The following is a 144,179-nucleotide window of genomic DNA, read 5'->3' as shown; positions in this document are numbered from 1 at the left end:
GTGTGTGTGTGCATACGAGTGTAAGTGTGTGTGTATGTGTGTGTGCATACGAGTGTATGTGTGTGTACGTGTGTGTGTGCATACGAGTGTGTGTGTGTGTGTGCATGCGTGTGAGTATGTGTGAGTGAGTGTATGTGTATGTGTGTGTATGTGTGTGTGTATGTGTGAGTGTGTGTGTGTGTGTGTATGTGTGAGTGAGTGTGTGTGTGTGTGCGAGTGTTTGCGAGTGTGTGTGTGTGTATGTGTGTGAGTGTATGCGTGTATGTGTAAGTGTGAGTGTATGTGTGTGTGTGTACAAGTGTGTGCATACGAGTGTGTGTGTGTGTGTGTGAGTATGTGTGAGTGAGTGTATGTGTATGTGTGTGTGTGTGTGTGTGAGTGTGTGTGTGTGTATGTGTGAGTGAGCGTGTGAGTGTATGTGTGTGTGTGTATGTGTGAGTGAGTGTATGTGTGTGTGTGCGTGTGTGTGTGCGTGTGTGTGTGTGTATGTGTGAATGAGTATGTGTGTGAGTGAGTGTGTGTGTATGTGTATGTGTGTGTGTGTATGTGTGTGTGTATGTGTGAGTGAGTATGTGTGTGTGTGTGTGTGTGTGTGTGAGTATGTGTGTATGTGTGTGTGTGTGTGTGTGTGTGTGTGCATGTGCGTGTGTTTGTGTGTGTGTGTGTGTGTGTGCATGTGCGTGAGTGTGTGTGCGTGTGAGTGTGTGTATGTGTTTGCACATATTTCTTAGAGTTAGTAATTAATAGGATTCCTCCTCTCAGGAAAACTGTCTCCTTAAGCTTGACTAGCATTATATTTTAATTGAAGTGTGGTTTCACTGTAAGACCATGATAAATGGAAGGATGAGTAAAACATTCAGCCCACAAGCCTGATCTGCCTTTCAACAGGATCATAGCTCACGTCCACTTTCCTGCCCTTTCTCCCAAACCGTTGATTTCCTGGCTGATCAAGAATCTTGTTACCTCAGCCTTAGATATACAAAAGGACTCTGTCCCCCACATCCTCCTGTGGTAAGGAGTTCTAAAGACTCTCAACCCTCTGAGAGAAGATATTCCCCCTCATCACAGTCTTAATCTGAGACTATGTCCCTCTGGTCCTAGACTCTTTCATGCGGGGAAATATCCTCTCAGCATTTACCCTGTTAAGCCCCTTAACAATCCAATCTGTTTCAGTGTGATCACCTCTCATTCTTCTAACCCCCAGTGAGTTAGAGTCCCAAATTGTTTCGCCTTTGCTCAGAAGACAGCCTCTTTCTACCAGGGATCTTCCTAGTGAACCTTCGCTGACCTGCCTCCAATGAAATGATACCTTTCCTTAAATAAGGGCTCAAAGCTGCTCACAGTCCTCCAGATGTGGTCTCTCCAGCACTTTGTACAGTTTGCAGTAAGAATTCCCTACTCTTATACTCCAACCGCCTTGAAATAAGGGCCATTGCTGCGCAGAATTAAATCCCTCCTTGCCAGCTGACTGAGGGCTTTAAAAGCAGCACAGTGGATTCACTGCTCCTCACAGTAATATGTATGTTGTTTCTGTCTTACTGCTGTGACTTCTGATCGGGCAGTGCAGCTCAGTAAATCACTATTAGTAGAATTATTTTTCAGTACTGTTGAGGTATTGATTGCTTTCATCTCCAATATCTTAAATGCACAAACTCATCTCAAATGTATGTGTACGTAATTCTCTCTTTAAAATAGAAAACAGCCTCTGATAATCCCAGGGAGAATTGAAGAGTTATAAAAGGTGTTCTGTAATATCGAATCAAAATAACACAGACCATTGGAGCTCATTTTAAATGGTGGTCACTGACTGCTTTTGCTTATATTTGCTCTCAAGCCTGCACTGAGCGTATCTTTATGCGAGCCAGAGTGTTGTCATCGTGATTTGGGAAAGTTTGATGTGTTTGAGCACAGTAAGAAGTGAACCTTTCGAAGCATTTGGTAGAGATTTTGTTTGGAGTTTCTAACGGATCTCTTGGGTATTACTGCCATGTGTTTTGGAGGCTTGGAGCACAGGTTCAAACGGATTACAATGCAGAATTAACTTATACCCCTTAATATCATGGAGCAAATTTACTGACTGTGCCAATCACATGAGACAACATTGCCCTGAAAACTACAACATAATATTCTAGCGATGTCTTCTCTCTTCAAACCTCAGAGATATATATTGAATAAAAACATGTTCACACTAACACACCTGAGCATACTGTGCTGAGGGTCTTTATGGTGATCTCTGCAGGTTGCTCTCTTACTGCCTCTTAAACCACAGGAGGATTACATTCTGAGAAATCCATGCCCCGGCCCAAATCTGCACTGGCTACAGAGCTGACTAAATGTGGCAGAAAAACATGGATAAACGAAACCAGCAGAGTAAGAAACAGTTAAAATCACATCAGGGCAAATGCTCAACTCAGACAAAAATTCAAAGAATAAAAAGAAAAACATCTCAGCCGAACTGGTAGCATCTGTGGAGAGAAAGCAGAGTTAGTATTTAGGGTTTGGTGATCCTTTCTGTTTGGTAGAGTAACACAAATCCAGATTTAGCACAAGACCTTCCATTTCAATTAAGGTTTTATAATTTGTGTTTTCAACTCCTTCCCTCTCCTTTTTTTTATGCGTCTGCTTCATGCAATTCACTCCTTGGGGATAACAACAAAGCCTGAGCCCTTTCTGGCTCTTCTTGAAGGCTTGAGAATAACACAACTGTGGTGATTGGAATAACGTTGACCGGCACGGTGGTTCAGTGCTTAGCACTGCAGCCTCACAGCATCAGGGACCCAGGTTCGATTCCAGCCTCGGGCGACTGTCTGTGCGGAGTTTGCACATTCTCCCCATGTCTGCGTGGGTTTCCTCCGGGTGCTCCAGTTTCCTCCCACAGTCCAAAGATGTGCAGGTTAGAGTGGGTTGGCCATGAGAAATTGCCTGTAGTGTTCAGGGGTGTGTGGATAAGTGGGTTTGGGGAATGAGTCTTCTGTGGGATGCATTGAGGGTTGGTGTGGGCTTGTTGGGCTGAATGGTCTGTTCCCACAGTGCAGGGATTCTATGGAATAAAATGGCTGACCAGCTGTTTCATTGACTATGAGTTCCCTAATTGAGGCTGTTAACCTGGGCCATTCAAGGAGCCCTGGCTGACAAGTGTTTCAGAGTCTCCTCACTCTCAGAGCTGGCTGGTCAGCGTCCATGTACTGAGCATGTGTAAGTAGAGGGTGACTTGATGATGGGATACCAGCCATCGGTGCAGTTATTTCAACCATATGGTTTTATATTCTTGACTTGGGGAAGTCCTGCTTCCTGCAAATATGCTCAGATACTAGAATTTTTTGAAGAGACATATCTTTGTGTTCAACAATGGGGATGGGGCAGAGTTGGCTCTCGGTGAGATCTGTTGTGGCGCCAGTTTCAATCTTCACAATGTGCCTGTCAGCGTAGAATACTGATTATAAGATAACAAAGTATGAAGCTGGATGAACACAGCAGGCCAAGCAGCATCTCAGGAGCACAAAAGCTGACGTTTCGGGCCTAGACTCTTCATCTCGCTCAGTCCAATGGAGCAGCACCGCATTGAAATCACAGGCTTAGCAAAGCTGCTCAGAGATGGGTAGCAGGATAGACATTAGAAGCCACTACAGACATTGGAAACCTGAAACAAAAAACAGGAAGTGCTGGAGAAACTCAGCAGGTGTGGAGAGGGAGGCAGAGTCAACAATGCAAATCCAATATGACCCTTAGAATGATAGAATTCTTAAGGTGTGGAAGCAGGCCATGCGGCCCATCAAATCCACAGCGACCATCCGAAGAGCATCCCAACCAGACCCACTCCTGAACCTCTCCGGCATTCCCCAACTCTAACCCAACTAGCCTGCACAATCCTGGACATTATGGGCAGTTTTGCATTGGCCAATCCACCTAACCTGCACATCTTTGGGCTGTAGGAGGAAACAGATGCACCCGATAGAAGACACGGGGTACCCAATGCCGACACAGGGAGACTATGCAAACTCCACACAGACGGTGGGCCGAGGGTAGAATCTCTTCTGAAGAAGAGAAGGGAGTTGGAATGGTGATGGGGTTTGTATTTGCACAGGAAGTTCAGGGAATGAAGAGCAAAATTACGAATTGAAGGCATCATGAAAGAAAAGACAAAGGGAGTTGTACTAAGAGCTAGAGAAGTGATAAAGCATTGATCTAGGGTAGGCGTGAATAGCAGAAAGTAGGTCAGCTTTAACTGAAAGCTAAACTGTAACAGGAAGCAGACGCTGGGGGAGAGGGGGAGCAACATCTATGGTTGTGCATAAGACATGAATGGGAGATTAAATTTAATTCCAATCTCACTCCCTTTGTAGGAAATAAATTATTCTCTACCATAGCGGTGGCAGAAGGGGATTTATGAACTGATAAAAGGACAAAAAATGAAGTTGATGGACATTTGTTGCTGACTGAGCACAAGATCACCTCTGAGACATGGATCACTGGACAATCTGCTCAGATCGTGGCTCTGTCACTCCAAAGGAAATCCCACTGCTTGTTCAGAAACCGACTCCAAACAGGAAGATTTATTTCGAAGCCCTCGCTGGATAAATAGACCTGTCCGTTCAAGAAGCAATCAGGACATTTATTACAAGGCAGGAGCTTTGAGATAGAGAGGGATTCACAGCAAAGTGGTGAAAAGGATAGCTATCATTTTACACAGACGCCAAACCTTGTGTATGATACTGTGGAGAAGCAATGTCCAAGAAATAAGGCATTGTCTGCCTGTAGATTATAGCACAGGGTAATGGGTATCATTCACACATCAATATCAGATGATCCACAAGGTTCAAATCCCTTCACTTGCAGGTTAAAACTGTTTGTAGTTACCGAGACGACCATATCTTTTGCAATGATATAGTGATAATTCTTTATTTAGATTTGTTCACGGGATGAGTGTGTTGCTGACCAGGCAGCGTTTATTGCCCATCCTTAATTGCCAAGAGGCCAGTTAAGAGTCAACTGCATTGCTGTGGGTCAGGAGTCACATGGATGCACACTGCAGTCACACTGGGTACAGACAGTGAATTCCTTCCCAAAAGGACATTAGTGAACCAGATGGGTTTTTAATAACAATCATCAGTCGTTAAATGGTCATCATTAAACTAGAGATAGTAAGAACTGCCGATGCTGGGGTCAGAGATAACACAGTGTGGAGCTGGATGAGCACAGCAGGCCAGGCAGCATCAGAGGAGCAGGAAAACTGACATTTCGGATCTAGATCCTTCTTCAGAAATCAGAATTCTGATTTCTGAAGAAGGGTCCTGGCCCAAAACGTTCCTGCTCCACTGATGCTGCCTGGCCTGCTGTGCTCCTCCTGCTCCACGCTGTGTTAGCATTAAATGAGAGGTTTTTTTTAATATTCCATATATTTATTTTTATATTGAAATTAAATTAACCGCAGTGGAACTCAAACTGATTTGCTCAGAACATTAGAGATAATGGGAACTGCAGATGCTGGAGAATTCCAAGATAATAAAATGTGAGGCTGGATGAACACAGCAGGCCAAGCAGCATCTCAGGAGCACAAAAGCTGACGTTTCGGGCCTAGACCCTTCATCAGAGAGGGGGATGGGGTGAGGGTTCTGGAATAAATAGGGAGAGAGGGGGAGGCGGACCGAAGATGGAGAGTAAAGAAGATAGGTGGAGAGAGTATAGGTGGGGAGGTAGGGAGGGGATAGGTCAGTCCAGGGAAGACGGACGCACATTGTGGACTTCACCAGTTTCAAAATCTCCCCTTCCCCAACTGCATCCCCAAACCAGCCCAGTTTGTCCCCTCCCCCCACTGCACCACACAACCAGCCCAGCTCTTCCCCCCAACCCACTGCATCCCAAAACCAGTCCAACCTGTCTCTGCCTCCCTAACCGGTTCTTCCTCTCACCCATCCCTTCCTCCCACCCCAAGCCGCACCCCCATCTACCTACTAACCTCATCCCACCTCCTTGACCTGTCCGTCTTCCCTGGACTGACCTATCCCCTCCCTCCCTCCCCACCTACACTCTCTCCACCTATCTTCTTTACTCTCCATCTTCGGTCCGCCTCCCCCTCTCTCCCTATTTATTCCAGAACCCTCCCCCCATCCCCCTCTCTGATGAAGGGTCTAGGCCCGAAACGTCAGCTTTTGTGCTCCTGAGATGCTGCTTGGCCTGCTGTGTTCATCCAGCCTCACATTTTATTATATTGCTCAGAACATTAGCTTGGGGCTCGTGGTTATTACTCTAGTGATGCAATTACTCCTGTGACATTACTATGATGCCACGGCCTCTCTGTCCTGATGAGGGCAACTAGTCTAATTTGTTCCAGACCCTCATCATCGTTGCTTATTCTTTGATAGGCCAGTCTCCTTCCTGCATCAAGTTTAGGTCAGGGTGGAGACAGTGTTGTCCCACTATTCAAATACCTTTTGAAAATGAAATAACTCATCATTTTTTATTTGCTACTGTGTCAACTCACAATCCTATGTTAGATGCTCAAACACCAAGCCCCCTTTTTCTACTGCCACATTGCAATCACCAAAATGCACAAACATTCCATTTTAAATGGCATATCTTTCTTTGCTCACAGTTCACCCAAGTCCCGTGTTCAATTCCTCCTGGCATCTCCAAAACCTCTCTAGTTTGCAGTTTGTAATTGTAGGTGAGGCATGCACAGGGCACCAGCCTCAACGGGGATCGGTTAAAATGCCTTTGGGGGGCAGGAATGGTATGACCAGACCCTTATCTACGCAACCAGCTTTTCGCAACCCATTGTGACCCCTCGTTGAGCAATGGAGGGCGTACAGGAGGAGACCAAAGGCTTGGAAGCTCCCATCCCAAATTTTCAGCTCGACCATCCCACTTGGTGTCCAAGACCCATACCTTGGGAAATAAAAACTGAAAGAACTGCGGACGCTGTGAATCAGGGACAAAACAGAAGTTACTGGAGAAGCTCAGCAGGTCTGGCAGCATCGGTGAAGGAAAAAAAGAGTTAATGTTTTGGGAAGATGCTGCCAGACCTGCTGAGCTTTTCCAGTTGCTCCTAGTTTTGTGCCCACCTTGGGAAGCCCTGTGTTAGATCACTCGGCCATAAAGATACAGTGAAATGCAGCAGTCGAAATTGTGAGCAGCTGAAAATGTGCTGGAAGATGGTGTGTGCCACACAGTCCCACTTTCTTAGCCACTGCATTGCCTAGTACTGCAAAACAGCCAGGGCTCACAGTGATTTCACCCTGAGACATTATCAAGGTAAGGTTTTGGATTAAATAAACGAGGCTGTTATTGACTGACAATATTCCATTTCTCTGCTGATCATCACACAGAGATAAAGCAATCAATGAATCATGGTATTTCTGAAAATAAATCCAATCAATAACCAACATCTCATTTTCTTCAGATGGAAATATTCCACTCACATTAAATGTTAATATTCCTGTTGACACTGAGGCCATATTAAGGAGAAGTAGATTCCATGCCTTTTGATCTTTAAAACAACAGCGAACTGTGACACAACCACTTTTTGGAGTTCCTTGTACTTTACATTTATAGAAAATGGGAAAGAGGTCCTGGGAAATCTGGGAGGGGTCAGGAGGGGGTTGTGGGAAATCTGGGAGAGGGCAGGAGCGGATAGATCGGGAAATCTGGGAGACGGGATGAGGGGATTGTGGGAAATCTGGGAGACTGGAGAAGGAGAGTGTGGGAAATCTGGGAAAGGGGAGAAGGGGTTTGTGTGAAGTCTGAGCTGGTCTTGTTGAAGCTTGTGGTCCTTCACTCTTCCAGAACATTTAAGTCTTATGCATTTGTCTCAATCTAAAACTGAGTACACAGGGCTCTGTTCTTTGTCTACAGAAAGAACATACTGCGTGTGTTTCAAGCCTACAAAACAGGTGACAGCCATTGTCTGATTCACTTCTCAAGGTAATATTTTGAATAATCAGAGTCATTCCACCCATTTAAATATTTCAACAAAGATCGACAGTTAACTGTCAATATTAAATCACTAGCAATTTCTCCATGGCAATGCCTCCTCCAATCAGAGTCCACTTGCCAACCAATCAACGTTCTTCTCTGAGATAGTAGGAATTGCAGATGCTGGAGATTCTGAGATAACAGGGTGTAGAGCTGGATGAACACAGCAGGCCAAGCAGCATCAGAGGAGCAGGAAGGCTGATGTTTCGGGCCTTGACCCTTCTTCAGAGAATCTTCAGAAAATTTTCTGATGAAGGTTCTAGGCCTGAAACATCAGCCTTCCAGCTCCTCTGATTCTGCTTGGCCTGCTGTGTTCATCCAGCTCTAAGAGACAAATGCATAAGACTTAAATGTTCTGGAAGAGTGAAGGACCACAAGCTTCAACAAGACCAGCTCAGACTTCACACAAACCCCTTCTCCCCTTTCCCAGATTTCCCACACTCTCCTTCTCCAGTCTCCCAGATTTCCCACACTCCCCCCATCCCCTCTCCCAGATTTCCCACAATCCCCTCATCCCGTCTCCCAGATTTCCCGATCTATCCGCTCCTGCCCTCTCCCAGATTTCCCACAACCCCCTCCTGACCCCTCCCAGATTTCCCAGGACCTCTTTCCCATTTTCTATAAATGTAAAGTACAAGGAACTCCAAAAAGTGGTTGTGTCACAGTTCGCTGTTGTTTTAAAGATCAAAAGGCATGGAATCTACTTCTCCTTAATATGGCCTCAGTGTCAACAGGAATATTAACATTTAATGTGAGTGGAATATTTCCATCTGAAGAAAATGAGATGTTGGTTATTGATTGGATTTATTTTCAGAAATACCATGATTCATTGATTGCTTTATCTCTGTGTGATGATCAGCAGAGAAATGGAATATTGTCAGTCAATAACAGCATCTCCCCTTCCCCTACTGCATCCCTCAACCAGCCCAGTTCGTCCCCTCCCCCCACTGCACCACACAACCAGCCCAGCTCTTCCCCCCCACCCACTGCATCCCAAAACCAGTCCAACCTGTCTCTGCCTCCCTAACCGGTTCTTCCTCTCACCCATCCCTTCCTCCCACCCCTAGCCGCACCCCCCACTACCTACTAACCTCATCCCACCTCCTTGACCTGTCCGTCTTCCCTGGACTGACCTATCCCCTCCCTACCTCCCCACCTACACTCTCTCCACCTATCTTCTTTACTCTCCATCTTCGGTCCGCCTCCCCCTCTCTCCCTATTTATTCCAGTCCCCTCCCCCCATCCCCCTCCCTGATGAAGGGTCTAGGCCCGAAACGTCAGCTTTTGTGCTCCTGAGATGCTGCTTGGCCTGCTGTGTTCATCCAGCTCCACACTTTGTTATCTTGGAATCTCCAGCATCTGCAGTTCCCATTATCTCTCATCCAGCTCTATACCTTGTTATCTCCAATGAGGTGTGATTGGTTGGAATGTCCAGATGAGGTGTGATTGGTTGGAATGCCCAGATGCGATGTGATTGGTTGGAATGTCCAGATGAGGTGTGATTGGTTGGAATGCCCAGATGCGGTGTGATTGATTGGAATGCCCAGATGAGCTGTGATTGGTTGGAATGCCCAGATGCGATGTGATTGATTGGAATGCCCAGATGAGGTGTGATTGATTGGAATGCCCAGATGCGGTGTGATTGGTTGGAATGCCCAGATGAAGTGTGATTGGTTGGAATGTCCAGATGCGGTGTGATTGATCGGAATGTCCAGATGAGGTGTGATTGGTTGGAATGTCCAGATGCAGTGTGATTGGTTGGATCAGTCCAGATGAGGTGTGATTGGTTATATGGCAACTATCCAAATGCAAAGTAAGGAAACAAAGGAAGAAATTGGACTAAGATTGAACAAATAAGAAAAAAGGAACAAAATGGAGGCGAAGGTTATGCCTTAAAATTGTTGAGCTCATCATCACGTTGCAGGAGCTTCAGAGTTGAAATCTGAGGTGTTGTTCATTATGTTTATGTCAGGGTTTGAATGCTGGCATTCTATAATTGCTGGAAATGGTTCCTCCACGAGATCTCCCCAGTGTTCTTCCCAAAGAGAGGAAACTCAGCCATTACTTTACCCTTCGAACCTCAGCTGTGGGACATGTTAAATCTGAAGCAGAGCATGTAATGAACAAGCATCCCTCTCCGCTGTACGTTTTAGCATCTTTGATGTACAAGGTTGCTTGACAATACTCTGCTGTAGTTAGGAGTCAAAAGATTGACTCCAATTCTTTGCTGGTTTCTCAATCCCTTTGTTGGTCTGGAATTGGAAACACTATAGAGTGTGTCATTAACTATTTGGTGGTGAGTGACAGGCAGTGTGCACATGAGGTTCCTCTGTGTTTCTTAGTGAGAGAAGGGGTGTTAAACAAAACAGCCTTCAGCTTTCTGTGCCGTGCGCAGTGAGGGAAATGATAGATGAGAGGGACCTTTGAGGGTAGCAGTTCAGTAAAGCGAGCAGAGTGGTCCCAGAACCAGAGCTAATATCCTTGACTTCACAATCACTTTGCTTTTCTTTTTAATCTGCCCTTTCATTGAAAGAATGACTGACAGGATGAGGCTGCAGACCCATTCGCAGCCACAATCTGGTTATGGAACGAAACTCGCCAGTTTTGTTTACATCAGACCCCCGCAGTGTTCCAAATGAACAACAAAAAAGCCAGCTCTCCATCTTTGTTCAGATAACTCCCTGACATTGAGCTGTGCTGTGTGACGCCAGGAGCTAGTGTCGCATCAAACATTAATGCCAAGCTTGGGTCAATATGCCCAGAAACTGTAAGCAATGCTTTGGCTAATTAGCTGATAGAGAAGATCTAATGCTGGAAGAATAGCCCAGTCGCAAAGGAAGACCATTAAGGAAGATGAATTTTGCTGAAATCAGACGCATGTTACCGAAGCTCTCCTTCCGGATCAGTGCAAGAATGCCCCAATTTCAACCAATCACAACAATTTCCACAGTAACGCAAATATGTTCTGGGGACCCCGGTTCGAATCCCAGCATGACAGATGGTGGAATTTGAATTCAATTTTTTTTAAAACTGGAATTAAAAGTCTAAAAATGACCATGACTCCATTGACGATTGTCAGAAAAACCCCTCTGTTTCACCAGTGCCAGTTAGGAAAAGAAACAGCCATCCTTACCTGGTCTGGCCTACATGTGACTCCAGACCCACAGCAATGTGGTTGATTCTTAACTGCTCTCTGGGCAATTAGGGATGGGCAATTAGTTTTGACTAGCCAGTAATGCCCTCGTCCTGTGAAGCAATAAAGAATAATTGTCATGATTGTTTGAAACGTGGCATCTGCCCTGGTTTGTACAAGATGAAAAACAACAATAACATGTCTCTCTTTTCAGAGATATTCATGTGCTCAGCTTCCTAATGATTGCCTGAAGAAACATGCTCCAGAATTAGCTATTAGGCACTGAACGAACTAAAGGTTCTGATCTTAGTCCTACGTCACTATTCTTTTCTTCTTCTGTTTCATTTACGTCTTCTTCAACTCTGTCATACTTTTAAAACAGAGTCTGCAACAACACATCTGAGCTAATAAAATGTGAGGCTGGATGAACACAGCAGGCCAAGCAGCATCTCAGGAGCACAAAAGCTTTTGTGCTCCTGAGATGCTGCTTGGCCTGCTGTGTTCATCCAAGCTTTTGTGCTCCTGAGATGCTGCTTGGCCTGCTGTGTTCATCCAGCCTCACATTTTATTATCTTGGAATCTCCAGCATCTGCAGTTCCCATTATCTCTAACACATCTGAGCTATCTGGATGGCTCTTTCAATGCGACAGCACTGGTAGAATGGCTCTTCTGTGCTGGAAGAAGTGACAATCCTATGCTCTGAAAGAAGACTGGCTTCCTATTTAACACACAAGTCTCTTGGGGACAATTAGAAGATAAAGACCCAGACAAACTGTGAGAAGGAGTTGAAGTATCAGTTCAATTTCTAGGATCAAGAATTAAACTTTGGTCACTAATCATTATCTCGAAGTTTCAATGCCTCCCAAAGCTCCTAGACATATTATATGACTTGGTTCTATTTTATAATGCAGTCTGTTATTAGAAAAAAATCTCATTTCATATCCAAAATGTCAGCAAATTTTGCAGCAGCAGAGATTAGAAAAAAATCTCAAATGTTAATGCTGTAGTGAACAGACGCCCCTGCTCCAACTGCTGGCTCCCCTTTATACCACCCTCTGACAAATTCCTGCTCTGTGAGCCGGTATCATGGACACGTAGGAAGCAGGAAGCCAGAGTGAACTGAGCAAGCAATGAAACATCCCTGAAACCAATCAGATTGAAGGACTGTGGAATGTCCAGGACAGCGACAGAGCAGGGAATGTAAATGAGAAGTAGTGAACTCAATCTCCAACCAAATACTGAAAGAAAAACAAAAGGAGGAAAAGGAAGGTGGTTTTTAAGAAGGAAAGATTCACATCTAGCACTTGACTGGCACGGTGGCTCAGTGGTTAGCCCTGCAGCCTCACAGCGCCAGGGGCCCGGGTTCGATTCCAGCCTCGGGCGACTGTCTGTGCCAGGTTTGCACATTCTCCCCGTGTCTGCGCGGGTTTCCTCCGGGTGCTCCGGTTTCCTCCCACAGTCCAAGGATGTGCAGATGATAAGTTACCCCACAGTGTGCAGGCTAGATGAGAAATGCAGCGTTGTAGGAATGGGGTGGGTTGGAATGCTGTTCAGAGTGTCATAGAATCCCTACAGTGTGGAAACAGACCCCTCAGCCCAACGAGCCCACACCAGCTCTCAGAGCATCCCACCCAAACCCATCCCCCATAACCCACCTAATGTGCAAATCACTAATATGACCAATCCACCTAACCTGCTCAGCTTTGGACTTTGGGAGGAAACTGGCGCAAACCCGCCCAGACACAGGGAGAATGTGCAAAATCTATACAGTCACCCGAGGGTAGAATCGAACCCGGGTCCCTGGTGCTGAGAGGCAGCAGCGCTAACCGCTGAGCCACTGTGTCATCCCAAGTCAGTGTGGACTTGAGCTAAATGGGCCGTGTCTACATGATAGGGATTCTATGATTCTCACAGCTGCGGGGCATCTCAAAACTCCCTCCAGGCAATGGGAATTCATTTAAAGTGTAATCACACCAATGATGTCAGGAGAATGAGATCCAATTTGTACAAGACAAACACCCCAAAACCACCTTGGAAAGTACAGCAGTCTGCCAGCACTGCACTGTGGGGCTCAGCCGTAAGAATTGCTCAAACTCTGTATTGTGTCTTGAACCCAGAACCTCTGGCTGGAAAAGAGAGAGAAAGAGAGGAGATGGAAGGCTAAAGTGAAATAAGAATTAGAATTGAAAAAGTTTTGAAATCTCCAACTTTGAAACCTGAAGGAATCATTTCAGACATTTGTAAGAATTAATCTTCAGAAGAGGGAGAACATGACTGGTGATTGTCAGATCATTAAAAATTTCTCAGATTCGAGAAGACAAGAATTCCCATTCAGTGATGAGTTTGAATTGTCTTGATACCAGAAGCTATGGGCTCAGGGTCTGGAGCCTCAAGGAACACCCCTAGCCCCCAGATCAAACACCTTGACCTCCATCCTGAAAAAAATCAGGCCTCTCCCAGGCTGTGCACAGCAGCCACAGCCCTGATCCGAGCACAGTGGGATGGTGCCAGGGTTGGAGAGTTTGAGCTGTTGGGAGAGACCGAACAGGCTGGGGATAATTTCCCTGGCAGCTGAGGGGTGACCTTATAGAGGTTGGGAAGGTCATGACGGGCATGGGTAGGGTGAATAGCCAAGGTCATTTTCCCAGGGTAGGGGAGTCCAGAACTAAACAGCGTAGGTTTAAGGTGAGGGAGGGGGGGAATTTAAAAGGGACCTGAGGGGCAACTTTTTCACACAGAGCGGGGTGCATGTGTGGAATGAGCTGCCAGAAGATGTGGTGGAGGCTGGTGCAATTATAACATTTAAAAGGCATCTGGATGGGTATGTGAATAGGAAGGGTTCAGAGGGATATGGGCCAAATGCTGGCAAATGGGACTAGATTAATTTAGGATGTCTGGTCAGCATGGACGATTTGGACCGAAGGGTCTGCTTCCATGCTGTACATGTATGACAATAGGTCCCAGCCTTAGAGTCCAGGGGAGCTGGGTATCAGACCCTGATGTTCTGCCTTATCCCTGGACCTGTCCATTGCGCCAAGCACAGTCAGCTGGCTGGATGGCTAGTTTACAACACAAATAGCAACAGCATGGGCTCAATTCCCACACTGTGAAGGGCTGTCCTTCTCAACCTCTCTCCCCTCGCCTTGAAGTGTGGTAAATCCCCCCCACCCCACCACCAGTCATCTCTGTCCCAAATGAGAGGGCGCGGCCCTCTGGTCTGGTAGGAATACAGCGAGTACATTCTGTACAAAGCATTGCATTGCTGAGGCAGAGATAGTAGGAACTGCAGGTGCTGGCGAATCTGAGATAACAAGGCATAGAGCTGGATGAACACAGCAGGCCAAGCAGCATCAGAGGAGCAGGAAAGCTGACGTTTCGGGCCTAGACCCTTCGGCCCGAAATGTCAGCCTTCCTGCTCCTAAGATGCCGCTTGGCCCGCTGTGTTCATCCAGCTCCACACTTTGTTATCTCGCATTGCTGAGGCAGCCTAGTGGAGTCAGTCTTTAGAAAAGTTAATGAAAGAACAAACCCACGGACATTAGCAATGAGCTGTGTAAATGAATCTGCAATGTATCTTGTGAATCATTACTCCAGCTGGTCAAATCCTGGCCCGGGATTTCGGCTGAAATGCAAGCACGTATTGTGTTGTGGGGCGGGGTGGGGGGGGGGGGGGTGGTGGTGTTCCTGTGGAAGTGTCCCAGTTTCCCAAACACTTTTGTAACAGTTTCACCCAGACGTAAACAGCAATACGTTGCTTGGAGGTATCAATGGTGAAAGCAGCAAATTGTTTGCTGTAAGGGAACGACTGGAGCGCATTAGGCTTGTTAGAGCAGCTAGATGGGAGGTCAGCTCTCCTGGTTCATCAGAGATTGCATTTTCTCACTGTGATGTTCTGGGCGCTCACAAGCCTCTCACTGCTCTCTCCCAGTGATTTCAGTGGGAGAGCAGCTCACTACTCTGAGACTACAATTGCATTCAACTCTGAACCTTTCCAGCTCTTATCGATCCACATTCCGCACCAACTATTGATTGGGAATACTAACAAAGCAGTCAAAGGATTGCCCAGTGCTCCAGCTTTTGCCTTATATTGAGCTCTCACTAGCTGACCTTTTCAGGAGCTCATTATTTCCGTGTTACCTTTCCTATAATTTTATCAGACTAAATCAGGCAGAGATAGCATGAGGTAATAAAATGTGAGGCTGGATGAACACAGCAGGCCAAGCAGCATCTCAGGAGATGCTGCTTGGCCTGCTGTGTTCATCCAGCCTCACATTTTATTATCTTGGAATCTCCAGCATCTGCAGTTCCCATTATCAGAGATAGCATGAGGATTGAGGTAACATGGCACTTCACTGCTTTTTAATCTTATTTTCTCAACACAGCGGTTTCTTTTCTCCGACACAGCAATTATTCTTCAGTTCCAAAGATCATCACTCATTCCCACTTTGAATTTCTGCTCGGTGCATTTCTTTGTTGAGGGAATCATTTTATTCAGTTCAGGCCAAATGCCCATGAATGTTGGCTCCTGTGCAGTAATATACAAAATACCACACAAGGACTGTGAGAAACATTACACAGGCCAAACTGGAAGAGGACTGACAATAAGGATATACAAACACCAATCAGCCACAAAGAGGCATGAGCAATTCCCACTGTTCACAAGACACATGGACAAAGAAGGACACGAATTTGACTGGGACAACACGCCCATAATAGCATGAGCCAAGCAGAGAGACGCCAGGGAACTCCTGGAGGTCTGGCATTCCAACTGGAACTCCATCAACAAGCACACTGAACTGGACCCGATATGCAAACCACTGAAAAACAGAAAGGGGAGTTATCCTTCCCACCCCAGCAAACCGAGGCGTATAAATAGCAAACGGAACAGAACCCCAACACTTCACTGGAGGCACGCTGACCATGTTACCGAGCAGGGTGACAATATATCTGCAACCAAACACACCGACTCATCGAGCAAGTCTACAACCTCATCCGCAACTTGAGCTACAAATCTTCGCATAAACTGTCATCAGGATCCTTGCTGTTGCCTCTTACACCATTATCCATTGTAATATCATACCCACGATTCATTCCCCCAGTGCCCCCCTACCTCCGTTTCACCATCTCTCAGTCCCTTCAACATCTTTCTGCGAGCTTCTGATCCCCCAATAGTTGTGAAGTGGAGGTGCCGGTGTTGGACAGGGGTGGATAAAGTCAGAAATCACACGACACCAGGTTACAGTGTAACAGGTTTATTTGAACTTACAAGCTTTCAGGGCATAGCTCCTTTGCCTTACAAAGGAGCAGTGCTTCATAAGCTTGTGTTTCCAAACAAACCTGTTGGACTATAACCTGGTGTTGTGCGACTTCTGACTTTATCCACAATCGTTGAACATAATGCACCCCCAGAGTGTATAACTTGTTAACTCTCAAAGCGATTGGTTTAAGAACCAGAAGACTATAAGAAATAGGAACAGGAGTAGGCCGTTCGGCCCCTCAAGCCTGGTCCTCCATTCAATAGGATTATGGCTGATCCAACATTCTTCTCATCCACTTTCCTTCCCTTTCCCTGTAACCCTTGATTTTTCTACTGATCAAGAATCTCTCCAATTCGGCCCTAAATATACACAGGGACTCTGCCACCACTGCTCTCTGTGGCAAGGAGTTCCAAAGACTCAAAACCATCTGCCAAATGAAAGTCCCCCTCATCTCGGTTTTAAATTGACATCCCTTTATTGTGAGGCTGTGCCTAAAGTCACTAATGCCCTTTAGGGAAGGAAACGGCCATCCTTACCTGGTCTGGCCTACATGTGATTCCAGACCCACAGCAATGTGGTTGACTCTTAACTGCCCCCTGGGTAATTAGGGGTGGCCAATAAATACTGCCTGGCCAGCAACACCCTCATCCTGTGAATGAATTAAAAGAAGTCCTCTGGTCCTAGACTCTCCCATGAGGGGAAACACCCTCTCAATATTTACCCGGTTAAGCCCCTTAAGAATCCAGTATGTTTCAACGCAATCATCTCTCATTCCTCTAAACCCGAGTGAGTAGAGTCCCAACCTGTTTAGGCTTTTGCTCAGAATACAATCCCCCCATTCCAGGGATCTTCCCAGTTTGTCTGTTGATCCTCCCTCAGAGTGTCCCTTTATTGCTGTCTGACCTTGTTCAGACATTCCTTTAGGTTAGTTTAGTTTCTGCACAAAGGATTCTCAATGAGATGGGATAATTTTCCCACTGCTCATACTGCCTGGAGTGTGCTCTTACTGAGAGGAGTCTAATTCCTTTACTCAGTTGCTCCAGTTGCATCATGGCTGACCATTCTACTGCCCACCACAGCTTTTAAAATGGCCTCCTCTTCCAGCAGCCAATGAGTTCTTTCAGCAGGGGACAGCAGGGTAGAAACGCAGATATCAGGAGCAGGAGTAGGCCATTCGGCCCCTTTGGATCATTTCTGCCGTTCAGTATGGTCATGGCTGATCATCCAACTCAGCCCCCCTGTTCCCACTTCCTCCCCCATACTTTTCAATCCCTTTAGCCCTAAGAACTAAGTCTAGCTCCTTTGTGAAAGTGTTCAATGTTTTGGCTTCAACCACTTTCTGTGGCAGAGGATTCCACAGGCTCCCAACTCCTTGGGTGAAGACATTTCTCATCATCTCAGTTCAACACATCCCACCATTCTTCCTTAGTCTGTGACCCCTGGTTCTAGATTCCCCTGGCACTGAAACCTTATAGGTTCCTGTGAGATAACAAGGTGTAGAGCTGGATGAACACAGCAGGCCGAGCAGCATCAGATGAGCAGGAAGGCTGACATTTCAGGCCTAGACCCTTCTTCAGGTCCGAAACGTCAGCATTCCTGCTCCTCTGCTGCCTGGCCTGCTGTACTCATCCAGCTCCACACCTTGTTATCTCAGATTCTCCAGCATCTGCAGTTCCTACTATCTCTGAAACTAAAGGTTTCGTCCCATTAAAACCTTATAGGTTCCGATGAGCTTCCTACCTCATTCAACTAAATTCCAGTGGATAGAGTCCTAACCGATCCAATTTCTCTTCATCCGTCAGTCCTGTCACCCCAGGAATCAGTCTGGGAAACCTTGTTGCACTCCCTCTATAGAAAGAACATCCTTCCTCAGATAAGGAGACTGAAACTACTCACAATACTCTAGTTGTGGTTGCACAGAGGCCTTGTACAATAGCAGCAAGGCATTCCTTGACTAATGACCCCATTGCCCCTGGTTGTCAATGGGACAAGCTTGGTCCCGTCAAACGTCTCTTCTTCATCATCTTCTCTCAGGATTTAGGGGAGGCCCACCTCCTCTCCATTTGGAGATGGCAGATCGATCCAGTGAGTGGGTCGGAGGTCATCAGTGGGGCAGGTATGTCTCGGTGATGTCTGTGAGGTGAGGTGTGTGTGTTCTTTCTGATCCCACAGCCAGCCCTCTGCAGTTTCCTGATGAAGCCCTTCCTGAACAAAGCTTTCCTGTTTGAGTTAGTCATTAGCCCCGGTCTCTGGGAAAGTCTGACTTCAACAGAAAGCCTTTGAGGATATCCCAAAAGCATTCCCATCATCCTCCTGGGATCCTATGGGATGTGGTTATTGTGGGAGTGGAGATTTTATCATCCACTAATGCTCTGGTCGAGAGCAGGAATACAGAAAGCAGTCCACTTTTTCCAACATCTTGCCATTGATCCAGGAATATTTTTTGGAAAGATCAGCATTGAGCAGTCCCTGGTTCCCGTCAGGTGCAGAAACTGACCTTGGCTTTGGGTTTGTACAAATTAAATGACAGGTTGAACCCAAATGTGGTGGAGAGAACTACAGCAGACAATAGCAGACAAATTCACCAAAGATCCTCAGGCAGAACCTTCCAAACCCGCGACGACCACTTCCATCCAGAAAGTCTAGGGCAGCAGATCCAGGGGAACACCGCCCTCTGCAAGTTCCCCTCTCAGCCCCTTGTCATTCTGACTTGGAAATATATCCCCATTCCTTCAGTACCGCTGGATCAAAATCCCAGAATCCTCTCCCTGAGGGCATTTTGGGTCAACCCACAGCACAGTGCAGCTCACCATCACCTTCTCAAGGACAGGTAACTGGGAGTGGGTAATGAATGCTGGCCAGCCAGTGACTCCCACATGCCATGGGAGAATAGTTCTAAAATGCTCACAGAGAGCCTACTCAATTCAGAAAGCAGCCACGCAGAGGGAAGGGCTGTTACACATGTCAAACTCCCAGCAGAGACAGGGATAGCAGTCTCTCCGATGTGTAAAACGGACTCCCCGTGGCAACGCAGACCACAGCACAGACATCGAGCCTCCCTCGGCTAAAATGGGGACTGAAACACCAGCGTTAACCCAGGGCACACACAAGTTCACTGATGTATTCAGCACCCCACACGTTCTGATATTTTCGATTCAACCTGTTCAAGGATGTTTTGACATGGCTCTGGAGCAAGTGGGGCTTGAACCTGGGCCTCCTAGTCTACAGGTGGGGACAGTACTACCTGCGCCCCTAAACACAGGTATAAGCTTAGGACTTCATTCCTTTTTTAACACAATGGGTAGTAAGGCTCACAAGTGGGCCCGATGGGACACAAGAATGCATTGGGGAGGTGGAGGGAATGAAGAGTGAAAGTGGGAATTATGTGTGTGTGCGTGTGTGAAACAGGGAGTCGTCCATGTGGAAAATAAACTTTTGCACAAACTGAACAAGCTGACTGGCCTATTTAGGTGGGATCTAGACATACATCAGGGCACTACACTGTCACTAAAGAATCATCAAAAGCACCATTGTTTTACAATCTTAAATTTATTTCTCACACATAATGAAACTGAATGGGCTATTTCTAACAGCAGTGGTGAGCATCCCTTTGATAACTGTACCCTTTCTATGCTGTGTATGCTATTGACGTAATGACGATATTGGAGCAGAGGGTTCGAAATACATCACTGCGGCCTCTTTCACAATTCTGACGAGTGCAGTCATTACAATTGTAAGAAAATGAGAACTGGGAGCAGGAGTAGGCCATTCAGCCCCACAAACCTGCTATATCATTTAATACAAAATGGCTGCTCTCATCTCAGTCTCACCTCCTTTCCAGTCCCTCTGCATAACCTTCAACCCCAATCCTTTCAAATCATTAGCTCTGTTCTCACTTTTCTGTTCTTTTGTATTTGTTTTAGTGGTTATAACTTTTCACACTTACATCTTCTCTAAAAGGGCTCTTTAGTTCTGTGTTCGCCCCATGATCATCAGTTTTATCGCAGCTCAGACACCCAGTCTCTTTATTTATTTACTCTCTCTCCTGCCCTCCATCCTATCACAGATGCCTCATTATGTTGCTCTCTTTGTCATGGGGTTTCAGGGCCCTGGCAGCAACCTTGTAATGATGTTCACCTCAATGGGCATAAATAGCACAGCATGGGTGGAGTTAGCTGAATCAGATACTTTAGAGACTTTTAAGCGACTCTTGGATAGCCACATGGAGGATAGCACAAAGTGGGGTATGCAGGGTAGATTGATCATAATTGGACAATAGGTCAGCACAACATCATGGGCCGAAGGGCCTGTACTGTTCTATGTTCTAGTTAGAACTGTAAGATAGAAAGGGAGGAACACACATGGAGGAACTTGCAGAACAGATCAACTAGAACTAGGTGATAGAGTTTATGGAATAGTGTTACAATGATGGAACAGTAATATTAGAGCCTGGGTGTATCTCTGACCAGGATATAGTTAGTTGTTGTAAATAATGCGCCGTGTTCGAAATAATCGCAAGCTTGAAGGCAGTTCTTAGCTATGCCTTCTCCTTGACCAGTCTTAAACCCAAACTCTTAGATGTAGGCATGGAGGCCGTAAAATAAAGCCCTCCCCTCCCTCCTTTCTCTGTTAATTGACGAGGTGCTCCCACATTTGTCAGAGAGTCATGAACCTAAAGTATTAAGTATTTCTCTCTGCAGATTCTGTTAGACCTGGTGCCTATCTCCAGCCTTCCCTGTTTAAATGTTCCATTTCCAGCAGTTCATTACCCTCGTATGGATATAAATTGCAACACTTATCCATAATGTGGAGCCCAGTGAACCTCAAAGAAACTGCAAATCTTTTACAATTGGGAGGTTATCTGTTTGAATGGACAGTTCCAGTTTCTTTATTGCAGCCAGATGGCAGTGAGAGACATTGCTGACAAGATTAAGCACCATTGTATAGATACACTAGCCACTGGGCAGACTTGTTTCAAGTACGTTAATATAGAGGACGCTTGCAAGGTGACCATGTGACATGTTGGAGTTTGCACAAAATACCTGCTCGAATTCTGCCCATTTTCCGTCAGTCAAATAAATAAAAATTAGGACAAGTCTGTATTGAGAGTGCAATCATTTTCCTTCAACACGCGTTAAAATACAATGCACAATCTCAACAACAACCTCAGCGCATTTGTATATCGTTACTCGGCCTGTTCAAACCGAGCTCTGTGCTGGCAGGGGATTTGAAGGCGCACCTCCTCCCCCAGAGGTAGGGACAATACCACAGGACACCCCCACAGTATCAGTGTGTTAGAGCATTTAATTGTAGCTTTAAGGAGTGGTCAATCAAAGATGATAGAATTCTGAGGAATTTTACATCAAAGGATATCTCGAAAAAGAGATAACGAGGTGTGGGGCTGGATGAACACAGCAGGCCAAGCAGCATCAGAGGAGCAGGAAGGCTGACGTTTCGGGCCTAGACCCTTCGTCAGAAAATGAAGATTTTGTTTCTTGTGTCACAGACTGGGCTGTTTTCCTACGTTCACTCATGCCAGTGAGGAAGTTACAAGAATAAAAAAAAGCCCTGGCAGAGGAGCACACAGCCCTTTACTGTTTGGAATTGCTGTGAGCTTGTCTGAGAGCTTGGCACGTCTTCACCAGATCTCTCAGACTCTCTGCTGTTGCTGAGCGGTCTCACCATCTCCAGGCACCATGCAGCAGATATATTCTGCTGCATACTCCTACTCCACATTCCCCCCCGCTTCCGCACCGGCTTCCTATAGCATTGACCATACTCCAAAGTTTTGGGATATCCATCACAGCAACCACTATATAAATGCAGATGTCACTCTCATTTCCTTCCAGTGTCGGTCTGCCCCGAACACTGCAATAGGTCATCTGTATACCTTTCTCACAATCTGTCTGCCGGAGATCTTTGACAGGCTCTCTCAGTAACGCAGGCCGAGTTGGGTAATCAGCCATGACCATATTGAATAGTGAGATATCCTCAAGGGGCCAAATGGCCTACTCCAGCTCCTATTTTCTAAGTTACATATTTCCGCTGGTGATATCAAACTGCTTTACTTATTGCTGGCTGCGGTGCACATAAAGTTGATAGTGGTAACGTCGGAAAATCACACGTTATCCCAGCAGGTCATGGTTGAAAGCTTCGGTGCCAAGTATACCCAAAAACATAGTGGTAAAGGGTCTAGGCCCGAAACGTCAGCCTTTGTGCTCCTGAGATGCTGCTTGGCCTGCTATGTTCACCCAGCTCCACACCTTGTTATCGTGGTAAAATAAGGGTCGCTTATATGCCGGGTGAAGCTATATGCTGTGATTTACGGTAATAGTCAGGCATCACAGGTCTTCGGAATATCAAGCCCGAGGAGGGAACATCTACAGGGAAAATGGGCCATTCTGCCCTTCAAAGCTGTTCTAGCGCTCAACTAGATTATTCTCAATGCTGTTCTCAGGTTACTTTCATACACCTTAACATCAAAGAAAAGATTGATTCAGCTCAGTTTCTAAAATTTCAGTTCAAAGGGGGATGCAAAAGATTCCAAAACAATGCTTTGAAAGGTGTTATGTATCATAGAATCCCTACAGTGTGGTAAGAGGCCACTCAGCCCATCAATTCCACACTGACCCTCCAAAGAGCATCCCATCCAGACACACCCCTCTACTCTATCCCCTTAATCTTACATTTCCCATGGCTAACCCACTTAGTCTACACCATGGGCAATTTCCCAAGGCCAATCCACCCTAACCTGCACATCTTTGGGCTGTGGGAGGAAACCAGCGCACCCAGAGGAAACCCATGCAGACGCGGGGAGAATGTGCTGCCCAAGGATGGAACCGAACCCAGGTTTCTGGCACGATGAGGTAGCCGTGCTAACCACTGAGCCACCCATCCAGGAAGACGGGGCTTTATCCACTCCCATCCTGACCAATATTGATCTGTCCACAGTCAGTTCCACATCACAACTTCTCCCTGTCAAACAGATCAACAGCAAGCTCCTGGAAAGTGAAGCTTAACTCCCACCTTTTAGAACCCTCCAGTTGAGGAACACTAGAAATGTGAGAAATACCGGCGAGAGTAGGCCATTTGGCCCATCGAGCCGGCCTCACACTGCAGCAATGAACTCCTAAAACAGCTCCCAAGCAGTCAATTCCAAAGTGGGCTTCGACACTTTGACCAAAATGTTGCCTGGCGTTAAATCAGGCCAAGGCAGAAAGACACTGATTTAACACCAGACAACATTTTGCCTCCTCAGAGTCTCTTTAGCGTCTGGTGGCACTGCCAAAAATTGTCCACATTGCAATTACAGAGCATTCACAGACCTTCAATAATTCCCTGGGCAATGATTCCTCGTGAAGAGTGATTAATGCTGTTACATCGGGAGTTACAGCTGCTTAGCTTTGCACAGTGCCAAATAGTGCACGAGATAAAGGAATTGAGTGATGATGTTTGAGGAGACAATTCCCCTGATCTTCTTCAGACATGACATGAGGGGACCTCTGTGTAACACTCCTTTGAAAGCTCAGATACAGCATTTGTATCACAGTTCTCCCTCAGTGCAGGATTACAGTGACATTGATGTCTATTTTAGAGAAGTGGAACTCAAAAGCACAATTTCTGAACTGTTCTTGGCCTCACAGCTTCTACATTTTCGAACTTGACATCAACGCCCCACTTCAACCTTGTTCACCTCGCAGCTAGCACCAAATCTGTGAGGCAAATGGACAGCATAAATTTCAACATCGGCCACTTTACAAACCTTGATCTGCACTCTGCTTCGTTAGAGGGAAACCTAGAATGCTTAGGGTGTGGAAACAGGTCATTTGGCCCATTGAGTCCACAGCGACCCTCCGAACAGCATTCCACCCAGACCCTTCCCCCCTACACTATCCTTATAACATGCATTCCCCATGGTTAATTCATCTAACCTGCACATCATAGAACCCCTACAATGTGGATACAGGCCCTTCGGCCCAACAAGCCCACACCAACCCTCAGAGCATCCCACCAAGACCCATCACCAATAACCCACCTAATCTACACATCCCTAAACGCTACGGGCCATTTAGCATGGCCAATCCACTCTAACCTGAACATCTTTAGACTGTGGGAGGAAACCGGAGCACCTGGAGGAAACCCTCACAGACACGGGGAGAATGTGCAAACTCCACATGGACAGTCGCCCGAGGGTGGAATTGAACCCTGGCTCCTGGTGCTGTGAGGCTGCAGTGCTAACCGCTGAGCTATCATGCCGCACCATATTTCTACGTTACTAGAGTTTTTAATATTGATTTCGAATGTGTTACTGGCTCATCTATCCAACAGACACCTCCTGAAGAGTTACATGCATGTCACATTCCCTTTATCGCAGCAAGTGACGTCTTCAAATAGTTCCAAGAAATAAAGCACAAACTGCTCTATGCTTCCTACATCCAGCAAACTCTTCATGTATCCGCTGTCTTACAAGAGTTGAGCGAATCTCCTTCTTTTGGCTTGGTCCTGGACAGTGTTCAGAAATGGGGTGGACGCAGATTACATTGATATTCCCACTGAAGCAGTGAGCAGCGAACATCGCAAACAAATTACTGGTACCCTGGGTGGGGGTGAGAAGGGAGTGAGGGCTGTAGATTCTTACAGGGGCAGGTTGGACAGCCTGGCTCTGAGCTGTGGTGGGGGTACAGAGATAGGGGGATGCATCAAGTCTCTCTAACCAGGGCCTGAGCTGCGAGGGACCCACTGTTGTCAGGTTGGGGTGCTGGGCTTTGTACAAAGGTCAGGGGAGGGAAAAGGGGAAGGGGCTGCAGTGTACTGGGTTGGAAGAGGGTCACTCTGTACTGGGTCAGGGAGGGCCTACTGTGATCTGGATGGGGAGGGGCTGTTGTGTGGTGGGTGGGGAAGGAGCTGTTGTGTGGTGGGTGGGGAGGGGCTGTTGTGTGTTGGGTGGGGAAGGAGCTGTTGTGTGGTGGGTGGGGAAGGAGCTGTTGTGTGGTGGGTGGGGAGGGGCTGTTGTGCGGTGTGTCAGGGAAGGGGCTGTTGTGTGGTCAGTGGGGGAGGGGCTGTTGTGCAGTGGGTGGGAAGGGGCTGTTGTGCGGTGGGTGGGGAAGGAGCTATTGTGCGGTGGGTGGGGAGGGGCTGCTGTGTGGTCATTGGGGGAGGGGCTGTTGTGTGGTTTGTCGGGGAAGGGGCTGTTGTGCAGTGGGTGGGGAAGGGCTGTTGTGCGGTGGGTGGGGGAGGGGCTGTTGTGTGGTGGGTGGGGGAGGAGCTGTTGTGCGGTCAGTGGGGGAGGGGCTGTTGTGCTGTGGGTGGGGAAGGGCTGTTGTGCTGTGGGTGGGGAAGGACTGTTGTGCAGTGGGTGGGGAAGGGCTGTTGTGCGGTGGGTGGGGAGGGGATGTTGTGCGGTGGGTGGGGAAGGGCTGTTGTGCTGTGGGTGGGGAGGGGCTGTTGTGCGGTGGGTGGGGAGGGGCTGTTGTGCGGTGGGTGGGGGAGGGGCTGTTGTGTGGTGGGTGGGGGAGGAGCTGTTGTGCGGTCAGTGGGGGAGGGGCTGTTGTGCTGTGGGTGGGGAAGGACTGTTGTGCAGTGGGTGGGGAAGGGCTGTTGTGCGGTGGGTGGGGAGGGGATGTTGTGCGGTGGGTGGGGAGGGGCTGTTGTGCAGTGGGTGGGGAAGGGCTGTTGTGCTGTGGGTGGGGAGGGGCTGTTGTGCAGTGGGTGGGGAGGGGCTGTTGTGCAGTGGGTGGGGAGGGGCTGTTGTGCGGCCAGTGGGGGAGGGGCTGTTGTGCATTGGGTGGGGGAGGGGATGTTGTGCGGTGGGTGGGGAGGGGATGTTGTGCGGCCAGTGGGGGAGGGGCTGTTGTGCATTGGGTGGGGGAGGGGATGTTGTGCGGTGGGTGGGGAGGGGATGTTGTGCGGTGGGTGGGGAGGGGCTGTTGTGCAGTGGGTGGGGAGGGGCTGTTGTGCAGTGGGTGGGGAGGGGCTGTTGTGCAGTGGGTGGGGAGGGGCTGTTGTGCGGTGGGTGGGGAGGGGATGTTGTGCGGTGGGTGGGGAGGGGATGTTGTGCGGTGGGTGGGGAAGGGCTGTTGTGCGGTGGGTGGGGGAGGGGCTGTTGTGCGGTGGGTGGGGAGGGGCTGTTGTGCGGTGGGTGGGGAGGGGCTGTTGTGCAGTGGGTGGGGAGGGGCTGTTGTGCAGTGGGTGGGGAGGGGCTGTTGTGCAGTGGGTGGGGAGGGGCTGTTGTGCGGTGGGTGGGGAGGGGATGTTGTGCGGTGGGTGGGGAAGGGCTGTTGTGCGGTGGGTGGGGAAGGGCTGTTGTGCGGTGGGTGGGGGAGGGGCTGTTGTGCGGTGGGTGGGGAGGGGCTGTTGTGCGGTGGGTGGGGAGGGGCTGTTGTGCAGTGGGTGGGGAGGGGCTGTTGTGCGGTGGGTGGGGAGGGGATGTTGTGCGGTGGGTGGGGAGGGGATGTTGTGCGGTGGGTGGGGAGGGGCTGTTGTGCAGTGGGTGGGGAGGGGCTGTTGTGCGGTGGGTGGGGAGGGGCTGTTGTGCGGTGGGTGGGGAGGGGATGTTGTGCGGTGGGTGGGGGAGGAGCTGTTGCACGGCCAGTGGGGGAGGGGCTGTTATGCATTGGGTGGGGAAGGGCTGTTGTGCAGTGGGTGGGGAGGGGCTGTTGTGCGGTGGGTGGGTAACGGCCCTATTGGGTTTGGAAGGTGCTGTGTAAGGATCTTGGCTGAATTAAAAGTCTAATGATGACTGTGAGTCCATTGGTAATGTCGGGGGTAAAACCCATCTGGTTCACTAATGCCCTTCCTTTAGGGAAGGAAACTGCCATCCTTACTTGGATTGGCCTCCATGTGACTCCAGACCCACAGCAATGTGGTTGACTCTTAACTACCCTATGGACTAGCCATCCATGAATGAATAATCTAAGACAGGTCTCTGATGTGAGTCAATGGTCACTCAGGATTCTTCCAATAACCTGGGTCTTAACAAGAGATGGGAGTGGGATAACACCCGGAGCATTGTGGGCGGATTTGGTTGCGCTGCCTGAGGGTGGGTACCTTCACCATTGAGGGACTGCAGCAGAGGTTCACTGGGGAAAGTAGGACTGTCCCACCAGGAGAGGTTGGTTCGAATGGGGCCCGTACTCACTACGGCTGAGAAAGGATGAGTGTGGCTCTGACAGAAGCAAGTAAAATTCTAACAGGGCCGGTCAGATTTGATGCAGGGAGGGTGTTTCCCCCTTTGGGTGGGGAGGGGGTCTCAGACAAGGGATCACGTTTCCCCAGAGAGCAGGAGACACAGATGCATGGGATAATTTTAAGACAGTGGGAGATTGGTTCTTAACTGTAAAGAGCATTGGACCAGGCTAGAAAATCAAGTTGAGGAAATAACCTGTTCAACCATTCAATCCTGATCAACAACTTATTGAGTAGTGGAGCAGATTTGAGGGGCTGAATGGCCCTCATATTTTTACAGACCACCCCAAACTCTCCCAAAATTCATTAAGGAGATAGCCAAGACTCTAACTTGATCTTATTTTAAAAGCAAATGAAAGACATTGCATTCCAGATACAATTCCATTGGTCAACCTACTCGACTTTAAGCAAAACCCACTTTATTTTGACCCTCCAGCTAAAATACAGACAAAATAAAAAAGAAAGGAATTGATTAACTGTAATTCTATCAAAGTCCTTAACAGAATGATATATATTAACTATTACTAATACACTGTTCCAATATAGCAACATCCCATAAACACACACTTTGCAAAGGCAAATTCAGTAAATAGATTATCTCACATGTAATTCTAGCAGCAAGAAGAGACCCCCAGCTTTTGGCTATAACAGAGAGAGGAATAAAGCATCTACATGCAGCTTCAATACCCCAGTAACTGCTGAAAGCTAAAACTGAAATTCCTGGTTCTGTGGGAGCTTGGCCCCACCCATTCAGGCTGCTTCTATTGTTCCAACTTCAAAATAAATCCCCAAGGCCTCACAAGCTGTTTACGTTATTGGCTTTTGCAGACCACTCAGCATTTGTGTCTCAATCTTCATAAAAAAAGGACAGAATACACCTCTTAAAGCCATTGTACCATCACACTATTCCATATATTAATGCATTTCTGCTGATCATGAATTGCACTGGCATATATACCTGGGATTGATCCTGGTATCTAAGCTTTCTCTAGCACCTCAATTTGCTCTTACAAAGCCTCCATTTTCCTTTGGTCTCTGGTTCCAATGTGAACCCTGACTCCAGGTGACTCCAGTTTCCAATGTGAATCCTGACTCCAGGTTCCAATATGAACCCTGACTCTACGTTCCAATGTAAACCCTGACTCCAGGTTCAAATGTGAATCCTGACTCCAGGTTCTAGTGTGAACCTTAACTTCAAGTACAAACAGAAGTGAAAACTCTACCTCTTTCACAAAGCTTTTTACTTATTCATGGAGCATGGTCTCAAGTCAAATATTTGTTGCTTTTCCCTAATTGCCCTCAGAGATGAACTGTCTTCATTAGCATGGCATCTAGGTTGGCCCACAATGCCTTAAGGGAGGGAATTCCAGGATATTGACCCAACGTCTCTGAAGGAACAGTGATCTATTTCCAAGTCAGAATGGTGAGTGGTTTGGAGGGAAACCTGCAGGGAGTGATGTTCCCATGTATCTACTGCCCTTGTCTTTCTGAGGTTCTACATAAATGTAAGCCGCTGTTGGTTATTGAGATTGGGTGCTCGGAAGGTGCTGTTGGAGGATCCATGCTGAGACGCTACGGTGTGTCTTGTAAAAAATACAAACATGGCAGTATTGTCAACAGAGTGAATGTTGAAGGTGGTAGATGTGGTGCCAATCAAGCGGCTGCTTTGTCCTGGATGGTGCCAGGCTTCTTGAGTGTTGCTGGGGCTGCATCCATCCAGGCAAGTGGGGAGTGTTCCATCCCACTCCTGACTTGTGCCTTGCAGATGGTGGGATAGGCTTTGGGGAGTCAGGAGGTGAGTTACTTTCTGCAGGATCCCCAGTTTCTGACCTGCTCTTGTAGCCTCTGTACTGATATGGTAGCTCCAGTGGAGTTATTGGTCGATGATAACTCCACAGAATATTGATGAGATTTATAAACCAGATGCTAATTTATTTTGGTTTACAATTTTAAAAATAAGATGCAACTCAAATCTCTTCATTTTGAAGAATGTATTATCATTAATGTTATAGAAACATAGCAAATAGAAAAGGGAGGAGGCCATTCAGCCCTTTGAGCCTGCTCCAACATTCAATATGATCATGGCTCATCATCCAACTCTGTCCCCTTTCTGGCTTTCTCCCCATACCATTTGATCCCCTTCGGCCCTGAGAACTATACCCAACTCCTTTTTGAAAACATTCAATGTTTTGACCTCAACTGCTTTCTGTGGCAGAGAATTCCATCGGCTCCTCACTCTCTGGGCAAAGACATTTTTCCTCATCTCAGTCCTGCATGGCCTACCCCATAACCTTACACTGTGATCCATGGTCCTAGAATCACCAGACATTGGGATCACCTTGCCTGCATTAACCCTCTCTAGTCCTGTTAGAATTTCACAGGTTTCTTGAAGATTCCCCCAGCCCGTCCCTCCTTCTCAACTTTCTAACTCCCAGAGGATGGAGTAGTAACCAATCCAGTCTCTCTTCATACCTCAGTCCCAGGGATCAGTCTAGTAGACCTTTGTTGCAATCCCCCAACAGCCAGAATATCCTTCCTCAGATTGGGTTATTGTCCTGGCCGAGTTCAAATTCCCTAATATCGATTGGAACTTCCAAAGTGTAAATAGTTTGGATGGAACAGATTTTGTCAGGTGGGTCCAGGAAGGATTTCTGACTCAATATGTCAACAGGCCAACTAGAGGGGAGGCCATATTGGATTTGGTGCTTGGCAATGAACCAGGCTGGATGTCTCTTGGTGGGAGACCATTTCGGTGACAGTGATCACAACTCCCTGACCTTTTCTGTCGTCATGGAGAGGGATAGGAGCAGATGGTATGGGGAAGTATGTAATTGGTGGGGGGAGGGGGATTGGGCAAGAACTGTGGAGCACCAGTTGGGATCAGATGCTCTCAGGGAAGTGCACGATAGAAATGTGAAGGTTGTTTAGGGAGCAGGTGCTACAGGCACTGGATAGGTTTGTCCCATTGAGGCAAGAAAAGGACGGTAAGATGAAGGAACCTTGGATGATAGGACATGTTGAGCACCTCATCAAGAGGAGGAAGGAAGCTTACTTAACATTGAGGAAGCAAGGATCGGACAGGGCACTAGAGGGTTACAAGGTAGCCAGGAAGGAATTGAAGAATGGGCTTAGGAGAGCTAGAAGGGGGTATGAGGATCAAGGAAAACCCCAAGGCTTTCTATACTTATGTGAGGAACTAGAGGTTAGCCAGAGTGAGGGTAGGGCCAATCAGGGATAGTGGAGGGAAGTTGTGTGCAGGGTCAGAGGAGGTAGGGGAGGTCCATAATGAATACATTGCTTCAGTATTCACCTGTGAGAGGGACCTTGACATTTGTGAGGACAGTGTGAAACAGGCTGATATGCTCAAACAGGTTGATGTTAGGAAGGAGGATGTGTTAGAAATTTTGAAAAACGTGAGAATAGGTAAGTACCCTATGCCAGACGGGATATACCCAAGGTTTCTATGGGACATGAGGGAAGAGATTGCTGCCCCTTTGGCAATGATCTTTGTGTCCTCACTGTCCACTGGAGTAGTACCAGAAGATTGGAGGGTGGCAAATGTCATTCCCTTGTTCAAGAAAGGGAATAGGGACATTCCTAGAAATTACAGACCAGTCAGTCTTCCTTCTGTGGTGGGGAAGTTATTGCACAGGATTCTGAGAGATAATATTTATGATTATTTGGAAAAGCACAGTTTGATTAGAGACATTCAGCATGGCTTTGTGAGGGGCAGGTCATGCCTCACAAACCTAACTGAATTCTTTGAGGACGTAACAAAACACATCGATGAAGGTAGAGCAGTGGATGTGGTGTATATGGATTTTAGCAAGGCATTCAATAAGGTTCCACGTGGTAGGCTGATTCAGAAAGTAAGCAGGCATGGGATTCAGGGAAATTTGGCTGTCTGGATGCAGAATTGGCTGTCCAATAGAAGACAGAGGGTGGTAGTAGATGGAAAGTATTCAGCCTGGAGCTCCGTGATGTTCCACAGGGGTCTGTTCTGGGACCTCTGCTCTTTGTGATCTTTATAAATGACTTGGATGAGGAAGTGGAAGGGTGGGTTAGTAAGTTGCTGATGACACGAAGGTTGGTGGAGTTGTGGATAGCATGGAGGGCTGTTGTAGGTTGCAGTGGGACATTGACAGGATGCAGAGCTGGGCAAAGAAGTGGCAGATGGAATTCAACCTGGAAAAGTGTGAAGTGATTCATAGAACATAGAACAATACAATGCAGAACAGGCCCTTCGGCCCTCAATGTTGCACCGACCTGTGAATTCATCTAAGCCCATCCCACTACACTATCCCATCATCACCCATATGCTTATCCAAGGGCTGTTTAAATGCCCCTAATGTGGCTGAGTTAACTACATGTTGTAGGCTGGTGAGCCCTTGTCAATGGCAGGCAAATTGTTAGAGAAGATTCTTTGGGACAGAATTTGCTCGCATTTAGAGTAGAATGAGCTTAACATAGAACATAGAACATAGAACATTACAGCAGAGTCCAGGCCCTTCGGCCCTCGATGTTGTGCCGACCTGTCATACCGATCTGAAGCCCATCTAACCTACACTATTCCACGTATGTCCATACGCTTATTTGGAAGGTCAAATTTGTATGAAGAATACAGGGTTAACAGCAGGATCCTTGGCATTGTGAAGGAACAGAGAGACCTTGGGACTCATGTCATTAGATCCCTCAAGTTGCCACCCAAGTTGATAGGGTTGTTAAGAAGGCACATGGTGTGTTGGCTTTCATTGGCAGGGGAATTGAGTTTAAGAGCCGCGAGGTTATGCTGCAGCTCTATGAAACGCTGGTTAGACCAAATTTGGAATATTGTGTTCAGTTCTGGTCACCTCATTATAGGAAAGATGTGGAAGCTTTGGAGAGGATGCAGAGGAGATTTACCAGGGTGCTGCCTGGAATGGAGGGCAGTTCTTATGAGGAAAGGTTGAGGGAGCTAGGGCTTTTCTCATTGGAACAAAGAAGGATGAGAGGTGACTTGATAGAGATGTGCAAGATGATGAGAGGCGTAGATAGAGTGGATAGCCAGAGACATTTTCCCAGGGCAGAAATGACTATTACAAGGGGGCATAATTTTGAGGTGATTGGAGGAAGGTACAGGGGAGATGTCAGAGGTAGGTTCTTCACACAGAGTGTGGTGGGTGTGTGGAATGTGCTGCCGGCAGTGGTAGTGGAGTCAAATACTTTAGAGACTTTTGACTGACTGTTGGATAGACACATGGAGGACAGTAAAATTTAGGGTATGCAGGGTAGATTGATGTCGTAGGATAATAGGTTGGCACAACATCGTGGGCCGAAGGGCCTGTACTGTGCTGTGCTATCCTATGTTCAACGTAGATAAAGAGACCAAGCTACCCATAACATTCCAGGTGTGGCCTCACCACAGCCCCATACAATCGCAACAAGAGCATCTCTTGACTGATGGCCCCATTTCCCCCCACCCCGTTATCAGTGGACCCCACCGACAATCTCTTCTTCATCGCCTTAGACACACAGTTCTCCGATGATGGCAGAGATAACATCACTGTTCCAGTGCAAGGTAAAACAGTTTGACCAATGGAAGTTTGGCTGAAGATTTGCAGGTGGCTTAGACTGATGGGTAGGCAGCTGTTCCTTGTAATGGAGTTTTTTTTTGATAACCTCCAGTGGGCTGCTGTGATCCATAAGTGCGTGCCTTATTAAGTACAGAAGTACCAGCAAAGTGGGGACATATGGCTTTAATTGGTTGTTAGTTAGTGCTAACCATTTTGTTTCAAGTGGAATTAAGTAGGTCACACAAATTGAGAAATGACAATTGGCAACAGGCTTCAGAATGAGGCAGCAAACAGAATGACTAGGGGCTGTTTATTTCATCTGATGTTTCTCTGGTTTGTAGTTTCTTGTAGTTATTTGTGTTTCCAAATCCTTTTGCCGGGGGAACGGAAAGCAGCGTTGTGAGGTTTCCATGAGAATTGTTTCCAACGGGCCTTGCTCAAACTCCAAAAGACTGAGTTTAAGAGCAGTGGGAGCCTCTCTCCCCATGGGGGAGGAGGAAGGACTCAGAGATTAGATTAGATTCCCTACAGCGTGGAAACAGGCCCTTCGACCCAACAAGTCCACACTGCCCCTTGGGGCATCCCACCCAGACCCATCCCCCTATAACCCACACACCCCTGAACACTTTGGGCAATTTAGCATGGCCAATCCACCTAGCCTGCACATCTTTGGACTGTGGGAGGAAACCGGAGCACCCGGAGGAAACCCACGCAGACACGGGGAGAATGTGCAAACTCCGCACAGACAGTTACCCGAGGCTGGAATCGAACCCAGGTCCCTGGCGCTGCGAGGCTGCAGTGCTAAGCACTGAGCCACCGTGCCACCCCAGTCTCCAGGAGGTAACCATCCTTCAGCAAGTGAGGCAGGAGCAAGGCAATGGAAAAGCAGGAGGCTCAGGTGGAGACATTGCAGGGACTCCCAGGGAGGTTTGCAGCGGTCTGCTGTTCATTGATAAAGTTACGCAGCAAATAGTGTCAGAGGCGTTGTAGATACCAGGAGAAACACTGATATACTGGAAGAGTTGAAAGTGGCAAGTGGTAGTTGTAAATTATTACATCAATTGAAGGAGAAATCACAACTGGATTGGAATTCACAAACAGTTCATACGAACACTATTAGGAGTGGGAGTGGCCAGTTCAGCGCTTTGAACCCCCTGTGCCATTTAATCTAATCCTGGCCTCAACCCCACCGACCCGCCTGCTCCCTGTAGCCCCTTGTGTCGCTTCTCATCAGAAATGTACCTACTTCTTTCTTAAATGTGTTGATTGATTCTGCCTCCACTACACTCTGGGGCAGTGATTTTTTGACCCTCTGAGATAAGTAGTTTCTCCTCGTCTCAGTTTTGAACCTCCCTCCTGTCACTCTGTATCTATGACGTCTTGTTTGAGACTGTCCCAGAAGGGGGAACATCTGTTCAATGTCCACCTTACCAATCCCCATTAGCATTTTATATACCTCAGTCAGATCCCCCCTCGTTCTTCTGAATTCCAGTGAGTACAAGCCCAAGCTATTCATCTGTTCCTCATATGACAAGTGTTTTCCTCCCAGGAATCAATCTGTTGAAATTCCTCTGAACTGACTCCAGTTCCACTACATCCTTCCTCAAGTAAGGAGACCAAAACTAGATAAAATAATCAAGGTTTCCTTCTTCATTTACAAGATAGAGACACAACTAAACAAGTCGATAGCATCCAGCTGACTCTGACTTACCCTCTGAGATAGCTTCACAAACCATTCAGCTGCTTCACGGTGTGCTTTGACAAAGTCGACTGGGATTAGGAACAGATAGAATCCTCCACTTCCGTAAAAGGGTAGAACAAATCTCTGAGGCTTCCTCTGCCCAGTCTTCCATGGGGACAACAGGTGGGGGTCTAACCTGAGGGTTACCATGCCTCAGAGGAGGGGAGAGGTTGGGATGGACATTTTACTTCGTGGGAGCCTTAGTCAGTGTGGGAATCAAACCCATGCAGTTGGCATCACAAACAAGACATCCGGCCAACTGAGCTAACCGACCCTAACTCAAGCTTTGAAATTTTGAACACTTTTACAGCTCACCCATTCCAAGCTGATCTGCTGTTCGGAGTTCAAATTCCTCCTTAGAGCCAATCATAATCTAGTGTCCTTTCGGGAAGGAAACTGTCATCCTTACCTGTGATAATGGGAACTGCAGATGCTGGAGAATCCAAGATAATAAAATGTGAGGCTGGATGAACACAGCAGGCCAAGCAGCATCTCAGAAGCACAAAAGCTGACGTTTCGGGCCTAGACCCTTCATCAGAGAGGGAGATGGGGTGAGGGTTCTGGAATAAATAGGGAGAGAGGGGGAGGCAGACCGAAGATGGAGAGAAAAGAAGATAGGTGGAGAGGAGAGGATAGGTGGGAAGGTAGGGAGGGGATAGGTCAGTCCAGGGAAGACGGACAGGTCAAGGAGGTGGGATGACGTTACCAGGTAGGAGATGGAGGTGCGGCTTGGGGTGGGAGGAAGGGATGGGTGAGAGGAAGAACAGTTTAGGGAGGCAGAGACAGATTGGACTGGTTTTGGGATGCAGTGGGTGGAGGGGAAGAGCTGGGCTGGTTGTGTGGTGCAGTGGGGGGAGGGGACGAACTGGGCTGGTTTTGGGATGCGGTGGGGGAAGGGGAGATTTTGAAGCTGGTGAAGTCCACATTGATACCATTGGGCTGCAGGGTTCCCAAGCGGAATATGAGTTGCTGTTCCTGCAACCTTTGGGTGGCATCATTGTGGCACTGCGGGAGGCCCATGATGGACATGTCATCTAAAGAATGGGAGGGGGAGTGGAAATGGTTTGCAACTGGGAGGTGCAGTTGTTTATTGCGAACCGAGCGGAGGTGTTCTGCAAAGCGGTCCCCAAGCCTCCGCTTGGTTTCCCCAATGTAGAGGAAGCCACACCGGGTACAACGGATGCAGTATACCACATTGGCAGATGTGCAGGTGAACCTCTGCTTAATATGGAAAGTCATCTTGGGGCCTGGGATAGGGGTGAGGTGTTATGTTTCATTGGCTGCTCCTGTGGTTTAGGTCATTTTTAGTCACTTTTTCATCATGGAAAGGATTGGCAATGTTTTGTGTTGAAGCATTTGTGTGTAAAAGAGCAGGAATTTCCTCAGGCTCCCAACAAACCCACAGGATTCAGCAATCACAGTGAGAAGTTAGGGGAAGGATGTGTGGAGGAGCTGGGTTCAAATGAGGGCATTCAGGAGGGGCATCGGATGGTTAGTTGAATAGAAATGGTGCGTAGAGATAAGAGCAAAAAAAGGGATGAAAGATATAGGACAGATGTCAGAGGTAGTTTCTTTACTCAGAGAGTAGTAAGGGAATTGAACGCTTTGCCTGCAACGGTAGTAGATTCGCCAACTTTAGGTACATTTAAGTCATCATTGGATAAGCACATAGACGTACATGGAATAGTGTAGGTTAGATGGGCTTGAGATCGGTATGACAGGTCGGCACAACATCGAGGGCTGAAGGGCCTGTACTGTGTTGTAATGTTCTATGTTCTATGTTCTATGAAGTAATATAACCAGTATAGATATGTTGGGCCGAATGGTCTACCTCTGCATCAGAACATTTCTGAAATTCCATGATCTAGCCATTGAATTTGAAGGCTAAACCCAGTAGCGCATCGATGGCCAGGACACCATTGTTGTATTTCCTTAATTAACCTTGAATAGCCATAGTATTGTGCTCCTGAGATGCTGCTGGGCCTGCTGTGTTCATCCAGCCTCACATTTTATTATCTTGAATAGCCATGAGCCAGCTTCTGGCCATGGGCTGTTGGGATATCCAGAGGCCTAACAGGGAAGATGATCCAGAAGTGATCCCTGGGAGGGCAGGACTGATGCATGAGGAAGGACTGGAAGGGTTAGGGCCAAATTCACTGGAGTTTGGAAGAATAAGAGGGCCCTCATAGAAACCTATAAAATTCAAACTGGACTAGTCAGTTTGGGAAGGCGATGGCCCAGTGGTATAGTTGTGGACTGTTAATCCATAGACCCAGATAATTTTCTGGGGACCTGGGTTCAAATCCTGCCAGGGCAGATGGTGGAATTTAAATTCAATAAAATATCTGGAATGAAGAATCTAATGATGAACGCGACATATTGTCGATTGTTGGGGAAAAACCTATCTCACTCGCTAATGTCATTTAGAGAAAGAGAGGGGATGTCTGAGTGACATTATCACTGGGCTTTTAATCCAGGGACCTGGGTTCAAATCCCACCAGGGCAGATGGTGGAATTGGAATTCAATTAGTGGGCACCACGGTGGCTCAGTGGTTAGCACTGCTGCCACACAGTGCCAGGGACCCAGGTTCAGTTCCAGCCTCAGGAGACTGTGTGCGGTTTGCACATTCTCCCCGTGTCTGTGCGGGCTTCCTTCAGGTGCTCCAGTTCCCTCCCACATCCCAAAGATGTGCAGATTAGGGTGGATTGGCCACGGAAAATTGCCCATAGTGTTCAGAGATGTGTAGGTTAGGTGGGTTATAGGGGATGGGTCTTGGTGGGATGCTCTGAGGATTGGTGTGGACTTGTTGGGTCGAAGGGCCTGTTTCCACACTGTAGGGTCTCTATGAATCTGGTATCCTTACCTGGTCTGGCCTACATGTGACTGCAGACCCACAGCAATGTGGTTGAATGTTAACTGCCCCCCGGGCAATTAGGGATGGGCAATAAATGCTGCCTCGCTAGCGACACCCCTTATTACCATGAATGAATTAAGGGAAAAAAACACTGGAAGAATGTTACCAACAGTTATGGAGCCCAGAATTGGGAGTTACAATCCAAGAATGCAAGGTTTTAGTGCTGAGCTGAGGGGAGATGCCTTTACCCAGACAGTGAGGAGCCCGTGGAATTCTCTGCAACAGAAAGTAGTTGAGGCCAAAACATGGAATGTTTTTAAGAAGGAGTTAGGTACAGTTCTTAGGGCTAACGGGATCAAATAATTTGGGGAGAAAGTGGGTAAAGGGGACTGAGTTGGATGACCAGCCGTGCCCCTGCTCCTGTTTTCAGTGGTGTCAATGGCATGGATTAGGGCACAGTCCTTGACCTTCATGTAGTGAGAGTCAGGCAGAGAGAGCTGGAGACTGCATTGTATCTAAATCTCCACATTTCACATTGGTGTAAAAAATGCCCATTTCCACAGCAACGCCGACTCCCTGGGTGAGCTGTAAGGCATCAGCACAATAAAGTTTATAAACCTGACCTTTTCTTTCTGATGAAACAAAAGCATCGCCCTGTCAGTGATCCCATTCATTCTCTACGCTCTCTTCATAAAGATAGCTCTGAGGCTGGAAAAATTAACAACCAGTTTATTGGCAGTTATGTTCTTCTGGTGGCATTTCCACACTAATAGAAAAGTTATTAAAAAGGTTAATCAACATAAATTACCGATTTATTTGTGTGTGAGTCATTGGGCGCAAGGGAAAGTTCAAAAAAAATGTTGATGTATGTTTACTGTTGTGTTTTATTGTGGTTTTGTAAGCATCACAATGAAATCTCCTTCAAACATACTTAGAAATACAAAATACAGACACATGTAAATCACCAAACTGATAATCCCTATCATTAACAAGGCAAAAGGATGCGAAAGAGGTTTGGAGATACAGACTGGAGTTTTTTGAAGTCAACTTTTGTCTGTTATTTCATTAGGTGAATTCTGATAGGGCATGTTTGTACAAACAGCTTTTCAGATCCAAAAGATTTACAAGGATGATGCCAGGGTTGGAGGGTTTGAGCTACAGGGAGGGGCTGAATAGCCTGGGGCTATTTTCCCTGGAACATCGGAGCATGAGGGCTGACCTTATAGAGGTTTATAAAATCATGAAGGACAGGAACAGGATGAATAGACAAGATCTTTTCCCCAGGGTGGGGGAGTCCAAAACTAAAGGGCTTAGGTTTAAGGTGAGAGGGGAAAGATTTAAAAGGGACCTGAGGGGAAACCTTTTCACAGAGTGGGTGGTGCATGCATGGAACGAGCTGCCAGAGGAAGTGGTGGAGGCTGGTACAATTACAGCATTTAAAAGGCATCTGGATGGGTATGTGAATAGGAAGGGTTTAGAGGACATGGGCCAAATGTTGGCAAATGGGATTAGATTAATTTGGGATGTCCGGTCAGCACAGAGGAGTTGGACTAAAGGGTCTGTTTCCATTCTGTACATCTCTATGACTCTATTTATATTTCCTAAAACAAAAATCCAGCTCTAAATCTAGAGAAGAAATGTTCGAATGAATCGTTGCAATAGCTACAATAAAAAGTGAAATAATTGAACTCAATTGTTGCATGAAATGTGAGTTTCAGAATGAATTGTTCAAGCAAAGGATATTTCAGCAACCTCTTCCTGAAAGACAGAATATTTTTGGGAATCCTTCCGAGAAATGCATGGTGCTGTCAGATATTCCTGTGTTGCACGATGAGAAATATATCACCAGCATATTTCAGGGACACAGTGGGATTACAGAGCAGGGAAACGGGAGGGGGCTATCTTGAGGAGCTGGAACACACCTGAATTTCAAGGAGAGCGAGTAAAATCCCTCATGATTTAGTGGATAAAGCCAAGCAGCCCACTACTAAGATCATGTGGTAGGCTTATAAGCATACGAGCCAGTGGACTAGACCAGATGCCCTCAAAATATGTTATGAATGTTGCGTAGACCCTACCTTTTTCCTTATTTTTAAAAGGCAAATGTGAAGTGCCATGTTCTAGATGCAATGTGGCTTCAAATTATTTGACGTTAAGCTGAGCATAATTTATTTAAACACCATTTTTAAATTCCGAGCAAAAGAAAGAGGAACTTAGAATAACAACACTACTGGAAAACTTAGCAATAATAAATACAGTACCAATTACTAATTAACTGTTCCAATATAGTAACATCTCATAAACACATCCTTAGAACTTAGAATCCCTACAGTGTGGAAACAGAGCACTTGGCCCATCAAGTCCATACTAACCATCTGAAGACCATCCCACCCAAACCCCACTCCATCCTTGTAACTGTGCATTTTTCATGGCTAACCTACCACACCAGCACAACGCTAGACACTACAGGCAAAATCCCATGGCCAATCCACCTAACCTGCACATCTTTGGACTGTGGGATGAAACTGGAGCACCCGGAGGAAACCCACACAGACACGGGGAGAATGTGCAAACTCCACACAGGCAGTTGCCCGAGGGTGGAATCGAACCTGGGTCCCTGGCGCTGTGAGGCTGCAGTGCTAACCACTGAGCCACCGTGCTGCCCTGATCTTTGGGAAGAAAACAAATTCAGACACAGGTTCTCACACGCAGTTCTCCAATCCAGGAGGAAAAAAGTACATTTAGAGAAAATTCAGAGAGAGTAGCAGCCAGGAGACATTCACTGAAATTTCCAACTCTGTTGAGATCTAATAGCTTCTGATACAACTGAAAAAAAAACAGAATGCAGAAATCTGGATCTTTGAAAGCTGGCCATACCCATTGAAAGAAAATCTCCAAGGCCTCCCAAGCTGTTTACTCAAGTGGCGAAACCTCGTCATTACAACTCCTGTTCAAAACAAAGGACAAAAATCATCTCTTAAAGACAATGCATCATCACACAGTTTCAAACATGATCATCTTATTAAATCTTGTATTGACAACATACAATTGTAGCTTCTTCTTAAAGGCATAAGGAACTCCTACAACACCGAAGCAAAGTCCATACCTGTGAGTGAGGGGGCCTCGGATTAAGTCAGGAAGTGTGTAATAACATCCCTGGGCATGTTGGTTTGAAAATATCTGTAGTAGACTGTGGGAAGGTTCATGCACATGCAACTTAAATGGGGGTGTCCTGCTATAACAGGAGGAAGTGGGAAAAGGAACCTGATGTAGTAGCTGTAATATAAATCCTGCTGGTCCGGTTCAGCTTCAGATCAATGGTAAAGCTTTCAATACGTTGGTACTGGGGGTTTCAGAGATGGTGATGCCATTGAATGCCGGAGGGTTATGGTTAAGTTCTCTTGTTAGGCTTGATTATGTGTGTGGCGTGAATGTTACTTGCCACACATCAGCTGAATTTTATCCAGGTCTTGCTACTTATGGAGAAAGGCAACTTCAGCATTTGAGGAGTTTGCAAACAGGACCAGCATTTCTGCAGGGAGTTCAGCAGGGCCTCATTGAACATATTTTAAGTTGATTTGATTTACTATTGTCACATGCACCGGGATACAGTGGAAAGTATTGTTTTGCTTGCTGTACAGACAAACCATACCTTACATACGTACATCAGGGTAATGGAACAGAATGCAGAGAAGGTGCAAAGAAAGATCAACCCGGTGTGGCTTCCTCTACATTGGGGAAACCAAGCGGAGGCTTGGGGACCGCTTTGCAGAACACCTCCGCTCGGTTCGCAATACGCAACTGCACCTCCCAGTCGCAAACCATTTCCACTCCCCCTCCCATTCTTTAGATGACATGTCCATCATGGGCCTCCTGCAGTGCCACAATGATGCCACCCAAAGGTTGCAGGAACAGCAACTCATATTCCGCTTGGGAACCCTGCAGCCCAATGGTATCAATGTGGGCTTCACCAGCTTCAAAATCTCCCCTTCCCCCACCGCATCCCAAAACCAGCCCAGTTCGTCCCCTCCCCCCACTGCACCACACAACCAGCCCAGCTCTTCCCCTCCACCCACTGCATCCCAAAACCAGTCCAACCTGTCTCTGCCTCCCTAACCTGTTCTTCCTCTCACCCATCCCTTCCTCCCACCCCAAGCCGCACCTCCATCTCCTAACTGGTAACGTCATCCCACCTCCTTGACCTGTCCGTCTTCCCTGGACTGACCTATCCCCTCCCTACCTCCCCACCTATACTCTCCTCTCCACCTATCTTCTTTTCTCTCCATCTTCGGTCCGCCTCCCCCCCCCTCCCTATTTATTCCAGTTCCCTCTCCCCATCCCCCTCTCTGATGAAGGGTCTAGGCCCGAAACGTCAGCTTTTGTGCTCCTGAGATGCTACTTGGCCTGCTGTGTTCATCCAGCCTCACGTTTTATTATCAACTCCAATATATATTCCTAAGTCTGATAACAGCAGGGAAGGAACTGGTCTTGAATTTGTTGGTATGTGCGTTTGAATTTTTGTGTCTGATGGGAGACAGTGGTAGAGAGTACAAACAGTGTGGGAGGGGTCTTTGGTTGTGTTGGGTGCTTTCTCGGGAAGCGTAGACGGAGTCAATGAAAAGAAAGGTTTAAAAGCGCTTTCAAAAGAATGTCCTCCATCTGAATGCTGAGGGCATATTTAAGAAAGGCAACATGTAATTGTAAAACTAATACAGGAGAGGGAATCACTTCCAGCCAACCGCCAGAAAGTAAAACAAATATACAGTCAAAACACTCTGAGGCAGGTAAACATCTGATAAGCATTGGTGAGGAAATTACTGCAGTGTCTGTGCTGTATGTGAGCACTTTCCTGCCCAAAGTCAGTTCCAGGCAGCAATGCAGAATAGAAGTAACTTTAGACCAACCAATTGCAGTGCAGGACCAGTGGGGGATTGGATGGGGGGGGGGGGTTGGAAAGCGAGTGGGGAAGGTGTGGAGACCGAGTGGACAGAAGTTGGAGAGGGGGTGCAGAGGGGTTGGGGAGGAAGTGGAGAGGGAGTAGTGGGCATGGTGGGTGTTGGAGAGGAGGTGCAGAGGGGGTGGGGAGGAGGTGGAGAGGGAATAGAGCAGGTGGTGGGTGTTGGAGAGGGGATGCAGAAGGGCTGGGGAGGAGGTGGAGAGGGAATGGAGTGGGTGGTGGGTGTTGGAGAGGGGGTGCAGAGGGGTGGGGAGGTGGTGGAGAGGGAATGGAGTGGGTGGTGGGTGTTGGAGAGGGGGTTCAGAAGGGGTGGGGAGGAGGTGGAGAAGGAATGGAGTGGGTGGTGGGTGTTGGAGAGGGGATGCAGAGGGAATGGAGCGGGTGGTGGGTGTTGGAGAGGGGATGCAGAAGGGGTGGGGAGGAGGTGGAGAGGGAATGGAGTGGGTGGTGGGTGTTGGAGAGGGGGTGCAGAGGGGTGGGGAGGAGGTGGAGAGGGAATGGAGTGGGTGGTGGGTGTTGGAGAGGGGGTGCAGAGCGGTGGGGAGGTGGTGGAGAGGGAATGGAGTGGGTGGTGGGTGTTGGAGACGAGATGCAAAGGGGTGGGGAGGAGGTGGAGAGGGAATGGAGCGGGTGGTGGGTGTTGGAGAGGGGGTGCAGAGGGGTGGGGAGGAGGTGGAGAGGGAATGGAGCGGGTGGTGGGTGTTGGAGAGGGGGTGCAGAGGGGTGGTGAGGAGGTGGGAAAGGGTGGAGAGGGTGTGGTGGGGCATGGAAGGAGTTGAAGAGGGTGGGCAGGTATGGAGAGGGAGTGGGGAGAGTGGTGAAGACAGGGTGAAGAGGGGTTGGAGAGGGAATTGTGGTCTGCACTATAGCTGTAGAATATTAGCCTTTCCCTTCTGAATGTCCTTATCCCATTCCACTTTAGAGACACCAGCAGGGAGACCCATTCTCCATTGTCACACTGAAATACAACCGGTGAGTGTGAGGGACAGTTGGGATTCTCTGCCAATCCCAAGCTGCTGTCTTCTGGAGACCTGTGTCTTGGAATATTAGTAATTGGGAAAACAGAGAGTCCTGGGGTACAGTGACATTACAAATGCCATCAGTGATCCCTCACAGATAAGGATGACTCTCAGGGTGGGTGCGTAGGTGGCTATACAGAGATAAACAGCTACCACAGGCTCTATTACACTTGGGGCAGGTGATGGATCATGGGAAGGGGTGGGCAAGACCGTTGAAGTGGCCGCTTACTCCTTTTTGCTTTATCCGATGGTCAGTCTCGAGGTGCTCGTCGCCTTCCCAGATGCTCCTTCTCCACTTTGGACGGAGTTGGGCCAGGGATTCCCAGGTGTCAGTGGGAATGTCGCCCTTCCCCAGTGAGGCCTGGGAGGTATCACTGAAGCACATCCTCTGTCTGGAGCTGTATGGAAAATCAGGCGTATACTGGACAGACACGCTGCTTTTTCCTGACTTTTATCTTCTGCACAATTCTGTGACTCAGATCCATCGTGACTCAATGTGAGGGAGTTTGAATAAGTCTCCACAGGTGGCCCTGAGACAAAGCGGTGAACATTTCTGGCTGTGCATCGGTCAGCAATGCGAAAGGTCAGCCACCAGGAACTCCCGAATATTTTTCCCTAAGTATGGAATTTTGATCTCTGGTGATTTTGTCACATTGTGTCTGATCTAGATAGTTGTTCTCAGACCAAGGAAGATTGAACTTCAGCCTGGTCGATTCTAGTGGAATATTGCGGACTCCTTGTTGCAGTCCCTGAATGCCTCATGTATTGTGTTACTGACAAATCAATTACATTAATAAAACTATTTAAAAATGTTCAGGAAAGAGTTAACACAATCGCATTCCTCATTCAAAATAAGTGCAGAAAATGCCATTTTTTCGATTTCCACATTTCTCATTGAAAGTCTAATTCTTTGCTCTCTCATGTTTTCTCTGCTTGTCACTAAAGTGTGGATGGAATCAAACCATTTCTCATTTACTTTGTTAAGCGATGGACCTGAAACGATCTGGAACAAGAGGGACTTACTTAAAATGATTTACAAAAGCAGCAATATTGAAAACACAGTATGCTGTTCGGGTTTGGACGGCATTGCCTGGGATTGGAGTGGAGGCCAATCTGTGAGAGGCTAGTACCAATTAAAACCAGGAAATAAAACACACCTTCAAAAAGGCTCCTGAAGGGGACCTAGGGGGCCCTAGTTGGAGCAGGGGCTTCAAGAAGGTTCAGGAACAGGTGGGCAGTGGAGAGACAGGCAGTCTGAGACAGGGGGTTGCCCGTGGTTGGGTGCAGTCCATGGTCAAGGGGCAGTCTGGAGTCAGGGGGCAGTCTGGAGTCAGGGGGCAGTCTGGGGTCAGGGGACAGTCTGTTGCCAAGGTACAGACTGGGGTCAGGGGATAGTCTGGGGTCAGGGGGCAGTCTGGAGTCAGGCGGCAATCTGGCGTCAAGGGGCAGTCTGGGGTCGGGGACAGTCTGTTGCCAAGGTACAGACTGGGGTCAGGGGACAGTCTGTTGCCAAGGTACAGACTGGGGTCAGGGGATAGTCTGGTGCCAGGGGACAGACTGGGGTCAGGGGGCGGTCTGGTGTCAGGGGGCAGACTGGAGTCAGGGGACAGTCTGGGGTCAGGGGATGGTCTGGGATCAGAGGGCAGTCTGGGGTCAGAGGACAGTCTGGGGTCAGGGGACAGTCTGGTGTCAGGGGGCAGACTGGGGTCAGGGGGCAGTCTGGGGTCAAGGAACAGACTGGGGTCAGGGGGCAGTCTGGAGTCAGGGGCCAGACTGGGGTCAGGGGGCAGTCTGGGGTCAGGGGCAGTGTGGGGAAAGAGGGCAGTCTGGGGACAGGAGGGACATTGGGGTCAGGGGGCAGTCTGGGGACAGGGGATGGTCTGGGGTCAGGGGGCAGTCTGGGGTCAGGGGACAGTCTGTTGCCAAGGTACAGACTGGGGTCAGGGGATAGTCTGGTGTCAGGGGGCAGTCTGGGGTCAGGGGACAGTCTGTTGCGAAGGTACAGACTGGGGTCAGGGGATAGTCTGGTGTCAGGGGGCAGTCTGGGGTCAAGGGGCAGTCTGGGATCAGGGGACAGTCTGGTGTCAGGGGGCAGACTAGGGTCAGGGGGCAGTCTGGGTCAGGGGCAGTCTGGGGAAAGAGGGCAGTCTGGGGACAGGAGGGACATTGGTGTCAGGGGACAGTCTGGGCACAGGAGGCGCTTCCTTAAAGGAGCTGAAACAAGTTTACCCCCTGCAAGTTCCCCTCCAAGCCACTCACCGTCGCAAGATGGAAATATGCGGCTGTTCCTTCCGTGTCGCTGTAACTCCCTCCCTCAGGGCACTGTGTGTGAACCCCCGGCTGGAGGACTGCAGCGATTCAGGGAGGCAGCTCAAACCCACCTTCTCAAGGCGGCAGCTAGGGACGGGCAAGAAATGCTGGGCCAGACAGCATTGCCCACCTCTCCCGAGTGAATGTTTTTAAAAGAATTGGTGCATCTGAGCCTCATGGCTCATACAAGCTGCTCCTGCTTCGGGAGAGGTTGACAACGGCAGTTTTTTGTCTTAAATCTTCAATGTTACAGGATCTGTGTAAAATGATCGATACTACCAGAGATTTATTCATTACCTGCCACCCTCCCTCTCACTATCGCAATTTCATATTATTTTTATTCCCTTCATTTCCATGAGATTTCTCTTGAATTAACCTTGAAATCCTGTTTTTGTTTTGTTTTACCCGTGTATCACCCATTTTCAGTTCCTGCGAGTGATGGGATCACATTTTCAAAGGTTTGCCATACAGAGTGTGGTCTTTCTGCCCATCGTGTCTCATCAGTGCTGGCCCTTTTGCCAGAGCAATTAGCCAAGGGACCTCTGAAGGACAGTTCTCAGATCCAGACTGACTGCAATCCGAACGAGAGGTACACTGACCTTTCTTCTGGGAATCTCCCAGCCTGGGAATGGTGTTTTGCTCCTGGTTTCTCACTTTCTGTATAACCCATTCTGTATAGGAGACCTATTGAAACTGAGAGGTTAATTCTCTCTCTTGGTCCACTGATGCTGCCAGTCCTGCTGAATTTCAGCAGCACTTTCTGTTTTTATTTCAGATTTCCAGCATCTGCAGGATTCTGAATCTGCTTTAAGTTGTTGTTGTCTTCTCCTGTTCATTGCAAACATACCAATTGTACAACTAGGGCTGGTTGAGCAATTACGTGGAATCTTTATTTCCAAAGAAGACTATCTACGTACATCGAAACATTGGAGCAGAAGTAGGCCATTCAGCCCATTTGGCGAGATTATGGCTAACTTGAGAATCCAAAACTCAACTTCCCTGCCTTTTCCTCATCAGCCTCGACTCCCTTACTGAATAAAATTTGGTCGATCTCAGCCTTGAGTTTACTTAACAACACAGCCTCGACAGACCTCCGCAATAAGAATTGCACCCGAGAGAAGAAGCTTCTGCACTGACTTAAATATGTGACCCCCTTGTTCTGAGGTTGCACCCTCTAGGCCTAGGCTCCCCAGAACAACCTCCCTGCACCTTCCTTACCAACATCCCTAAGGATCTGGTGTGTTTCAGTAAGGTTGCCTCTCATTCTTTCACATTCTAATGAATACAGGCCCAACTGACTCAATGTCTCCTCCTAAGGCAGCCCCTCCACACCCAGGATCAGCCGAGTGAATTTTCTCTGGACTGCTGCCAATGCTAGTCTATCTTTCCATTGACTCAAAACTGCTCACAATATTCCAGCTGTGGTCAGACTAGTAACCTGTAGAGTTTTAGCAAAACCTCGCTAGTTATGTATACCATTCCCTACATTAGCACACACACCAGCAGGTTCAAGAACAGCTTCCTACTGGCCATTATCAGACTGTTGAATGGACTCTTAGCTTCAATTAATATAACCTAAATGCCTCTAAGTCTTGTTGATCTGTACATCCTTTGCTTGCTGTGATCTGCCTGTACCGCTCATAAACAAAGCTTTTCACCGTATTTTGGTGCATGTGACGATAAATCAATCTTTGAAATAAAGGCCAACATTTTGTTTGCCTTCCCCATTGCTCGCTGAACTTGGATGCTAGCTTCTTGTAATTCAATGTCAAGAACTCCCCAATCCCTCTCTTCCATAGCTTTCTGCAGTCTTTCTCCATTTAATTAATATTCAGCTCCTCTATTCTTCCTGTCGAAGAGCAAAACTTCACATCATTTCACATTATATTCTGTCAGGCTTTTGCCCATTTTCTTCACCTGCTTGCATCCCCCTGTAGAATCTGTGTCTCCCCCTCACCAGTTACCTAATTTCAATCCTGAAATCAACTGTCCATTCCCTCCCTCCCCTGGCCGACCTTCCAGCCCACTGCCTGTACCTTGTGGCAACTTGTGTAGAAAAACTTCCATTCTCCCTGTTCAGATGGAAAATCGGTTTTATTTTCCTTTCTGTCTTTCTTTTCCCCTCTCGGTCCGGCGTGAGGTCCACCGCGTGGTAGGTCATGGTGCGAAACAATTTGGAGCATAATGTTATCTCATGCCGGGGTTGGCACGATGGCTCAGCAGTTAGCACTGCAGCCTCACAGCACCAGAGACCTGAGTTCTGTTCCAGCATCAGGCCACTGTCTGTGTGGAGTTTGCACATTTTCCCCATGTCTGTGCGGGTTTCCTCCCACAGTCCAAAGCTGTGTAGCTTAGGGTGGATTGGCCACGCTAAGTTGCCTGTAGTGTCCAAGGATGTGCAGTCTAGTAGGATCAGCCACAGGAAGTGCAGGGTTACAGGAATGGGGCAAGTCTATGCGTGATGGCGTTCAAAGGGTCAGTGTGGACATGTTGGGCTGAATGGCCTGCTTCCACACTGTAGGGATTCTATGATTATAAATTAGCTTAATGAGGCAGACTCCGCATTTGCTGTAGCACCTAATCCCAGTTTGTTGCAAAGGTGATAGATATGAAAGTTTTAAGCTCTGAATGACTGAAGCTCTCCCCACTGTGTTACAGACATTCTCTGGTCAGCCTGTTCAGGGATGTTATGGCTCACCTCTGGAGCAGCTGGTACCTAATCCTGAGCCTCCTAGCTCAGAGGTGGGTACACTTCCACTGTGCCACAAGAGTCTGCAAAGCACCCACTCTGACATACACCACAGCCAGTGGGTGGAGCATTGTGCATTTGGAGGCAGCTTGTGTTAGCTTTTGGAAATCTAGCACAGTGTCCAAATTGTAACATAGACAACAGGAGCAGGGATGATGGGAACTGGCCCAACTGACTCAACGTCTCCTCCTAAGGCAGTCCCTCCGTACCCAGGATCAGCCGAGTGAAACTGCAGATGCTGTAGAATCCGAGATAACAAAGCGTGGAGTTGGAAGAACACAGCAGGCCAAGCAGCATCTCAGGATAAGATGTGTTCATCCAGCTCCACATTTTGTCACAATAGGAGCAGGAGAAGGCCATTCAGCTCTTTGACCATGGTTGATCACTCAATATGGCTCCCTGTTCCTGCTTTCTCCCCATACCATTCCTTCCTACACCTCTTCAACCCTTTATTCCTAAGAACTATATCTGACCATTCCCTTCTTGGGAAAAAGAAGGCACACGTACATGATCCCATTAGCGACCACGATAAACTCTTCCGATCCCTGTCCAAGGCTGTGTGACATATCAGGTCAGGGAGCTGAATGAACAATCCCACATTAACCCTTTCAGAGCTAAGAGTTATATTCACCTTGAAAAAGAGAAGACACCCAGATGACCCTGCCCCACAAGTGGATTAAAAAAACACCAAATTTTTACTGGATACAAATTCCAAGATCAGCCATAGGCAGGACTTGAACCCAGGTCCCTAAAACAGCACCTAGGGCAACAGTCTAGCAATAATACCTCGAGGCCATTGCTTCCCTGCACAGCAGGGCACTACTAATACTCGGTCCTAATGTTTTGTTGAGTTGATGGCAGTCAGACCACAAGCAGCACAATCTGAGAGGATTTAACGTTATTTTCAGAAGTGTTACTGAACTTTAACTGACTTCACTCTGCTATAAAGGGATGTAACTCTGCCCCATAAAGGGATTTAAGTCCAAAGCCTGTTATGTGAAGCTGGAAACAGCATTTCCCTGTTGCTTGCCGGTCTGATCGGATGGTCCATTAACTATTGAGTGAACTCATACTAGCTCGGTCAAATCATTGAATCATGTGCTTAAAAATATAGACTGTTGGTTTGAAACTATTCAAAGCTTACTGCATTCTTACTTCATGCTACCTTTCAGAAGTCAGGGACTATTTCGACACAGAGGTTAAAACATTAGAATCTAATTGTGTAAGCATGTTCACAGTGGCTGATAGCAAGTTCCCACAAAGCTTGGAGGGCTGCAAGAGAAGACCAAAGTACGCCACATCTTGCTCAGAGATCTCCTTTGGCTTTTTGGTGCTATGCTAATAGACACCAGGATGACCTCTGTTCCATGGATTCGTGGACTGTCCCTCCTGTTCCGACAACTTCCTGTTCCTAACCACAACAGCAAGGAAAGCAGCCTCATGGGAATGGATGCTGTGGCATGGCCCCAGGTGATCAGCGCTGCCAGCTCACTGAATTGGCCCCCTGTACCTGGGAAGGGTTGTTTGAGGTGATTTGCTATCATTAACCCTCCTTTGTCTTTGCTTTCTCTTGGGCTGAGCTCGCAATTTTTCAGCAATATTTAAACCTTAACCAACATTCATTAAAGTACATTATCTAAACAGGTATCATCTTGCAATTTGTGGGACCTTGTTGTTGCAATTTCGCTGTCAGGTTTCCTACATTAAAGCAGCAATTACATGTTGGAAAGTATTCCATTGCTCGCAGAGCACTCTGTGGTTGTTAAAGGTGTTAGCAAAATACAAGTTTTTTTTTACCTAAAAAACAAACTGGATATTCATCTGATTATTTAGTATGTAGATGGTATTCACCGGGCTGCCATTTACCAAGTAAAACAGACAAAAAAGATTAAGGATCTTTTGAAGTTTATTCATTTGATTGCCAAACTACGTAAATTTGGGTAGAAACCAGTTCTGTGAAATAAAGCATCCAATCAAAGGTATTAAAATGTGTACACTTTTAAGAAGGGGCAGTAATATAAATTTATCATCAGCCCTCTTTTCCCCTGTAAATGTTTTAAGTGACTCCAAGCGGACTTTTCAATGATAAATTACTGTTTGGCTAATAATCATGAACAATTTTAGACTTACTTTGCTAATATGTGACCGGATGGCCTAACATGTCCTTGTTTAATGAAGCTTAGGCTTCAACCAGAGAACACTTCACCGATGGTAAGCAATAGATTTACAGCTCATTCCTCAGATATAGGCGACCTGATGAACAAATACATGATTGGCTTTCCTTACAATAGTCTCATTCGTCACTGTCACTCTGTTTGTGTTAGAAATACCAGCAGCAGTAAAAAGGGAATCCATTCAGCAAACTCATGTTTACCATTGTACTTGGAGATGGGATGATTAAAGCTGGAATCAGCAGGAAATTCTAATTGCACAAACCATTGATTTCATAGTTGCCTGAAATTTCCGTTCCTTTAATAATTCTACGATATGAACCTCCAAAATGGTGCAATATTCTATCCATGACTCTATTAACAGATATCTTTCACTGTTTACTCTTTATAATTTTGATATCATGCCTCTAATTATATGTATCCACACTGTGTCTAAAAATAGATACTATCTTCATCGATGTATGTATAAACCTATTAATTCTATAGGTCTATATGAAACAAAAGAGATTTGATTTCAACGTAAACCCTTGACAAACAACATTGCTCTCATTTCATGCTCAAGTTCTTGCTGTGTTGTACTGTAGAACAGAGAGACCTAGGAATTCAGAGTCCCTTGAAGATTTCTTCACATGCAGACAAGGTAGTTAGATGGATGTACTGAGCATTCACCTTCATTGCTCAGATCTTTTGAGTATAGGAGTTGGGACATCATGTAGAGGTTGTATAGGATGTCGTTGGGGCCTCTTCTGGAACACTGTATCCAGTTCTGGTCACCCTGTTATGGAAAGGATACTATTAAACTGGAGAGTGTTCAGAAAAGATTTACCAGGATGTTGTCGGGAATGGAGGGTTTGATTACAAAGGTAGGCTGGGACTTTTTCTCACTGGAGCATAGGATGTTGAGGAGTGACCTTATAGAGATTTATAAAATCATGAGAATAGATATGGTGAGTGGCAGGGGTCTTTTTCCGAGGATGAGGGATTTCAGGGCTAGAGGGAACATTTTTAGGTGACAGAAGAAATCATTTAAAAAGAGAGGGACAATTTTTTTTATGCAGAGAGCGGTTCATGTGTGGAATGAACATGCAGAGGAAGCGATAGATGCAGATACAGTTACAATGTTGAAAAGACATCCAAATAGGCACATGAATTAGAAATGTTTGGAAGGATATGAGCTGAACGTGGGACTAATTCCATTTGGCATGGACTGGTTAGGCCGAAGGCCTGTTACCATGCTGTATGACTCTATGATTATTTTAACCATTCCTGACCGATTTCCGTTCTTAAAGGAATTTTTTATCCAGGTGCAACGTTAATTTAAACATTGGTCTAATTTTCACAATATGCTCCTTTTGTGGTACTTTTAGAAAAATCACATCCTGCTCATATAAAAAACATCATGCACTGCATTTTCTTTGGGCTCTTTCCTTTACATCTCCAAAAGCAAGCAATGGATTTCTCTGGCCTACTTTAGTTTGTGCTGCCTGAGCGTCTCTGTGTTTTTCCTGGTGTTATCACCTCTGGATATTTTTAATTAAACTGTGCTCAGACACGTCACAAGAACAGAGATAATGGGAACTGCAGATGCTGGAGAATCCAAGATAACGAAGTGTGGAGCTGGCTGAACACAGCAGGCCAAGCAGCATCTCAGGAGCACAAAAGCTGATGTTTCGGGCCTAGACTCTGATGAAGGGCCTAGGCCCGAAACGTCAGCTTTTGTGCTCCTAAGATGCTGCTTGGCCTGCTGTGTTCATCCAGCTCCACCCTTTGTTATCAGAAGAACAGGTCAGATTTGAAGGCTTGGGCCAGAGGTAGGGATGTTACCGCTATAGCAAAAGGGCCAGAATCTGTGTTTATTTCTGACAATGTGCACATGTTCACTGGAACGAATGGTGTCCAAACCTGGAGCTCATGGTCTAAAAGTGGAGACACTGCGACTGTACCACAGTGGCCCCATTGTCACGTCTAAAACAAATATCAGGCTCAATTGCTAATTGTATAAATTACTTTAAATTGTGCACAGAGTTTGATAAGTTACTTAAACACAGACAAAGTGATGCTGGAAGCTCTTATGGCATACGGCGCTGGTGTCCCTATCTCTGGACCAGGAGATCGGGGCTCAATTCCTACTGACTCCGGAGATGTGTAATAACATCACACAACAGGTTGATTGTAAGATATCTAGAAAGTGTCCTTGCAGTTAGTTGTAGAGTTCGGAGTTACACATTTGTAATGTTTCACTCTGTGAATAAAGCCAACCATGAAGGAAGATTGATTTCTTGCTTCCTTTCTCACCCAGAGGTTTTCCTTGGACCAATACACCTGCCGAATCCACTTCACTTTAACATTTTTCATTTTAATCAGGTTTGGTGTATTTCCTGCCTGCCAGTCAAATGTCACAATGTCCATGACCCATCATCTGAAAGATTGTTTTAATTCCTTTTTTTATTGGTTCTGCATCTTTTATCAGTTTCTGGGATAGTTGTTGTCAGACTCTGGGATAGTTGTTGTCAGACTCTGGGATAGCTGTTGTTGGACTTTGGGATTGCTGTTGTCAGACTTTGGGGTAATTGTTCTTGGATTCTGGGATAGCTGTTGTCAAACTCTGGGATAGCCGTTGTCAATAATCTGGGATAGCTGTTGTCAGACTCTGGGATAGCTGTTGTCAAACTCTGGGATAGCTGTTGTTAGACTTTGGGATTGCTGTTGTCAGACTTTGGGGTAATTGTTCTCGGATTCTGGGATAGCTGTTGTCAAACTCTGGGATAGCCGTTGTCAATAATCTGGGATAGCTGTTGTCAGACTCTGGGATAGTTGTTGTCGGACGCTGTGATAGCTGTTGTCAATAATCTGGCATAGCTGTTGTCAGACTCTGGGATAGCCGTCGTCTATAATCTGGGATAGCTAGTCAGATTCTGTGGTTATTCTGCTCTGAATTCCGCAATGTCTTTTTTCAGTGCTGTTTTCTTTCCTGTAAATAAGTTATCTATTGATAGCAGCCCTTCCTCTTCAGCTCTTTTGTTCTTAATATCATACTTTTCAAACCATAACAAAGATTTTGTTTACAACGATATTCCTGTGCTCCGTTGACCATAACCAATAGCCATGTGATCATGAGTGGACCTGTATAACTGCATAGCCTCTAATATAGAAATGCTACATTTTACACTATAATACTGGGGGCTCTTGTGACACAGTGGTAGTGTCCCAGTCACTGAGCATGGAGACCCAGGGCCAGGGCCCCCAGCTCAAGAGGTGTGTGTAAATAACATCACTGAGTAGTCTAATTAGGAAAATTTCTGTATTATAACATTATGACATCTCACTCTTGCAGGCATGAGCTAAGGTATAAGTATGTAAAATGTCAACAGTTTGAACTAACTGCGGACCCATTTCTATTCGCATAATAAATAAAACCGAAATGTTGGTGTTTCCTGCTGAGGTGAGGGATGACGGGAAATTGTCAAATTAGTTTGTGAGCCTGCTAACAAATAATGCTCACTGTGCTTGATTGGTTAGGCTTGGGTGCAAATTCATAGCAAAGTAATCAAGCTGTAGAAAGAAACAGAAGCCAGTCCTGAAGGGTGGGGCAGACAGCTTAAATAAAACATTTTAAAGAAAACATTTTCACATATAGAAACTCACATCACCTCCAAGATATTGTTATGATCCCAGTTGATCACTGGACAAGTCAGATCCCAAACTGACTACAGGCTTAATAGTCCTTCGGATGGATTTATGTCATTATCCGTCACTGAATATATTCACAAAGAGGCTGCCAATATACTTTTACAAAAGAACATCAAAGTTTATGACATACAAAGGGAAAAACAGATGGACTGACATTGTACGAAAACTATTCGGAACAGTCTTATTGCAAAAATCTGAAGTAAAGATTCAGTCCTTTTGCCCTCAACAACGATGCCATGGATATTCAAAACTCAGTGAAAACTTACCCTGCCTGTACTTTGAAGTTCCTGTTCAGTTGGGACAGCTGTAATCAGTTTCATTTTGGCTAGTTTCTGCATTTGTTTAATGCTATCTCTTTAGCTGATGTTTCTTCCTGAGACACTTGGCTTACACTTATTTCTCTACATGTTTTCTCTAAACTCCTCCTCCACAGCCTCCTATTTCTGATATTCCTTCTCTTACTGAATTTAAGCCACTCAGAATAGTTTTGCCCAAGACCTGATTTTTTGGAGATAGCTAAACTAACAGCATTTTTGGCGTTGACTAAATCTGTGCGCATCGCATCACCTTCCCAGTGGTTCTGTTTCCCTTTGGTATTAGACACGAAGGAAAAAGTAATTTTCCCCTCCTCTCTCCTTTCCTTCCTAATGCACTGAACTATTCACCACAAGCTCTACTCTCTGGCTGTAAGCTTTCTTTAAAAAAGCACTTAGCATCAAATTTCAGACACCCTACATCACTACTCATTGGATAAATTTAAAATAAAACTAGACCCTTCACTCCCCTCCTTGACACATAATGTAGAAATATAAATAAAACTGAAGCTGCGTGCCATTCTTTAAAACCACAGTGTCTGAATAAATAACAATATGCTACAAACCTTCTTGACAATATAAAATATACAAGAGAAGTTATATTCTATTTCCCTTACACATACCCACCATGCGCTGCATTCTCTTTTTATCATGTAGTAAGTGCGAAAGTTGCCATAGTCCTATTTTCTCATTAGAAAGATTACTGCTGGTGAGTTTAACCTGAGAGTCACCACATCTCAAGTGAAGGGTGAGGTCGAGAAGGACAGTCTTAGAGTCATGCAGCACAGTAACAGACCTGACAGCCCAGCTCGTCCATGCCAACCTGGCATCCCAATCTGACCTGGTCCCATTTGCCAGCATTTGGCCCCTATCCCTCTAAACCCTTCCCATTCATGTACCCATCCAGATGCCTTTTAAATGTTGTAATTGTACCAGCCTCCACCACTCCCTCTGGCAGGTCGTTCCATACACACCCCACCCTCTGCATGAACAACTTATTCTCTAAGTCCACTTTTAAATCTTTCCCCTCTCACCTTAAACTTGTGCCCTCTAGATTTGGGCACCCCCATCCCTGGGAAAAATAGCCCTTGACTATTCACCCTATCCATGCCCTTCATGATTTTATAAACCTCTATAAAATCACCCCTCAGCCTCTGACACTCCAGAGAAAATAGCCCCAGTCTATTCAGCCTCTCCCTTTAGCTCAAACCCTCCAATCCTGGCAACATCTTTTTGAATCTTTTCTGAACTCCTTAAAGTTTCACAACATCGTTCCTTTAGCCGGGAGGCCAGAATTGAACGCAGTATTCCAAAAGTGATCTACAGCTGCGATATGACCTCCCAACTCCTAAACTCAATGCACTGACTAATAAAGGCAAGCAATCCAAACACCTTCCCCACTATCCTGCCTACCTGTGATTCCACCTTCATGTTCAGTTTAACTGAAGGCCACTCCAACTCACCGGAGCTCAAACAAATGATCAAAATCTGTGAAAAGATTTTACCAGGATGCAGCACCATGTCAGCCCTGTTGAAGAGTTACCTAGACTCGAAGCATTACCTTGCTGTCTCTCCATAGATGCTGTCTGACCCTCTGTGATCTCCAGCATTTGTTGCTTTCAGTACAGATTCCAGCATCTGCAGTAATTTGAGTAAAGTAATTGTGACTGGAATTATTTCTCTCAGGGCATTTTTAACTCATTTATTATGCCAATAATATCACAGCTTTAAAGCTCTGGCATTTTATCCCAGATTCTTCTGCAGTGTTCTGTAATCTTTTCCTTCATCAGACCGATTTCATTCAAATGAACTGTCCAGCTCTGTTGGCTTTCCAGAAAAAAAATCCATTGTCATTTCTGGGTATTTTATTAAGCAGAATAATCTTTAACAAGCTAATCTATCATTCATTTCTTCTCAATGCAAAGACTATGATTGAGTACATAAAATGTTATGAATAAGGAAGCATTTGTATAATTGAGTGTGGAACAGAATTTCATTTCTTCAAACCACAGTGATATCACAGGTGCAAATTTACATTTGACAATTATTTTGCATTAAAATTGCCAATGCAAACATCACAGCTCTTGCTTCCAATTTTATTTTCAGCATCGAATCCCTGTCTCCAAATGGCTTCTTTTGCTGTTAAATCAGCATGCCAAAAGAACAGTAATTGAGGAGTATTCTGCGAGGAAGAGAATCTCATCAGCAATGGGACAATATTGGGTCCAAGTACCAGGATCCCACATAACTAACTGTAATCTCCTTTCTGAGAGAGATGACTGGTCAGTGAGGTCACCCTGCCAGCTGCCATACCTCAGGGTCAGGTGCAGCAGTAGGGAGTGACATGGAAATCACAGCGAGCCTGGGAATTGAACCCATGCTGTCAGCATTGCTCTGCTCCAGCCAACTAAACTAACCAACGACCACAATGCTGTGCATGATCTGCATGAAAATGTGTGTGATAAAAATGCAACTGGGGGCAGCAGATCAAGCCTCTGCTATATTGTGTGTGAAGCTTGTATGAAGGTTGCGGGGTAAGGGAGAACGGAGATGAAGCAAATGGGGCATTTCTTTTCCAAGTACACCTTAGTCTGTTTTTAAGACGACACTACAACATTGTTTTCTGTCAGTGTCTTCCCTCTGCTCTGGCACTGTAAGCCGAATGGGAAACTGCAGAGGACAGTGACCAAGAATATGACAAGAGATGGCTGTCAATATAAAAGGGTTAGCTGAAAACTCTCCAGCAGTGTGTCACTCATCTACTGATAGTTAATGCTGGGGCAAAAACAGACCTTGATGGAGAAACTCAGTGCCTGTGAAGAGAAAAACAGAGTTAAAGTTTTGAGTCCAGAGTCCCTTCTTCAGAACTTACAGTAGCTCAGCAAAGATAGTATTTAGGTTGGTGATACGATGATAAGACCATAAATCCATAAGACATAGAAGCAGAAATTAGGCCATTTGGCTATTAAGTCTGCTCCACCATTCAATCATGGCTGATAAGTTCCTCAACCCCATTCTCCCACTTTCTCCCCGTAACCCATGATCCCCTTGACAATCAAGAACCTATCTATCTCAGTCTTAAATACACTCAATGGCCTGGCCTCCACAGCCTTCTGTGGCAGTGAATTCCATAGATTCACCACTCTCTGGCTGAAGAAGTTTCTCCTTATCTCTGTTCTAAAGGGTCTTCCCTTTACTCTAAGGCTGTGCCCTCGGGTCCTAGTCTCTCCTACCAATGGAAGCATCTTCCCAACATCCACTCTGTCCGGGCCATTCAGTGTTCCAGTTGGGGCTGGGAAGGGGAAATGGAATGAGTGGATTGGTGGAGACAGAGCCTGGAGAGAGAGAAAGACATTAAGGCAGTGGGATAGCTGGAGGTAAGCCAGCGAGGAAGGATAGGGTGATAATGGCTCCCACGAGTGGGTGGGGACAGGCTGGCTGTGTTGAAAGCAGCTCATGCCATGACAAGGCCTGATTTGTTGGTGTGGGTATAGGACATGGAACAGGGTGTTCAGACCCTAAAATTATTGAACTCAATGCTCAGTCCTGAAGAGATTTGGGTTCCCAATCAGAAAATGAGGCATAGAGTCTTACAGCATGGAAGCAGGCCTGTCAGTTCTAGTTGTTTGTACTGGCCAGACATCCCAATCTGACCTAGTCCCATTTGCCAGCATTTGGCCCATATCCCTCTAACCGCTTCCTATTCACATACCCATCCAGATGCCTTTTAAATGTTGTAATTGTACCAGCCCCCACCACTTCCTCTGGCAGCTCGTTCCATACATTCCCCACCCTCTGTGCGAAAAAGTTGCCCCTTAGGTCCCTTTTATATTTTTTCCCTCTCACCTTCAACCTATGCCCCTCTAGTTTGTGATTTGAAATAAACCTGTTGGACTGTAACCTGGAGTCGTGTGATTTCTGACCCTTTCAGAACATTCTTCACTCTCGCTGAGACACGCTTGACCGTGGCATCAGGGAGGCAACACACCATTCTGATTTCTGACTGACTGCTGCAGAGGTATTTGTGCCCCAGACTGGACAGTGCTCTGTTACAATTGATCACGTGGAACCTGACATGCTCCTGTTTACAGTGGGAGCCAGTCATGGTACCAGAAACCTGGCTATCAGTGCCGTACTCCTCTGAGAGGCTACAGTATCCATAAAAAAATCCGGTTTGAGATGGGGGACAGCCAAAGAAGATTGGCACGCTCCCTGGCTACCTCTCCTACCATCCTAAGCATACAACCATCTACCTGACTGTATCTGTGGAATCGCTACCTTCCTGAAAACTCCATCCATTACACCCCTTCACTCCTGTAAACTCCTCGTTGTCTCTAACTGCCACTCCCACTGATCCACACTGTCCAATAGGATTCTCAGCCAAACACACTTCCTGTAGACATAGTCTCTAGGAACATTCAAGCTCTCCCTGATCTTCCACATCTGACAGGAAGAGCGCTTTTTAAAAAATTCATTCACAGGATGAGGGTGTTGCTGACCAGGCAGCGTTTATTACCCATCCCTAATTGCCCCAGAGGGCTATTCAGAGATAACTACATCGCTGTGGGCCTAGAGTCACATGTAGGCCAGACCAGGTAGGGATGGCAGTTTCCTTCCCTGAAGGACATTGGTGAACCAGATGGGTCTCCCCCCCCAGTCAGCAATGTTAATTCCAGATATTTATTGAATTCAACTTCCACCATCTGCCGTGGCAGGATTCGAACCCGGGTCCCCAGAACCTGGGTCTACACTTAGCTATCAGACTCAAAAGCCAAACAATGTCCTCTTCAAGTCATAGAGTCATCCAGCACAGAAACAGACCCTTCAGTCCAGCCAGTCCATGCTGACCTTAATCCCAAACCAAACCACCTGCCTGCTCCTGGCCCATATCCCTCCAAACCTTTCCTATTCATGGACTTATTCAACTGTCTTTTAAATGTTGTAATTGTACCCACATCCACCACTTCCTCAGGAAGTTCATTCCACATGTGAAACACCCTCTGTGTAAAAAAACTTGTCCCTCGTGTCTTTTTTATATCTCTCTCCTTAAATGTGGCCACCAGTCTTGAAGTCCCCTGTCCTGGGGAAAGACAACTACCACTAGCTCTATCCGTACCTCTCATTATTTTATAAACTTCTATCAGGTCACCTCTCAGCCTCCTATACTCCCATAAAAAATGTCCCAGCCTATCCAGCCTTCCTATACAACTCAAACCTTCCATACCCAGCAACATCCTGGTAAATCTCTTCCAGCCCCTCTGTCTCCTGTAGTTTCAGACAGCGATTTCTTTTTAAATCGTTGATACCATTGTGGCCAGCTGCATATTAGACCTTCTACACCAGCTATGAAACTGAACTGTTTGTTTGTTATTTCAGTGTAACCCAGTTTCCATAGCCCTTGTGTGCTTTCTCAGTCTTACAGCTGAGAAACTACACTTGTTAGCTGCTTTATAAATAGCCAATCTCTTAGCCTTCAACAATTCCTCGGTCTCTGAACTCGCCATGTGGTTACTCTCCCAAAACTCTCTCTCCATCCTCCCTTGTAAAGTATCTTTGGTTTTTTTTTAGATGAAGTTCCGAAAACAATGAAAAACTTATTGAAAAAAAACAGCAAGCATTGCCTCAACAAATCCAGCAAACCCAGCTGAACACAGAAAAAAAAAATCAAAACCAAGAGCAATTCTCCCAGCTGTGATCTTCTCCCTCACCCTTTGATCTTCCAGGTTGCACTGACGGAAAAACTAAACAACTAAAAATTACCCTATTTTAGTTGCTGCTAGGGAATGTTTTAGTCCCAGTTATCCAGCTGCTCAAACAGATTTAGACCAGACATCTTGAGTTATTTTTAAAGAATGTTTATTAACAATCTTACACGATGATAAAGCTACAGAACAGCACTCTCTGAGCTGTAAAAAGTTCCAACCTTCCAGCAGAATCTGATCATGTGATAATAAGGTTGCATTTATCTCCCAGTATACATGTTCAGGAAGTCCTTTCTCTACAGAGTGGAGCCTATTAAGGATAAAGAGGAGGATGTGCAGGACTGGAATAGAGTGTTAAATGAAGATCTGTGTCAACTCAGAACACTGATAAAATATCGATTGAAACAGAAATGTTTGAAGTCCTAATGAGGAGGGTATGCTGAAAGGGCTGGTTTTGCTTAAATTTAGGAAATCGTCTGTGTACTTTTTTTATTCTTCTGCATTTTTGATGGTGAATTGAAATGGGAACAAAATGGTTTTACAACAAAGAGAATAAGGAAGGAATTGTTGCATTTTTAAATTCCAAGTTCCTGAAACTTACTGTGAGCTGTTTTACATGGTTGATTTGTTTCAAGCAGTGGGGAAAGCTGTTTGCAGATGAACTGGCAACAGGGGCTATATACAAAATGAGATTCAGCTGGCAACAGGTTGCTGATTGGTTTGTGAAGTCGTGACCAGTTCATAGAATCCCTACAGTTGGAAACAGGCCATTTGGCCCAACAAGTCCCCAATGACAATCAGAGTATCCCACCTGGACCCAACCCCCTATAACCCACCCAATCTATGCACCACTACGGACAGTTTAGCATGGCCAGTCCACCTAGCATGCACATCTTTGGACTGTGGGAGGAAACAGGAGCACCCAGAGGAAACCCACGCAGACACAGGGAGAATGTGCAAACTCCACACAGATAGGAGCCCAAGGGTGGAATCGAACCCAGGTCCTTTGAGCTGTGATGCAGCTGTGCTAACCACCAAGACCATGAGCCTGTCAACTTTCTGATTGGCTCCTGTGGATCTGAATGGCTTGTGGGTGTGAATAATACCAGCAGAAGCCTTCAGACTGCTGCAAAGGGATGAAAGGTGTGTCTTTCTCCCCAGTAATGTACATAATACCTGAAGCAAGTCACTTTATTTTATCTTACTGGGAAGAAGGCTATGGCCCTTACCCAGTAACAAAGAGACTTTGTAGTTGGGGTATCAATCACCTGTACCTCCTGAAAGAAGTGAAAAAGAATCCAGAGTTATGAGTTATAAAGCTGTACAGCACAGAAATAAACCCTTTGGTCGAACTTGCTCAGGGTGACCAGATATCCTAAATTAATCTAGTCCCATTAGCCAGCATTTGGCTCCCTAACCTGGAGAAGACAGAGTGTAGAGCAGAAGCTCCTGACAAGCAAAAGGCTCATCCTAGCACACCCTGTGGACTACTTCCCCAGTTTTCATTGCCCACTCCACCCACAACACCAATGTTTTCTTGTCTGTCCCTGTCTGCTTGTATGAGGATGTAGGTGCTTTACAATTTTAATGCTTGAGCCGACAGTATGGGTGTCACTTGACTGCACAGCCTGTAAGGTCACCCTCGACCTCCTAAGCTCCAGTGAGAAAAGTCCCAATCTATCCAGCCTCTCCTTATAACTGTAACTGCCCTGTCCCAGCAACATCCTGGTCAATCTTTTCTGGACCCTCTCCAATGTATTAACATCCATCCTATAGCAGGGCCACCCGAACTGTACACAGTACTCCAGAAGAGGCCTCACCAACATCCTGTACAACCTCAATATGACGTCTAACTGCTATACTCAATGGTCTGAGCAATGTCAAGCTGATAATATATACAACGTACGTTATTGTTTTAAACATAGCCAAAAGATCAATGCTGCTCATGGATGAATTTTGAAGAAGTCAGAACTGTTAATGATGCAACATGCAATATCTGAGTCCAGAAATATAATTGTCTGATATTAATTAACTAAACAGCAAATAAAATTGTTCCATTTCCTACAGAGTATATTTTGGCTCTAAGATCCTTGGCTGTAATTAGGTGGATAAATATCTCTCTGGTCTGCCTCGGGCTTTGGAATCCCATCCTGCAATTCCCATTCCATTCGGGTTTGTTGTATCCAGCAGCTTTTCCTGTGCTCCTGGTCCTGGTTCTTTCACTCACTTTAAGGTTAGCCATTTCTCTTTCCATGCTGAAAGGGGTTCATAAGGTGTTCTGTAAGAACTGTGTCTTCTTTATTTCTCTGTATTTTTGATCATGGGCTGAAATGAGAAAAGGGCAGGCTCAAAAAAAAACAAACTCAAGATTGTTGAAGGATTGCTGCCCTTCCTAAAAGGAAGTCACTGACCCTCATTGTGAGTGTTGTTTACACTGCTGTTGGTTCGAACAGTGGGGGAGGAGAGCCGGAGGTCGTGTATGAAGAGAGATTCGACCAGCAACAAATAGCTGATAGGTCTGGAAAGTGATAACCATTACTGAGTCCCTTTCAAGTCCAGTTTTTTTTTTCATAGAAATTCCACCGGCTGCTTTGTTGCATTTTGAACTCACACATCTCATTACTGAAAAACCATTGGCTAATCCCGCATTGCAGATGTTATTAAGATTGCAAGAGCTCAGAAGCTTGTTTTAAAGGGTGAGGGCAGGATCATCACATCAGCAGTAACTGGGGGATGGTAACAGAAATGACTGTAGTGGGTAACATTGACTGTGTCAGTGGTATGTTGTAACTGAAGGGGAGAGAATGTTCCTGGCCACTTAGCCCTGGCTGCTGCTATTCACTGCTCAGCCGGGTCTAGCCTACTGTTCTGTGCTCAACTCCGAGAACACTGACAAAGACTGTACTCTTCTGCAGCAGCTGGCTGTACAACAGTGACTGTTCTACCTGAAAAGCGTTGATCATCGACACATTCACGCAAATAGATAACCAGCACTTACTGCAATGTCGTGAATAAGTTGGGCCAACTGCATAAAATGATGGGCAGCTCTTTCAAGGAATTAGTTCAGTAAACATTCAGTCCCAAGCTGCTTTGCTTTGAATGATGCAAGTATGATTTGCATGTTCATTGCTACAGCTTTGATTTTGGTTTCATTAGCGCTCACTGCCTTCTTCCGACACTGTTAACACGAAGGTGCATGTCAATAAATGAATTTTCACACAAAGCATGAGACTCATTGGGAGAAAAGATGAGAAAGATTGCCTTTCTGAGAATTAATGGCTGCCGAGCTGACAGTTTCTGAAGTTTACTGAATTTTTAAAAAACACTGTCAGAAATCTCTTAGTCGCCTGCTTCTACCAATGACATCTTCCGAGATTGTAAGTCTAGATAATAAATTACCATTTTAATATCACCCAGTCTCCCTTTCATCATTTTAACCCAATACAACCTGACCTGACTTTTGCTGTGAAGAGAGACATAACTCTTCATCATTTACGTGTCAGGACCATTTGCAAGAATACCAAATTATAGACCCTCACAATAATCCATACTACGGGGAAAAAGGCTGCAAAATGCTTGGCAACTTGATTCTGATTCGCCGAGGCATTAACATAGAGAAAACCACGGGTGTTCCCCCAATTCTTGGGAAACTCGGAAAAACCACTTCTTGAAGGATGTGAAACTTGAAAGGGTTCAGAAAAGATTTACAAGGATGTTGCCAGGGTTGGAGAGTTTGAGCTACAGGGAGGGGCTGAATAGGCTGGGACTATTTTCCCTGGAGCGTCAGAGGCTGAGGGGTGACCTTAGACCATAAGACCATAAGACGTAGGAGTGGAAGTAAGGCCATTCGGCCCATCGAGTCCACTCCGCCATTTAAATCATGGCTGATGGGCATTTCAACTCCATTTCCCTGCACTCTCCCCGTAGCCCTTATAGAGGTTTATAAAATCATGAGGAGCATGGATAGGGGAATAGACGAGGTCTCTTCCCTGGGGTGGGGGAGTCCAAAACCAGAGGGGCATGGGTTTAAGGTGAAAAAGGTAAGATTTAAAAGGGGCCTGAGGGCTAACTTTTTCACACAGAGGGTGGAGTGTGTATGGAATGAGGTGCCAGAGGAGGTGGTGGGGGCTGGTACAATTACAACATTTAAAAGGCATCTGGATGGCTATGTGAATAGGAAGGGTTTAGAGGGATATGGGTCAAATGCTGGCAAATGGGACTAGATTAATGTAAGAAATCTGGTCAGCATGGATGAGTTGGACCAAAGTGTTTATTTCCATGCTGTGCAGCTCTATGGGTCTACAACTCTATTTTGCATTTCATTTAAATCCATGCCCTCTCATTCTTGTATTTTCACCACTGGAACAGTTTCTCCCTATGTTTCATTGGAGGCAGTTCAAGAGGAAGATCCCTGGTATGGGGGGTATTATCTTGTGAACAAAAGCCTAAACTCTAACTCACTTGAAGAATCGCATTGAAACATGCAGGATTCTTAAGGAGTTTGAGAGGGCAAATGCTGCGAGGATGTTTCCCCTCATGGAAGAGTCCAGGCCGGGGGCATAGTCTCCGAATAAAGGGGCACCAGATTAAGACTGAGGTGGGGGGGAATATCTTCTCTCAGAGGGCTGGCTATTAACCACCTAAGAGCTTTCAGTAGCTCAACAGTTTAACTCTGAATAGTGCATAGACAGCTGTTTCTAGGCTGTAAGATACAGTCGAAGAGTTTGGAATGATTGGCACTTTAATGCTCCCATTCTCTTTGAACTAGACTTCCACAAAATTTGCCTTAGCTCATCAGTTTCTGGTGTTCTGTATGAGTTTGTGACAACATAGTTCCATCCTCATTTCAGTCATACACTGCTTTGTCCTGTTGGCTTTCTAATAGAGTTTTTTTTGACAGAAGGGATCACATTTCGCTGAAATGCCTCCTTGGCTTGTTATTCTTGCAGAGGTTATGAGAGAGCTGTGAATTGCACACTCCCACAAAGCATTTTGAGAAGTTGGAGATGTTCGTGCCAGAAGGTTCCTGCAGGTAAAGCAAACCTCGCGGCCCTCATCAAGCTGTCAGTCAGCCACTCTCAAATTACCCAGGTTCTCCCAGGAATACAGACTATAGCAGCAAAAATCAAACAGCAAACCTTCAACCAGTGACTCAGAGAGAATTGTCAAGCTGGGTCCAATGAATCTGATATTCAAATATTGTCACATGTTCGGAGTTAGAGCTTTCTCCTCAGCTCCAGGTAACTGCACACACACACACACACACACACACATACACACACACACACACACACACACACACACACACGCACACACACACACACGCACACATGCACACACACACACATGCACACACACACTCACAGGCACAGACATACACACACACATGCTCACACACACACACACACACACACACACACACACACACACAAACACACACACACACAAACACACACACACACACACACACACACACAAACACACACACACACAAACACACAGACATACACACACACACACTCACACACAGACACACGCACACACAGACACACACACACACACACACACACACACACACACACACAGCCACATGCACCTACACTCACAGACATGCACACATTCTCACACAAACACACTCACACCCACACACCCTCTCTCTAACACGCACACAGGCACTCACACATACTCTCACGCATGCACAAACACACACATCCCCACACAAAGGTTGGCTGGAATATTAATCCAGAAACCCACGGTAGGCTCATTCAGAAGGTCAGGAGGAATGGGATACAGGGGAACTTAGCTGTCTGGGTACAGAATTTGCTGGTCAACAGAAGACAGCGAGTGGTAGTAGAAGGAAAATATTCTGCCTGGAAGTCAGTGGTGAGTGGTGTTCCACAGGGCTCTGTCCTTGGGCCTCTACTGTTTGTAATTTTTATTAATGACTTGGATGAGGGGATTGAAGGATGGGTCAGCAAGTTTGCAGACGACACAAAGGTTGGAGGTGTCGTTGACAGTATAGAGGGCTGTTGTAGGCTGCAGCGGGACATTGACAGGATGCAGAGATGGGCTGAGAGGTGGCAGATAGAGTTCAACCTGGATAAATGTGAGGTGATGCATTTTGGAACGTCAAATTTGAAAGCTGAGTACAGGATTAAGGATAGGATTCTTGGCAGTGTGGAGGAACAGAGGGATCTTGGTGTGCAGATACATAGATCCCTTAAAATGGCCACCCGAGTAGACAGGGTTGTTAAGAAAGCGGTGAGCTTTCTTCTTGAACTGCTATACACCATGGTGTTAGGGACACCCACAACGTCCTAAGGAAGGGAGTTCCCGGATTTTGACCCAGCAAAGATATATTTCCAAATCAGAATGGTGAGTGGCTTAATATACTGTTTGCAGAAGGTAATGTTCCGAGATATCAGCTGCGCTTGCCCTACAAAACGGTGGAGGTCACTGGTTTAGAAGTTGCTGTAAGGAAGTAAGTTCCTGCATTGTATCTACATAGCAGGGCCACTGTCGGGATAACAAATTTAATGGCAAACCTTATACTGAAAACAAATGACACTGAGTGAAGGAAAGATCGGATTAAGAAAGTGATAAAAGAGGCCAGTAGAATATGTTTGAAAAATTAATACTTTTGAAATTTCCAAATGCAATCAAAATTCGAAGGAATGAGATGCCACATTTGTAAAAGTAAATTTCAGAATCAGAGAGGTAGTTAAAGAGAAGTTGAGGCTTGGTATTTGTGCTGAGAAGTCCTTACCCTTTCTGCCAGGTTTAATATGTATCTAAAAATAGAACAATTTCTTTTTCTATAGAAATTCTATTTCTAATTCTATTTCTAATTTCTATAGGCCAAGCAGCATCTCAGGAGCACAAAAGCTGACGTTTCGGGCCTAGACCCTTCATCAGAGAGCCGCTTCATCAGAGGCTATGCTGCTGGGCCTGCTGTGTTCATCCAGCTCCACACTTTGTTATCTCGGATTCTCCAGCAACTGCAGTTCCCATTATCTCTGATACAATTTCATGCTCTTCCATGTTTTGGTTGAGCCTGTCAGCAAGGCACCAGGGTAAGCTTCCAGAAACTTCTAGAAGGCAGCGCCGTCCTGATTCTGACATTTAATTGCTCATGCTGCATGTGGCAGAAACTGGGATCTAATTGCACATCAATAGGAATTGATCATTGTCCTGGATTTTAGAAAAGGAATCATTGAATTCTAGAGTCTTGTTTACCTGCAAACTGCCTAATCAGGTCTGAGGGAGGGTCACTGGACCCAGAATGTTAACTCTGTTATTTCCTTTACAGGTAATGCCAGACCTGCTCAGCTTTTCCAACAACTTCTGTTTTTGTTCCTGATTTACAGCATCCACAGTTCTTTTGGTTTTTATATCCCAGTGACAACTTTGTGCCCTTAAGAAAGGAGGAAAGAGGATTTTACTTAGCCAGAGATAATGGGAACTGCAGATGCTGGAGAATCCGAGATAACAAGGTGTAGAGCTAGATGAACACAAGCAGCATCTTAGAAGCACAAAAGCTGATGTTTCGGGCCTAGACCCTTCATTAGGGTGTGTGTGTGTGTGTGTCTTAGACAGTCCCCCAGGATCGACAGTATCTTGCCTCTGTTCCAGTTGATTTCTCTCCACGATGTGCGTGTTCCTATGAACAGGGTGATTTTTGGGCGATACAAATTGCCCAAAGGCAGCATGCGATTCCCCTGCAGAGAGATTGTTTTGCATCAACAAGTGTATTCCTCACACAGTCATAGAGTTAATCAATTATCAACTCCTCACGCAGATTCCCGTTTATTGGAACCAATCACCAAGTGGGGAACTTCACAGTACAGTGTTTGGCACTATAGGAATCCTGGTTTGACATTCACCCTGATTAATCGTCTTCTGCAAATCACTGGCTGGATCAGTGCATCGTTTGATTTGACCTGATAATGAAAGAATAAAAGGATAGAGGTGTCCCCTCAGAATCTGGTAAAAGTATTACAGATCCATTATTATTTTATTCAAAAATCGTTACAAAGATCACATTCACAAGTGGGAATTACGTCAAAGTCAATGATTAGTGCCCCAGTATTCATTAAGCTTGCTTCAATCATTTAATCACATTTCCCTGAACAGCCTGTTTCCATGGTGGTCTGCAGGCACAGATGATAAGAATTTTGATGTGCATCGTTGCAGGCTGTTTATGTATCTACAGACTTCTGTATGACAATCTCAGAAGAACTTTTATGCACAGTCCCACAGTTTATCGTTACAGACTCATATCCACAACACTCTGCATTGCAGGCTCACATAAAAAGAAAATAAAGTTAGGTCTGCATTTATGTAGCACTTTGTGCAACTGCTGGAAGCCTCAAAGGTCCAACAGCCAATGAAATGCTACCTGTGGTACAGTCACTGTTATAATTTAGGGAAAATAGGAGCCAATTTGCATTCTGCAAAATGTCACAAACGACCATGAGATAATGAGCAAGATAATGTGCTTTTCATGAAGTCAGTGGAGGGATAAATATCATCCAGGAATTTCCTGGGATAACTTACCTCCAAAATAGCCCCATTCACCAAAGCAGGCAGCTTAATACCTCAATAGAAGACACAGTCTGGAATTCCCTCAATGTCGCGCTACAGTGTCTGTTTGGGCCCCTGAGTGGGGCTTGAACCCATTATGTTGCCATTCAGAGGTAAGTTAGACACAGACTGAGCCACAGCTGTCAACACATTCAGCTCACCTGGGCCACTGTTAATTATTTGACTAAGGGAAGAAAATTATAGAATCATAAAGCAAATTAGGACTCCCATTGAATCTCCTTAACAAGTTTATCCAATTAATCTCATTCCCCTGGCCTTTCTGCATTGGCCTAACTGGATCCATTTCAATACCATTTCAAACACATACCCAATTCGCTTCAGAAAATTGTTATTAAATCTGTTTCCATCCACTCCTGTGTTGCAGATCCTAACAGCTTAGTGCATAAACAAATTCTCCATATTTTGCTTCTGGTTGTTTTAGTGATTATCTCCTGTCTGTGTCCCTGTGTCAGTGGCTCAGTGCTCACGGGAGCATTTAGAAAGGTAATGGCATCGTTATGACAACCTACAAACCAGAAATAAATGCACAGAGTATATTAGCTACGAGAGCAGGGGAGTTTAAATCAGGTTAATAAATACTTGGAATAAAAAGTTTGCCTCAGTAATCGTGACTACATAATTACTGAATTGCTTTCATTTAAATAAAAGTTGCATTTGATAGATTAGGGGAGATGGTGACAAACTAATATCATTTGACGTGTAATCCAAAGACCCAGGCTAATGTTTTGAGGGTTTGGGTTCATTCTAATTTGAATTTAACCCATAAATGTGGAATTCTGCAAGTGCCCCTCCTCACTGTATACAGACTTATATATCCTGTAATTAATTACTGCTATTCAATAAATTACATGATTTTAGAATAGCTGCACCTTCCTGTTAAGACTCATGAGAGGTATTCCTTCTATTTCTGTAAACTAACCAGACCCTTACACCAATGCTACCTATAAGCCCTCTATCCTCAGATAGCATGTGGACCACTTTCTAACAACAATCCAGGCACAAATGTACAAGACAGCGCAGTTCAACACAATCTCCGTGTCTTCCTTGTGTTACTAACAATCCTTTTGGCTGTTTCATCATGAAATTTCTGAATGGACAGAGATTTCTTCACCCCAACCTCCACCTTATCTCAGACCTTCTTATTTATTGCTCCCACCCTCACCCAACCCCTCCTCATGGGCTACAAAAAATCTTCCGTTTAAATCTCTCCAGGTCTGGTGAAAAGTCTGTGTGGTTGAATTCTGCTTCTGGCCACAGACGTTGGTTAACATGTCAACATTTCCAGGGATTTTATGCCAAAAGGAGTTCCTCAGGGTAGTGGCTTCGGCCCAGCCACCTTCAGCTGCTTCATGAATGACCTTCCCTCCATCATAAGGTCGAAGTGGGGATGTTCGCTGATGATTGCACCATATTCAGCACCATTTGTGACTCCTGAGATACTGAAGCAGTTTGTGTTCAAATGCAACAAGATGTGGACAATATCCAGGCTTGGGCTGACAAGTGGCAAGTGACATTCGCATCATGCAAATGCCAGGCTATGGCCGTCACCAATAAGAGACAATCTAACCACTGTCCTTTGATATTCAATATTATTATCATTGATAAATCCTCTACCATCAATGCCCTGGGGGTTACCATTGGCCAGAAACTCAACTGGACTCACCATATAAACACAGTGGCTACAAGACCAGGCCAGAAACTGGGAATACCACAGCGAGTAACTCACGTCCTGACTCCCCAAAGCCTGTCCACCATCTACAAGGCACAAGTCAGGAGTGTGATGGAATACTCCCCACTTGCCTGGATGGGGGCAGCCCCAGCAACACTCGAGAAGCTTGTCACCGTCCAGGACAAAGCAGCCGCTTGATTGGCACCACATCCACAAACATCCCACTCCCTCCACCACTGATGCTCAGTCGCAGCAGTGTGTACTATCTACAAGATGCACTGCAGAAATTCACCAAAACTCCTCAGGTAGCACCTTCCAAATCCATGACCGCTTCCGTCTAGAAGGACAAGGGCAGCAGATACATGGGAACACCATCCCCTCCAAGTTCCCCTTCAAGTCACTCATCATCTTGACTTGGAAATACATCGCTGTTCCTTCACTGTAGTTGGGTCAAAATCGTGGAATTCCCTTCCTAAAAGCATTTTGGGTCAACCCACAGCAGGAGGACTGCCACGGTTCAAGAAGGCAGCTCACCACCACCTTCTCAAGGGCAACTAAGGATGGGCAAGAAAGGCTGGCCCAGGCTGGGACAGCTATGCCCCACTGGTGAATGAAAACTTGGGAGACCGAGGAAAACTGGGTAAATGTGTCACATTCTCAGCAGATTGGGAAGGCTGCTCACTCATGAGGCGGAGGTGACTGACTGGTGCTATAACCTGAGGGTCACCATGCATCAGGTGGGGAGAGACCTTCATGATAAGAGGGCTAGTAAGAGCTGCCGATGCTGGACTCAGGGATGGCACAGTATGGAGCTGGAGGAACACAGCAGGCCAGGAAGCACCAGAGGAGCGGGAAAGTCAATGTTTCGGGTGGGGACCCTTCTTCAGAAAGGAAGGGTCCCAACTCGCAACGTCAACTTTCCTGCTTCTCTGCTGCTGCCTGGCCTGCTGTGTTCATCCAGCTCCGCACTGCATTACCATAGATAACAGAGCTAACCCTTTTGGATAATCTAGTAACCTCAGAATCCCCCCACATGTGATCATATTGCACTAAAAATAATTACAAAATGTAGATGTGATTGATGTTATACCTTAAAGATTCAACCCATAACAAACAGTGACTTTTATTTCCTATTATTGCGAGTTTGATCACTTTAATGTAAATTTGAAATGAAAAATGTACCATTATCAATGAGCTTAATTATCTGATAATTTTAATTAGCTGTCTCAGCTTCTAAGGAATTAATGATTTTAAGAAAAGAAACGGATCCAAATGATTCAAAATAAAGCTAGCATTCAGAATGGCAGAGAGATCACTAATTTCAGGAATAATCTAATTAATCGACTAACACTCTTGCGTTCAAAGATTGTGCAGGTCTCACACAAAAATATGCCCCATCCTGGAATCAAGAGGGATTTGCTTGAAAAGAAAATGTGGATGTTTAATTTTGGACCGAGGTCACAGTACAATACAAAACCTATTAATATGAAGAGCACAAGATCCTCTCTGGGATATCTGCCCTCGTACACTGTCCTTCTCTTCAAAATTTCCTTTAGGTACCAAAAGGCTGCAATTGAAGGACTGTAACAAGGAAACTGTCCCCTCAATCATACAAAGAGTGTATGCAATAAGAAACAAGTAGATTGAATCTGAAAATGATATTGAGGAAAGCTAGCCCTATTTTTAAATGGTTCCACTTTTTAATCAGTCATTCCAAAGACCAAGTATTGTTTGTTACTTTATTGCAGTTCCTGAAATGTTCATTTAGCCCCGTAGGATGTCAATTTGAAAATCCTTTGGTGCAAGTTTGTGTTAGTGTGGTTACGGGACTGGAGCAGCATGCATCTGAAATGCTCTGGTCAAATATTCGGAGTGGGGGAGGTGTGGGCGTCAGTTCTGCCCAAACCCAGGGCAGTTTGTCATTCAGGTGAAAGGATAGTGCAGAGTGACCTGCTGCCGAGACTGTGTGCAATGCATTAAGGCAAAAGCTACATTTGTGCAGCGAGGCCCACAACCGAGCCGAGAGACACACAGAAAGCCAACGCGAGCAGTCTCGACAAGTACAAAGAGAAATAAAAATCCTGTGCATTTAAAAGCTTTGAAAATTAATGAAAAGATACAAAGAAAGAATTAAGAGGTGGAGAAAGGGAATACAAAGACATGTTGTGAGCGATATCAGGGATGGCAATTCCAAGATACCAAGAGGAAGAAAGTGACTGAGGGAACTATGGGTATTTTAATGTCAGACACGTGACATCATCATCGGTAAGAAGGAAAGTGTAAATTCTATCCATCCACACAGTTTAGGAAGTAAGTGAAAAATCATCTATACAAGGGGAAGCAAAATAAATCAACATTTGCATCCTATTTCATTTAAAAAAAACATTTTTGTTTTCATTCACTCATGGAATGTGGGCTTCAGTTATTAGTCAGCATTTATGGTTCATCCCTGGTTGCCCCTTGAGAAGGTGGGGATGAGCTATGTCCTTGAACTGCTGCTGTCCACGTGCTATAGGCAAATCTAAAATGTCCTTAGGGAAGGAATTCCAGGATTTTGACCCAGCGACACTGAAGGAACAGCAATATTTGGGGAGGCAATGGCCTAGTGGTATTATCGCTGGACTGTTAATCCAGAGAACCAGATAACATTCTGGGATCCTGAGTTCAAATCCCAAATGGTGCATTTTGAATTAAGAGTCCAATGAAAACCTGAATCCATTGTGGATTGGAGATAATGGGAACTGCAGATGCTGGAGAATCCAAGATAACAAAGTATGGAGCTGGATGAACACAGCAGGCCAAGCAGCATCTCAGGAGCACAAAAGCTGACATTTCGGGCCTAGACCCTTCATCAGAAAAGGGGGATGGGGAGAGGGTTCTGAAATAAATAGGGAGAGAGGGGGAGGTGGACCAAAGATGGATGGAGGAGAAGATAGGTGGAGAGGAGAGTATCAGTGGGGAGGTAGGGAGGGGATAGGTCAGTCCGGGGAGGACGGACAGGTCAAGGAGGCGGGATGAGGTTAGTGGGTGAGAAATGGAGGTGTGGCTTGAGGTGGGAGGAGGGGATAGGTGAGAAGAAGAATATGTTAGGGCTTTAACCCATTACGACGAGCTGGGCTGGTTTTGGGATGCAGTGGGGGGAGGGGACGAGCTGGGCTGGTATTGGGTTGCAGTGGGGGAAGGGGAGATTTTGAAGCGTGTGAAGTCCACATTGATACCATTGGGCTGCAGGGTTCCCCCATCTGGTTCACTAATGTCATTTAGGGAAGGAAACTGCCATCCTTACCTGGTCTGGCCTACATGTGACTCCAGACCCATAGCATTGTAGTTGACTCAATGTAGGGATTAGAGATGGGGCAATAAATGCAGCCTAGCCAGAGACACCCTCATCCTGTGAATGAATAAAGAAAAGAAAAAGTCAGGATTGTGATTGGTTTGGAGGGGAATGTGCAGGGGCTGGTGTTCCCTTGTATCCCCTGCCCTTGTCCTTCTGGATGGAAGTGGTCGTGGGTTTGAAAGGTGCTGCCTGCCGGTCTTTGGTGAATTTCTGCTGTGTATCTTGTAGAGAGTACACGCTGCTATTTCCTGGGGAACGGATTTAACTGCTACTGTGGCAGTGAGTTGACCTTAAACTCCAAGTATTTTTATAAAGGATGTGGAATGGGAAGCTAGTTTCAATAATGGTGACCATGGAACTATCATAGATTGTTGCCAAAACCCATCTGGTTTATTAACGTCCTTCAGAGTAGGAAATCTAGCAACACTACCTGGGGTCAGTTAGCATTCCAGACCCATGGCAATGTGGCTAATAGCCCTAGTGAGCCACTCAAGCCAATAGCGGGGGGGCCATAGAACCATAGAATCCCTACAGTGTAGAAACAGGCCCTTCAGCCCAACAAGTCTACACCGACCCTCAGAGCATCCCACCCAGACCCATGCCCCTATAACCCACCTAAGCTTCACACCCCTGAACACTATGGGCAATTTCCCATGGCCAATCCACCCTAACCTGCACATCTTTGGACTGTGGGAGGAAACCGGAGCACCCGGAGGAAACCCGCACAGACATGGGGAGAATGTGCAAACTCCACATAGACAGCCGCCCGAGGCTGGAATCGAACCTGGGTCCCTGGCGCTGTGAGGCAGCAGTGCTAAGCACTGAGCCACCGTGCTGCCCCTACTTGAGAATGATGCGCAGGCCCCTTTAAGGAATCAAGGAAGTGAAAGGTTTATGGACCTGTTTAGAATGAAAGCTGACATAAGGATGGTTGTTCTGCACTGTGCTCCCTCCGAAGGTAAGGGACATACTCCCTGATGTGTGATGTCCAAAAAAATGGCTCAAAGAATTAAGTAAAACTGGCTTCCAATTCCACATACTTTAACAAATAGTTGCACCCGAATTCAAACCTATCCAGGAGTGGGAGTTGGAAGGTCCACAATATCAGCACTGTACACCATCTAAACAGGGTCTGCAAAACCCTGTATTCAGTTGCTGATACCTTCAGCTCCTAATAATCCAGGTCCCTTGAAATGAAAATCAATACACCACCAGCCTTCCTTGGATATTGGAAAGAAATCAGACTTAACATTCCGAGTGCAGTGACCCGTCCTCACCGGACCCCAAACGTCAACTCTGATTTCTCTCCACAGATGCTGCCAGACCTGCTGAGCTTTTCCAGCAGCTTCTGTTGTTGATTCTGACTTCCAGCATCCGCAGTTCTTTCCGTTTCCTAGGACGGTGTTTTAGTCTTCAACAATCTCACAGCTCAATTAACAAGTTTATTTAGGCCCTCGCTAGCATGTGGCTTCTCAGAAAATACTCTCTACCTTTGTCTATCTTGGGCCAAACCTTCCCACGTTGAACCTGATGTAACATAGTTTTGTACGCGCGCTTCATGCTCCCATATACACTGTTTCCTGTCTGGGATAATTATGTCAGCTACTAACCTCTCTCTATCCCAAGGCTGTGAGACCTGTGGTCAGACCGTCCTCTTAGCGGTTGAGCAATGATCATAATTGTTGTTTCTCTGGCCGAACTGGTCACAGCTCCATTTGTTTCCTGCCTCTGTTGTATTAACAGGGCCATAGGCAGCTTGTAGGTTTTTCTCTGACCTGCTGAAAATCCTATCTCAATCCACACCCACCCAGTGTCCACCCATACTTGGCAATCTATCTCTCTTCAGCTGCAATTGGGCCCCCTTTTGAATGCTGTCCTTACTTCTGATCTATCGTACACATTTGTCTATCCGGCCAATTTCGAGCATTGTCTCCACACCATCAGCTAGCTTCCTCTCACCCTTGCTCTTCAGAGCCCATGTTGTACACAGACCCTGCAGTGTGACTGTCCATGCTAGTATCTATATCAGGCATTTCTTTGGGTTCATGTGGGCTTCCAAACGCTCCTTCAGTCATTGGTCATTCACCTTGAGGTACCTACCTCCCCACCTATACTCTCTCCACCTATCTTCTTTACGCTCCATCTTCGGTCCGCCTCCCCCCCTCTCCCTATTTATTCCAGTTCCTTCTCCCCATCCCCCTCTCTGATGAAGGGTCTAGGCCCGAAACGTCAGCTTTTGTGCTCCTGAGATGCTGCTTGGCCTGCTGTGTTCATCCAGCCTCACATTTTATTATCTTGGAATTGTCCAGCATCTGCAGTTCCCATTACCCTCTGGGTGAAAACCATTTTCCTCAAATACCCTCTAAACCTCCTGCCCCTTTCCTTAAGTCGATGCCCACCATCATTGATCCCTCCATACGTGGGGTAAAGTCTCTTCCTGGGTGCCATTTCTGTGCCTCTCATGATTTTGTACATCTCAGTCATGTGTCCCCTCAGTGTCATCTGCTCGAAGGAAATCAGCCCCAGTGTGTCCAATCTCTCTTCATAACTGCAACGCTCCAGCCCAGGTAACATTTCTGTAAATCTCCTCTGTACCCTCTCCTATGCAATCACATCCTTCCTTAGTGTAGGATTCCAGAACTGCACACAGTCCTCTAGCTGTGGTCTAACCAATGTTTTGTATAGCTCCAGCATCACCTCCCTGCTCTGACACTCTATGCCTTGACTCATAAAGGCAAGTCTTCCAAATGCCTTCTTAACAACTTCATCCACCTGTTCTGATTCTAGAAGGAGCCAGCATACATCCACACCAAGGTACCTTGGAACCTCAGAGCTTCCCATGTTCCTACTGTCTGTTCAGTATTCCCTTCCACTCCAGATAGTGAGGACATTGATATTTGACAAGTACTGTGGTTTAGTATTTACAGATCACTGGGTGTGCAAAGCCACTTTCAGGACAAAACAGCCCCCTGTCATTTAAATCATTCACGCCTCATCCCAATTCCAGTTCAATAGCTTCAAAAATCTCAGTGACACACTGATTGCAAAGGATCTGCTAAAAGAAGGGTGTTCCCTGATTGTGCAGCATTGTAAAGTGCTGACTCTGAAACCGAGTTGATAAGTAATAATTATAATCAGTGATTATAGCTGTAAAACCCTCTGAAAGGCTAAGACATGACAAAGCCCTAACTTTCCTCAGGTTTAAAATGCAGGAGGAGTAAATCCAAGACAAACAAATGAGCAACAAAAGCTACAGCATGGTGGCTCAGTGATTAGCACTGCAGCCTCACAGCGCCAGGGACCCGGGTTCGATTCCAGCCTCGGGCGACTGTCTGTGTGGAGTTTGCACATTCTCCCTGTGTCTGCGTGGGATTCCTCCGGGTGCTCTGGTTTCCTCCCACAGTCCAAAGATGTGCAGGCTAGGTGGATTGGCCATGGGAAATTGCCCGTAGTGTTCAGGGGTGTGTGGGTTATAGGGGAATGGGTCTGGGTGGGATGCTCCAATGGTCGGCGTGGACTTGTCAGGCCAAAAGACCTGTTTCCGCACTGTAGGGATTCTGATTCTAATTCAAACCCACCCATCTCCGGCCCCCACAAAAGTATTGCAAATGGTGGCAATCTGATACAAAAATAGAGGCTGTTGGAAAAGCTCAGAAGGTCTGACTGCACCTGGGGAGGGAAAATCGGAGTTAACGTTTCGGGTCAAGTGTCCCATCTTCAGAACTGATGGTAGCTGGGAAAGGGATGATATTTGTACAGAAGTCAGGGTGGGGTAAGGGGTCAGTAAATAATAGGTGGAGATAGAGCCCGAGGAGAGTATAATCTGGAAAAATGTGAGGTAATGCACTTGGGAACTTCCATTTGGAAAATATACAGTAAATGGCAGAGCTCTTAAGAGGACTGATAGGCAGTGGGATCTGGGTGTACGGGTACACAGGTCAGTGAAAGTGGCAACGCAGGTGGAGAAGGTAGTCAACAAGGCTTATGGCATGCTTGCCTTCCTCGGCTGGGGCACGGAGTTTCAAAACTGGCAGGTAATGTTGCAGCTTTATAGCACCTTAGTTAGGCCGCATTTGGAATAGTGTTCAATTCTGGTCGCCACACCACCAGAAGGATGTGGTGGCTTTGGAGAGGGTACGGAAAAGATTTACCAGGATGTTGCCTGGTATGGTGGGCATTAGCTACGAGGAGAGGTTGGAGAAACTTGGGCTGTTCTCATTGGAATGATGGAGGGTGAGGAGCAATCTGATAGAGGTCTATAAGATTATGAAGGGCATGGACAGACTGGGCAGTCGGGAGCTTGTTCCCAGGGTGGAGGAGTCAGTTACCAGGCGCCATGGGTTTAAGGTGCAAGGGGCAAGGATTAAAGATGATGTATGTGGCAAGTTTTATTTTTACACAGAGGGCGGTGAGTGCCTGGAACTCGCTGCTGGGGGAGGTACTTCAAGCAGATACTATAAAGGGTGTCTTGGCAAATACGTGAATAGGATGGGAATGGAGGGATATGGTCGCTGGAAGCGTAGGGGGTTTTAGTTATGTTGGGCAGCATGTCGGCACAGGCTTGGAAGGCCGAAGGGCCTGTTCCTGTATTGTAATTTTCTTTGTTCTTTATGCAAAGAACCAATGGAGAAAGGAGTGGGGAAAGGCCAGCCTGGGGGAATGAATAGCCACCTCTGTTAGTGGCAAGGCCTGGTATGTGAGGATGGGATAATATATGAGGAAAGGCGCCTCAAGCCCTCAAACTGTTGAACTTAATATTAATTCCAGAAAGCCGTGGAGTTCTCAAGCAGAAAATGAGATGCTGTTCTTCCAGCTTGTGCGACAACAAATTGTACTCCTATAGAAATAAAATACTGCAGAGGCTGGAAATGTGAAATTGCAACAGAAAGTGGAGAAACTCAGCAGGTCTGGCAGTGTCTGTAGAGAGAGAAACAGGGTTAACGTTTCAAGTTTGGTATGAGTCTTCAGAACTGTAGGGAGATGGAAAATTGCATCTTTTTAATATTGTAAATAGTGGGAGGAGACCAAGTGGAGCAGATTGTGAAGGCGCTCAGGACCAAAGACAAAAGCAGCGACAATGGTGGTAAAGGAGTGATAGAGATGTAAAATAGGTGTTAATGTTAGTTGTGCGAAGGAGAAAATAAGAACAAAGCCAACCAGATCCAAGTAAGACATAACTCAGACAGGGTGAGGGATAATAAGGAAGATAGAGGCTTTCTCCTGAATCCCAGAGGCCTGAGTGGGAAATGAGGTGTGGTCCCTCATGCTTCCATTTAGATCCATTAGAACATTGTAGCAGGCTCAGGACAGAGATGTTCACACAGGAGCAAGATGGCTTATCGAAATAACAGATAACTGAGAGGTCAGGGTCATTCCTATGGACGGAGCAGAGCAGTTCTGTAAAATTGTCACTCATTTCACACAGTACACCTTCAAAAATGCATAATTGTGCATAATTACTAATGTATTCCATTCATTTGTTCAGTGCTATTGAAAATATACGCTGCCAAAAACATTTAACCACTTTTTACAAACCAATCAGTAAGTAAAATATATCTCACATTATTAAGGGATACACATTTTTCTGATGACTGTGAAATCTCAGTTATACTATTTACAGAAAACAGAGGGTCCCCAGTTTGCAAACACCTGAGTTACAAGTGTGATCCCACACTGGGGTGTAATTTTAAAGATCTGGCATACAAGCATTTCATGAACTCATGCTTAACATTCCGGGCCCAGCTCTGAGGAAGGGTCGCTGGGCCCGAAACGCTAACTCTGTTTTTCTTTTCACGGGTGCTGCCAGACCTGCTGAGCTTTTCCAGCAACTTCTGCATTTGTTCCTGATACACAGCATCCGCAGTTCCTTCAGTTTTCATTCCATGAATTCATGACAGGCTCTGTTATATTGTCCTGGTTTTTGTTCCCGCTTGTGCATAAATTGACTCGAGAATAGACTCCAGAATGGAACCCATTCACAACTCAGGCACCTCACATATTTATTCTCGGTGTGTTCTGCTGAAAGTCTGGTCCCAGGCTCATTCCTGAGGCTCCATCCTGAGCCAATTCCTGGGCAGTTTCTGATCAGTGGTGATTCACTGTTAGCAGTATCTCAGTGACCAAGGTGAGAAGGCAGGTTCCAAATCAAACCTTCATCAGTTGGAACTGGAATCAAAGCTGTGGGGTTGGTCTTGCTCTGCATTGTAAGCTAGCCAACTGAATTAACTGGCTCACAGCATGCTGACAACACCTGAAAAAATGATACAACCATCAAAGTCAGACTAATTTACAAAAAAGTTTAACATCCTGACAGTATAGACTGTACGGCTGGGGACAAAAGGCTCATTTTGTTGAAGTTTTTCATCCTGTACTCATCAGAACAATTCACAAGAATTCCCCAAGTAAAGAGGAGCAAAACCTTACACATGTGAGAAGAGAGTATTGATTGGTAGAAGCATTGCCCCAGAGAATGCACAAGTTAAATGATGACTGATAGTTAACAGAAAAGCTCCGTTTAAATTTAAACCAGGCAGGTCAATTCTGATTGCACAAGGTATTGCTCCAAAGAACGAATGAGCCAATGATTGTAGCCTATTTTGTTGAGTTGAAACAAGTGCACATGTTCATAGATTCTCTACAGTGCAGAAAGAGGCCAATTGACCCTTCGAATCTGCACCAGCCCTCCAAAGAGCATCCCACCCTATCCCTGTAACCCTGCATTTCCCATGGCCAATCCACCCTAACCTGCACATCTTTGGACTGTAGGAGGAAACTGGAGCACCCGGAAGAAACCCACACAGACACGGGGAGAATGTGCAAACTCCACGTAGACAGTGGTCCGAGTCTGGGATCGAGCACAGGACCCTGGCGCTCTGAGGGAGCAGTGCTAACCACTGAGCAAAAGTGCTGGTCTCCCTGTGCTTGTCCCTTAGTGTCATTTATGTCATCTTCAATACACACACATTCTCTCACTGAGAGCTCAACTGTTAATCTTGAAATTACTGTAAGTCTATCGAGGGAGATCTTTCTGAATACCGAGTAACGCCATTTGCACAATGACAATTATCAATGAGCAATATAAATGCTGGCCTTTGACATCCAAATCCCACCAGCAGATATAAAACAGAGTATGTATACCACTTCTCTGTAGAAACCGCCAAGTAAATGCAGTTACTGGTGGAATAATTCCTGGTGGATTTTCACAGAGGGACATTTGTCTCAGTTTAGACTCAATCTTCCTTCCAAGGAAAGAATTCTCAAAAACCACTATATCCCTTACATTATCACACTAATAGGAAAGACCAGGGAGGCAATGGCCTTGTGGTATTATCGCGGGACTGTTAATCCAGAGACCCCCCAGATATTGTTTGGGGGACCAAGGTTCAAATCCCATGATGGTGGAATATCTGATATTCAGATATCTGAAATTAAGGATCTAATGATCCTCATGAGTCCATTATTGATTGAGAAGGGGAAAAATAAACAACTTTCCTGCTCCTCTGATGCTGCCTGGCCTGCTATGATCCTCCAGCTCCACACTCTGACTCCAGCATCGACAGTTCTTACTTACCCCATCTGGTTCATTAATGCTCTTTAGGGAAGGAAACCGCCATCCTTATCTGGTCTGGCCTACATGTGACTCCAGACCCACAGAAATGTGGTTGACCCTCAGTTGCCCTCTGGGCTATAAGTGCTGCCTGGCTAGTGACATCCTCAGCCCGCTGAGAAATAAAGAAAATCCTAAATGAATTTTGAAGGGAAGTGAGACTAACAAAATAATTTGCAATTTACTAATTAATGTTTATTGTATCAATATTACAGTCCAAAGTGCCAGCGCTCTGACCCCTAATGCATCTTCTGTAATCCTTTATGGCCAACAGCGGCACGGTGGCTCAGTGCTTAGCACTGCAGCCTCACAGCGCCAGGGACCCGGGTTCGATTCCAGCCTCGGGCGACTGTCTGTGTGGAGTTTGCACATTCTCCCCATGTCTGCATGGGTTTCCTCCGGGTGCTCCGGTTTCCTCCCACAATCCAGAGATGTGCAGGGCTAGGTGGATTGGCCATGCTAAATTGCCCATAGTGTTCAGGGGTGTGTGGGTTATAGGGGGGTGGGTCTGGGTGGGATGCCATTATATCCCTGACACTGGCAGGGTAATGGGAAATACATTTGTCATTGTGACAGTTTTCCAGCTCACGGCAATCGCTGGCACTGTCTCTGGGGTCAAGCAAAGTTTTGTAGACTCAAAGTAATAAAGGCCCTCACAATTAGAGTTAGTTTGAGCAGAAAGATAACGGCTGTCCCGTTAGCAGACTCAAATCATTCTCGCAACACAATCATCAGATGTTAACATCATCATTGTTTGAAATTGTTGCACCTTTTTCCAAGAGTACAAAGTTTTGTTGTAAACCATTTACCCCCGATAATTAAAAGTTTGAATGATAATGGCCTTAATATCTGAATCAGACTTCTCACCTTGTACCAGCGAATTGTGTCAACATTTATATTTATATCAATTGAACACATTGTGCATTATGCTTGACATAGTGCAAATCTTTCCACAGTCATATCTGTCAGGGATCAGGGATAATGGGAACTGCAGATGCTGGAGAATCCGAGATAACAAAGCGTGGAGCTGGATGAACACAGCAGGCCAAGCAGCATCTCAGGAGCACAAAAGCTGACGATTCAGGCCTAGACCCTTCACCAGAGACGGGTCTAGGCCCGAAACGTCAGCTTTTGTGCTCCTAAGATGCTGCTTGGCCTGCTGTGTTCGTCCGCCCCACACTCTGTCAGTGTTCGACCGTTCTGTGGCTGATTAGTGAGTTTGCTTACTCTTGATGCTCGCTATGTTTAAATGATTAAGCCTGCTTATGCACTCATAGCAAAGTAAATTGGCTCTAGGTTTTGCTAGAAGCTAGGAGCTGTATGTATGGAGCAGATTTTTTTAATATAAAATTTGTATTAATTTATATAAATAATTATATAATTTATATAAAATAGAAACTGTTGTTTCATCTCTGGGTAGCACTGAAACATAAAATATGCAATAATATCAGTTGCAAATTACTGGCCTAGAAAGGATTCTATAGTGATTGGAACCGGGTGGGTCTCATTGAATGTGAGATTGTTGAATAGGGCTGTTAACCTGGGCCAACCAGGGAGCCCTGGCTGACAGATATAAACAGGGGAATTCAGACTCTTGTTATTTCTAGGGACTGACTCTGAGCTGGCTGGTCAGAGCCCACGTACTGTGCACCAGTTAATAAAATGGTGACTTGGTGATGGGATCCCAGCATCAGTGCAGTTATTTCAAATGGTTTACCAGATTAGTACCTGGAATCACCTGGGTGACTTATGAGGGAGGGTTGGCTAGGCTAGAATCTGCTGGAGTTTGAAGATGTAGGAGTTAATTTCACCAAAACATTCAAGCTCCTTAGACAAGGTGGATATGGAGAGGATGTTTCCCCTTGTGGGACAATTAGAATAGGAAGTTTAAAATAAGGGGTCACCCATTTAAGACAACGATGAGGAGAAACATTCTCTCACAAAGGGTCATGAGGCTTCAAAACTCTCTTCCCTGAACAACAGAGGCTTGGAATATCAGATGGCAGAGGCTGATAAGTGGGATGGTGGGGTTTAAAAGGTTATCAGAGGTAGGTGACAACAGTGAATGATCAGATCCGTATAACAGTACAGCAGAGTTAAAGAGGCTGAATGGCCTACAGCTGCTCCTAACCCAAGTGTTTGTACTCCCAGTCACCCTTCTTCCCAATTTCTCTCCTAATGTATGACCCAAACTCACCTCTTGCTAACCTACACTCTCTGCATGATGGCATTGTCCCTGTGACTCTCTTCATCCACGGCTGGGGTGGCATGGTGGCTCAGCGGTTAGCACTGCTCCCTCACAGTGCCAGGGACCTGGGCTCAATTCCACCCTCAGGTAACTGTCTGTGTGGAGTTTGCACATTCTCCCTGTGTCTGCGTGGGTTTCCTCCCACAGTCCAAAGATGCGCAGGCTAGGTGGATTGGCCATGCTTAAATTACCCATAGTGTGCAGGCTAGGTGGACTAGACATGGGAAATGCAGGGGTAGAAGGTGACATGTTCTTCAGATGGGCTGAATGGTTTGCTTCCAAACAGTAGGGATTCTATGATCCAGATATCCAGGAAGTGAGAACTGGGTAGAGAGTGAGTGGACAGAGGGCCTGGGTGGGAAACTGACAAAAAATGCCACCTGCTCCTGCCTGAAGTGTACCTCAACACCAGGAACTCACAGTGGGCAGTGCTGGTCCTGCCAAGAGGCTGTGTGCGAGCTGGTGAATTTCACAAACCAGAGATCACATGTCTCACCGACAGCCATTCCTGTACTACCTTCCTCAGGGACTGGCTGGTCCTGATGTGGGGTCCCATTGTTTAAGGTTCCCTTAGCAGACTATAGCCACAGGTGACAGCCTAGTGGTATTATCGCTGGACTGTCAGTCCAGAGACCGAGGTAATGTTCTGGGGGAGAGCAATAGCAAGGTGTAGAGCTGGATGAACACAGCAGGCCAAGCAGTGTCAGAGGAGCTGGAAAGCTGACGTTTCAGGCCTAGACCCTTCTGGACCTGGCTTTGAATCCTGCAATGGAAGATGGTGGAATTTCAATTCAATAAATATCAGGAATTAAGAGTCTAATGATAACTGTGAATCAATTATTGGAAAAACCCATCTGGTTCACTAATGTCCTTTAGGGAAGGAGACTGCCATCCTTACCTGGTCTGGCCTACATGTGACTGCAGACCCACCGTGATGTGGTTGACTCTGAACTGCCCTCTGGGTAATTAATAGACGAGGCCCCATAACTCTCCTGGAATTACCTGACACCGCCTGCAGGTGGGCACTGCTTGGGGCAGCGGTATCCTTCTCCCTGCTGTGTGCCTGTTTAACAGCTGCCCATTAACCGGAGTGGCAAAGCTGAGGTTGGCCCCCCTGGTGTTAAGTAGTGATGTCCTTTATTAAGACAGAGTCCAGCGTGGCATTCAAACACAGCATGGGTGTCAACTCAGAATTCAAACAGCACCCATTGTGTTGAAAATTGGCAGCGTGCTGACAATTGCTTTGTGTATTTTGTCCATCTGAGACCACCGTACACCTGTGTACCAGCAGAGAGAGTCTGCTCAGAGGCGATAATAAAGTACACATGTTTCACACCTTGGGTAGTTCTAATCCTGAATGTCTCCAGCTGAAGATGTAACTGGATATGTCCCAAGAATTTCCTATTACAGAAGTAAATTTTGCAGCTTAGATCTTTCACTGCAGCTCGACTTTGTTCAATGTTATCAGGCTAATGCTGCTAAATCTCACAGATCAGTGTTAGCTTCTGTCATCATTCCCCTTCTGATAACAGTCGTATTTCAACCCGGCAGCAACTTCACTGAAGTTGTGTAACAAAAGCAGCTTAAAGTATGGGAAAAGTAATATATAAGTGCAAATAATTTTACTTCCAACTTATTTTTGAATTGTCTTCACTTCGACACTGCATTTCTAAGGAGCAGCCACTTTTTGTGTTGTATTTTTAACTCAGGAAAGTAAAACAGGCAGTAATCCAATGCCTGAAATAAATGTTGACATTCTGGTTTGTATTTTTAACCTGTTTTGATCTCCGCTGCACATCTCCAGCAATTCCTGAGCTGACAATGATTACAATCTTTCAGCAGCTGGGTTGAGTCGATGGTGATCGCACAATGCCAGCAGATGGCACTGTCAAAGGTCAGACCTGAGTTCCACACTAACTACTGCAAACTTCAACCTAAAAATAACTTACAACCTGCTTTTCCTTTCTCTTAAAAGCTCAGTGCACACACAAACGAGTAACCAAGACATGTACGTCAGTCCTCCCACTCTCGATCATACTCTCACTTTCTAGCCCACGCTTACACCTCCTGCATGCGTTACAATATTTCTCCCACTTTTCAAACTTAAATTACAATTTCCATGATCATCCCTGGCCAGAGTGACTCAGAAACCCTTCACGTTATCCTAAAGATCCTACTTATATCACTACATGATAAATACAGAAGTGGTAAGGATGTAATTACTGAACTCTGCTCTGAATCACCACTTCATTTTTTTGTTATCACTATGTATGTCAGGGTAACAACGTTTTAAATGTTTAATGGAGGCTTGGCCCCTGGTGTTAGCTCACACAGATTGTTATCTCTTTCTCTTATACATAAAAACATAGAAAATAGGAGCAGCATTCGGCCATTCAGCCCTTCAAGCCTGCTCCCCCATTCAATATGATCATCCAACCCTGTCCCCTGTTCCCACTCACTCTCTATATGCTTTGGTCCCTTTAGTTCTAAGAACTACATCTACAACTTCCTTTTAAGTCTTAGGTATTCTGGCCTCAATAGTTTCCTGTGGTAGAGAATTCCTCAGAGTCACTATTGTCTGGGTGAAGATGTTTCTCCTTATGCCAGCCCTAAATAGCCTACTCTCTATCTTTTGTCTGGGACCCCGGTTCTAGACTGCCTGGTCATCAGGAACATTCTTCCTGCATCTAGCCTGGGCTGCGTGACTTTGCTGGAAGAGGGTTACAGGAGAGGTAAAGTGAGACCCGAAGGGTCAGCATGGGAACCCCAGACCCTTGTCAACATTTTGCCAGGCCACTGCCCGGCAGTAGCCACCAGAGCAAGAGCCCACTGTGGGTGGTGAATGTGGAAGCTAAGGCAGGAAGTGAAAAGCAGTTTGGACCCTAAAAGAACAAGATGTCACACAGGCAGTGATCAGAGGTATAGATAGAGTGGACAGCCAGAGACGTTTTCCTAGGGTGGAGGTAGCTATTAGGAGGGAGCATAGTTTTAAAGTGAGTGGAGATAGATATAGGGGAGACGTCAGAGGTAGGTTCTTTACTCAGAGAGTGGTCGGGGCGGGGAATGCATTGCCAGGAGAGGGTAGTGGAGTCGGCCTCATGAGGGGCATTTAAGTGGCTATTAGATAGGCATATGGATGATAGTATAAGGTAGGGGTGGAGGTTAGATAGACCTTAGGTTTAGGGTAAAAGTTCAGCACAACATCGTGGGCTGAAGGGCCTGTACTGTGCTGTACTACTCTATGTTCTATGTTCTAGACAGCGTTATCCAAAGGGTCTGAGTGGTGGGAAATTGCTCATGTGCTTGTGGTAAAAGGTAAATTCACCATGGACCTCCTCTCCCAAAAAGGGCCAAGCTTGCAGCAGAGTACAACACTCCAGCTGGAGATGGTCTGCTCCACCCGCTCCTTTTCTTTTCTTTCCTCTCACTTGTGCTTTTTTCTCTCTTCTCTCTTCTCTCTTCACCTCCGCTCAGTTCGCAACAAACAACTGCACCTCCCAGTCGCAAACCATTTCCACTCCCCCTCCCATTCTCTAGATGACATGTCCATCATGGGCCTCCTGCACTGCCACAATGATGCCACCCGAAGTTTGCAGGAACAGCAACTCATATTCCGCCTGGGAACCCTGCAGCCATATGGTATCAATGTGGACTTCACCAGTTTCAAAATCTCCCCTTCCCCTACTGTATCCCTAAACCAGCCCAGTTCGTCCCCTCCCCCCACTGCACCACACCACCAGCCCAGCTCTTCCCCCCCCACCCACTGCATCCCAAAACCAGTCCAACCTGTCTCTGCCTCCCTAACCGGTTCTTCCTCTCACCCATCCCTTCCTCCCACCCCAAGCCGCACCCCCAGCTACCTACTAACCTCATCCCACCTCCTTGACCTGTCCGTCTTCCCTGGACCGACCTATCCCCTCCCTACCTCCCCACCTACACTCTCTCCACCTATCTTCTTTACTCTCCATCTTCGGTCCGCCTCCCCCTCTCTCCCTATTTATTCCAGTTCCCTCTCCCCATCCCCCTCTCTGATGAAGGGTCTAGGCCCGAAACGTCAGCTTTTGTGCTCCTGAGATGCTGCTTGGCCTGCTGTGTTCATCCAGCCTCACATTTTATTATCTTGGAATTCTCCAGCATCTGCAGTTCCCATTATCTCTTATCTTGGAAATGTATCACTATTCCTTCACTATAACTGTGTTAAAATCCTGGAATTTCCTCCCTGGGGGAATTGTGGGTCAACTCACAGCAGGTGGCCTGCAGCGGTTTCAAGAAAGCAGCTCACCCCCACCTTCTCAAGGGGGCAACTAGGGACAGAGCAATAAATGCTGGACCCAGCCACTGACACCCACATCCCATGACTGAGTTTTAAAAAAGGAATTGCTGAGAAAATAAGCAGCTGGAGAGAAAGTGTGAGCCTGAACCTGGGAAGGCTAAAATCGAAGTTAAAACTGATGTCCCTTTTGGACGCACACACTCTGGAATATTTTGCACATGCTCAAGATGAGCCATGATCATACTGAATGGCAGAGGAGGCTCAAGGAGCAGAATGGCCCACTTCTGCTCCCAGTTCTTATGTTCTGATGATCTCTACTGAGGTTAAAAAGAGGTCTGACAAATCCAAGCTATGGTTAAGGTTCCAATCAGTGTCACAGTAAGGATCTCACAGTCTCCCAATGGGAGTTTCTATTGTCTCCTCTGAAGGCCAGGTTATTAATTATAGGTGGCAGGAAGCAGGCAGCTACCCTGCTGGTTAGTCACTATCCGGTGATAAGTGCCTACCCACCTCATTTGGCCAAGCAGCTATAGTGAGACCAGACCCTCTGTTGGTTGACGCTTCCTCTGAGATGAGCACATTCATCAGTTCATGCCAGTGTCTACCTCCGCACAAAATCTATTTTTCACTACAATAATGCAGCGTCACGGTATTTTTAAATAATCCATTTTTTCCTCATGCTGAGTGAGAAAGAAAACCTTTTGAAAGATGCCACATTGACAGTAAATCTGACATTTCAACAGATTTTGAGAGCTGCACTATTTTTGGTGAAATGGTGTAACTTTTGCTGTTGATTCGAAGAAGCTTCCAATTCTTCGCAACTAGGAAGCAAAGAAAATTCCGACAAAATTATCACAGGATCATGAGATGTGAAATAGTGGGCCATTCAGCCCCTCAAACCTGTTCTACCAGTCAATCTGGTTATGGCCTTCAATCCATTCTTGTCTCTGCATAACCCTTCCTTTACCAAACACCCCCCAAACTCTAGCATGGTTTTCACTCTCTTGGTAATATTTGTCTTCACCTCTGAGCAAATCTTCAGGAAATCTTACCTGTTTCGTTGAGATCACCTCTTGTTGATCTAAACTCTGGTGATTTCCACCCCAAGCTGTTCAACCTCAGCTGACGATATAAGCCCTTCCTCCCAGAAATCAACTTACTGACGATTCCCTGAACTGCTTCCAATGCAGTTCTTATTTATCCATTCGTGGGATGAGGACATCACTGGCTGGGTCAGCATTGATGTGGACGTGCTTGTGTCGGACTGGGATGGACAAGGTCAAAAATCATGCAATACCAGGTTATAGTGCAACAGGTTTATTTGAAATCACAAGCTTTCGGGGTCTCACTATTTCTTCAGGTGTTAGTGAGAGAAGTAGTTTCCAACACAGGCTTGATAAATAAAATACCAAAGCGTCACACCACTGATGAGGATGTATTAAACAAACCTAAGGTTTTTTTCTGAGATTTAACAGTACCTCAGGTTTGCTTAATACATGCTCATCAGTGGTGTGGCCCTTTGATCTTTTACTTATAAATTCTGTATCTGATACTACCTCTCTCACTAATGCCTGAAGAAGGAGCAAAGCTCCAAAAGCTTGTGTTGTCAAATAAACCTGTTGGACTGTAGCCTGTTGTCGTGGGATTTCTGACCTAGGCCAGCATTTATTACCCATCCCTAATTGCGCCTGAGGGCAGTTAAGAGTCAACAGCATTATGTGGGCCTGGAATTACATGCAGGCCAGACCAGGTAAGGATGGCAGTTTCTTTCCCTAAAGGACATTAGTGAACCAGATGGGTTTTTCCCAACAATCAATAGTGGATTCATGGTCATTATTAGACTCCTAATTCCAGATCTTTGTTAAATTCAAATTCTACCATCTGCCATGTCAGGATTTGAACCTGGGTCCCCAGAACATTACCTGGGTCTCTGGATTATTTTTTTTCTCTGAATCGGGCTACCCAGATTGGGAGGATTGGAGTGACTGGAGAGGGTTTCTCAAGTCGGGAGGATCATAGAGCCACAAGGAGATTGCAGAGATACGCAGACATTTAGGGGCTGCGGGAGTGCATGGAGATAGGGAAGTTTGGAGGGGGTTCCCTGGATTAATAGTCTAGCGATAATACTGGGCCATTGCCTCCCTTAATTTTGCCATGGAGGATTTTCATTGGAGTTTGTGCTAAGCCCCGGACCTTTTGCCGTGCTCTCCCAATGTTTCAGCTTGTTTTAAGCATTTGCTTTGAGCTAAAAGAGGCAATTTGCTCCCACTGTAATGTATCCTCTTTCTTCTCTAAGGATCTCCCTGGACTGTGACAACCAACATCGTCAGTCACCCTCATGGATAGCAACACCTTCATTAAAGCAGTTGCATTTTAGTCAGCTCTTTATTGCTCGAGCAGGTAGCCCAAGAATGGAGTAAAATGCCTTCAACTTGAAAACTCTTTCACAAAAAGTCTCAAAACTCACCCACCCACAATGAGACCTCCATTTGCCCACACACGTCCTTGTGGTGTGTTACACGGAGGGTGCAATTCGCATTAAACTGGGCAACTGGGCATTTCAATTTTACAGAAAGAAACCCCTTCAATTCTCCCAGACTGGAATCGAGCTGAAAATATTCTGAGCTGCGTAGTACATCATTTTATGTTAACCACTGTCTCTCCCAGCATCTATATTGATTTCCTTTATTATTCAAGTGTGCACACTTCAAGATTGGAGATTTATATGGGTGATGGCTGATATTACTGTCTTATCTAATCCTTACTGATTTTTCTCTCACCAAAAGAAACCTTGCACACAATGCAGCTGCTGCAGTTAAAGGAGCAGCTATTTCAGGAGAGTTAGTTCTTATTTAATAGCCAGCGCTGTGTGCCATCTCCAAATCTATGTGTGAGATGATATTTAAATTATAGAATATCAGGTTGTTGACACCATGCCACTGTGTTCCTCATGGTGTCCAATCTTCCTGAGCCATTCGATTCTTAACTTGTTTGACAGAGGATTTGGGATAATTACTGCATTGATCCACAACTCAGGCCCCGAGTCTTTTAATTGGAATGGCCCAAAACTAGAGACACACTCCTCTTATTTCCTGCATCGCACCGGAATTATAAACCAGTGTGATGTCCCAGATTCCGGATCATGAAATGTTAGTGTTCCTTTCGATATTCCATTCCTTTTAAACACTTTTGAGACTGAATTTGCAATCAATATTTGGAGACGAAGGGTAATATTGTGAACAGATTCTGTCAAGTTGTTTTTTCTTAAATCTAACTTTGGCATTAACCTTCCAATGCTGTGATTGAGTTGTCGCTGTCTGATAATACTGCAGGCCAAAAACATGAAATGGCAGCTCACACTGAGGTCAACTCATTCAATTTCTAAAAACTCGCACCAAAGCAGACCAGACTGTACCTGGGATAGAGCCAGGACATGTCTTCAGAGCTCAGAGGGGCAACAGAAGAAGTTATTCTGAGGAATGAAGCCCTAATCCCTCCAAGAAGCAATTTCAAACCACAGGTTCGGGGGAGGTGGTGACGTAAGGTAGTTTGATCTTAGAGTAGGATAATAGGTCGGCACAACATCATGGGGCTGAAGGACCTGTAGTGCTCTGTACTGTTCTATCTTCTATATAACAGCGATAGGAACAAAGATGTTTGGAGCAGGAATAGGGCTGATAGTGTAGGCCAGTCGTACCAGTGGACTTGTAATCCAGAGGGATAGTAGGAACTGCCGGTGCTGGAGAATCCGGGATAACAAAGTGTGGAGCTGGATGAACACAACAGGACAGGCAGCATCAGAGGAGCAGGAAAGCTGACGTTTCGGGCCAAGAACCTTCTTCGGGAATGGGGGAGGAAGGTCTTGACCCAAAATGTCAGCTTTCCTGCTCCTCTGACGCTGCTTGGCCTGCTGTGTTCCTCCAGCTCTACGCCTTGTTACCTCTTGTAATCCAGAGACCCCAGGTTAATGGACACATCACATCATTTCAACTAGTGATACTTAAACTCAATTAATAATTCAACTTGGAACACAAAGCTAGTCTCATTTTTCATCGCCATGACAATTATCACGGAGTATTGTAAAAAGCCAACTGTTTCACTAACACAATAAAATGTGAGGCTGGATGAGCACAGCAGGCCAAGCAGCATCTCAGGAGCACAAATGCTGACGTTTTGGGCCTAGACCCTTCATCAGAGTCTAGGCCCGAAACGTCAGCTTTTGTGCTCCTGAGATGCTGCTTGGCCTGCTGTGTTCATCCAGCCTCACATTTTATTATCTTGGAATTCTCCAGCATCTGCAGTTCCCATTTTCTCTGTTTCACTAACATCCTTTAGAGGTGGAAATTTGCCGTCCTTACCTGGTCTATCCTACATGTGACTCCAGACACGCAATGGGGTTGACTGTCAACGGCCCTCTGCAATGGAGTAGCAGGCCACTCAGTTCAAGGGCAATTAGAGATGGGTGACAAATGCTGGTCAGTGAGGCCTGCATCCCACATAGGAATAAAGAATTGGAGATGGTGTGAGACGCTGCTCTAACTCAAGAGTTATTTTAGCTACCAGACCTAATTTAACTGCAGCAGGTGGGATTCTAGAGGTTAACAAAGTGTGGAGCTGGATGAACACAGCAGGCCAAGCAGCATCTCAGGAGCACAAATGCTGACGTTTCGGGCCTAGACCCTTCATCAGAAAAGCTGATGAAGGGTCTAGGCCCGAAATGTCAGCTTTTGTGCTCCTGAGATGCTGCTTGGCCTGCTGTGTTCATCCAGCTCCACACTTTGTTATTTTGGATTCTCCAGCATCTGCAGTTCCCGTTATCACTGATCAGGATTCTAGAGGTTGCTGGCCAATATCTGTTGGTTCCTCTCAAGCTTTGGCAGCAAGGGCCCTGCCGCAGGCCCAGCAGAAAGTCTGTGGTGTCAGAACTCAGAGTCACGCTCCTTAATTGTGCTGGCTTATACAGAGAGCGGCTGACCCAGACAGAAAAGCAAGAATCTGTAAATGCTGGGGAACTGACACAGAGCGTTATGCATACTGCTTCAATTAAAACTGCCTCTCCATTCCATTTTCAGCAGACAAAAGGGCTAAACTCCTCCCTGGTGTGTATTGTCGTACAAATTAAAAGGCAACTACAAAGTGAATTGGGAAACAGCACAGCAGCGGCCCTGGCATTGTTATCCAAGTAATGGCTAATCTTTTTTCTTCGTTTTGGCACTTTGATAAAACTTTCACGACTCTCTGTACATTAAGGGCTTTTTCTTTGTTTTTTAATTAGTCCCAGAATAATCACGGTCAGAAAAAGAAATGCAATTCAAATTAATGAGGAGGCTTTAGGACACAACACTTTAGTGTTCTGAAACCGTTCACCTCCAGCTTGCCGACTTCTAAACAGGATGCAAGGAGTTGCATTTATATATCGCCGTACACTGGTGATTCCAAAGTGCCTCACATCAAATGAAGTACTTATAAACAGAAGTAAAAACGCTAATTTTCACTTGGAGTGCCTGTTGGCTTAGGACGGGACCGAGCTGTAAGACAGAGAGCTCTCTCTCCTAGAGACTTCAACCTGAGGCTTGAGCCTCGGGGGCTGGGTTTGAAGGGGATGGCCCTGAAACAAATTAAATAGGGAGGGTGGACGGATCAATGGGAATGGTGTTCCCAGGAGGAAGGCAGAGAGAGAGAGAGAGAGAGACACACGTCTCACAAAGCCCACACAGTCTAAGGACACCGAGGAGGCCATCTTGGACTGAGCTGAGGGGGGGATGTCTTTGCTCAGGGAGTGAGGAACCTGTGGAATTCTCTGCCACAGAAAGCAGTTGAGGTCAAAACATTGAATGTTTACAAGTAGTTAGAAACAGTTCTTAGGGCTAAAGGAATCACAGATTATGAGGACAACACGGGAACAGGGGAGTGAGTTGGATGATCAGCCATGATCGTAGTGAATCTTGAAGTAGATTTGATGGGCCGAATAGCCTAGGCTTGCTCCGAGCTTCTATGTTTTGATGCCTGAGATTGGGAATAACTAAAGATTCCTAGTAGGATCCAGGGACCTTCCCAACAGTGTGTCATTGTTTCAATGTTGACCTGGGGAATGGAATATTGTCTCTTTGTGAAATTGATCATTTTGGACAAATTATCATTCAGCAGTATGGCCAGAGGTGACAGATGCTGAAAGGGGGAAATGTGAGGAAAACCTTTCTCACACAGTGAGGAGCTAGAGTAAGGAATGTATTACCTGGGAACGTGTGAAGACTGGTTTAGTTTGAGGCTATTGGACGATTATGTGGATAGAAATAGTGCGCAAGGATATTGACGCAAGGTAATGATGCTTTTCTTAATTTGCTGGTAGAGGCAGATGGGCCCAAGGGTGCACTGAGGTGGGTCATGAACTGGATCCACTGGCTCAGAGGCAAGGACACTACCATCACACCGCAACCCTCACATTGGAATGTGGCTTCACAATTTTCCACCTTTTGCTTTAAAGGGCTTTGAAGATGTTTGTAACACAGGAGACCTCACCGTGTGCTTGTCAAGGTGTCTCTTCAATAGCTCCAAACACACAGCATCAGCTACCCCTCTTTTAGACCTACACTCCCTCGGTGGAAGTGAAGGGTTTCCACATGGCTGCGCTGCCAGGGCCAGCCTGTGAAATTTGTGGAAGCAACAATAGAAATTGCTGGAAAATCTCAGCAGGTCTGGCCACATCTGTTAGAAGAAAGCAGAGCTAACACTATCAGATTGTAGTAAGGACAAGGGAGTATTTATGTTGAAGGCAGCAGGTAGGATGGGACCCTGTGAGCAGATGGGTTAACACGGAGCCCAGAGAGAGGGAAGGAAAGAAAGGCAGACAAAGGGATGGTTGATGGGAAGTCAGGAAATGGGAAACGCTAATGATTGTGGTCCTTGAAAATGACCCTGATCTTCCTGCCATTTCAACACACCACCGGCCGACATCTCGGGCTCGGGCTTTCTGCAGGAGAACAGCATCTCAATTTCCACCTGCAGCCTTCATGACTCAATATCGAATTCAATAGTTTTAGGGCCTGAACACCTCCTTTCATGTCCTTTACCGAGACCCAAACTCCAGGCCCTGGCATCACATGAGCTGCTTTCAACACAGCCAATCCATTCTCACCTCCTCATGGTCTCCATTATCAGCCTTTCCCCTTCCCCCACTCACCATTATCTATCTTGTTTTGTCTACCCAACTTTCTCCCTCTCTCTATCTCTCTGGGTTCCTATCCACTCACTTCTCCACTTCTACTCCAACTCTAAACCCCTGTCTTCGGCACAAATACCATCTGCTCGCAGCTACAAACATTTCTGAAGAAGGCTCACTGGACCTGAGAGATTAACTCTCTTTCTCTCTCCACAGATGCTTCCAGATGTGCTGAGTTTCTCCGGCATTTCCTGTCTTTGTTTCAGATTTCCAGCATCTGCAGTTCTATATTTTTATTTCAATGAAGATTATCATCTCATTCTCTCCCTGCACTTTCTATCCTGCTTCTGGTGAAGATGAGAACAACACAAAATATAATGACTATCCAGTTCACTTGACACCCCCCCCACCCCGCCCTCACATGGGGCTCTGGCTCGCTTCAGAGTTTGAACTTTGTGGAAAAGAAGCCATTTCTTTAGCCATGAAAGCAAGCCATCTTATTGCCGAACTCATCTATTACAGCATAAGCTCAGCTCAATCCCAGGATCTGCTTCCCCAGAGTTTTTCTACATTTATTTCCCGCTCTGTGTCAGTTAATGTGAATTTACACTGCACAATGCCAGCTGAACTGGTGAGGTGACAAAAGCCCATCTCCCCATCCCCACCTCCCTCTCTGATGAAGGGTCTAGGCCCGAAATGTCAGCTTTTGTGCTCCTGAGATGCTGCTTGGCCTGCTGTGTTCATCCAGCGTCACATTTTATTATCTAGGTGACAAAAGCCGATGTGTTTGCATGGCAAGGTGTTGCAAGATGTTTTCAATGCACAATCATCTCTGCAGATCATGCAGTGCATCCAGCAATACGTGAATACCATTTTAAGGTATATATTGGTCTCCTGTCCAAAATACGCAACACCCATGCACTATAAAGACAGCCTCCTGCCAATAGGTGGTGACAGTGAGGGAGGGAACCAAGCAGGGGAGCTTGAGCAGTCACGCAAACCTTCATTGGAGAAATGGTGTCTTTGTAGAAGAATAGAAACATAGAAAATGGAAAGACGGTTTGATGGACAGAGGGACACACAGACAGAGGATTTCCTCTACCAGTTCTGGATTGCCGGCTCATTCCCACATAAGTTTTCCTTGTCCACTATTAATTTCCTTTCATGTTTGTAAAATCCTGATAACAGACAATAAGTGCCTAATGTCAAGGGGATCAAGGGTTACGGGGAGAAAGTGGGAGAATGGGGTTGAGGAATTTATCCGCCATGATTGAATGGCAGAGTAGACTCGATGGGCCGAATGGCCTAATTTCTGCTCCTATGTCTTATGGTCTTACTTCGCGATCTTTGGGCCTCCCATGTGTTTAAGTCTCATGTTAAATTTCAGGATTCTGCAGCATGTGCATCAAGGGTCATTGCAGATGAAGTTGACATGCTGAGGGGGAAGGAATGGTGGAGGGGTCGAAGCTGGTGATGTCTATAAGTGAGCTACTCTGACTGCATTGATGGCTCAGGCAATGGGGAAGGAAGTTTGACCTTCAGGTCAAACGTAGGCAGAAGCTCCTCATGTCTATTCCCTTGAAGCTCCAGAGAAAGGGGACAGAGGTTCTGATCGAATAGTCTGCTGCCAAGGGGTTTGTTTCAGTGTTTTTGGTCTCATTATTTGAGAAAGGATATAATTGCATTCGAAGTAGTTCAAAGTAGTTTCGTTCATCTGGGATAAGGAGATTGTTTCATGAGGACAAGTTGGACAAGTTCAAATTATATATTTTCATGCTCAGAAGGATGAGAGGTGATCTTATTAAAACACAGAAGATGCAAGAGGAGATCTTACGGGTAGTTACCAAGAGGATGAATTAGAGAGACTAGAACCTGGAGACAGTTTTAGGGGACTCCCACTTAACAGTGAGATGAGGAGACTTTATTCTCTCGAACAGGATTGTGAGGCTGTGGCACTCTCTTCCCCAAAGTGTAGGAGAGGCTATTCTGCACAAAGGAGAGATCAAGACTCATGGAGGCAGGGAAAGGACAGTGGGAGCTGAGGCTACAATCAGATCAGCTGTGATTCCAACAAATGGCAGAGCAAGCCTGAGGGGACACTCACTCCTAATTTGGACACTGTTGTTGGAGGTCAGTCACTTCAGCTGCAGGACATCTCCGCAGGAGTTCCTCAGGGTAGTGCCCTCAGCCCAGCCACCTTCAGCAGCTTCATCACTAACCTTCCCTCCATCATTAGGGCAGAAGTGGGAATGTTCATGAATGATTGCACAATGTTCAGCACCATTCGTGAATCCTCATATACTGAAGCGGTCCATGTTCACATGCAACAAGATCTGGACAATATCCAGGCTTGGGCTGACAAGTGGCAACTAACATTCATGTCACACAGATATCAGGGCTATGACCATCACTAATAAAAGACAATTTAACGAGAGCTCCTTGACATTCACTGCGTGCTATCATCACTGAATCTCCCACTATCAACAACCTTGTGTTAACCGCTGACCTGAAACTCAACTCCTATAAATGCAGAGGGGGCAAGAAGCTTGACATCATCCAGGACAAAGCAGCCCCTTGATTGGCACCATGTCCACAAGCTTTCACACCCCGCACCACTGACGCTCAGTAGCAACAGTGTGTACTGTCTACAAGATGCTCTGCAGAAATTCACCAAGGATCCTCAGACAGCACCTTCCAAACCCACGACCACTTCCATCTGGAAGGACAAGGGCAGCAGATACATGGGAAAACGCCATCTGCATGTTACCTTCTAAGTCACTCCCCATCCTGACTTGGAAATATATCGCCATTCCTTCACTATCACTGGGTCAAAATCCTGGGAATCCCTCCCCAAGAGCATTGTGGGTCAACCCACAGCAGGGGGACTGCAGCGGTTCAAGAAGGCAGCTCGCCACCACCTTCTCAAGGGCAACTAGGGACGGGCAAGAAATGCTGGGCCAGTGAGCAACGCCCACGTCCCATGAGTGAATAAAAAATTAATTGTGCAGTTAAATATGTATTGGATGTTTGTATGTGAAGGCGCTTTGCAAACACAAAGTTTTCTTCGCGGGCAAATGAGGCTAAGTTTAATGTTTCAAGTGATTAAAACATTTCTGAGCACTTTTAGGACTGGATTGGCTGTAGTGTGTTACAATCTGTGAGGACTCAGATCTGCAGCTGCCTTGAACCACCGAAACAAATGTTTATACCATGCCACCTATCCACGACTACTTCTCTCACCAAATACCAGCTTCACCACAGCTTTAGCTTGTGATATTTGGATGCTCACATTAACACTGGTAACCACGCTGTTCTCTTTACCTTTTTTATCATCCTTTATATCTGTACTCAAGAGACGCAATGATAAATAAGTTAATGTCACTCTCTGCCCACAATACTGCATTATCCCAGTCAGTAAAGGTGAAATTTACAATAAAACCTCATTATTCACTTCTTGTAGAGAAATAAAAGCGCTGACTAATATTAGCTAACTGTCAGTGGGCCCATAATTGAGACTAATCGCTGTAATATCATACCTACACAGATGACATTTAATGTGGCAGGTTTGTAAAGGAAAAAAAGTAAAGTTTTGACTCAGAGATGATTGTGTGGTAACAGTTAAATGAAAACTCAAAAGGTTTTGCTGCCCCTGAACCATCAAGTAACATCTTACAGATTTCACCTCTCCCTCTCTCTGCGTGTGCCTTATGTTTCCATCTAAATGGCCAACCCTCAGCATCTTAGTCTCTAATTCGCTGGCAGCACGGTGACCACCATCCAGAGGTTTATAAAGGGGCATGGTTAGGGTAACTAGACAAGGGCTTTTCCCCAGATTAGGGGAGTCCAAAACTAGAGGGACATAGGTTTAAGGTGAGAGGGGAAAGATTTAAAAGGGACCAACGGGGCAACTTTTTCACGCAGAGGGTGGTGCGTGTATGGAATGAGCTGCCAGAGGAAGTGGTGGAGGCTGGTGCAGTTACAACATTTAAAAGGCATCTCGATGGGTATATGAATAGGGAAGATTTAGAGGGATATGGGCCAAATGCTGGCACAGGGACTAGATTAATTTAGGATATCTGGTCGGCATGGAGAAGTTGGACCTAAGGGTCTATTTTCATGCTGTACATCTCCATGACTCTATGACTATACATTTGACCATCTCCCTCACTGAGAAGGAGAACTGATTGCATAATGTTACAATGACCCTCGGTGAGAGATCTTCTGCTCCTACCCCACTGCCAGCACACTCTGCATTAGGGGGAACAGGAGGGTCTCGCCTTTTTGAAGCTGGAGTTCAGTCTCCATCACAGCACCGTGAGCCTCTTCCACCTTTCAATGAGATCAAGGCTGATTTGGGACCCAGCTCCATAGACCTGCCTTTAGCCCATCTCTCTTCATACCTGATCTTGACAAAAACTGTACTTAGCTCGGATTTTAAACTAGAAACTGATCCAGCGTCCACTCTCAATTGTGGAAGAGCATTTCAAACATCTACCATCCTTTGTGTGGTAGAAGTGCTTCCTAACATCTTTCAAATGGTCTGGTCTTAATTGTCAGACTGTGCTCCAAGTTTAAAGAATTCCCAACCAGTGGCTTCTCTTTATCAACCCTTTCTTCTCCTGTTAACATCTTGAAGACTTTGATTAGATCACTCTTTAACCTTCTAAATACTGGAGAAAACGGGCCTAATTTGTATAATTTCTCCCTATAACTCCTGAAGTCCAGGTATTGTTCTTGTCAACCTACACTGTATTCCCTCCAAGGCTAATAAAACCTTCCTAAGGTGTGATGCCCAGATCTGCTTACAGTATTCATGTAGAGTCTAACCAGGGTTTTGTATAACTGCAGCCTATCTTCTTCATCATTCCACAACAGCCCTCTAGATGCAAAGGCTGGCATTTCATTAGCTTTCTTGGTTATTTTCTGCTCCTGTTTGTGGCATTTTAAGGATCTATGCACCTGAAACCCTTTAGGCATCCGCTGTACCAAACTTTATACTATGTACAAAGTACCCCGATCTATTCATTTTTGGTTCTAGTTGGATACTCTGACTGTCTGACAATTGAATCCTCACTGCCCTGTGAAAGGACATATTACAGAAGAGAAGGCAACTGGTGCAGGTACTAGTACTGGTGCAGGTACTGGTGCAGGTACTGGTGCAGGTACTGGTGCAGGTGCTGGTACAGGTACTGGTGCAGGTACTGGTACTGGTGCAGGTACTGGTGCAGGTGCTGGTACAGGTACTGGTGCAGGTACTGGTACTGGTGCAGGTACTGGTGCAGGTGCTGGTACAGGTACTGGTGCAGGTACTGGTACTGGTGCAGGTACTGGTGCAGGTACTGGTACTGGTGCAGGTACTGGTGCAGGTGCAGGTATTGATGCAGGCACTGGTGTAGCTACTGGTGCAGGTACTAGTACTGGTGCAGGTACTGGTGCAGGTACTGGTGTTGGTGCTGGTGCAGGTATTGATGCAGGCACTGGTGTAGCTACTGGTGTAGCTACTGGTGCTGGTACTGGTGCTGGTGCAGGTGCTGGTGCAGGTGCTGGTGCAGGTGCTGGTGCTGGTGCTGGTGCAGGGTACTGGTGCTGGTACTGGTGCTGGTACTGGTGCTGGTACTAGTGTTGGTACTAGTGCTGGTGCAGGGTACTGGTGCAGGTACTGGTGCTGGTACTGGTGTTGGTACTGGTGCTGATGCAGCTGTGCACCCTTGTCAGAGGTTCTGTCAGAGATCATCTCAGGCCATGGTGAAGGTTCAGACCAGGGGGCAGCAGCTGAAGCTGAGTGAAGTGTTCGCTGATGAATTACCTTCCAAGCGGTTGGCCAATGGAGGTTGAACATTGACAGCAGTCTCTGGGAGAAGGAACGCTGGGAACAGCCCTGTCTCCATAACTAGGCCTGGAACTCCTCAGTGTAACTGACCAAAGCTCCCCCAATCTGTCGGTTTGTCTTCTGTCCCTGTGGAAAGGTGCAGACAGTTGAACAAATAGGACCCCTGGCTGTGAAATTGGGGGCCAAAGTGCAACTTAATTGGCTTCCTAACTACTGCAACTATTCCTTAATCTGACAGATCCATGCAAGACCCTCCCTCATTCATCAATCCTGGCTCACAGCCCCCTCCTCTGATGGCCTGCCTTGCCCTCAATGAGTTTTGTGTATAAATTAATCAGTTGGATTTGCTGGGTGGCTAACAGATGAGGAAATGCCACCGGTGATATGGCGATGGGGAAAGGAATCATTCAGTTGTGTCTAAGAGCACTTCCGGCTGTAACAAAAACAAAATCCTTGGCTCAGTAATACCCAGGAGAGAATGGCTCAATGGTGAGTACCAGCCCAACGTCAATTTCTCTACACGCGCCCAAAGCCCATCAACCCCTTCCCCAGGAAAAATCCAACCCTCCCCCGCCATTATCTCTGAACAGCTGACCCAACAGGAAAATGGGAAATCCCAGATACCTGGCCATCCCTTTGAGCCTGAAGGAGAAATTCCCGTTTCACAAGATTCAGTCTATGGGTACACATGGCTTCCCTCCAAGCAGCTGCAGAATCAGCAGTATGGAGCAGGTGAAAGCTTACATTGAATTGGACGAATGGTGTTGTAACTTTACTCTGAAGCGTTTTCCCTGAAGCATTGGTGACGGATAAAAGCGAGCACCTTACAGAGTGTGGTATCGCTGACACATTACATCACTGGGCTATAACTTTGCCTAGTTCCATTCAAACACAGGCTCCGCAATCTTCAGTCAATACAGTGGATCCCATGAATATAGTCAATCCAATGAAAACAGTAGATCTCAGCAATGTAGCAGATTCTGTGGAATTCGAAGAGCCTAGTAATGTAATGGAGCCCAGGAATATAGTAAATCACAGGAATGTCGGAAATCCCATAGACATAGTAGGTTCCACAAACAACAATTCTTCAGTGAATTTAACAGGTTCCATTAATGTAATTGATTTCATGAACATAGTAACTCGTATGAATACAGTAGATTCCATGAAAACTGTAGATTCCATGAATACAGGAGATTCCAGGAGTATTGTAGATCCCAAGGCATGATCTACTGAGCGTGAATGGACATGCCACAAGCCAATGTTTAACCCTGAAAGGACACCATCACAAACTGATCACTTATCTCTGGCTCAAATCACAGGATACCATATTCCTTTTTCTCCACCCCCACACCCCTAACCCACTCCAAAATGTTGGCCAAAAGCAGTCCTTCCTTGCCCAAGAAAAGCCATGTGCCTCACAGCCATTTGAAACCAGGTATCCATCAGTAAAGGCTAAAGGCAAGAGTTCCCCACCCACGTCACACCCACCCCCGTCCCGTATCTGCAGAGGAAGAGGTGCTTGCGGTCCTAGCAGCACCATGCTCCAAGCGGTGGTCTCTGATGGAAATTATAGGCAGCTCTGAAAGTACACGAGGCTGTTATTTCAGGTCAGCCTCTAGCATTGGAGGGTCCTGGCTGATATAGCCCAGCAGGGGGAGGTGGCACAAGGCTGGGTTTGAGGGGTCATGGAGCAATATGACTGGAGGTGGGGTGCGGACTAGTGTACTCCAATGGGCACAGGGTACTCCTAGCTCAACCATGTTGCCTGACACCAGTTTGGTCAGTTACAGGTGCCAGCCTACCAACCACACACACACACACACACACACACACACACACACACACACACACACACACACACACACACACACACACACACACACACACACACTATCAGCTAGGACATGGTAAGACAGTGAAGTGACCAATCATTCACTGAATAACAATAGACTGCAAGTTATCTCCGTTTCCACAGTTGCTGAACGCTTCAAGCAGTGGATTTCAGATTTCCAACATTCACAGCGTTTCAGCTTTTGTAAAGTTATTGCAAAGGGTGCTTTTTTCTCAGAGAGAAGGACTGCATTCAGCAGTAGCAGCCCCCAGGGTAACACAGCGATGACACGTTTCCCAGGTTTAAGCTCTGTGTTAAACTCCGGCTTAAAAACAAATAAAGCCGAGATGCAATTAAATAGGAGAATGTTGCCCTTTCGGCTAAATTCATCAAGTTATAAACGTCAGGCTGAAAAGCAACAACTTTAATTATGACTAGTTCTATGTCTTGGCACTAATTTTCTTAGGCTAAGAGTTTTATTTAACAAATTAAGCACAGATCAGATCTCAATGGAATGTAACTGTTCAAGAACGATTAATTTCCCTCAAAGGCTCTAAGTTATTGTTGTTAGTTTAAAAAAGTTAGCTGTTGGCTCAACATTATAAACTTACACAATCAGCTTCCATTAATTAATCAGTGCAGCTCTGAAGAAGGGTCACTGGACTCAAAACATTAACTCTGCTTTCTCTCTCCACAGATGCTGCCAGACCTGCTGAGTTTCTCCAGCAATTTCTGATTTTGCTTCAGATCTTCAGCATCTGCAGTTCTTCGTTTTGTGTTAACTTTATTTTGCAGCCCACAGCAAATCCTGACCTCAGTGTTCGTGGCTTTTAGTTGAACACTAGACTGAAGGGGACTTAATGGTCAGCCTCGCAATGGGAGCACAGCTCTGAGTGTGACTCACCTGCACATGTATTCCCAACTCAAAAAAGGAAAGGGTAAATTAATGAAATAAATCGGAAATGAATTTCAATGTGGATAAGTGCGAGTTATTTCAATTTGGTAAGGAAGTACAGGTAGGACCAACTTTGCTAGAAAATTTTAGATAATTTGTGCGAGGGATGTGGGAACTATTGGCTGATCCAGTGTTTATTGACCATGCCAAGTTAATCTAACTGGCTGATTTCAGAAATCTGTTAAGCGTTAAGCGCATTTCTGGAAAAGCCACAAGCAGATCTTCCCGAAAGGGCATTAATGAACCAGGTGGGTTTCAATGACACGTGGTCATTATTAAACCAGCTTTTAATTCCAAATTCTTATCGAATCCAAATTCTACCAATCCCCCAGGATATCCTGGGATGTTAACCCAGTGACATTACTATTAGTCCACTACCTCCCCATTCAACCAGTGCTGAAATGAGGAACAGAAGCAAAATTATGGTTTGTTTGAAAAAAGCCACAAAGTGTTTATTGGAAGAACAATACCCATGTATTGGTTCAGTTGTTTGAGGCACATTTGGAACGTGTTCAGGATAGATTTATACTTGCGACAGAAATATATTTGTTCACTGTTGTCCAACAACCGTTGCTGACTACTCACAGATTGACCTCCTGCAATTATTGGCCTTGGTCATGTAGGTTATATTTCAGTGAAAAATCCTTTATCCACAGCAGGGTACTCCAGATTCACACTGACTTAACACAGAGCTAACCCCAGCCTAGTAATGAAGGAATCGAAGCATTCACCATAATTGACAGGCACTCGCACCTTTTGAAAACCGAAAGAACTGCGGATGCTGTAAATCAGGAATAAAAACAGAAGTTGCTGGAAAATCTCAGCAGGGTCTGGCGGCATCTGTGGAGGAGAAAACAGTTAAGGTTTCAGTTCCGGTGACCCTTCCTCAGAACACAGGTCTGAGGAAGGCTCACCGGACCCGAAACGTTAACTCTGTTTTCTCCTCCACGGGTGCTGCCAGACCCTGCCGAGCTTTTCTAGCAACTCTGTTTTTATTCCTCACACCTTATGATTTTTTAATTTATGTCACCATCTGGTTCACTAATGTCCTTTAGGGATGGAAACTGCCATCTTTACCCGGTCTGACTGACCCTACATGTGACTCCAGATGCACAGCAATGTGACTAATTCTTACCTGCCCTCTGAAACAGCTTAGTGAGCCACAGTTCAAGGAGTAATTAGGGATGGGCAACAAATGCTGGCTTTGCCACAGACTCCCATATCCAATGAATGAAGAAAGAAGGAATGTATAATAACCGTGCAGTTTGCTGAGGCAATGTGCCAGTTAGTATAGGGATGACATGTCCAATCACAGAGCCTATTACTCATTCCTTTTATTTTCTGCTCAGAAATGCATTTAGACCCACGTCGGGATTTCCAAGTAGTCAGATGTGGGCAGTAGTTAAGATTTCGGACGTCTATGCCCAAGCATGAACACCAGAATAGAATTGTTAATCTGGTTCTGATCTTGTTTTACTGCTGATTACATTTCTCTTCATTACACTGTGTTGGAATTACACTGACTACAAAGCTCAGACACAGACCATACCACCAGCATTATTGCTCCATGCCAGGTCTTTCCCATCATTTGTCAGCTAACTCTGTCAGCATCCCCCTCAGTTGCTAAGCAAACTTCCTCTTCTATCCAATTTCACCGTATGCTTCAACTTGTTCTTCAAACTCCACATTCTCACCCTCTGTCAGAGGACACATTGCTTCTGAATTCTGCAACGGATTTCTTCATGACTATCTTATCCCGACAGCTTCCTGTGATGATCTTCCCGACATGTGCAAACATTGTCTCCTTCAAAAGCTTCCACACGAACGTGCGAACACATACGTAATGTGGTGACCATCCAGCCTCTCGAAAATTCTCCACCATTCAATGTGATCATGATTGACCTGATCACACTCCGTTCTCACACAGCCAGATCTATCCACATCTGCCTTAACGATATTCAATACACTGCTTCGCCATCTTCTCAGAGTTCCAAAGACCCATGATACACTTAAAGGAAGATTTTCTTTTGAGCCTGTCTTATTTTTAAGTGACAACCGCGAGTTCTAGATTCTCCCATGGGCAGAAACACCCCCTCCACTTCCACCCAATTAAAAACCCCTCAGGATCTTGTATGTTTCAATCAAGTTCCCTGCTGGATCAGCCCTCAGCCTCTGTCTTTAAGAGAGAAGACCCCAAGTTTATTGATCCTTCTCTGGTGTCTGTTTTTCACAGCTCTGTTGTTCTCTTTGGAAATCTTTCTTTGCACCCTTGCAAGTGCCTCCATGTCTTTCTCATGGTCAGGTGACGAGAAGGGGACACAGTGCGTGAGGTTAAGTCTGACTAAGGGTTTAGGAGAGGGAGGTAGATAGTCCTTTAGCCAGAGCTCATGAGGGACTATCCACGCCTCACTTTACTCGAGAGAGCGAGTCAATTGATAACGGTGGCTCAGTGGTTAGCGTTGCTGCCTCAAAGCGCCATGGACCCGGGTTTGATGCCAACTGTGGGTGTGGAGTTTACATGTTCTCCCTGTGTCTGTGTGAGCACCTTCCAGGCCGTGCTAAACTGCCCACAGTGTTCAGGGATGTGCAGGCTAGGTGCATTAGCCATGGGAAATGCAGAGTCATACGATACAGGGGGAGATGGGTCTGGGTGAGATGCTCTTCAGGGGTTCGGCTTGGACTCGATGGACCGAATGGCCTGTTTCCACATGTGCGGACTCTGTGATTCTAATGTGAGTGGCAGCACCGTAGACCAAGGACAGCAAGTCCATCTCATTCAGGACAGGAGTTGATAGCATGGTGCTGGTGTTACTCCGAAGCACACACTAATCCTGAAGAAAGTAAAGCATTCACATTGATCAAAACACACTTACATTTGCTTCTTTGTCAAGAACTGCACAAACACGGTTTGTGTAAGCTGTGTGACAATCACTGTGTGGAGATCGCATCCAACCACAGGGTCTACTACTTATTTTAAGACCATGCGGACTTCCTGCCTGAGTTCAGCAGGAATGGGGAAGAAATGCGAGGCTCTGGGAGAAGCCAATGTATGGTATATCCCCATCAATTACTAACTCTGATTGGATATAATCCCAGAGACTCCATTACTGAATCATTTGCCTTGACCTGATGGCACACGTACAATGTTTTTATAGCTAGGGAATAAAGGATTAAAGCAAATTCACGGCTTAGTTTTTTTTTGAAAAGATCAGCTATGATTTTCTCCCTGATTGCTCCTAGCAGTATCTGGAAAATTCATCTCCCATTACTCGAGGCTCTGGGGTAGAGTTGGAGATGTGCCAAATCTAAAGTATAACTGTTTTAGAATTGCTATATTTCTAACTTCAAACAGCTCACATCAGCAGTTTGTGTCACTTGTGATATCAAGAGCTGTAAATTGCTCGGTTTTCAGGCTTTTCCCTCACTACTGCGTTTGTCTCTAGTCTCCTGTTCGGTCATGTCCCAAACTCTACAGATTCTAACACATCCAGGGCTCTATATTTCCCACTGTTAATCACTGTTCTTGCCCATATCCTCCACTGTATTGATTTCACATTCCCCCTCTTGTCTGCTAACTTGTCAATGTTCCAGCTCCAACAAAGTCAGAAATCGCTGGAAAAGCTCAGCATGTAGAGTTTGCACATTCTCCCTGTGTCTGCGCGGGGTTTCCTCCGGGTGCTCCGGTTTCCTCCCACAGTCCAAAGGTGTGCAGGTTAGGTGGATTGGCCCTGGGAAATTGCCTGTAGTGTTCAGAGGTCTGTAGATTAGGTGGGTCTGGGTGGGATGCTCCAAGGGTCGGTGTGGACTTGTTGGGCCGAAGGGCCTGTTTCCACATGAGGGATTCTATGATCTATGAGGTTTTGCAACATCTGTGGAGTGAAATCAGAGTTAATCGTTCGGGTCCAGTACACCTTCCTCAGGACTTGTGCAATTGAGGAGAAGGGTCACTCAAGCTGAAACATTAACTCTGATTTCTCTCTGCAGATGCTGCCAGACCCGCTGAGCTTTTCCAGCAATTTCTGTTTTAGTTTCTGATTTACAGCATCCTCAGTTTTTTTTCAGTTTCTATTTAATGGTCCAGCTCCCCTTGTTTCTGCTGTCCGTACTTTCCCTTTAGTAATTCCCGGGATGTGGGCATCCCTGGCCAGGCAGCATTTATTGCCAATCCCTAATTGCCCAACAGTCAGTTAAGAATCAAGCACATTGCAGTGGGTCTGGAGTCACATGTAGGCCAGACCAGGTAAGGATGGCAGAATTCTTTCCCTTAAGGACATCTGTGAACCATGTGGGCCTTTCCCCCGCGACAACTGATTCATGGTCTTTATTAGAACCTTAATTCTGGATTTTTACTGAATTCAAATTTTACCACTGTGAGATTTGAACCCATGTCCTCAGAACATTACCCGTGTCTCTGGATTACAAATTGAGTGAAAAAGCTATGAGGACATCACCAGCAACATCTTCATCAAAGTCTGGTCCCAAATGTGTGCAAACCATTGTTTGGGAGCAATGAATCACGCCGACACATTGATCGCAGGTAGGTCTTCCATGGCCCGACCAGGAAAGGGATAGGAAACACAGTGACACATTTACCTACATCCCCTGCTATGCGCCTTACTGAGCCCCCATCTCCTCATTCCGGCTCCTCACACCCATTTATTTTCCACACCTTCCATCCCATCACCCCATCCTCATGGCATCTCAATTCTCAGCTGCATCAAATCCTAGGGTGCACACACCCCACTGCCCTCACTCATTAATAGCACCCCGCTTAATTTACAGAAGAGGAGAGGAGGGAATATCGGTGAGAGAGAGCAGGAACTGGGGGAAGAGATGGAAGCTTGTGTGTGCTAGACAGGCTACCCTGTCCCTGCAGCTATTGATACATCTGCTGTTAACCTGTCAATGAATCTTGAGCCAAGTTACCACAATTTTAACATATGGCCAGCTTCTTAAAAGATGTTTTTTCCCCCTTTATTCATTCATGGGATGAGGGAGTCGCTGACCAGGCAGCATTTACTGCCCATCCCTAATTGCCCAGAGGGCAGTTCAGGGTCAACTGTATTGCTGTGGGTCTGGAGTCACAAGTAGGCCAGACCAGGTAAGGATGGCAGTTTCCTTCCCTAAAGGGGCATTAGTTAGCCAGATGGGTTCTCCCTGACAATCAGCAATCAATTCATGCTCATCATTCCAGATTTTTATTGAATTCACATTCTACCTTCTGCTATGGCAGGATTTGAACCCGGGTGCCTGGAACATTACCTGCGTCTCTGGATTAACAGCCCGCTGATGATACCACTTGGCCATTGCCCCCTGTAGCTTTCTTATACAGTCCCAAGGTGATATCACTTGCTCAGACTTAGCTCCTCTCCACACTGGCCAAGTGAGGCTTTCAAACCATAAGTGCTTATTTACAGCCCCTTGGCTAAATGAAAAGTGAAAGAAAACAGAAAATGCTGGGAGGGAGAAATAAACTTGGCAGCGACTGTGTGATAGTGTCTGCTTCATCGGGTTGCTGCGCTTGTGTGTGATTTTATTTAAGGTTAAGAAGAAACAGGTGGTGGCTATTATTTAAAAGCAAAATAAAGCAGATGCTGTCCAAGATAACAAAGTGTGGAGCTGGATGAACACAGCAGGCCAAGCAGCATCTCAGGAGCACAAAAGCTGGCGTTTCGGGCCTAGACCCTTCATCAGAAAATCCCCCTTTTCTGATGAAGGGTCTAGGCCCGAAACGTCAGCTTTTGTGCTCCTGAGATGCTGCTTGGCCTGTTGTGTTCATCCAGCTCCACACTTTGTTATCTCGGATTCTCCAGCATCTGCAGTTCCCATTATCTCAGGTGCTGTCCAACTCCAGTTTGATTTGGCCCCTTCCCCAACCCCATCCCCCTACCCTTCAGTCTCATTGCACCACCATTATCCAGCGTTACAAGTGAATTAATCAATTGGAAAACACTGGTGTTTAACGGGTGGAAAAGAAAGCCATGGGCGTTTTCGTTTATTGTCACAGAATCCCTACTGTGTGGAAGCAGGCCATTCAGTCCATCAAATCCACACCAGCCCTCTGAACAGCAACGCACCCAGACCCACACCCCTATACTTCCCACCTAGTCTGCACTCCCCTGGACACAATGGGACTTTAGCATGGCCAGGTCACCTAACCTGCATGTCTTTGCACCGGGAGGAAACCCACGCAGACACGGGGAGAATGTGCAAACTCCACACAGACAGTTACCCGAGGCTGGAATCGAACCCAGGTCCCTGGTGCTGTGAGCTGCAGTGCTAACCGCTGAGCCAGGAAGAAAACCATTTGGTTCTTTGTGATCACTTTTTGAATATTTAAAAATGACAGTGGGTGCTTTAGGAGCACTTGTGAAATAGTGTCCCTACCTCTGGGCTCGGAGGCCTGGGTTCAAGCCCTATCTACCCAAGACGTGTTTGAACAGGGTAATTCAAATACATCACGAGTGCAGATGCTGGAAATCTGTAACAAACACAAAGAATGCTGGAGAAACTCAGCAGGCCTGATAGCATTTGTAGAGAGAGAAACAGAGCTAATATTTCGAATCGTGTACGGCCCTTCTTCAAAACTATTACTTGCCCGAACACAGAGTATCTATAACACTAGGGAATGGAAGGAGCTGTGAGACTGAGTAGTCAATAAACTGTATCCACGAGGAAAGCACCTTTGTTTCAGGCCTTGCTGACTAGTTTGGAAAGAGAGAGAGCGGAGTTAACTTTTAGAGCACAGAATGGTTCTTCGGAAGTGGAATTAAGTCAGTTCATGAATAATTACTCATGGACAATCGTAAATAATTAACGGGAATGAATTAGAAAAAGGAGAGTTTGACTTACAGCCGTGAGCAGGCGTAGTGGATGTGGTATTGCTTCCTGATGCCGGGGGCTAGGTCTTCCTTCATTAAAATGAAAAGTTCAGGAGCTGGGGAGTTGTGTAAAACAGCGAGCTGAGCCTGAGAGAGCTCCCTGACAAAAGGGGCTGGTGTGCTGTCTTACCTGTGATTCAGATCTGCATCCCACTGTGGTTAAAGAGTGGGGGCTGCCGCCTGAGATCACTCCACAATGATACCCATTTTAGCAGCACTTGCTCACCTTGTAAAGATGCGTTCGAAAACGGGGAGGGATTGGGATGGAGAAAGGCACAGAGCCGTATCTCCTTGGAGATGGAGAGCACCCACTGCTACACAGGCTCTGTTCCTGGCCTGTGGGAAGGAACTTTCAGAGAGTTTACAGTGAGCTCTACAGCAATCAAAGACATGATACATCCCTGCAATTTGATGTGGAGTAAACTTCCTTCATTAACAGAGAGTAATGACCAAATGAATGTATCTAAATGCTTTTCACACCATCAGATAGGGGAGATAATGGCCACTCACCTCACACTGAACTTAGGAAACCAGAAAATGTAGGAACTAGGAACGGGAAGCGGCCATTCAGCCTATTGAGCCACCACTTTGCTATCAAATGTGATAATGGCTGATCGTTTATCTCAAAACTGTGCTTCCCATTTTCTCCCTGTAGCCCTTGACATCACTGATCTCCAGAAATTTAACCTTGTCTTTCTTCAGTGACTGGTTTCTGTAGCATCCTGTGGCAGGCTTACCAGGCTCTGAATGAAGACATTTCTCCTTATTTCAGTCTGAATTGATGAGATGGTGACCCATTGCTCTGGACCCTACCTCACTCCGTCCTCAGCCACCAGCCACCAGCCTGTCACTGTCTGTCAAAATTCCATCCATTTCAGTGTGATACCTTTATTTAAAAGCATTCTATTTAGCAAAACACAAGTCTGTTCTTCTTAACAGAAACCCTATGAAGCAGCAGGGGTGATGTTTGAATATTAGAGTCTTACAGCACAGAAACAGGCTCTGCAGCTCATCAACAAACACCAAACTACACCAAGAGATAGTAAGAACTGCAGATGCTGGATTCAGAGATAACAAAGTGTGGAGCTGGTGGATCACAGCAGGCCAGGCAGCATCAGAGGAACAGGAAAGTTGACGTTTCGGAGAAGGGTACAGACCTGAAATGTCAGCTTTCCTGCTCCTCTGATGCTGCCTGGCCTACTGTGTTCCTCGAGGTCCATACTGTGTTATCCCAAACTACACCAATCCTATTTGCCTGAATTTGCTCCATAGCCTACAATCCCCTGCCATCTTAAGTACTCATCCAAGTGGAGGTACATTCAAAGAGATTAGTTATGGCAAGGGTGTGGAAGATTCATGAGGAACACCTGGAATTTGGGGGATTTAGAATTTGAAAGAGAGTGTCTCCCTGGATGCTCTAGCTCGCGCACTGGAGTGAGGGAGATAGTCGGCTATGAGACATGGGTGTGTGGAATGTGGCAGGGATTGGTTGCAAAAGGCCCTTCGGCCCATTGAGTCTGTAACAGTCAAAGCAAATACCTCGCCATTCTAATCCCATTTTCCAGCACTTGGCCCAGGGCCTTGGGTCCCAGGTTCACATATTCTATTTCCACACCAGAGGGAATAATTGGTGATCATAGAGTATTTGAGGTCTACAGGTCAGATAAAGGCCTTTCAGCCCATCAAGTCTGCACTGGCCAAAAACAACCACCTAACTATTCTAATCTCTTTTTCTAGCACTTGGCCCATAGCTTTGACATTGCAAGTGCACATCTGAGGATGTTGTCAATATGATGAGGATTGCCGGCTCTCCCACTCTTACAGTGAGTTCCAGATTCCCACCACACTCTGGGTGAAAACATTTTCCTCACATCTCTTCTAAAGCCCCTGCCCCTTATAAAAGTGCTTCACAACAGGCTAAGCAGAAACCAAAGACACCAATGACATGGAAAGGATTCCCAAGATTATATTTCTTTCTGTGCTCCATGGAACCCAATTCCTCGTGTTGATCTTTCTTGGGAAGGTGACCGACCTGAAATCAGTTTGAAATTTGGCCTTTGACAGTTTGAAATTGTGACACTTCACCTCCTGCCACTTGTTTTTTGCTCCACATAGCATTAGTTCCCAAACTGTGTGGCATTTCTGATGGCAACAAGGTGCAGTGAGCAAGGAAGGCTGGTTCCAGTGAGGAATTGAGGAGGATTTGAATCACAGCAAACTGTGGTTTGAAAGCACGCCACCTGAAAAAGTGTGAGGAAGTGGATTCAGTTCTAACGTTCCAAAGGGAATCAGCTTGAGAAAGCAAGGACTTGCAAAGACGGAATGGAAGGAGCAGGGGTCAGATAGTGATGGTGCTTCTGGGGTGGCACGGTGGCTCAGTGGTTAGTACCGCTGCCTCTCGGTATCAGGGATCCGGGTTTGAGCCCACCCTCTGGTGGCAGTCTATGTGGAGTTTACACGTTCTCCGCGTGTCTGCGTAGGTTTCATCCCACAGGCCAAAGGTGTGCAGGTTAGGGTCGATTGGCCGTGCTAAATTGTCCCATATTGTCCAGGGATGTGCAGGCTAGGTGAGTTAGTCATGGGAAATGCAGGGACAGAGTGGGACTGGTGGGTCTGGTTGGGATGCTCCTCTTTGGAGGGTCAGTGTGGATTCAATGCGCTAGACGGCCTCCCTCCACACTGTAGGGGATTCTACTATTCTATCCAGGCACACACTGTGGCAGAGCTCAGAGAGAGAGCTGTAAATGTTTGTAATCAGCCTGATCAGAGGTGCCATCACTAACTCCTGGAGGAGATGCAACTTGAAGACAGCTCTCCTGGACTCGGAGGCCAGGACATTGCCACGGTACCACAGGTGGGCCTCAGAGAGAGCTGCATGACAAATCTGGACAGGCCAAGTGGAATTCCTCATTCAGCCACAATGATTTGCCTACAAAACATCTTGAATTGAATAAAATATACTTCAGTCTCACCTTAGGAATGCAATTGGACAAGGCTTGACCCTGAATCAAATAAGGAAATATTGGGGGGATTTAAGATGTAGAAAGAGTTGTGGGTGGGGACCGGAACGGGACTGGAGCAAGGAATGTTCCACGGACCCCACGAAGAGACAGGCATAACTTGGGCGAATGCGGGTAACCATGGCAACCCCTCTTACCTGAAGAAAATGAGGGGAGTTGAAAGAGAAGTTGTTGAGGGTGAGGACAAGCTCAGCCAAGCGGAGGTGGGTGGGGATGGTGCGTGTCTTTGCTGCAGGAAGAACTGGAGAGCCCTAAGACCCTCCTGGTGGGGAATGGATGTGTAAAGGGATTGCACATCCATGGTAAGGAGGAGTGGCTGGAGCCAGTAAACTGGAAGCTTTGAAACCGGCGTAAGGTGTCAGATGAATCATGGATGTGTGTGAGTAGTGATTGAAATATTGGGACAGGTGATGAGCTTGAAGCCTGAGTGGCTAAAGACTTTGTCGGTCCAGTCCTGCACATCGAGCAGAGTAAGTCAGAAATACACAAGAGCCCAGGGCCAGGGAGCACTGGAGTATCCCCAGAGGAAGGCTGTGGTTCTCCTGTCATCACTAATCTTTTGTTTTTAATTAACAAGTATATTTTCAGGCAGTTTATAAATATTTGCCAAACTGATTCCCAGGGTGGCAGCACGGATATATGAAATGAGACTGGATTAGTGTATTCACTGAAGTTTGGGAGAATGATGGGGGAATCCCTTAGAAATCTATCAAATTCTGACAGCATCAAACAGGGTTAAACGCAGGAAGGATGCTCCCATTGACCAGGGAATGCAGAACCAGGGATCATAGTCTGAGGATACCCGTCAGGCCACGTAGGACTGAGATGAAGAGAAATGCTTTCTTCCAGAGAGTGGTGGGCCTGTGGAATTCTCTACCACAGAAAGCAGGGGAGGCCAAAATATTGAATAGTTTCAAGAAGTTTATGATGGTTTGAGGTGTATGAGGAGAAAGCAGGAACTGGAGACTGATTGGATGATCAGACATGATCATAATGAATAATGGAGCAGCATTGAAGAGCTGAATGGCCTACTCCTGCCCCTATTTTCTATGTGTTTGTTATGAATTGGGGAGCAAATTGTGAAGAAATCATTCTCAGGTAGATATTGAATTCCGTTACCCCCAACTCGCAATGTTAGCCCATGTGAGAAATGGCACATTTGTGCTCATGGGAAAATTCAGCTTGTCCAAAACAAAACAATGAACACACTTCATAGAATCCCTACAGTGTGCGAACAAGCCATTTGGCCCAACAGGCTTGCAGTGCCCCTCTGAAGAGCATCCCACCCAGGCCCATTCTCCTACCGCTGCATTTCCCATTACCGGCTCCAGCCACCTCCTCTTCCCATGGATGTACAAGCCCTTTCCGCACCCATTCCCCACCAGGAGGGTCTTAGGGCTCTCTGCTTCTTCCAGGAGCAAAGACCTGAACCACCCCCACCCAGCACCACCCTGCTCTGCTTGGCCGAGCTTGTCCTCACCCTCAACAACTTCTCTTTCAATTCCTCTCATTCTCTTCAGGTAAGAGGGTTTGCCATGGTTACCCGCATGGGCCCGTCTCTTTGTGGGGTACGTGGAACATTCCTTGTTCCAGTCCTAACCCACACACCCCTGAACACTGTGGCCAATTTAGCATGGCCAATCCACCTAGCCTGCACATCTTTGGACTGTGGGTGGAAACCAGAGCACCTGGAGGAAACCCACGCAGACACGGGGAGAAGGTACAAACTCCACTCAGACAGTCGCCGAGGCTGGAATCGAACCCGGGTCCCTGGCGCTGTGAGGCAGCAGGGCTGACCACTGAGGCACCGTGCCAACCTTATCCATGTAGAATATTGCCCCTGGACCAGAAAGTGCGATGACGAGTCTAATACTACAGCGTGGTGACTTATGGGACCACTAGCCCTGAATGACACAGTGAAAAGTACCATCGCAGTCCGAAAAATATCTCGAGCCAAAATAATCAAGGCAACATTGAAGTCTAGGCTGCAATTGATTAGGAATTTTTGTGCAGTTTGCCCTGGCCATGTTCCATCAGATTTCATCTATTCCACCCTCTGAGAAATCCATACAAAACATGCTGATGTTAGTTTATTTTCTTAATATGTTTGTTGTTCCCGGTGTTAAATCCTTTTACATAAGAAAATCTTACTTGGTTAACCAACAGCTCACACATAACAGGCTGCGAGCCTAAAAAAAACTGTGTTTATTTGAACCACCCTACTTGGTAGAATTAAACCAAATTATCAGGTTCAGGATTAAATAAATTCCTTCTTTAAGTTTTCAGGCCAGGGAATGAATCTTTGGTGCTAGATCGCTGTTGTTCTGACATCTGGGGAAGAAGGATAATCATTTTAGCTGTTGGGGTCTTAGCTAGTTCAATGGCAGGTTATTCAGCCATTCTGAGTAAGCATTATGTTTAGGTACTTAGTCAACATTAGCTGACTCAGAGCTTTTGAATACATTTTATTTTTAAATAATAGCATTGTCATTACGAACCCTTTACTATAATTTTCTTTACGGTAGGCAATAATTAAACCAATTGAAGTGCAATCTCTGGGGCATGAACAAATTACAGTAGTAGAATGTCGAGCTATATTCAACACAACATAATTTATCTTCTATTTGTGGGAATTCCCACATCATATAGACAGTGCTCCATGCCTCCATCAGGTAATTGTAGACTTGAACCCCACTCAGTGAGGACTAACTGAAACCAGCTAAGTCTCAGGCGAAAGGCATGAACTGCAATGAAGTTAAAATGGATTTGACTGTAGATTAGCATTCCTGCACATAATGGACTATTTATACTTCCTCGACTCAGAACATGTTTATATATATTTCGAGGTCCATGTTTAGCAAGACCCTGTATTTGCTAATATGATTAAGGTCTAACTGTCAGTCAGATAAAGAGAAACTTGGAAATTGAGAGGCAATCCTGACTTGGACCATTTCTCATTCAGGTAAAAGGCTGAAGAGCCAACCAAGATTCTTCCTGGGCTTATATCATAGAATCCCTACAGTGTGGAAACAGACCCTTTGGCCCAAAGGGCCCAGACTGACCGTTAGACATCTCACCCAGACCCAATCCCCCTATAAACCCACCTAAGCTACACATCACTGAACACTATGGGCAATTTAGCACCTAGCCTGCACATCTTTAGACTGTGGGAGGAAACCCATGTAGACATGGAGAGAACGTGCAAACTCCACACAGACAGTTTCCTGAGTGGAAATTGAACCCAAGTCCCTGGTGATGGGAGGCAGCAGTGCTAACCGCTGGGCCACAGCTACAGGATAAGGCCACTCACCCCATTCAAAGCACTGTGGATGGAAAGGCCCAGCAGGTCAGGCAGTGTCTGTAGAAAGAAATCAGAGTTAATGTTTCAGGTCAAGTGACCCTTCCTCAGAACCCAAGATAATAAAATGTGAGGCTGGATGAACACAGCGGGCCCAGCAGCATTTCAGGAGCACAAAAGCTGACGTTTCAGGCCTCTCTGATGAAAGGTCTAGGCCCGAAACGTCAGCTTTTGTGCTCCTGAGATGCTGCTTGGCCTGCTGTGTTCATCCAGCCTCACATTTTATTATCTTGGATTCTCCAGCATCTGCAGTTCCCATTATCATAGAACATTACAGCACAGTACAGCCTCTTCGGCCCTTGATGTTGTGCCAACCTGTCATACCGATCTCAAGCCCGTCTAACCTACACTATTCCATGTACGTCCATATGCTTATCCAATGATACCTTAAATGTACCCAAACTTGGCGAATCTACTACCGTTGCAGGCAAAGCGTTCCATTCCCTTACTACTCTTTGAGTAAAGAAACTACCTCTGACATCTGTCCTATATCTTTCACTCCTCCATTTAAAGCTATGCCCCCTCGTGCTCGCCGTCACCATCCTACGAAAAAGGCTCTCCCTATCCACCCTATCTAACCCTCTGATTATTTTATATGTTTCAATTAAGTCACCTCTCAACCTTCTTCTCTCTAATGAAAACAGCCTCAAGTCCCTCAGCCTTTCCTCGTAAGACCTTCCCTCCATACCAGGCAACATCCTAGTAAATCTCCTCTGCACCCTTTCCAAAGCTTCCACATCCTTCTTATAATGCGGTGACCAGAACTGTACACAATACTCCAAGTGCGGCCGCACCAGAGCTTTGTACAGCTTCACCATAACCTCTTGGTTCCAGAACTCGATCCCTCTATTAATAAAAGCTAAAACACTGTATGCCTTCTTAACAGCCCTGTCAACCTGGGTGGCACTTTCAAGGATCTGTGTACATGGACACTGAGATCTCTCTGCACATCTACACTCCCAAGAATCTTACCATTAGCCCAGTACTTTGCCTTCCGGTTACTCCTACCAAAGTGCATCACCTCACACTTGTCTGCATTAAACTCCATTTGCCACCTCTCAGCCCAGCTCTGCAGCTTATCTATGTCTCTCTGCAACCTACAGCATCCTTTGTCACTATCCACAACTCCACCGACCTTAGTGTCGTCTGCAAATTTACTAACCCATCCTTCAACGCCCTCATCCAGGTCATTTATAAAAATGACAAACAGCAGTGGACCCAACACCGACCCTTGTGGTACACCACTAGCAACTGGTCTCCAGGATGAACATTTCCCATCAACTACCACCCTCTGTCTTCTTTCAGCAAGCCAATTTCCGATCCAAACTGCTATATCTCCCACAATTCCATTCCTCCACATTTTGTACAATAGCCTATTGTGGGGAACCTTATCGAACACCTTGCTGAAATCCATATACACCACATCAACCGGTTTACTCTCATCTACCTGTTTGGTCACCTTCTCAAAGAACTCAATAAGGTTTGTGAGGCACGACCTTCCCTTCACAAAACCGTGCTCACTATCCCTAATCAATTTATTCTTTTCTAGATGATTATAAGTCCTATTCCTTATAACCTGTTCCAACACTTTACCAACAACTGAGGTAAGGCTCACTGGTCTATAATTACCAGGGTTGTCTCTACTCCCCTTCTTGAACAGGGGAACCACATTTGCTGTCCTCGAGTCATCTGGCACTATTCCTGTAGACAATGACGAGTTCAAGATCAATGCCAAAGGCTCGGCATTCTCCTCTCTGGCTTCCCAGAGGATCCAAGGATAAATCCCATCTGGCCCAGGGGACTTATCTATCTTCACCCTCTGTAGGATTTCTAATACCTCTTCCTTGTGAGCCTCAATCCCACCTAGTCTAGTAGCCTGTATCTCAGTATTCTCCTCAACAACATTGTTGTTTTCTAGAGTGAATACTGTTGAAAAATATTCATTTAGCGCATCCCTTATCTCATCTGACTCCACACACAACTTATCCTTGACTGGCCCTAATCTTACTTTCGTCATTCTTTTATTCCTTAAATACCTATAGAAAGCCTTAGGGTTTATCCTGATCCTATCTGCCAACAACTTCTCCTGTCTCCTCCTGGCTCTTCTGAGCTCTCTCTTTAGGTCTTTCCTGGCTACCTCGTAGCCCTCAAGTGCCCTAACTGAGCCTTCACATCTCATCCTAACATAAGCCTTCTTCTTCCTCTTGAAGAGAGATTCCACCTCCTTTGTAAATCACGGCTCCTGCACTCTGCAGCTTCCTCCCTGCCTGACAGGTACATACTTATCTAGGACACACAGGAGCTTTTCCTTGAATAAGTTCCACATTTCTAATGTGCCCACCCCCTGCAGTTTCCTTCCCCATCCTATGCTCCCTAAATCTTGCCTAATCTCATCGTAATTGCCTTTCCCCCAGCTATAACTCTTGCCCAGTGGTATACACCTATCCCTTTCCATCACTAAAGTAAACATAACAGAATTGTGATCGCTATCACCAAAGTGCTCAGCTACTTCCAAATCTAATACCTGGCCGGGCTCATTACCCAGTACCAAATCTAATGTGGCTTCGCCCCTTGTTGGCCTATCTACATACTGTGTCAGGAAGCCCTCCTGCACACACTGGACAAAAACTGACCCATCTATAGTACTCGAACTGTAGTGTTCCCAGTCAATATTTGGAAAGTTGAAGTCCCCCATGACAACTACCCTGTCTCTCTCACTCCTATCAAGAATCATCTTTCCTATCCTTTCCTCTACATCTCTTATCACTTCCTCAGAACCCAATGAGATTGTGGCTGACCAGGGCACTAACTCCATATTTCTACCTCTGTCTCATAGTCGTTCATGGTTTCAATTACGGTAAATTGTTTCATCTCAGTTACATCTTAGTCTCACATTAATTGCCTCCTGTGGGTCAGAGCTCTCATCCCTGGTATCAACCCAATGCCCAATACTTTCAAACATTAGCTAGAGTCTATTTGCTTCCAGTAATTAGAAACTTTTGTTAAGTACGGAAATGTGGCCCATGTTTTCTGTTAAACTGGGTCTTCCTTAGTAAATCGATATTTGAGGCCATGTGGATAGGGTGCTATCAATGGATCAAACCTTTCCAGATTCAAGTTCAACCAGCTCATCAGCCAAGGACTGGGTGGCATGGTGGGTTGGCACTGCTCCCTCACAGCAGCAGGCGCCTGGGTTCGATTGCACCCTCGGGTGACTGTCTGTGTGGAGTTTGCACATTCTCCCCGTGTCTGCGTGGTTTTCCTCCTACAGTTCAAAGATGTGCAGGTTAGGGTGGGTCGGCCATGCTAAATTGCCCGTTGTGCCCCGGGATGTGCAGGCTAGATGGGTTATCCATAGGAAATGTAGGGTCATGGGGGTGGGTTGCTTTTCAGAGGGTCAATGTGGACTGAATGGCTGTTTGCACTCTGTAGAGATACTGAGAGATCTACCAAGCACCCTGCTGAAAATTTATCATATTTTGTTCCTCCACACCCCAATATTCTATATTGATCTAGCCTTACACTTCATAGAAATCATAGAAAAGTGACAACAGAAGGAGGCCATTCAGCCCAAGGTGTCTGTGCTGGTGAACTCAGAGCGTACATGTACCTTTCTCCACTTAGCCTGTAGTCCTACAGATCATGGGCCCTCAAGTTGAAATTCAAGCCCTTTATAAATACTCTGAGACCTTATGCCTTGAACACCCTTTGAGTACCAGCTTCAGGTGAGATCTGTTTCCTTACCTCTGCTTTTATGCTTCCCATCATTGCGTTGCACTCATGTCTCCTGGTTTTTGGCCTTCTACTCGGGGAAATTTGTCATTTCTATTGATATAGACACCTCCAAATTTTATACACCTCAATTAAGTTACATTCCAGCCTCCTCTAGTGCAAGAAACATACCAGTAGCCAAGAGATGTGATCCTTATAGATTCTTAGAAGTGTGTGTCTCCTGATGCATTGTGTGTTCACAGCTCCTGAATCAATTCAAGTAGATGTGTTTTTCTGAAAATAAAAAAGACCTTAAAAAGCTTTTTACCTTTCATTCATCAGGACAGTTTGCAAGAATACCAATGTAAATGAGGAGTACGGTATTTTTATACAGTGTAAGGAGAGCATGCCAATTGGCTAACAAGAGGATTCTGACTGGTAGAGATGTCGCTGCGGATAATGCATGAGTTAGATGATGACTGACAGTTAACTGCTAAGCTTTGTTTAAGTTTAAACCAGTTAGATAAGATGGGGTAGATCAATGTATTACCCTGACATGAAGCCAAATAAAAAAAAAGAGTTGCACCACAGGGACCACTTGACCTCAAACATCAATGTGTTATGTCTTAAGGTTAGGGTACGGGATGCTTTTAATAGACTTGGTCATGAGAACATCATTTTATTATAGCATATGACCTGAGAGTATAAAAGCTTCAGGCCCCATCTAAATTGGGACTACTTTTGCAAGATACACAGATTGCCCCATTACAACTAGGCCCAGGGCAATGTTCCTCAATTTGTCCTAATTGCAGACATATTACTCCAAACTGTTACCTGTTAACCCAGGTAATAAAGTTTGATTTGTCTCCCCTTCTGTATTCACTCACCCCCACAGTTAATTTTAAAATGATACCTTCCCTCATGCATACCTTCCTCTCAGACTCAATGAATTTAAGCTTTATAAAGTAACCTATTTAACCAGGCTCTCTTGAGCAAGCAAAGAGTGAGTTAATTCATTATTAAACATGAGAAGGATTAGTAATACAAAACATGTACATACAGATGAGAAGAAGAGGTGATTCTAACAAGGCGAACATTAATGAAAAGATTCACAGATCAGTCTCTGAAGTAATGGTGAAGAGTAAATGGTTGAACATCGTGCCAATTGCAGTTGGGAGGTAAACCAAACACTGGCTTCTCAATCTTTAACTTTGCCGATCAGTTGATATTCTGTAGTTCCAGTGCCTTTCAACGATGACTGAATTCAGCATTCAGGTTGGGAGGAAGTCCTTTGTTTTCTTCTTCCTTTCAATGTATTTGCATCACTTGGAGTGAGAGACAGTCTACATTTACTTGCAACACAGGGGGTAGTAGGGGATAGTTCTTCAGTGTGACTTTCACAGCGCGTCAACACTCAAACCCAGTGCAATACATACAAGTTCAATCCCACCAGTCCACTCCAATAAAACTGAAATTGACCTTTTTTTAACCTTTTCTTTCCTACATTTCTAGAGAGTAAAACGAACATGTCTGCAAGATGTAGCTTTTGACTGAGAGGGGAGGGAGGGTCAGCTTTTTTTGCTATCCTTTTTATTAGGTTTCTACCTGTGTGGAGTTTCCCTGATAATTTCCAAGTGTAACATTCCATGCATTTCACAATGGACTTGGTGAGTCACCGATTTTACATCTGCCGCTTTTCTGTAGCCATTCACCTTTTATAAACAGCACAAAGCTAAAAGTTTAAAACAACATCACAGCAGAAAACATGCCACTGTTTGTAGCTAAAGAAGGGACTAGGCTCGAAACGTCAGCCTTCCTGCTCCTCTGATGCTGACTGGCCCTCAGTGTTCATCCAGCTCCACACCTTGTTATCACTGCTTGTAGCTGAACAGTTTAAGATTAGCCCAGATATTGAAGCGCCCCGACTGTAAGATGTGTACCTATCAGGAGCTGTAGAGACATACAGCACAGAAACAGACCCTTCGGTCCAACCAGCCCATGCCAAACATAATCCCAAACTAAACTAGTCCCACCCGTCTGCTCTCGGCCAATTACCCTCCAAACCTCTCCTATTCATGTACTTATCGATATGTCCTTTAAATGTTGTAACACCTGCCATTCACCTAATCTATGCCCCTCAATATTTTATCACCCTCTGTAAGGTCACCCCCCAACCTCCTATGCTCCAGTGAAAAATGTTGTAACTGCACCCACATCCAGCACTTCCTCAGGAAGTTTATTCCACGTGCGAACCATCTTCTGTGCATTCTGTTGTATCTTTCAATACCACATTACCCACACCTCATTTTATGCCATGGGAGCGAACCTAAGCATTGCTATGTCAGGCATAAATACCATGCTATCGGCAAAGCCCACACCACAGTGGCAGTTCAGAGCTGCCTAGAAGTTATGGAGCAATCTTGTTAATGTCAATTCCTGGTATTCTGAATTGTTGTTCGGCTTGTGAGGAATCAAAGCAATTAATTTGCCTTGTAGTTGAACCTTGTTCCTCACCAAACCTGATACACTGTACACCATTTTCATTGTCTTTAACATGATTGAGGGATGTTCCCTTAGTACCAGACAATCGTTTGTGCAAAATAATCTTTTCAACCAGTATGTTCGCAAGCAATAAATCTCGCTGCCTTCTGGCATCCACATCTTTTCTGCGTGTTTGTTCTTCAATCATCATCAGTGTTGCAGCAGCGCTTTAATTAATCTCACAAAGAGTTTGGATGGGCACTTGAAATGCCATTATATTCGAGACATGCCTTCATTGCACAGACTTCTGAGTACTGGGGTTGGGACATGGTGTTGGAGGTTGTACAGGGTTTTGGTAAGGCTTTTTTTCTGGAGTATTGTGTCTGTTTCTGATTGCCCTGCTATAGTAAGGATTTTATTAAATTGGAGAGGGCTCAGAAGAGATTAACGAGGATGTTGCTGGGACTGGAGGGTTTGAGTTATAAGGAGAGGCTGGATAGACTGGGGACTTCTTTTCACTGGAGGGTAGGAAGTTGAGGAGGGGTGACATTACAGAGGTTTATAAAGTATTAAGGGATATAGGTAAGGTGGATGGCAGGTGTCTTTTGCCTAGGGTGGGGAATTTCAAGGCTAGGGGTCATATTTTTAAGGTGAGAGGAGAAAGATTTTAAGAAAACGTGAGGGGCAGGTTTTTTTTGCACAGAGAGTGTGTGGAATGAACTTCCAGAGTAAGCGTCGAATGTAGATACAGTTGCATTATTTAAAAGACATGAATAATAAATGTTTAGAGGGATATGAGCCAGGAGCAGGCAGGTGGGACTAGTTTAGTTTGGGATTATGTTCAGCACGGACTGGTTAGATTGATGTGCTGTATAACCCTTTGACTCTATGGCTATAGGCTGTGCCAGAAAGTGAGACTGGTCTGGATCGATCAGCCTGGATACAATGGGCCGAAGTGCCTCTTCTGTACTGTGACTCAATGGCAAAACTGGAAATAAAACTGTACAAAAGCAAAATATTGAGGATGCTGGAAATCAGTTATAAAAACAAAAAGCGCATGAAATGCCTGGAATCCACAGGCTGGAAACCTTTTGTCATAATAAATGTCTCCCGGCCATTCCATAATGTTCTTCCCCGCACCAACCCCCACCCTCTTTCACTGGCTCCAAACCTATCCCCTCCATAATGCTTCCAAACTCTGAGAAAGGGAGATGAGTGAACTGCTGAAGAATGTGCCGACATTTCCCTCAAAGTCATTCAGAGGTCCTTGTTTCCATTTTTTTGAATGAGCTTTACGGTACGTCAATAGGAACCTGGTAGGGAGAGGAGCCAGATGACCCCCTACAGGCAAAAGAAGCAGCGGAGCTAGAATAAGGGACAGCTGATCCCAGGGTGTTATTCCCAAACCGAGATGGTGCTCCGGGAGCTCTTGTTCGAAGGAAACGTGTCACTCTCCCGGATGTGGGTGGCCTTGGAGACTGAGAGTTCACAGAGGATAGGGGAGTGGGCTACAAAGGCACAGGCCAGGCTCGGAGGCCCTCAGTGACGAGACTGAAATGGCTCAGTGTTACACCAGGCATTACCACAGACTCTCATCTCCTCTCAGTGCCAAGCTCAGCACAACCAGGAGGAGGCAGTGTGTCCCAGATTTGAAAGCTCACACATCTCCAGTTTACATGAAAGTCAGCACTAGAATTTTTACTGAAAAGTCAGCAATAAGAAGCGTACACAAATGGAAGTCGTTGTCACACAAGAATTGTCCATCTCCCATGTGGAGGGGTGGTGGGGAAGAGGTTACACGAGGCAATAAGATACAGCAGCAGAATTAGGCCATTCAGCCCATTGAATCTGCTCCACCATTTGCTCATAGCTGATGCATTTCTCAATATCATTCTCCTGTGATCCCCTTACTAATAAAGACAGCATCTATATCTGTCTTAAATACTCTCAGTGACTTGGCCTCCACATCCTTCAGTAGCAGTGAGTTCCACAGATTCACCACCCTCTGACTGAAAAAAAATTCCTCCTTACCTCAGTTCTGTTCATTCACAGGATAAGGGTGTCACTGACCAGGCAACATTTATTGCCCATCCCTAATTGCCCAGAGGGCAGTTAAGAGCCAACCACATTGTTGTGGGTCTGGAGTCACATGTAGGCCAGACCAGGTAAGGATGGCAGTTTCCTTCCCTAATGAACCAGGTGGGTTTTTCTCCCAACAATCAGCAAAGAATTCACAGACGTCATTAGATTCGTAATTCCAGATATTTTATTGAATTCAAATTCCACCACCTGCCATTGCGGGATTTGAACCCAGGTCCCCAGAACATTACCTGGGTCTTTTGATTAACATCCCTTCTCTGAGGCTCTGAGGAGACCCAGAGAAACCAGAAATGGAGGGGAAGACAAGTTTTGCAGTGAAGGATGCTCTGATTTGCCTGGGCTAGAGAGTTTCTACTTACGAAAAGACATTGGATAGGCTGATGTTGTTCTTTTTGGAGCTGAAGAGACTCTGGGGGTCATACTTGAGATGGATAACATTATGAGGGGCATAGATAGGGTGGACGGAGTAAACATTCCCTATTCATGGTGGGATCAATGACCAGGGGTAAGGGGCAGAAGGTTTAAAGGGGATATGAGGTAAAACATTTTCACCCAGAGGGTGTTGGGAATCTGGAACTATAAGGGTGGGAGAGGCAGAAATCCTCATCACATTGAAGAAGCCTTCAGATGCAATGATCCTTGGCGATGCCAAGGCAATGGACCAACTGCTGGAGAATGGGATTAGGACAGTGAGGTGGTTGTTTTTGACCAGTGCAGGCTTGATGGGCCGAAAGGCCTTTTTCTGTACTGTAGACATCAATGACTGTGTGACCACCAATTACTTCTTCTGATATGAAAATAAAATATGTGAACTTGAGACCTCAAACCTGAAAACATGAGCTTAAGAGAGGTTAGTAAGATATCAAGTTTAAAAATCAGCCTCCAATGTTAATTTCCATTATATATGGGAATAAGGCATATTGTCGAATACATATCATACAATATGCCAAACCAGTAAACCATAACTTTGGAGATTGAGAGCCACACACTCTCCATCATACAGAGTGACCATCACTGAAGCGGGCTGTTGGACGAGTTAGTGAGAACACAAACCCTGGACTTAGTTGAAGAAAATGTGGATGCTGCTTTGTGGGATGTGATGGAGATGGTGGTGGAGGGTTGGAGTTTAGGACCACTCTAGATGAAAGAAGGAAGCTGAGCCAAATGACCTTCATCAACCATAAACCTCTTCTGAGCTTGGAATACAACAAAGCAGCTTAGCACACCGACTGAGATTCTAAAGGCTTGTTCAGAACGCGTTATATTCATAATCATGGGTTCAGTCAGCTCGAGCAGGTGCTTTTAGATTTTGAGAGGGATTTCAATTAATTAAAACTTGGTTTATGTGAAGCTCCATATGGATGCTCCCACAGCTTACAGCCTCTTCCGTTTGCTGGTTTTCAGATCCTCCGGTCTATGCAGGTCTGCTTTCTGTAGCCTGTCTGAACGCCAATACCCTAGTAAGTGGCAAAGTCAGAAAATACTGCTCAACCTGAAGTAAAAACAACTTTTGAAACCTTTCTCCTTTCCAAAAGATTTATTTGTTCCATCCCAGCTGCCTCAGTCATTTCCTTTTCTCCAGGGATTCTTCAAAATTCCTGGGGATGGGGAGTTCAAACCACCTGCAGAGATGTCCCATTTGCCTCCATTCTTGAGGAATGGAGATACCCTTGATCTGCCCTCGTCAGAGAACGGTCTGCTGACCATCCACCACCTCCCCCGCCCCACCACTTTTCTGGACAGAGATTTGAATAGGAAAGAAAGGGAAATATGTCCAGCCATTGCCCACTGGGAGGTTGTGGGTTCAATTCTCAGGCAGAAATGTGGCAGTAGAAAGACTTTAGCGCCTCTGGGTACTGCACTGCTGAAGATGTTGTGTCTTTCCAGATACAATCACTGCATAGGATCTAATAAAAAGCTCACAACGACATTTAAGGATGAGTTTTCCTGGTGCCCAGCAGAATTCCCTGAACCTTTTTTCACTTCAGCGTGTAGACCTGTAGGTGGGGCCTGGGAGGTACCTCAGTGCAAAGCTGAAAAGCTTTGAGGGAATGTTGGTGTCCAGACCAACAGTCGCCCCAACATCAGCTCATTACCACACCATTTAACGCCACTTTACAAACCTGAAGTTACAACAGATTGATCAAAAGAAGATAAATTTAAAGACTTACTTCAGGCTTGGTTTTTAAAGGAATATCATTTATTGATCTTTAATATTAATTCAAGTTTTTTTTTCTCCTTTATTAATTCACGGGATCAGGGCGTCACTGGCCAGGCAGCATTTATTGCCCATCCCTAATTGCCCAGAGGGCAGTTTAGAGTCAGCCACATTGCTGTGCATCTGGAGTCACATATAGGCCCGACCAGGTAAGGATGGCAGTTTCCTTCCCTAAAGGACATTAGTGAACCAGATGGGTTTCCCCCCAACAATCAGCAAACGGTTCATGGCCATCATTAGATTCTTATTTCCAGATATTTTGTTGAATTCAAATTACACCATTTGCCGTGGTGGGATATTTAACCCAAGTCCCCAGCACATTGCCTGGGTCTCTGGGTTAACAGTCCAGCAATAATACCACTAGGCCATTGCCTCCTCCAGTAATGCACAATACTCAAACACTTACCAGTTTCTAAGTTATCTTTGAATAGTTAACAGCTAATTTGCCTTCATCGTGAGCTCATGCCCATGTGCTCTCTAAAGTTTGAATGAGTGCCAACTCTGCCTACTCTGTGCCATTTACAGTCAATGATAGGCAGCCTTGAGACATCATCACAGTGTTGCTCCAGGGTCCTAAAACCTCACATTCCATTGAGAAACAATTATCTAGGATCACATTGCAATACTTATTATGTTTCCTACATTACACCAGGGGCTGCACTTCAAATAGCACTTCATTGGTTATAAAATGCTTTAGAGTATCCTGTTGTTGAAATGCAACATTTCCTCTCTTTTATAAGAAATTGTTCTGCAAGGATTTTGCTTTGTTTCCTCAGATTTGATAGGCTCTTCTATATAAGGCATTGCAGTAGAATTAGGCCATTCAGTCCATCATGTCTGCTTTGGCTAGAATCCCCACAGTGCAGAAAGAGGCCAGTCACCCCACCAAGTCTGCTATAACCCTCTGAAGATCATCCCATCCAGACCCAGCTCCACTACCCCTGTAACCCTACATGCATTTCCCAAGGTTAATTCACCTAACCTGCACATTTGTGGGAGGAAACTCACATGAACACAGGGATAATATGCAAATTCTCCACAAACAGTCACCCAAGGCTGGTATTGGACCCAGCTCCCTGAGGCTGTGGGGCAGTTGTGCTAACCACTGAGCCAGCTGATTTACCTGACCTGTTTCTGAACCATATTCTCCTGCCTTCTCCATGTAGCCCTTAATTTCCTTACCCATCAAGAACCTATCTCATCTCTATCTTAAATATACTCAGTGACTTGGCCTCCGCGGATTTCTGACTTTTATAGAACTACCACTGTCTGGCTGAAGAAATTCCTCCTCATCTCAATCCTAAAAGGTCTTGGTTTACATTTTCTCCACATCCACTCTGTTCAGGATCCTCAGTTTTCGGTAAGTTTCAATCAGATCCCCTGTCATCTTTCTAAACTCCATCAAGTACAGACCCAGAGTCCTCAACAGCTCATCATGTGACAAGCCCTTCATTCCTGGGATCATTGTTGTAAAACTTCTTTGGACCCCCTGCGAGGTCAGGACATCCTTCCTCAGATAAAGGACCAAAAACTACTCTCAATACTCCAAATGTGGTCTGACACAGCCTCCACAAGTTCCCTCCCCTTTCCCTGATTGGCCCTACCCTCACTCTGGCCAACCTCTTATTCTTCACATAAGTATAGAAAGCCTTGGGGTTTTCCTTGATCCTCATACCCCCTTCTAGCTCTCCTAAGTCTTCAAATCCTTCCTGGCTACCCTGTGGACCTCCAGAACCCTGACTGATCCTTGCTTCCTCAATATTAAGTAAACTTCCTTCTTCCTCTTGACTAGGTGTTCAACATGTTTTGTCATTTAAGTTTCTTCCCACAGTCTAAAGATGTACAGGCTAGGTGGATTAGCCATTGGAAATGCAGGGTTATGTGGGTGGGGTGGGTCTCGGTGGGATGATCTTTGGAGGATTGGTGTGCATTTGATGGGCTGAAATGCCTACTCACATTCTGTCGGGATTCTCTGAACTCCACTCGTCACTGGATGCCCTCCTGAAAAAGACCAACTTATTCCCTTCTCTGCCACTCAGCCAATCCTCTATCCTTGCTTCGGACACCTTGGGCTCTTTTCTTATCCAGCAACCTCCCATACGGCATCTTCTGGAAATCCGAATTGATCATATCCACTTAGTATCCTTTGTCTAACTTGTTTGTTACCTCCTCAAAGAGCTCGAACAGATTTGCCAGGGATGGTCTTCCCTTGTTTTAGCCATGCTGACTCAGCTCTATTTTATCACACTCTTCCAAATACTCCACAATATCATCCTTAATAATAGCCTCTGAAATCTTACCAGTGACCAAGGTGAGGCTTAAGTGGCCTGCAGTTTCTTGTCTTCTTCCTCCCTCTCTTCTCAAACAGGGGAGCTACACTCGCCATTTTCCAGTGCCTCTGGGATCCTCCCTGACTCCAGTGGTCCCTGAAAGATCACCACCAATACCTCCACCATTTCCTCAAGCTCTCTCCTTTAGAACCCTTGAGTGAAGTAATCGCAGCGTAGGAACATAAGAGCTGGAGGAGGCCATTCAGGCCCTCAAGCCTCTCTGCCATTCAATAACATCATGGCTGATCTGTGGTCGAACTATGTATGCCTGTCTTGGGCCCATATCCCTTGATACACTTGCTTAATAACCATTCGTCTCTCTCAAGTTTAACTGTAACAATTAGCATCAACTGCTGCTTGGGTAAAAGGTTTTTGAATTGCCACTACCCTTTGTGTTATAGCGCTTTCGAACATCCCACCAAACTGGCCTGGCTCTGGTCCCTAGACGATGACCCTATCGCTCTAAATCCTTCAACCTGTGAGAATAGTTTATCTTTATCTACCCTGACGTTCCTAGTCCATCTGGTCCAGGGAATTTATCCACCTTCAGACCTTCCAGCTTCCCCCAGCACCTTCTCCTTAGTGATGGTCACTGCACTCACCTCTGTCCCCCCACGTCTCTTGAAGCTCTGGTCTGCTGCTGGTGTCTTTCACCATGAAGATTGATGAAAAATATCTATTCCATTCCTCCACCATTTCTTTGTTCCTCATTACTGCTTCTCCCACCTCGTTTTCCAGCAGCCCAAAGTCCACTGTTGCCTCTCTCCTACCCTTCATATCTCTAACACATATTCTTGCAATTTTCTTCTACATTACAAGCAAGTTGACCTTCATATTTCATCTTCCCTACATCCCATCCCCCCTTCACTTATTGTTTTTTTTGTTTACCCTCTAATGGCTTTTAAAGGCTTCCTGATCCTTTGGCTCCTCAATAATCTTCATCAGATTGTCTACTTTCTCTTTCGCTTGTATGCCGTCCCCAATTTCCCTTGTCAGCCATGGTTGCCTCATCCTCCCCTTGGTATGTTTTTTCTTCCTTGGATTGAATTTCCACTGTGTTTCCCAAATTAACCCCAGAAACTCCTACCACAGCTGCTCCACCATATTCCCTGCAAGGCCTGCCCCCTCTGATCAACTCTGGCTGGATCCTCCCTCATGTCTTTGTATCTTCCTTTTCTCAACTGTAATACCGTTACATCTGATTCCAGTTTCTCCCTCGCAAACTGCAGGGTGAATTCTATCATATTATGGTCATTGTCCCCCACTAGTTCCTTCACATTAAGCTCCCTAGTCAAGTCTGCCTCATTACACATCACCAAAGCCAGAATTATGCCTGTTCCCTAATGGGGTCCACCACAAGTGGCTCCAAAGATCTCTTTTGGAATCTATTACCAGCCTGATTTTCCCAACCTGCCTGCATATTGAAGAAGGGTCTTTTCTGAAGAAGGGTCCCGACCGGAAACATCAGCTTTCCTGCTCCTCTGATGCCGCCTGGCCTGCTGTGTTCCTCCAGCTCCACACCGTGTTACCTCTGACCCCAGCATCTGCAGTTCTTACTATCTCTTGCATATTGAAGTCCCCCAGGATGATTGTAATATCGCTCTCTTTATCTGCCTTTTCTATTCCCTGATGTATTTTTTTCCCCACATCCTGACTCCTGCTAGGAGGCCTGATAAAACCGTTCTGGAGGATGTTTTCTCCTTTGTAGTTTATCAGCTCTACCCACACAGATTCTACTCCTTCTGACTCCATCTCACTTTTTGCAATCAATTTAGTTTCCTTTCTTCCTAACAAGACAATCCTGCCCCTTCTGCGCACCTGCCTGTGCATCGATAGGACATGTATCCATAAGTATTCAGTTCCCAGCCCTGATCCCCTTGCAGCCACATCTCTGTGATACCCGCAATATTGTACGCAGCAGTTGTGCCACAAGCTCATTGACCTTGTTCCATATACTTGGTGCGTTTAAGCACGACACCCTCGTTCCTGCATTAACTGCCCCCTTTTCACTGTTGTCCCTTCACCTGCTGTGCCTGAGGTTCGATTCCTGACCCTTTCCACACTGTCTGTCCAGGTAACCCTCCCTGATGTGTGGCACTGTTTGAAGCTCAGATTCCAGATCATCAATTCTAAGCCAGAGTTCCTCGAGCAACAAACATTTGCTCCAGATGTGCTCACTATGAACCATAAAGGGCCCCACCAGCTCCCACATCATGCAGTTACAGAGTAAAAGTAATTATTTTAATTACTTAGCTCTGAATTTGTTTTTTCATTAATTTTGTATGAAAGTTTGCCAAACCTCGCTTTGCCTTAGTCAACCTTTCACTACAGCCATAGGTATCCATCCATCACCCTAGCCACCTCTTGTTAAATTAGCTCAGTTGGCTGGACAGCAGGTTTGTGATGCAGAGTGATATTAACAGCATGGGTTCGATTCCCACCCTGGCTGGGGTTATGATGAGGGGCTCCCCTTCTCAACCTCTTCCCCCCCAACCTTTACCTGTCATGTGGCTGGCCTCCAAATTCTCAACTCAGAGAGGAGCTTCGTGGTCTGGTCAGACCATGGTGCCTTTACATGCAACAGTTCTGCTCTGTGTTTTTTTTCCCCGAAATATCTGCTTCATGTTTAATGCGCTTTATAAGGGAAGCTCCAAATTTATTACAAATATTCACATTCTCCATATAGAATGAAGCCCCTTTAAGGCCCACTTTTCAGAACTGATACAGTGTAAATCAGTTTTGTGCTGTTAAAAATCATTTAACAACACACACATTTTACCCTCTGGAATTAAATTGGTCAGGCAGCTTTTAAAATGTTTCATGGTCTTGCATGAATTAATTCACTAGATGTTGTAATGTAGATGACTTTTCAGAATTAGCCTACAGCTCCTCACTTCATAGAAACTGCACTGAAATGTATGCAACCAGTCCCTTGGTCATATAGAAAATGAACATTACTTTTTGTTCTTTTAGGATGGGAATAGAGGGATATGGCCCCTGGAAGGGGAAGAGGTTTTAGTTGTGACGGGCAGCATGTCGGTGCAGGCTTGGAGAGCCGAAGGGCCTGTTCTTGTGCTGTCATTTTGTACGTTCTTTGACGAGAGAGACAAAACGTTCAAGCTTCTCATCTTGCATTCATCAGGACCAATGCAAGAATGCCCAATTTCAAATGATCACAACAATTTATGCTACAGGAGAAAAAGGTGCTGGTCGGATAATGTTACTCTCTTTTAATCAATACTGAAGTAGATAGTTATTTAGTTACTGCTAACGGCTTCCAGTTTTTTTTCTAGCACTTGATCTTATTTTTCATTCTCAAATGTTTAACTATAAAACTGTTTTATTTGTTGAAGACAAAATGAGAAGCTCCTTCAAAACTTTCAATCTCTAGGAGGACAAGGGCAGCAGATGCATAGGAACACCATCCGCTGCAAGCTCCCCTCCGAGGCACTCATCATCCTGACTTGGATATACATTGCCATTCCTTCCGCTGGGTCCATGTCCTGGACTTCCCTCCCTGAAGACATAAAGGGTCTACCTACACCAGACAGTCGTGGTTCAAGCCAGACTGGGCCAGAATTAGTGGACCGAAGGGCCTTGTTCTGTGCTTGAGATCTCTGTGAAGCAGCTCACCACCACCTTCTAAAGGGCAATTAGGGAAGGGTGCTAAATGCTGGCCCAGCCTGTGATACTACTATCCTGAAATTTTAAAAAATGTTGACGTTAGTTTGAGTTTATTTCAAATTGTTATTTATATCAATGCTATATTTGGGGAGCATTTTGAAATTTATTTCAGAAATTCAGCATGCATGCTGCACCATTTATAATTGTGTTACAAAGATCATACTGGTGTAAATTGCTCATTTAGAATTTAGAGGTTTGGGTAAAGGCAGATAGTGCTATGCTTTAGGTTCTGCTATGTTCCCTGATAATTAATTAACATTTAAACTGACAACTCTAAGATAAATTCTCTTTCAAGTCCCTTGAACTATGAATAAAAACTGACGTCAGACTTGTGGTTCAATGCTTTGTTCATATTTCATCTTCCAAAATCTGGAACTTGGTTAATTATTCATCCCATTCTAATTCCAAAACACTCTGCTCTCTGACCATTCTTCTAGTGTCATTATGTTTCTGGAATTAGAAAAGATATACATGGTTTTGCATTTTAAAGATGAATCTTGCTGTGGGTTCCAATTCAAAACTTATAAGAGTCTAGACCTCATTGTCAGAGTTTTCACTCAGAGGCAGAGAGCTCAAGTTGGGAGCCCAGGGAGCCCTGAATCAAGAACAAGGGGCTCAGTCACACAGAATGTCTGACCCAGCGAAGTGACATTGTGTTCGGGTCAGATCTATGGCCTCCGGAAGAGGTTCAGAGACAGACGCAGAGACAGCCCCAGAAAGAGACTCAGAGACAGCCCCAGAGACAGACGCAGAGACAGCCCCAGAGACAGACGCAGGGACAGCCCCAGAGACAGACTCAGAGACAGCCCCAGGGACAGACTCAGGGACAGACTCAGAGACAGACTCAGAGACAGCCCCAGAGACAGACGCAGAGACAGACGCGGACACAGCCCCAGAGACAGACGCAGAGACAGACCCAGGGACAGCCCCAGAGACAGACTCAGAGACAGACGCAGAGACAGACTCGGGGACAGCCCCAGAGACAGATGCAGAGACAGACTCAGATACAGCCCCAGAGACAGACGCAGAAACAGACTCAGAGACAGCCCCAGAGACAGACGCAGAGACAGCCCCAGAGACAGACTCAGAGACAGACGCAGAGACAGCTCCAGAGACAGCCCCAGAGACAGACGCAGAGACAACCCCAGGGACAGACCCAGGGACAGACGTAGAGACAGGCCAAGAGACAGACTGAAAGACAGATGCAGAGACGCAGATCCAGATATGTTCAGCTTTTTTACAAAAGGCCGTTAGTCCTTCTGGTTGCCACCCTCACTAATTCTCCATACCCTCTCCATGATGCTTCATACCCCCCATACCCTCTCCATGATGCTTCATACGCCCCCCGCCCCATCTCGCACTCTCTCCTCCCAACTTCACCAGGAAGGGGAAAGGACATACACTTGAGGTTGTGGCGCCACCTACAGACAGCAAACTCATTTACACCGTGAGCTGGAACAAGGAGTGTTTAGTGTAAAGGGCCAGATCCTGGCCTAGGGTCCCCATCGTAACGTCCATCCTGCCACGGCCTCTGACATGAATGCAGCAAACAGGACATTAAGATTCCTGCAGCAAGCTGGTCTCCAGAACAGAATGGCTACAACAAGCAGAGATGACTTTTTTGTAACATGTTGATGCTTTACTGCCCATCCCTAACTGCTCTTGAGATGGTGGTGAGTTTTGGTGAACCTCCTTCCTGACCCGCTGCGACTGTGCCCACTGCCCTGGGACCCAGAAACTCTGAAGGTTGAGGCTGGGTCATTGAGTGTATTCAAGGCTGAGACGGAGAGATTTTCAATCTTTTTCTACTCTACATTGGGGAAACGATGCATAGACTGGGCAACACCTTTGCAGAACACTTATTTTCTACTCGCAAAATAGACCCTGAGCTTCCAGTTGGCTGCCACTTCAATGCCCCATCCTATTCCCTGGCCAACATCTCTGTCTCAGAGCTCACCTCATTTTCTGCTTGGAGACCCTGCAGCCTTCAGGACTTAATATCAAGTTCAAAAGTTTTAGGGCTTGAGCTTCTCCCACATCCTTACCCCAACCCCCACACACTAGGCCTTATTATCACCTACAGATAGCAGGAGCTGCCGATGCTGGAGAATCTGAGATAACAAGGTGTAGAGCTGGATGAACACAGCAGGCCAAGCAGCATCAGTGCCGTTTCTGAAGAAGGGCCCAGATACAAAACGTCGGCCTTCCTGCTCCTCTGATGCTGCTTGGCCTGCTGTGTTCATCCAGCTCCACACCTTGTTATCTCTTATTTTCACATGATCTGCTGTTACACACGACTCAGTGTTATACACTAGTCGTCCCCATTAGCAGCTATCCAGCCTCCCAGGCTGACCATCACCCACTCCTCTGTCTGTCCAACTGTTCTTCTCTCTCTTTTTGGGCGCTATCCCCACCTATAATTTACTCCTTACACTATCTTCTGCAAAAAAACCAACATTCTCCTCGCTAACATCAGTTCCTGAGGAAGAGTCGCTGGGCCCGAAACGTTGTCTCTTGATTTCTCTCTCCAGATGCTGCTGAGCTTTTCCAGCAAGTTCCGTTTGTGTTACGGATTTTGAGCTTTGGCAGTTCTTTTGTTTTTCTTACACGAGTTACTTTACTGGGAAATAAATGTGGGAGGCCAGTTAAGTGGCAGCTGCAGTTAAGGTGAGTGAGTAATCACCAGATTGACTCAGGCATTCTTTGGCCTGTAGAATTTGTAGCTGTCAGGGAAATGCTGAGATTCATAGCTGTGTGGCTTCTGGAGCTAACTTGCCTCGAGAATCATTATCATCAAGCTGTTAAACATCATGAATTTTGGTTTGGGTGAGCACAAAAATGCACTGTACTGACAAAAACACCACAGTACTGTCAATCAAAACATTGCTTTGTTTTTGCAAATTAAAGCTCCTGATGTTATTGAATCATTAACTGCGAGCGGCATAATCTGGTTGTAGAAAACCCACACGTTTGGTACGGTGGTTTAGCAAATAAATACAAATGAAGCTGCTGTAATAAACTCACTGCCTGTCAGGGTGGGTGAGGCACGAACCCTCATAAGCATTGAAGAAGTATTTAGACGGGCACTTGTAATGCTAACAAAAACAAAGTCGCTGGAACAGCTCAGCAGCTCTGGCAGCATCTGTAGAGGAGAAAACAGAGTTCACGTTTCGGGTCCAGTGACCCTTCCTCAGAACAGGAAATGCTAAGGTTTTCAAGGGTGTGGGCCAAGTGTTCGGAAATGGGATTAGGATAGTTAGGTAGTTGTTTTCGACTGGTGTAGCCTCGATGGGCCAAAGGGCCTTTTACTGTGCTGTAGAACTCTAGGGTTCTATGACTAAAAACTACCTCAGTCGTGCCTGTCTGTACTTTTCTATGCCACTGGGCTCTGAGGAGAAGGGTTGGTGTTACAGATACCAATGGTGAATCACCAAACAACTTTAAACTCCAACCTCAATAATCAAACATACTCTTTCTTTTTGTTATTTCATGGGACGTGGGTGTCACTGACTGGACTGGCATTGTTTCCAATCCCTTTGGGAAGGTGGTAGTGAGCTGCCTTCTTGAACCGTTGCAGTCCATATGCGGACCCACAATGCCCTTAGGGAGACAATTCCGGGATTTTGACCCAGTGGCAGTGAAGGAGATCTATTTCCAAGTCAGGATAACGAGAGGCTCGGAGGGGAACTTGCAGAGGGGGTGATGTTCCCATGTATCTGCTGCCCTTGTCCTTCTAGATGGAAGTGGCCATGAGTTTGGAAGGTGCTGCCCACAGAGCATTGGCGAGTTGCTGGTTCTTGCTCATTTAATAGAAACAGTGACCATGGTTGTCATAGAATCATACAACATGGATGCACGCCCTTCGGCCCAACTCATCCATGCCCATCAGGTTTCCTGGTCCCACTTGTAATAATCCCACTTGCTTGGCCCATCCCGCATTTCCCGCAACACATCCCTCACACCCCGCCCCCGCCACAACTGCCCAAAGAGGATTCCCCTCGTTCTCACGCACCACCCTACCAACCTCCAGATACACCACATCATCCTCCGACACTTCCGCCATCTACAATCCAACCCCACCACCCAAGACATTTTTCCATCCCCACACTTGTCGGCTTTCCGGAGAGACCACTCTCTCCGTGACTCCCTTGTTCGCTCCACACTGCCCTCCAACCCCAACACACCTGGCACCTTCCCCTGCAACCGTAGGAGGTGCTACACTTGCCCCCACACCTCTTCCCTCACCCGTATCCCAGGCCCCAACATGACTTTCCATATTAAGCAGAGGTTCACCTGCACATCTGCCAATGTGGTACACTGTATCCATTGTACCCAGTGTGGCTTCCTGTACATTGGGGAAACCAAGCAGAGGCTGGGGGACCGCTTTGCAGAACACCTCCGCTCAGTTCGCAATAAACAACTGCACCTCCAAGTCGCGAACCATTTCAACTCCCCCTCCCATTCCTCAGACGACATGTCCATCATGGGCCTCCTGCAGTGCCACAATGATGCCACCCAAAGGTTACAGGAACAGCAAGTCATATTCCGCTTGGGAACCCTGCAGCCCAATGGTATCAATGTGGACTTCACCAGCTTCAAAATCTCCCCTTCCCCCACCGCATCCCAAAGCCAGCCCAGCTCGTCCCCTCCCCCCACTGCATCCCAAAACCTGCCCAGCCTGTCTCTGCCTCCCTAACCTGTTCTTCTTCTAACCCATCCCTTCCTCCCACCCCAAGCTGCACCTCCATTTCCTACCTAATAACCTCATCCCACCTCCTTGACCTGTCCGGCTTCCCTGGACTGACCTATCCCCTCCCTACCTCCCCACCTATACTCTCTCCACCTATCTTCTTTTCTCTCCATCTTCGGTCCGCCTCCCCCTCTCTCCCTATTCATTCCAGAACCCTCTCCCCATCCCCCTCTCTGATGAAGGGTCTAGGCCCGAAACGTCAGCTTTTGTGCTCCTGAGATGCTGCTTGACCTGCTGTGTTCATCCAGCTTCACATTTTATTATCTTGGATTCTCCAGCATCTGCAGTTCCCATTATCACTCTCTCTAAATTCTTCCTGTTTTTGTATTTGTCCAAATGTTGTATCTGCAACTACCACTCTCTCTGGCAGCTCATTCCATATGCTCACCACCTTCTGTGTGAAAACATTGCCCCTCAGCTCCCTTAAAGGCTGCAGAAACAATTTACTAGGATGTTGCCAGGGTTGGAGGGCTTGAGCTATAGGGAGGGGCTGAATAGGCTGGGGCTGTATTCCCCCGGAGGGAGGGGTGACCTTATAGAGGTTTATAAAATAATAAAGGACAGGGATAGGGTGAATAGTCAAGATAATGTTCCCAGGGTAGAGGAGTCTAAAACTGTAGGGGCATACGGTGAGAGGGGAAAGATTTAAAAGGGACCTAACGGACAACTTTTCACGCAGAGGGTGGTGCGTGTATGGAACGAGCTGCCAGAGGAAGTGGTGGGGGCTGGTACAGTTACAACATTTAAAAGGCATCTGGATGGGTATGTGAATAGGAAGTGTTTGGCAGGATAGGCGCCAAATGCTGGCAAATGGGACTAGATTTATTTAGGATATCTGGTCAGCGTGGAGAAGTTGGACCGAGACGCCTATTCCCATGATGTACAACTGTCATGATTCAATGACTCTAAGTCTTCCCCCTCTCACCTTAACCCTAATCCCTCTGGTTTTGGTTAACCTCTACCCTAGCGAAAAGACCTCGGCTATTTACCCTATCCACGCACCCTCAGGATTTTATAAACCACGGCTTACAATTTGGAGGTCACCCATCAGCAGTGACCATCTTGACGAGGCTATTCACTGATGGTATTCCAGTGTGAAATGCTGTCTTCAGGAGTGGAAGGTAAGAGATGGGAGAACTTTCATGTGTTCGTCCCCTTGCCCCCAGCCCCAAGCCCAGCTTTGAACAATGGGCCACCCAAAGAGGAAATCGCAGCACCCCATTCTCTCCCGTGCTACAGAAAGCAAGAAATCCAATTTCTAGAATGTTCTTTCTGCTATGGGTCTCTTCCCAACGCAGGGCTTTAAATCTCATGGGCCGCAGTGCTCTCAATGTCTTCCAGCCTCGTTCCTTTTGCTTTATTTATAACCAACAACAACTTGCTGTAGTATAGCGCCTTTAATATTGTATACGCTGCGCTGCACACAGTTTGACACCAAACCACGCTCATAGGTATCAAGACAGGCTATAGGGATTACTCTGAAGGGGCATTTTAAAAGAAAGGGAGGGAGATGGAGAAAGATAAGGATGGAGTCCCAGCACTCAGCATCCAAGCAGCTAAAGCCACTGACACCAATGGGGGAGCGATTAAAACCAGGCATTCCCAGGAGGCACCAGTCCTTGGATAGTCAGTACTGGGAGAGGTGGGGGGAGGAGGAGGTTCCCTGTAAACTGACCTAGAGCTTGCTGGACATCTCCAACTGTTATAGGTTGACAGAGAGAACTGAGATCAGGAGAGGCCAATCCATGGAGAGATATAACAACAAGCACCGGAATAGGTCAGACTAGGTTAGACTGGGGAATCACGATGACACTGTGGGAACCAGGCTTGGCTCAAATATGGCCAATAGAGTTTGGGATGCTCTGTGGGTCAGTGTGGACTTGTTGGGCTGAAGGGCCTGTTTCCACACTGTAGGGGTTCTATGATAAGATAAGACGTAGGAGCAGAAATTAGGCCATTCGGCCCATCGAGTCTGCTCCGCCATTCAATCATGGCTAATAAGTTCCTCAACCCCATTCTCCCACTTTCTCCCCGTAACCCTCGATCCCCTTGATAATCAAGAACCTATCTATCTCTGACTTAGATATACTCAATGACCGGCCTCCACAGCCTTCTGTGGCAGTGAATTCCATAGATTCACCACTCTCTGGCTGAAGAGGTTTCTTCTTATCTCTGTTCTAAAAGGTCTTCCCTTTACTCTAAGGCTGTGCCCTCGGGTCCTAGTCTCTCCTACCAATGGAAGCATCTTCCCAACATCCACTCTGTCCAGGGCATTCAGTATTCTGAAAGTTTCAATTAGATCCCCCCCTCATCCTTCTAAACTCCAATGAGTATAGTCGCAGAGTCCGCAAATATCCCTTTTGGAGACGAGTTCAAATTGATGGAGGCTGGAAGATGGGATGTCAGGAGAGCATTGGAATAGTACCAACAGAATCAGAACACAATCAGCAAAAGAACATCAGAACAAGAGTAGGCCATTCAGCCCCTCATGCCTGTTCCACCATTGATCGAGATTGTGTCTGATATGAACCCTAACTCTATCTACTGCCTTTGGCCCATATCCCTCAAGTTCTTTGCTAAAGAAACATTTATCTCTGATAACAAAGTGTGGAGCTGGATGAACACAGCAGGCCAAGCAGCATCTCAGGAGCACATCCAGCTCCACACTTTATTATCTTGGATTCTCCGGCATCTGCAGTTCCCATTATCTCTGAAACATTTATCTCTCTCAGGTTTAAAACTAGTTCAGGATATAAGACAGAGAGGGAGACGGTAAGAACTGCCAATGCTGGAGTCAGAGATAACGCAGTGTAGAGCTGGATGACCACAGCAGGCCAGGCAGCATCAGAGGAGCAGGAAAGCTGACAGTTCAGGTCGGGACCCTTCTTCAGAAAAATGGGTCAGAAACATCAACTTCACTTTTATCCGAAACGTCAGCTTTCCTGCTCCTCTGATGCTGCACGGCCTGCTGCGTTCCTCCAGCTCCGCACTGTGTTATCTAAGGCAGAGAGGGAAACGTGTGATGTTTTGTGGTTTTAGTACTGAAGTGGGTTAATGACTGGAAATGACTGGCGATGTAGCGATACCAGAGAATAGTCTGTGCTGAGAGTATATAGTACCTGTCACGAATGAGCCTATACGCTGCCTGTGTTAAACACAGCTCAGACCAGATAGTGAACTCTGATTACACACAGACCCTTTTCTTGACAGTAGATTTATTTTCAGAATGCAAAGTCACATTTCTCTACCTCCAAAGAAATGTCAACCTGGACTCAAAACATTAACTCTGTTTTCCTCTCCCCTGAAGCTGCCAGACCTGCCGAGTTTCTCCAGCACTCTCTGTTTTCTAACCAAATTAATGACCACGCACCATAACTGAAATAAGGACTTCAAAGGAAATTCTCAGATTAAATTAAATCATCGTCCCCGGGACTGAAGGTGCATACCAGCACCTGTGGTGCCCACGAGAGGTCGACAATCTGTGGGGGGCACCTCATGCTCCCCGTACAGGGACAGCAGCCGCAGGTATAAACCTCGGTAAAGAGGCAGGTGTGTTGGTTAAACCCAGGTATGAGGAGCTTCCAATGGGCACCTTGGTCAGACCCAGAAGCTGAGCAGGAGGTCCTCCAATCTGTCTGACCTCCCTCCGCACCAGGGGCCTCGGGCGGTAGGGTTGGTTTTGAGCCGAGGAGCAGCCACTACAAAATGGGGGAGGGGACAGTACAGTGTGCTCTGCCCCAGGGTAAGGGGGAGGGGTATAGCGGTGTGATCTGCCCCAGGGTAAGGAGGAGTGGCACAGCGGTATGATCTGCCCCAGGGTAAGGGGGAGGGACATGGTGGTGTGATCTGCCCCAGGGTTAGGGGGAGGGGTATAGCAGTGTGATCTGCCCCAGGGTAAGGGGGAGGGGCATAGCAGTGTGATCTGCCCCAGGGTAAGGGGGAGGGGTATAGTGGTGTGATCTGCCCCAGGGTAAGGGGGAGGGGTATAGTGGTGTGATCTGCCCCAGGGTAAGGAGGAGGGGCATACTGGTGTGATCTGCCCTAGGGTAAGGGGGAGGGGCCTAGCGGTGTGCTCTGCCCCAGGGTAAGGGGAAGGGGCATAGTGGTGTTATCTGCCCCAGGGTAAGGGGGAGGGGTATAGTGGTGTGATCTGCCCCAGGGCAAGGAGGAGGGGCCTAGTGGTGTGATCTGCCCCAGGCTAAGGGGGAGGGGCGTAGTGGTGTGATCTGCCCCAGGGCAAGGAGGAGGGGCCTAGTGGCGTGATCTGCCCCAGGGTAAGGGGGAGGGGCCTAGCGATGTGCTCTGCCCCAGGGTAAGGCGGAGGGGCCTAGCGGTGTACTCTGCCCCAGGGTAAGGGGGAGGGGCATAGTGGTGTACTCTGCCCCAGGGTAAGGGGGAGGGGCATAGTGGTGTGCTCTGCCCCAGGGTAAGGGGGAGGGGTATAGTGGTGTGATCTGCCCCAGGGTAAGGGGGAGGGATACTGCAGCGTGTCCAGGTCCCACACCCCTGCAGAGACAGGCCTGTGAACAAGACCATTGAGCCCAGCCTTTATTTAAGGGTTAACAACAGAACCTTTTACAATTAAACTGTACTTCTTAAAATTAAATAGTAATTAAATTGTAACTGCAGAAGGTGCCGCATCTGTCCCTTCGCCTCCTCCTTGCTCACCATCCAAGGGCCCAAACACTCTTTCCAGCTAAGGCAGCATTTCACCTGTACCTCCTCCAATCTGGTCTGTTACATTCACTACACCCAGTATGGCCTACTCTACACTGGAGAAACCAAACGCAGACTGGGTGACTGCTTTTCAGAAAACCTCTCGTCCACGTGCAAACATGACCCCCAACCTTCCTGTAGCTGGTTATTTTAACACAGTATCCTGCTCACGTACCCACTTGTCTGGCCTTGGCGTGCTGCAACGCTCCAGAAAATTGCAGTGCAAACTGGAGGAACAGCGTCTCATCTTCAGACTTGGCAGTTTACAACCTTCTGGACTTAATATTGAATTCATCCCCTTCAGATTGTGAACTCCAATTTCCTCCCATTCTTTTAGCTTTACTTGTTATGTTCTCTGTCACTATGTCCTCTCTTCCTTACCCAACCCCCCCACCCCCCACCCCAGTGGGACTATCTGTTCTTTCCAGTCTGTCAGTTAGACACACCACTGATCTGCCATTCTCACATTCCAATCACTTAGTCTGCACTATCAGCTCCTGTTCTCCCCCCAGCAGTCCATCTCCACACTAAACGCTGCTCCCTCCACACTTCACGTCAGCTCCAATGAAGAGTCATCTCAACTCGAAACATTAGTTTGCTCTGTCTCCAAGGATGGTGCCTGACCTGCTGTGATCCCCAGAATTATTTTCAGTGCAGATTCCAGCATCTATAGTAACTTGTTCCTCCAATAAAATGCTTTGTGGCTGCTGCCTCAGATTCAGAAAGCTCTTCGTGTCAGTTTAGGAGATCGATTTAAAGCACCACAAAAACCAGTCTTTACTGCAGTAAAAAAGGACAGGCTGTGCTGGAGA

Source organism: Stegostoma tigrinum, chromosome 23 (assembly GCF_030684315.1).
Source record: "Stegostoma tigrinum isolate sSteTig4 chromosome 23, sSteTig4.hap1, whole genome shotgun sequence".
Classification (NCBI taxonomy): domain Eukaryota; kingdom Metazoa; phylum Chordata; class Chondrichthyes; order Orectolobiformes; family Stegostomatidae; genus Stegostoma; species Stegostoma tigrinum.
The sequence above is the reverse complement of the archived record's forward strand: the minus strand, read 5'-3'. Positions refer to the sequence as shown.